The 134690-nt window shown below is 42.6% G+C and overlaps 10 protein-coding genes across 11 annotated transcripts; 6 read left to right on the top strand and 4 right to left on the bottom strand.

Annotated features, from left to right (window-relative positions):
* The first annotated feature begins 6225 nt into the window (after positions 1 to 6225).
* jam3a (junctional adhesion molecule 3a) lies at positions 6226 to 13831 on the top strand. The gene is made up of 9 exons (XM_068745581.1): positions 6226 to 6274; positions 10968 to 11039; positions 11143 to 11256; positions 11457 to 11609; positions 12161 to 12363; positions 12665 to 12764; positions 13442 to 13571; positions 13658 to 13709; positions 13796 to 13831. Exons 1-9 carry the CDS (start codon positions 6226 to 6228, stop codon positions 13829 to 13831), a joined length of 909 nt encoding a protein of 302 aa, XP_068601682.1.
* Positions 13832 to 15378: 1547 nt separating this feature from the next.
* Positions 15379 to 20972, top strand: LOC137901209 (vacuolar protein sorting-associated protein 26B-like). Its single transcript, XM_068745219.1, has 6 exons — positions 15379 to 15950; positions 18419 to 18575; positions 18683 to 18847; positions 19291 to 19466; positions 19549 to 19691; positions 19983 to 20972. Exons 1-6 carry the CDS (start codon positions 15728 to 15730, stop codon positions 20118 to 20120), a joined length of 1002 nt encoding a protein of 333 aa, XP_068601320.1. The 5' UTR covers positions 15379 to 15727; the 3' UTR covers positions 20121 to 20972.
* Positions 20973 to 21250: 278 nt separating this feature from the next.
* On the bottom strand, positions 21251 to 22467 carry thyn1 (thymocyte nuclear protein 1). Its single transcript, XM_068745607.1, has 7 exons — positions 22419 to 22467; positions 22168 to 22334; positions 22032 to 22100; positions 21864 to 21956; positions 21689 to 21784; positions 21461 to 21611; positions 21251 to 21367 (listed from the first exon to the last, which is right to left on the bottom strand). Exons 1-7 carry the CDS (start codon positions 22465 to 22467, stop codon positions 21321 to 21323), a joined length of 672 nt encoding a protein of 223 aa, XP_068601708.1. The 3' UTR covers positions 21251 to 21320.
* Positions 22468 to 23330: 863 nt separating this feature from the next.
* On the top strand, positions 23331 to 27047 carry acad8 (acyl-CoA dehydrogenase family, member 8). The gene is given in 12 exon segments (XM_068745218.1): positions 23331 to 23442; positions 24106 to 24206; positions 24367 to 24536; positions 24903 to 25012; positions 25175 to 25251; positions 25353 to 25446; positions 25449 to 25489; positions 25597 to 25732; positions 26188 to 26285; positions 26387 to 26539; positions 26615 to 26717; positions 26811 to 27047. Coding segments are annotated over 12 exon segments (1251 nt in total). The 3' UTR covers positions 26867 to 27047.
* A 1056-nt stretch (positions 27048 to 28103) lies between these two features.
* Positions 28104 to 35191, bottom strand: esamb (endothelial cell adhesion molecule b; the record flags this gene model as incomplete). Its single annotated transcript, XM_068745762.1, has 7 exons — positions 28104 to 28560; positions 28925 to 29054; positions 29156 to 29278; positions 32945 to 33082; positions 33221 to 33419; positions 34327 to 34472; positions 35101 to 35191. Coding segments are annotated over 7 exons (1284 nt in total), but the record flags the coding sequence as incomplete, so codon positions are not given.
* A 32903-nt stretch (positions 35192 to 68094) lies between these two features.
* Positions 68095 to 111388, top strand: zgc:77784 (uncharacterized protein LOC402947 homolog). Its single transcript, XM_068745760.1, has 27 exons — positions 68095 to 68149; positions 76262 to 76588; positions 86275 to 86432; positions 87331 to 87451; positions 88106 to 88244; positions 89339 to 89466; positions 92116 to 92240; positions 94824 to 94995; positions 95388 to 95593; positions 97175 to 97256; positions 97454 to 97622; positions 99645 to 99811; positions 100216 to 100337; positions 100457 to 100673; positions 101398 to 101516; positions 103278 to 103455; positions 104359 to 104577; positions 105321 to 105363; positions 105447 to 105583; positions 105672 to 105956; positions 106423 to 106546; positions 107281 to 107606; positions 107821 to 107937; positions 108604 to 108783; positions 109076 to 109197; positions 110488 to 110494; positions 111309 to 111388. Exons 1-27 carry the CDS (start codon positions 68095 to 68097, stop codon positions 111386 to 111388), a joined length of 4125 nt encoding a protein of 1374 aa, XP_068601861.1.
* Positions 111389 to 115683: 4295 nt separating this feature from the next.
* lim2.3 (lens intrinsic membrane protein 2.3) lies at positions 115684 to 116530 on the top strand. Its single transcript, XM_068745499.1, has 4 exons — positions 115684 to 115858; positions 116023 to 116172; positions 116260 to 116394; positions 116469 to 116530. Exons 1-4 carry the CDS (start codon positions 115684 to 115686, stop codon positions 116528 to 116530), a joined length of 522 nt encoding a protein of 173 aa, XP_068601600.1.
* A 750-nt stretch (positions 116531 to 117280) lies between these two features.
* On the bottom strand, positions 117281 to 121382 carry hspa8b (heat shock protein family A (Hsp70) member 8b). Of its 2 annotated transcripts, none has more exons than XM_068745629.1 (9): positions 121289 to 121382; positions 120098 to 120307; positions 119817 to 120022; positions 119583 to 119735; positions 118706 to 119261; positions 118445 to 118647; positions 118170 to 118368; positions 117854 to 118086; positions 117281 to 117761 (listed from the first exon to the last, which is right to left on the bottom strand). In XM_068745629.1, the coding sequence occupies exons 2-9, from the start codon at positions 120300 to 120302 to the stop codon at positions 117564 to 117566; spliced, it is 1953 nt and encodes a 650-aa protein (XP_068601730.1). In that variant the 5' UTR covers positions 120303 to 120307; positions 121289 to 121382; the 3' UTR covers positions 117281 to 117563. The 2 variants fall into 2 exon arrangements, with proteins under 2 accessions (XP_068601730.1, XP_068601731.1); XM_068745630.1 differs by having other exon boundaries at positions 120098 to 120304; positions 121289 to 121376.
* Positions 121383 to 123706: 2324 nt separating this feature from the next.
* Positions 123707 to 127236, top strand: si:dkey-4p15.5 (zona pellucida-like domain-containing protein 1). Its single transcript, XM_068745759.1, has 10 exons — positions 123707 to 123720; positions 124301 to 124416; positions 124508 to 124734; positions 124966 to 125150; positions 125267 to 125339; positions 125470 to 125567; positions 125649 to 125729; positions 125847 to 126018; positions 126125 to 126227; positions 127100 to 127236. The coding sequence occupies exons 1-10, from the start codon at positions 123707 to 123709 to the stop codon at positions 127234 to 127236; spliced, it is 1206 nt and encodes a 401-aa protein (XP_068601860.1).
* Positions 127237 to 128895: 1659 nt separating this feature from the next.
* On the bottom strand, positions 128896 to 133756 carry sytl2b (synaptotagmin-like 2b). The gene is made up of 9 exons (XM_068745391.1): positions 133721 to 133756; positions 133529 to 133633; positions 132217 to 132386; positions 131993 to 132095; positions 131709 to 131870; positions 131410 to 131494; positions 131181 to 131280; positions 130250 to 130455; positions 128896 to 129607 (listed from the first exon to the last, which is right to left on the bottom strand). The coding sequence occupies exons 1-9, from the start codon at positions 133754 to 133756 to the stop codon at positions 129462 to 129464; spliced, it is 1113 nt and encodes a 370-aa protein (XP_068601492.1). The 3' UTR covers positions 128896 to 129461.
* Positions 133757 to 134690: the final 934 nt, after the last annotated feature.

The raw sequence follows: 134690 nt of genomic DNA, 5'->3' as shown, positions 1-134690 counted from the left end.
TGGGGGGTTTCACAGAAGGGCTGGGAGGGGATCTGAAGTGATTCGCAATTTTATATATGGCAGGAAGCACGAAAACAACCACAAGACAGTTTCGGACAGAAAAGTCTCGTATCCCCGGCTGCATGCATGATTCATCAGATTCCTCTTTGATTGAGTTTCGTGTGCATGCTTGACCTTTCTGCCTCTCATTCATCAGACATAAGGATTTATCCCATTAACGGCTATCGGCGCCACTCTGTGCTTGAAATTGTTGCACGGAAGGGCCGTGAAATACTCCTTGGATCTCCAACTGCCACAATAGATAAAACAACAGAATTAAAAACGAAACAATATTTACCTTGAAGTGCAGACACTTTACATTTCGGTTCATTGCCCAGCATAATCCTCAGTCTGTATCTGCTTTAATTATATGTGGACGTCTTTATTTTTTGCATCCACTAAAGGAGAAGAGTTCGATGTCAGTACCAAAACGAGTTGGGGTCCACACATCGCTGCGACTGAGCGTGGACCCCAAACCTTTCTAAAGGCTTTAGTGACGGATGTGTAAAGACGGTCCCCTCCGGCATCAGTCAGTCAGCCTGCAGCTGGAAGAAGCCTGCCTCCACCGAACAAGGTGCCGTGCACGCCAGCTGCTTAGCAGATGTTCTGTTGCATGTCTGTCTGCGGTGTTGCTGCAGGCGCTGCATGTCCCCATGGTCTCTCACTGCTTCCATAACTCTGAGTCTAATTCATGCTTTTGGCCAGCAGTGGTCAGCAGAGTTTTACACGAGAGGCTACAAGCACGTTTCACTCATTTTCGTTTCTTTACTTTTGGGTCTTTGAGGCAGAAGCTGTCGACAGGAATGAATACGAAAACAAAAGCATTAACCTGTCGTCTATGGATCGAAGAATGTGTTTGGCTGTTATCAAAATGAAGGGTTGCTTTTATTGTGTCACAATAATTGAATCTGAGACTCAATAGTACGCCACAGTTGCTTTTACAAAGGATTTAAGACCCTGAAACTTGATGTAAAACTAAACATTAATAAATTAGTATTTGATTCTACTTTTTGCCTGCTCCAATAAGAATTGGAGGTTATATGATCACCCTAATTTAATTGCTTCTTTACAAGATATTGTGTGTAAAGCTGGATTTTGGCCCAGAAGAAGAAGGAGGACATGGGAATAGATGTTGATTACTTTTGGATCACTTTTAACTTCCTTAATCAATGAAGATAAAGCCAATATCATTAAAAACAGATGTTTGTAGGGGAGCAATAATCCTTGGGTGGCGTGTCTCAACAGAGAGTAGAGCTGGTGATGCTGGACGAATGTGCTCTCTCAATGCTTTCGATGCTTTTTAGAATTGGAGCTTTTCAACTTTTATTGTGATGAAATGATATCCAGCAAATACTTCAAAGTGCTACGTTTTACTTGGTCCGCTATTCTTATACTGCGAAACTGCAAAAAAATTCTGACACTGTTGCAGTCAAATAATGTGTATCGATTTCTCGCTGACTATTTTCACACCATATCAGCTCTCTCTTTTAAAGTACTGGACCAGACATTAACTCAACGTACAAACATGGGATTGAGCCTAATTCAGATGGTAAATCACATCCGTGGCTGCAGTGGTTTCACATATTTCACTCCAGGTACTTATTACCACCAGAAATAGCTCCCCGTATTGGTTGATATACGGCCGGTGATTAATATTTCAGGCTACAGGAACGTGCAAGTGAAAATTAAGCATCAAACTTTCATTTAAAGCTGCCTGCTATCTCTTATCGCACTGCAGTCACCACATTCCTTCTGTAGAATCACGGCGCTTTTCAGCTCACTTGTGAAAACTATTAATACCACAGAGCTAATTGAGCTGTCAAGTCGGTCTCTGCTCTACTTTTTTTATCCAACTTTCTTTATCGATTTTTAACCAAAGACATCCCAAAGTAGAACATGTTCACAAACTGGGTTTCATTACAACCATTACTCCAACCCCCCCCCCACCCTTGAACTCACCCACAACCAGGTCCAAGCATCAGGCATTGCAGCGAGCCAGTCACACAATCTCTTTTTTTAAAGTCCTAAATGGCTTATGAGTGTCATTTAGACTCTCTGAAACTCTGTAGGCACCATCTTGTGTGCAGAAAACACAAACATCAATATATAGTCTTCCATCAAGGTGGCTGAGCGATGGAGGAGTTGCTGTTTATTAAGATAAAAATAACTTTCAGAGCTGTAAGAAAGCCAGGCAGCGCTCACTGAAGAGTGGGCTGCCACCTCACTTGATGAAGCTTATGCCGAGGACACAATAATGACAGATTGTGTGAAATGTACATTCTATTCATGCCACCTGAAATCTCATAGTGCTGAGGTTTTACTATTACTATTACTGATTAAATAAACAGAATTATGACATCATAATCAGGAGCAACATATGTCTTTTTATTTCATAAGGCAAAAACTTTCAATCAAACTTGAGGAGTGAGAGAGGAGAAACTGTCTTTGGTGATTGGAAGCGCAAACTGATCCAGCCAATCAGAGATAAATACTGAGGTTGGACTGTTTGTTGGAGAGAGTTACTCACTAATTACTCACAAATTCTTGGTTGTCCGCGGTCCCTTTACCATCAGCATGCAATTAAAGTAACACATTTTTCCATGGCATTAAAGTAGATATTAAGCGTGTCTACAGTTAATGCAAATATACATATACATGTATATATGAATGAATTGTTTAAAATCAATTATTAATGCCAGTTAAAAATAAATAAAACAGTAAGAGACTTTAGAATAATAGAAAAGTGCAAAGATAAGCAAATAAATGGATTAAACTAAGAGAGCAGCATTATAAATGTATGTGAAAGCTTCCCTGAACAGGAAAGTGTTATGAATGAGTCGACGGTTTGAACAGATCTCAGGTGCTTGGGTAGTTTGTTAAACAGTTAAACAGTGTAGAAACTAAAAGCACCTTCCTCTGAGCCCGGGAACTGTAAGTAAACCCGTCCCACACATCCTGGTTTCTGGTAATTATATCCTTTGCTACCACTCTTATGGCTTCTCTTGACAACAATTACTTAAAGGTTTTATTTAACATGAACTGAACTTAGCATAAGACACAATGTTGCCGCTCACAACCCCAGCTGGGACGGTAACGCTCTCCCTGAACCGTCCCGCGACGCTGCACTTTATGCTTTCTGAATGTTGGTGGGAACAGTGTTCTGAATGAGCTGCAGCTATCTGAACATTTTAGTATCACTAGTAAACCTTTCAATAATCTAGCCTGCTGACAACAGAATGATGCATCCTGTATTACAAAGTAACCGCAGACTCGCTGGGGAATGTTTCTACTGACAGTGCTTAATTGTGACAGGCAAAAAGTTGCAGCTTCATTCAATAAGGTATGTCTTGATGAAAATATTAAAATGAAAATTGACCTCAATCCCATTGGAGGAAAGTCAATCCTTTCTCCATCATGAGGTAGAACTTTTTCTTTCTCATCTGATCACTGTGAGGGAATTTTAGAGCCACCTCTCTATCTGAACCTAAGCTGCTTCTTAAAATCCTTCTCCTGCTCTGAGAAGCCCAGCTGGCACTCGGCAGCTGCAGTCTTTCAATGAAAGCTATCGCCGACTGTATGTCAGTCACGATGTGAAATAAAACTCCAAAGAGTAGAAACCAAAAATAGCTTGCATGCACATATTTTACATTTGTGTGCAGACTACTGCGAAACGAATAAATTATGGCACTGGTAATTTAAGAGAGATGAACGATATGCTGCAGAGGGAAGGAAACGTCTTTAAAAGAGCATGAATTAAAACAGGAGGAAAGGGGTCAGGGCCTTAGGAACATCTAAGAGCATGTTTTTGATGTTCACAAATGGTTAACGTTATAGCTAATATACAGCTAACTGAGAATTAACACCTTTTTGAATCACAAGTCACAAGAAAGATACAGTCGTAAACAGTTATTGCAGGACCTTCGCAGTAACAAAAACACATTTTGCAAAATACTGAGAAGAAAAGGTCAAAAATAGGAAAATGAATGAAGTGTGAATTAAGAGGAGAAACTGTGTTTGGTAAACAGAGGAAAATTGTTTTAGAATCTTTCTGCATTTATATTTGAGGAAACAGCATTTTTTATTCATTTAATATTCAAACTTGTAAAATAAATAATGGACATTTACAATGTGTTTAATATGCATATATATACTGTATATTATGTTCTGTAAAACTCATCTTCTTCATGACGTCGTTCTCATTCTGTACGAATAAAACTCACAAACAGTTTGATTTCAGGAGTGAAGTGATCTTAATTATGTTTTCAATAGAGTGTAAATGTCAATTCTTATCGGAAAAATATGTGATATTTTATTCATTAAACAAAGCGCACCATTATAAATGAGAGTCATACATTTATTTTAATGGAAATACATTTGCCATTTCATTTCACTGCAGATTTTGCATACAAATACTGATACGTTTTCATATCCTGTGCTTATTTCGACACTGAGCATCTCGTGACTATCAAGCTGCACAGGAGCAGGGCACACGGCTTTAGACTGAGTGGATATTAAATCTGAAAGCAGCAGCGGGAAATTCTTCATATATCTAAAGATACACAGTCAATGAAACATCAGTTGCTCAATCAACGACGGCGTGCAACAGGAAATGAAGGCGTCCTTTTGCGAGAGATATGAATTACTGTGTTGCAATGGGGGTCATCAACCTGATTCAATGAAATACACATTGATTTAAAGAAGCATGAACAAGCCCAAGCTTGTTGTAGCATTTGTTTCTTTTTTTCTTTCATGAAACCATCCAAGTCAACCTTGAGATTGTTCTCAGAAAAGGACATTTAAACTACCGGCGGCATTATGCGCTTACTGGTGTTGCTGCATCGGCAATGGATATGCACTCTTTTCTTTAAGAAGCAAGAAGAAGAAGAAGAAAGATGGCAGCAGGAAGGGAGAGAGGATTGGCCAGCAGGAGGATCCAGGAGGGTTGGCGGTATTTTGTCCCTTTATTCTTTGTTTTTTTTTCTGTATGTTGGTCAGTTGCAGTTTTTAAGTGTAGTTTCCAAAATATAGTTGTTGTTGTTGTTGTTGTTGTTGTTGTTGTTGTTGTTGTTGTTTTATCAGGTGACACTCTCACCCCGCCTCTTGCCAATAGCAAGCTGCGATAGGCTGCGGTATCTCCCGTGACTGGTTGGATGGATACAACATTTTATGTCCACTCCCTATAAAAATAATGCTTTTTACTTAAGAAGCACCTAAATAACAACATATAACAACATATAACATGAATGCCATTATTGATATTGCATCAACGAGGCTGCTGTTATTAGACTGCTGTCTGATGTTTCATTGTAACAATGTCTGGTTTTATGCTGCCACCTGCTGGGTGGTTGCAGCCATTCACCTTTATTGAAGAATTGACAAATAGCCTGTTCATTTTCTCATTTATGTTTTTGTTTTACAATATTAAATAATAAGGTATTTGCTCTGGTGATGGTTTGGTAATGAGGAAAGTTCCAAAGGAGGGCGGGCGACTGTGGAGACAAATGACTGATGATCCACCTTCCTCCCTGATCCCCTCCTAATGATCATACATGATAGCCAAGTCTTTATCAGGCAGCAATATTTTGACATGAATTCTTGAGGGTGTATTGATGGTGTATTACGTGGGTGTTGAACATTTAGCTTTCATACATAAAATATAAATATTCTATAACTTTAATAACAAAAACAAGCATTTTGAAGTTGCTACTCTGAACGCTGGGTGATTTGTGAGGGGGTAAAATACTGTACAGTGACCCTAGCGTCATGTTTTGGATTGAAAATACGTTATTGACCATGCAAATTCTAACAGGGAGAGCGTGTTGCACTTCAGCGCAGTAATTTAGCTTTTCTTGAGTTTATAAGTAATTTTATACCTCGACCAGTAATACGGCAAAAAATGTTTTAAAAAAAGATACATCTGACTTAGATATAGATATACCAAAAACATTTAACCAGAGACGTGATAACATTTCGTTCTTGGTTTTAAACGTATTTGTGTGGGAGGAGAAGGCAGAAGGCACCGCCTTAGCGCCTGTCAGTCCGTATTCAGGGCCCACTCGCTGCTTGTAGCTATGGCAACATCCCGGCAGTGTTCTGCCTCCCTCCTCCTCTCATACCTCTCAGAGGTGCAGCAGCTGCGTGTGCGTCCTGCGTGTTCCCGTAACCGATGCTCGAGACCCTCGCAAGATGGCGACTGTGCGACCCGTGTCCCGTTTCGTTCTTTACATCATCTTCGGTAAGTTACGGTGTTTCTCCGTTTCCACGCCGCTGTTTTCAGAGCGTTCCTCCATTTAACGGGATTAAATCTACTTAATCCCGCAGCTGTGATGGAGCTGTCCGTGCTAACGCTAGACCGCCCGTTAGCACGAACAGGTTGAGGTCAATAAAGGTTTGTTCTCGTGTCATTTGCGCCATGTATTTGTGGGTGCTTCCCGTACTAACGTTACGTTGCTTTTGTTTGGAATAAACCCGTAAAATGACGTAGTCGTAAGAGCGTCCTTCACGTTTAAACGTGTTATTAACGCCGCGCTTTCTTTTTATTTGTATTTTTTTTTTTCACAAAAAGCTTAGGGAGCTTCGGTTTCCCGTTCACTTTGGATCAATTCCGTTACTGTCTGGATATTTAACAAAAAACCTCCACATTAACCGATGTCGAGCAGTGATGTGTAAAATTCCGACATGAAAATAAAAGCATTTTATTTCCTCGGGAGACAGACAATGCATTATATGGTTGGTGGGGGGGCTTTAGGGTACCAGAAAATCAGAAAATCACAGGCCTGCAACATCTTCACAAATTATAGTGCATCCTGTTCATGCAGCATCGGATCTTATCAGAGTGGTGGGCTTGATATGAATGCATGCATCGGACCTTTAGTGATCGGGTAGTGAAGTATGCAGCTGAGGATGAGGAGTCCTCGTGGTGAAGATGACACGCTTCATCGTCCCTGGGTGATTATTCTGCTGCTGGGTGAAAACCGGGCAGTGGAGCAGGTTATTTCCAAATGGCAGATAGCATCAGTAAGTGTTGACCCCCCCACCCCCCCCCCCCCCCATCTCTGCAAGCTCTGGCATTATGGGATGCAGGGAAAAGATTGCTGCATAAATTCATGTTGATTATCGAAAATGCTCACCTGAAAAACAATCATTATTAAACACTGTTTAATTCATGCTTCATATAATTAGTTTAAATCAAGACAAAGTTAAGCGTTTTTTGTTTTTTTTCGTCCTTTCCAGCGTCGGTTTTTGAAGTAAAAATGGTGGTAAACGTCCTTTAAAGTGGCTTTAATGATAAAATGTTCCGCATTAACAGTATCACAAATATAAAATTGTGTACTCTGTATTTTCGTTATTGCAAGTTATTTTAATTCAGTTTTGTTTACAAAATGTCAGATTTTGAATTCCCAGAGCAAGAAAGCAAATCTGTTAATATTTGCTACAAATATGTGAGAAGCATGACATTCAGCTTTTTTAGAACTATTAATTATTAAACTACCAACTGAGGCAACAGCAATTATCCACTAATAGCTGCAGCTTTACACTGAGTGAAATATTAATATCCCAGAGTCAACGATCTTACTGGATTCTCTGCATCAAATAAACATTCCGTTGATGTTGTGTTATGTTAGAATTCTCCTTTTTTCCTTGTTTCTTTTATTATATCTCATGTTGGAGGAGGTTATTCAATAATGAGTCAGGATTATAAAAGTTTACTGAAGGTTTCCAGTAATTACAAAGCTGGAAATACAGCGCCGGACGCTCCAAGAGTCCCGACTGTTCTACGGCAGTGACCTTTATAGGGGGTGTAAAACACCCTCCTCCTGGGATGGGCCCTAACTTATTCCCACCATGTATCAGAAATATGAAATATCGTTTTATGACCTCCAGGTAAAACCTGCTGTATATTCATTGTGGGATTCTGAAACTTTGGGACGTTATCTTTACTGGTTTCGAGTCTGGGAGAGCACAAAGTTCACATTTTACTCTCGTGACCGTGACATGCTAATCTAGTGGAGATGTCCGTCTGTCTGTGCTCACAGCTGACGGCGCCTTCAGCACATTTGCAGGGACTGCGCTGGAATGTCTGGGAAAATGGCTTTTTATAGACGCTCTGGTTTAACGTTGTTGCAGGGACAGGGATGGGTCGTTGTTTTCATGTTTGGTTCATAAGAGGATTGTAAAACGTGGCTGTTGAGGAACACGTTTCTCTCAGCTCAGACTATAGTCTGACTTTGTCTATGCATTACAACAAAGGGATTAAAAATCGTTGCTTTCCAGCAAACGCTGAGATTATTTCCATCATTCAAAAATCATTTATTCTTTTCTGCCTACCTTATGTCACAGGGGGACCAACCGAATGCTTTTAATCTGAACTGGAATTTGTAATTAAATAGTCATTGTCATGCTAATTGTTGTTTTCTTTCCCACGGCCTACTTTTACTGTCCTGGCTGTGTGGTTGCTACAGTACATTTTTATTTTTTGCACGTATCCTACTATAACTTGTAACCACGGTATCAGTTATTACTTATTCCAAAGGACAAAGGGTGTGGTTTTTTCATCCTTTTTATTTTTATTTTTTTATTTTTGGGAATGCTCAACGAATTAGAGGCGAGGAGGGAGAGTGACGCGCAGCAAAGGTCACCCCAAAGGCTTGTTTCATCCGCGCTGTGGAGTGCTTCACAAAAACAAGCTTCAGCTAAACGTAATCAGATTACTTTAGATTTAACAGAAACACACCGTCATGTCAAAAATCACTGGAATGAGTTGATGGTTGTTTTTTTGTAATGCTTTTGGATGAATCGGGTTCCAACTAAGAAATGAGTTCTCTCAGTGTGAAGCAGATCCTTAAGCCCACTTATGTTCTCCACCGTGTGTTGAAGCAGTTCATAGTGAATATCAGCCCCCCCCCCCCCCCCCCCCCCCCCCATTCCCCGTCCATCCTAACGCTGTCGCTCAGGATGCCCAGTCAGAGCCGGGCTAAAAATACCTCCTGATCCACCGGGTGGGAAAGTCAGCGACAGACAGAGACGGAAGCTGAGACCTGGGAGTCAGATCTCATCAGGGAGATCAGTGGAGCCGTGCTTTCATCTCTCCAGCTATATGCTACATCTCAGGGTCACTCTGAGTCTGCGGCAGCGAGGCGGCTCGGAGGAGGCGTCTCGCAGACAGGAACCGTGTTTCTGGGCGAACAGGGGGGGGGGGGGCTGTCTGCCTGCATTCAAGGCCCGCTCAGATAATTATCATTTATCATCCTTTCACTTGAAGCCACTGCTGGAAGCAGGAACGCCTTCATTACACAGCGTGGATGCTGTTAGTCGCGTGTGTAACCAGTAATTGTCACATTTGTGTGTTGCAGACACAATAGATTGAGAACAGCGCACCAGTGGAGGGTGGATGATGCGTTTTAAATCAGGCACGTTGTGCAATGACGTGTACATTCACACTTGTGTGTAATTTTCCATTTTCTTAATTTGTTGCTGATGATTTTCCACTTTAATGGGAAGCCCACGTGTAAGAGGAAAAGCTCTTGTGAATTTATGCCACTTTCCATTCAAATCTGACATTTAGGAAATAACACCAATCGCTTAAAGGCGCGCACTCGAGCGAGGAACTTAAAAGAACTATATATCGTGTTGTTTGCACCCGAGGCGAACCAAGAGGGATGATTAAATATGGAACATAAGCACGTTCCCAGTGTTGAGCTATTTCTGTGGGTCTGGTTTGTTTTGCTTGGGGAGCTTGATGAATTATTTATTCTACAAACCGTAGCACGAAGTGGTCACAGATTTGGCGGAACAACCGACCTAAGCAGAGAGAACAGAAGCGCCGTCCTCTCTTGTTTCGGACGTATGAATGTATTTGTCGGGGAAAGTGCTGCTCATCAGACGCAGCGTGAGAGGGAAGCGCATTCCTGTCTTCTAAAGTCACGTTTGTTTTCTGAAGAAACCCGACATCCTCGCCGTGTCCGGGAGCCTTGTCTCCATTATTTAGCTCTCCTGTCAGTTTAAATAAAGTTTGTTTGACTGGGAACAAGAGTAAAGAGATATTCCAAACGCTCAGCCATTTTCACCGAACAAACGAGATGTTTCTAGAAGGACCATTATGGTCTGGTTAATGAGGTCAAGTAAATTAGAGAACTTGTTTTGATCCAATGTCCGGAGAGTTTTATGAGGCCACAAAAGCCTTATAAGGATTTAACTCGCTGCTTTGGAACTGACAAACGTCTCAAACACCAAATGAACTGGAAACACGTTATTTTATGGCCCCTGCTGTTCTGCTCACAGGCTCTACTGTAGTAGCCGTGTGTGTCGCCATCTTCTAATATCCCTCTGTCTGCAAACATTACGAGTGCAAAACCAATACATTTACTGATGAACTGTGTCCGTAAGGTTTTACTGTTTGGGTGCTACGTCTTCCTCCTTCTATCTTCCTACGTCTTCTTCCTCCTAAAAATGGCCGGTCCCGGCGGGACCCTGTGTCACATTCTTCCTACACTTGCTCTCCGGGGTAAGAAAGAAACCGCAGACACAGAGCTGGAAGCTGAGAGTCAGCACTTTAAACCCAGTCAGGGTTTTATTTAACATGCAGGAGGAGGCAACAAAGTCCAAACGATAAAAGACTGTCTGTCCAACATGATGTTTATGAGCTGCTCTGTCTTTCACTTTGTCATCACCATCTAGATTATTATCATTCACCATGAAGGATCCAAATAAACACTGAAGCAGCACACATGACCAATGAATGCACGGGAAAATCAATGTTCGTATTAAACAGAAATGTGAAGGAGTGTTGAGCCTGAATTAGTTGTTCAGTCTGTCACACTCCCTCTGAGGTTTTAAACCTGTAATCCTGTAATCGATAACGTGCGCTAATGAAAATGTTTGTGTGCCATCAGGCTTACTCAACATTTATATCTTCTGTTTCTTTGTAGGCCACATTCCATTTTCTCTCTCGGTAATCCTCCGAACCACAGACAAGATTGTGTGGGCGAATGAGTTTGAGCGTAAGTCGTTGGGAAATCACCTTCACCCTATTTGGCTTTTCTTTTAAGATGCTTTCTCTTCCTTTTCAGTCGCTTCTTTCAGCTCTTTTCCTTTTCTCCGCAGCCATCGAACTGACCTGTTTGATAGAGTCCATCTCAACGAACAACCCCAGGATCGAATGGAAGAAGATTAAGAACGGCGTCCCCAGTTACGTGTACTTTCAAAGCAAGATAGCAGGTAAAGCAAACGGAAAGTGTCTTTATTTTTAAAGCCGCATCAGAAAGTTAGACGACAGCATTTCAAAGGAATTCCTCAGGACTGAGCTGAATGAATGAAACTTGAGAGAACATGGCAACGACTTTGCTCTCCTTCTCGACTGTGAAGTGACGCTATGTGTGTGAATGAGCAATTGTATTGTGTTCTGTCTCTCTGAAAAGGGGACTTGGAGCGCAGAGCTCAGCTCAGAGAGCCGGCCAACATCCTGATCTTCAACACCACTCGCTCAGACACAGCAGAGTACCGCTGCGAGGTGGCCGCCATCGACGATCAAAGGGACTTCGATGAGATACTGATTAGTCTTGCAGTGAGAGGTGTGGTGAGATACCGGTTTACTGAACAGGACACAAATACCTCGAATATTTCTGACAGCTAAGATTCGGTTGCTTTTTTAATTAAGGAATCTTGAGAAATTTTAAAGGAATGGTCAGACATTTTTAGGAAGAGGCACGCTTTCCACGACTGAGATGAAAAAAATCAATACTAGTAATCTAAGATTGGAAGTGCAGCTAGATACATCTTGATGAATGAATTAAATACTACTAGAGTAATCTCATTACAATTACAAAGAGTCATATTATTGTATTCAGTCACAAATGCTGAGGTTTTATTTGTATATTAAATTCTATTTTGTTGTTTTCACTGTTTATGCTAAGCTAAGCTAACAGGCTTCTGTCTTTACCTTTTCATGTAAAAAGGACAGATGAGAGTGATATCAATCCATCTGTCTCATCTCGTTTTGGCAAGAAAACAAATGGAAATGCATTTCAGAACTATTTCTAGACGTAATCCAGGTTCTGCCAAACGGGTTTCTACGTGGATATAACACATGAATCCAAAATAAATCAAACCTATCTGTGTGCAGTGAAACCTGTGGTGCCGCGGTGCAGCGTACCGGAGGCGGTCACTGTCGGAACATCAACCGAGCTGAGGTGTCTGGAGAACGAGGGTTTCCCGGCTCCTCAGTACCGCTGGTTCCACAACAACGACGAACTTCCTCTGGACCCCAAAAACAGTGTGAAGTTCATTAACTCCTCCTACAGCATCAACCCTGACACTGGAGGACTGGTAGGAAACTCTGTGGTAGAACAGGCTCTACTGGTGAATGAATGAATGAAGGCATTTTATTCTAACGAGATTAGAACCTAATGTGTTCTGTTTATAGTTCACTTCAAAGCCGTAGTAACTGGCTAAAAGTCCGACACATGGTAGCAATTCATTCACGCCACTAAACACATTTCAGGCCTGTATCGTAATCTGTCACAACACGAAAGGGTAAGAATTCATCCGCAGCCAAACATCCTTTTAGCATTTTGTTGACAACGCAATGTGTCACGGCACTGAAACGTTCCTAAAAATATCTCCTCAGAAATTTCGAAGAGTGAGGAAGGAGGACGCAGGGGAGTATTCCTGTCAGGCCAAGAATGACGCCGGGCACGCTCAGTGTCCCGTCCAAACGATGGAAGTCTGTGAGTGTCGAAATGTCTCAGAGTTTGCAGATTTCCAAAATAACTGTTATGCCGGTAACGTGTGTGGATGGTGCTGCCAACACCAGCAGATCTTGCATTAAAATATCAGAATATAGTTTTAAAAAAATGGTCGTTGCATCTGGCTATTAACAGAACAAAGAGTACTGCACATCTGCCTGCAATGATCAATGGATGAGAACAATCTATACTGGGAATCAGGCAGATAATGAGCTCAGACAACCTGCCAGAAGAAGGAAAATAGACACAACAGGTGGACAATCCAGCAGCGATGTCCTACACAGCTTCTCTGCTGCTTTTAACCGCTTTCATGAGAGAAACAAACTATCAGACATTTTAATCTGCAGCTGTTAAGAAGTAGAAGACAACAGAGGAAGATGAGGATAGCTGTGTATTTAATGCTAAGTGTATTTGCTGGAGGTCTTCCAAAATCAAAATGCTTTAATGGATTATGTTTGTTTTGCTGTATTGCTTTATAAACAGAGTGTGTTTTAATCATTATCGAGTTTTCATAAAGTAAACAAGTCGTTCCTGACCTGTTTTATTTAAATCTGCCTTTATTTGAAGTGTAATTAAGTTTTCTGTGTACAGCAAACAGACAAATACCGCGACACTCTGACCGTCATCATCACGAATCTCATTTCTGTTTTCTGCTGCAGATGACGTTGACATCCTTGGGATTTTCCTCAAATCATGCGGCGCAGTGATTATATTCATCTGTCTGGCTGCTTCTGCTTGTCACTCCTTCAAACGTGGCTGCTTCCACAAAAAAGGTCACCATGAAAATAAGTGAGTGTGAACTACAGCTGATGATATGTTTCTCTTTAATTCCTCAGTGTGTGGCAGACGCAGTTACATTTTCATTTTGGTTTCAGCTACAACTGGCCAGCACAGACTGATGGTGCTGACTATGGCGATGCAGATGAGGTAATCTGACATCTCGTCATCGGTGCATGTCTTACTGTGAGCAAAGGAAGGAGGTCTGCGTATTTATGACGTTCTGCTCCTCACAGGGACATTTTCGCCACAAGTCTTCATTCATCATTTGACAGACATGAAGATGGAGTCAAGACAAAAACAAAAGGTGCATCGGTCAACTTGTTAGCGTTTTGCTCCTCGTGGTGAAGTTCCAGCCGTAACATGGCACATTATTCTCTGACGCACATAAAGATCAGATCAACCAACTTGCCAAAGTAATTTCAGTATCATTTTGTCGCACCGTCTCATGTGGGTATATAATATATACTACTATATAATAATATTCACATTACATTATGGGTCAAATGTTTTCTTTACTCATTATTTGTTAATTTTCCAAGATCTTTTTTTATTATGAAACAAAACAATTTCAAAGCTGTGAAATTTTATATTTGGTCCATCCTGTCATTGCAAACATTGCAGGAAACTACATTTCCTTAGTATTTTTTGGACAAATTCTCTTTTGTAACTTGAAACTTTTTTACTGACAAAACTGAAATTGTTTTACAAAAGTAATGTTCAGCATTTTTGTTCTTAAAAATAATATGTTCTTATGTCCTTTCATGTTGGAAAGAGTTGAAAGTTGTTTTTTGTATATATTGTAGTTATAAATGCAATAAGCAGCAGAGTGTAAAGGCTGGTGAGTTCAGATTCTGAAGGCACAATTTATCAGCCTCTTATATTTACAGTATGTAAGTATAGACAAGTAGTCCCTGAATTTGAATAACATCTATCCCGCTGTTCTGCAAAGTAATTATGTACTACAAAGGTGGTAATGTATGATTTTTAGAGTGAAGTTTCCTTGTATAAGTGACCTTTGTGCTTTGGTGAGTATTGGACATATTGTCCATATTGGCTCATGTAATGTACAGAAATATTTTCATTTTTTTTATCTTTTAATTTTCATACCTTGCACACTGTATCTTATTGTAAATATACAATAAAACTGTTTGTTGGAAATAAATTTACAGTATTTACTGTTCAGTGTGTCTCTGCAGTGTTGAGCCTGTCATTTCAAACATTAGTATCAATGATTTGTGTAACAACTCAGGAACTTGTAAAATGTCTACTGTTCGTATTAATGCGTTACGTTCATGTTATTTTGTTACTATTAAATACATTTGAACTGTTAAAGTGTGGAGACTTGAGTATTTCATATTTTCTATTACAGAGTGCATATTACCAGATTTGATTTGTGTGATCTGATTTTAAGAGGGATATTAAAAATAATCACAGATTTGCAACCAACTATAGCAAAAAAAAAAGTATTTTTATATTTTATGGAGATTATTATTTTATTTTTTTTAACTTTATTTTGGGATACAAAAGAGAAACCAGTTGTTTTTCCATTTTTAGTTTCGTATTTTAAAACAAATGGACAATATTTGTTTGTATATGTCCAATACTGAAATGAAACTACGAATTATTACCTAAAGCCGAAGTTTTATTCATTTATCGACTTTTGTTTTTGAAACACCTTATTTTGAAAAACCCTACCCGGAAGTAATGAACCAAGCGCAGGTGTCGCAATGCTATATCCTTCCGTTTAACGCTCGGGCGTCTTTTCTTGCAGAAAGCAAACATGTCATGTTTATTCTCGCGGTGGTGACCGTGGCCTTTGCGACGCAGACTCGTTTGTGGCCGGTGTAGATCGATGATCGGATCAGGGAAGCGCGTAATCCGCTGATGGACGTTATCTCGCGGCGCCGTCGCGCTGTCGTTTAGCTCGTTTGCGTCATTAGTCCTGGAGAGGACATGAAGATAATTTTGAGTTTTCTGTGAAATAATCGTCGATTTTCTCTCGTTTACGCGTGCTGTTCGCCTCGAGGGGGGGGCAGACGTCGCACACCGAGCAGGCCTTACTCTGTGTACTTTCTACTCTGAAATACACCATTTGCAGTTTTATTTTTGTTGTTGTTGTTGTTGTTTTAGATAAGAGTCTAAACAGCCGCACAGGCCGCGTTACAATGAGTTTCTTCAGTTTCGGGCAAAGCGCGGAAATTGACGTGGTGCTGAACGACGCGGAAACGAGGAAGAAGGCTGAACACAAGACGGAAGACGGAAAGAAAGACAAATATTTTCTCTTCTACGATGGCGAAACTGTCAGCGGGAAGCTGAACGTCACCCTGAAGAACCCCGGCAAGAGGCTGGAGCACCAAGGCATCAAAATCGAGTTTGTTGGCCAGATAGGTGCGTAGAAAATGACTTCTGACACATGAACAATGAGACTTCAGGAAATATTTGGGTGTAAAAAACCCCCAAACATTTAGATTTAGTATAATTATTGGACTAGTTTTCGCCAACCAAATATAAATGGGGATTTTTGTAACCCTTACGTTAGTAGATTGGGAGTGAAAATTACTGCTGAAAGACAATTAAACATTTGCTATTAATGAAATCGATTCACAGACTTCCTCCTGCAGCCTTTGACTGAAGCAGCCCAGCCGATCTGGCTGTTTGTTGAGATCAAACAGGAGCACAGCGCTCCACATTCTATTTGATTCCATGTTATATTCTAATGTCGCTATGGCTACAGCTTTTTCTTAAACTCATTCCAGCCACCTGGACAGTACCTCTCATAAGATCACATGTTAAATTTCAGGTCACTCATAGAGTTCCTGCAGCGTTGAGGCCTAAATATAAATAAGCGCTCCGAACCCAAACTCCGAGATGTTTGCCATTTATGACCCAGAAGTACAAGAAAAGTCTGTTCTGGGGAGGGGCCACAACAAAAGTAAACGTCTGTGGCTCGGCGATATGTCTGGATAAAGAATGAATCATATGCTGCAAAGGCAGTGGATGAGTGACGGTTTACTTCCTCTGTCGCTGGAAGCCTGCAGGATGGGCGTTGGTTTACTTCCTCTGTCGCTGGAAGCCTGCAGGATGAGCGTTGGTTTACTTCCTCTGTCGCTGGAAGCCTGCAGGATGAGCGTTGGTTTACTTCCTCTGTCGCTGGAAGCCTGCAGGATGAGTGACGGTTTACTTCCTCTGTCGCTGGAAGCCTGCAGGATGAGCGTTGGTTTACTTCCTCTGTCGCTGGAAGCCTGCAGGATGAACGTTGGTTTACTTCCTCTGTCGCTGGAAGCCTGCAGGATGAGCGTTGGTTTACTCCCTCTGTCACTGGAAACCTGCAGGATGAACGTTGGTTTACTTCCTCTGTCGCTGGAAGCCTGCAGGATGAGCGTTGGTTGACTTCCTCTGTTGCTGGAAGCCTGCAGGATGAACGTTGGTTTACTTCCTCTGTCACTGGGAGCCTGCAGGATGAGCGTTGGTTTACTTCCTCTGTCGCTGGAAGCCTGCAGGATGAACGTTGGTTTACTTCCTCTGTCGCTGGAAGCCTGCAGGATGAACGTTGGTTTACTTCCTCTGTCGCTGGAAGCCTGCAGGATGAGCGTTGGTTTACTTCCTCTGTCGCTGGAAGCCTGCAGGGTGAGCGTTGGTTTACTTCCTCTGTCGCTGGAAGCCTGCAGGATGAGCGTTGGTTTACTTCCTCTGTTGCTGGAAGCCTGCAGGATGAGCGTTGGTTTACTTCCTCTGTCGCTGGAAGCCTGCAGGATGAGCGTTGGTTTACTTCCTCTGTCGCTGGAAGCCTGCAGGATGGGCGTTGGTTTACTTCCTCTGTCGCTGGAAGCCTGCAGGATGAACGTTGGTTTACTTCCTCTGTCGCTGGAAGCCTGCAGGATGAACGTTGGTTTACTTCCTCTGTCGCTGGAAGCCTGCAGGATGAACGTTGGTTTACTTCCTCTGTCGCTGGAAGCCTGCAGGATGAACGTTGGTTTACTTCCTCTGTCGCTGGAAGCCTGCAGGATGAGCGTTGGTTTACTTCCTCTGTCGCTGGAAGCCTGCAGGGTGAGCGTTGGTTTACTTCCTCTGTCGCTGGAAGCCTGCAGGATGAGCGTTGGTTTACTTCCTCTGTCGCTGGAAGCCTGCAGGATGAGCGTTGGTTTACTTCCTCTGTCGCTGGAAGCCTGCAGGATGAGCGTTGGTTTACTTCCTCTGTCGCTGGAAGCCTGCAGGATGGGCGTTGGTTTACTTCCTCTGTCGCTGGAAGCCTGCAGGATGAACGTTGGTTTACTTCCTCTGTCGCTGGAAGCCCTCAGAAAAAGGTTTTCATTCTGACCATAAGGGGAACGTTTTCTTTGTTGAATTTAATCTGGAAGACTATTATGTCCTAAATCTGCTCTGATTGACACTTGGGTAATCTAACAATGTAAATATATATATATTTAAAATTGTCCTTTTGATAAACCAACAACGGCTGATTCTGCAGCGCCCCCTTTTTTCACCGAGCTGATTGCACCCTGTTGCTGTCTGGCCCACGCCGTTTACAAGACATTTTTAGTCACAATTGATTTCTTTTTTTGGTTGAATGAAACTTCTAAAAACCTCCTTCACTCTACCTGCTCAGCACCAAACTGCAGATGCACTCAGAGCTGAGGTGCCGGATTAGGATTGAGGCGCATTCAGCAGCTAAAGGCCTCCGGTCCTGGAACAAAACGCACTTCACAGGGTCGACCATAAAATCAATGCAATGAGCGCTTTCATAGGCAACGTCTGTTCATGTCGGCGTGTCTTTATTACTCGTTTAATTGACAAGCAAAGTCTTAAAGTGGGACATGTATTTAATTTTGTTGATAAACTCTTTCTTTCTTTTCTAGAGTTGTACTACGACAGGGGAAACCATCATGAGTTCGTTTCCCTGGTAAAAGATCTCGCAAGGCCCGGGGAAATAACCCAATCACAGACCTTCGACTTCGAGTTCACGCACGTTGAGAAACCGTACGAGTCGTACACGGGCCAGAACGTTAAGCTGAGGTAAGATGGAGGATTCGCTCTTTTCTAGAATCGAGCCTGACGACGTTGCAGCGGCGCGCGCGCGCCGGGTCGGGTCGGGTGTGATCGTGCGGTCGGTGTCTTTGCAGGTATTTTCTTCGTGCCACCGTGATCAGAAGATTGAATGACATCAGCAAAGAGATGGACATCGTGGTCCACACCTTGAGCACTTACCCCGAGCTCAACTCCTCCATCAAAATGGAAGTCGGGATCGAGGATTGTCTCCACATTGAGTTTGAATACAACAAATCCAAGTAAGATGAACATCTGGAACAAAGACACTTTGTTTATGATGGATTTATAAACGGATGCTTCGCGTTGCTGACACCGAAAACTCTGATATTATTGTAGAGGAGAAACCCTAAAATTAGGCAGCTGTGATCAAAAACATATCCTTGTTCTGAAGTGTGAATGCAAACATTTTTAAAGAAGTAGAAACTGTACATTAAATTCAACTCCATAAATTAAATATCAAATCCAAACAAGACATGACATTTGAATAAATCCTTTCAGCCGTGTTTACATGGATACAATTGAAAATTACTTGCATTAATAATAAATATTTAATAATTTAGTGTGTAAAATGAAATGTTTTATTTTCTGGAGCCCAAGTGTCTAAAAGTGCCCCCCCCAGTCTAATAGTATTGTTTATCAATGAATGTCTTGTTTACAGCCTCCTTCCTTCGCTCTTTGACAGGTATCATCTGAAAGATGTCATCGTGGGCAAGATTTATTTCCTGCTGGTGAGGATTAAGATCAAGCACATGGAGATCGACATCATCAAGCGAGAGACGACGGGCACTGGGCCGAGCGTCTACCATGAAAACGACACCATTGCCAAGTACGAGATCATGGACGGCGCTCCGGTCAGAGGTAAGCGGCGACGACGATTCCCGTTTTCAGCGCCTCGTGGAGGCAGAAAGAATATTATCCAGCCCGTCTCGATGTCCCTCAGGAGAGTCCATTCCCATCCGGTTGTTTCTGGCTGGCTACGATCTGACTCCCACCATGAGAGACATCAACAAGAAGTTCTCTGTGCGCTACTACCTGAACCTGGTCCTGATCGACGAGGAGGAGAGGCGATACTTCAAGCAGCAGGTCAGAAACCCGCCCGGATACTCGGGAGGGGCTCTAACGAACTGTAAACAGGCATTCGCTGCTTCCTGCCTGTTGACTGTGAGACGCCACTTTTCTGTTTGTGCCTCTTTCGGGCTCCTGCTTGTGAAAAAGCCGTTTGAAGACGTTTGTGTCTGCGCTTCGCCGAGTCGTGAATGTGTGAAGTGTCCGTGAATGAACTGGACAAAAGATGGCAGCAACTTGGTTCCCTGACGCTCACATGCCAGCAGGAGGGGACGCCAGTTTATGCCCGTGTTCCTCCGCCTTCTGCAGGAAATCACACTGTGGAGGAAAGGGGACGTGGTGAGGAAGAGCATGTCCCATCAGGCCGCCATTGCCTCCCAGAGGTTCGAGGGTTCGGCCGCTTCGGAGATGGCGCTGGAGCAGGCAGCGAAAGAGGAGAGCGGGTAGCGCCGCCCCCCCCCCCCCAGCCTCCCCCCCAGCCTCCCCCCATTATCCGCCTCTGTGATGGAGGAGCGTAGCTGTCGACTGTACATCTAGCCAAACGGCGGCTCCACTTGCAGCCTCTGCTGGGAGGCGGACGGCGGAGCTTGCGGTAGCCGGTGTGGACAATGAGACATTCTTCATGAGGCCTCGGGCTGCTTCTTCCTCTTCCTCTTCCTCTTTCTTTATGGGAAGCAAACTAATCACCTGTCCCCTTGTCTGAAGTCTGTCATGGGAATTCTTTTAGGCCCTCTGTTACTTAGTGCTAATGCTTTGTGGGATAACTTCATTTGTAATGTTCAACAAAATGCATCTTCTACTTTCCACCTTTTTAAATGAAAGCATTCCTGACACCGTTTTATGGCCACAAAATCTGAGATAGCTTTTGCACTGCTTTTGATTATGAATATTCTTTTGTGTATTGGCACAAAAATACAGATTATTTTTCCTTTGTTGGGTGAGAGGATTTAATTAAGTATTAAACCACATTGTTTTTTGTTTATTTTTAATGTGTAAATAATACCAGCTAAAACCGAATCACGTTCCTGACTCTACATTGATCATACAGTTCACGGTGCCACAAAAGAACACGTCATGTTCACATGCTTTACCTCAGCATTCCAGTGTTAGGAGAAGATGGAGTCCTCTGTGTTTGTGCTATTAGACACTTGAAAGTCGTGCCTCATTGAATCAAGCAGATGAAATCCTCCTTACTCTAATGATTATAGTCTTTTAACCAGAGAAATGTTACTTTAGAACTATATCTTTTGCAAATGCTAATCGATTCTCCCCCCCCCCCTCAAATGTTAAATAAATAGATGCCAAATTTAAAACAACTCTGACGTTGGTTGGTTGTATCTAAATGAGTGAAAGTGTTTGCGATTGATAAACTGGAACAGGATAGAGAACGAACATGTAACGATGACGAAGCATTAACACGACAAACCCAATTATTTAGCTAACGCAAAATTAAATGAGATCTTCTTCCATCCAAGATCCACTGAAACGGCTTTCATCCAAATCTTGGTACCTTTTTTTAAAAAAAACTGGAAGTGAGCCGTAGTGTTTCTTTTTCCAAAAACACATTTAATAATATTTAGGCACAGAGAAAAACACACACAGCGGTATTACGGTGCTCCTTAACGTCACAGTGTCAAACACTGGTCCTCACAAGGGCTCTTCATTCTCCAAACTCAGGACAAAGTCAAACTCCTCTGCAGAGAGAAAAAAAAAACGTCTACGAGCTTTGTACTGAAATAAGACACAAAAACCAGAGCATGGAAGAAGACACAACACAACACACTTACCAGTGGTGAGGGGTTGCACCGAGAGCCTGGCCCTAGTAAAAAGCGCCATGTCCTTTAGGGGCCCTCCACTGGAGCGATGCTGAAGGTGGTACTTCTTCAGCTCGGATAGAGGGAGGAAACGCTTCATCATTCTCTGATACTGGACGTCTACCTGAAGGAGAAGGCAGGAAGTTCCTTTGCCCTGCTGAGCTCACAGTATTTCTACCTTTAATACCTCAGTTTGTTTACCATGCTCCATTTGGGGTCGTCTGCTTTACTGGCGGCATCGAAATGGACGTCTTTCTTATCAAACTGAGTGTGGTCCACATAAGCTTCCCTCACAATCTAGAGAGGGAAATAGAGCCGGACATCAGGCCTTGGTTCAAATGATTCCAATGTCATCAGCGGGAAAACGGCGGCTGACATTCATGAGTCCTGCGATCCCCGGTTCCTTGCAGTTGCTGTGGTAAAAGAAAGCCACCTGCCCTTCTGCCATCTTCCTCATGAAATTGCGGGCCTGCAGAAAACGGGAGGTAAAAGTAAGACCACGCAAAGCCTGCTCAGAGTTTGAGGGAGGCGGCGTTGTGACAACCTGATAGTTCCGGACGCCGTCCCAGCAACCGGTCTGATTCGGTAAAGCCTTGAGATCCTCGATGCCGAACTGCAGAATGAAACAGAAGCATCGGATCGGTGCAGCCGATCATCAACCAGCGGTCACTCAGTTTTACCTTCACGTCTACTCCATTCTCAAAGCGACTCTCAGGCTCGGACTTCATCAGCCAGCGACACGTCTGCGGAGGATCGTCTCGTCGCGAGGGCTCGTCTGTCTTTTCAGTTGCTTTCCTTTTACCGCCTGTTTCTTTGGCCTGTTTCTGTTCACCGTTGTCGTCTGTACCTGCGTTGTTGAGCCGTTAATAATCAATAAACAAGAATCCTGCCCGACTAAAAAAATATTTATTTTGTCACTTCATGTGTTTACCTGAATTTGCTGCCCTTTTACTCATCCTGGGTCTTTTCCTTGGTGGCATCTCTCAGGCTATGAAGACATTTAGATTAGATTAGATTTTTACATTTGAATGTCTTTAGGTGTTCCATTTTGAACAAATACATTAACTTTATCCATCTGTATTTCGTCTACTGTTAAATAAAAAATGTCCAAGAGTATGTCATTTGTCTCAATAACAAAAAGACAATAGAAAAATGAGTCTGCGATAGATAGAGAAAGGCTGTTCATAGAAACGACTAAATAATTAGCAATAACGCTGGTGATTAATGTTCTGTCGTTGCAGCGCTATTTCACACCCAATACATAATATCTAGCTTTGCATAAAGCAACGTGTACCAGAGCACGCACCTCCGTAAACAGCGACAGATCCTGCCTCTGCGTTGCTCGAGCGTTCAACGCAGCGATTTAACAGCGAGACCCGTTTGAGTTGCTTCCAACCATCACGGTTTGCATTGAGGAAGCGACGGCAAATTCTGACACGCCGTTCCATGCCACTGATTGGCTTGATAGTTTACCGCGGTAACCAATAGAACGCCTCAATCTTAAATCCAACCAACCAGAAACAAAGAAGGCAATGATACTAACCAATCAGAAGGAGAGCAGGGTGGGGCCTTGTGGAAAAAACTGTTCAGAGAGGAGCATCAGTAAACTATATAAAACTAAACGCTTATAGAAGAAGAGTTTTTGTTTAATAAAAAAAAAAGAGATTTCCTTGGTTATATCTATAGAGAGTTTTTTTTTTATATTGCTGTGTTATGCTTCATTGTTTTGTTTCGGGTTTTTTTTTTAATGCGATTCAGTTGGAGACGCGCGACATGAACTACATTTCCCAGCAGCGTCAGCACCAGCGGCCGGGTCGCGTAACTCTACGCGTTGGAGGTAGACATGGCTGCTTTAGTGAAACTTTCCCGACTGGCCTCCAGCATCTGCCGGAAGAATCGTTTTCTTTTTTTTAACAGAAGCGCTCCGAGACGAGGATTGGGCTCATGTATCGACCGTAAGTCCCCGAACAGCGATACGTGCTAGCGCGTTGTTTTGCTACGATAAATACATTCATGTTGTGAGTCCATGACTGAATGTGAACTGTTTTAAGGTACACACACATAATTGACAGACTTCCTGTTGTCTTTGTTCGTCTCTATGTGTTACCTCTGCAGAGAGCAGCACATTGACCTTTCACTGAATATTTCTACCTTAGCGAACCATTGGTCAGTTTATTTCCCATGATCCTCCAGTCATGAGCCGGAAGGCGTCACACACCCTCCTGAACACGCCCCCTGAACACGCCCCCCTTTAGCCAGGCGCATGGATTCTGCAGGAGGTTTTAAATAACCTTTCATTTCTTGAATTATTTGAGATGCTTTCCTTGTGTCTCCGACCTGTTTTGTAAAATATAATGCAAAGAACAAACTTAATTCTGGAAATATGAAGAATTCCGTATTCAATTTCACTGGGAGAGTTTGGTTAAAGTAAAAGTCTGTGCATGACTTCTCACTATAAACAAGTCAAGTGTGAACTTTCCCTGCATACCTGGCCAGATTTAAGACATACAATAAGGCCATAAACGAGCTGTGTGTTTTTTTAAATGCCTTTAGTGTGTGTGGATTTCTTTGTTGTCGCATCATATTGTGTGTCCTCTTTTTTTTTTTTTTTTTTACAGCTTCTTATGGACTCACAGATGAACAAAAGGACTTTCAAAAAGTAGCTTTTGACTTTGCAGCCAACGAAATGGCTCCACACATGGCAGAGTGGGACCAGGAGGTGTGTTGGAGATGTGCACATGGCAGCGTTTTTGTGATTTCTCATGTCCCTCAGTGAGCATCCATAGTTTCTGTCATTTAAAAGTTATTGGATGGGTAGAAATCACTTAGAAGTCATTCATCAATAGTCACAAATACTGTGCTGTTGTGTTTCCCTGCAGGAATTATTCCCTGTGGAGACGATGCGAAAGGCAGCCCAGTTGGGGTTCGGTGGGATCTATGTTCAGCCGGACGTTGGCGGGTCTGGTCTTTCTCGGCTGGACACGTCGGTCATCTTTGAGGCCTTATCCACAGGATGCGTCAGCACCACAGCTTACATCAGCATCCACAAGTATGAATCACTCATGTGGGTGATAATTGGACATAACCAGTGCAAGTAAAGTGAAAAGTATTTCTTTCACTTAAAAAAAAAATCAACTCAAAAGTGACAAAATTGCCCCAGTAAACATATTTTGCCTAATTTTGTAACAGTTCGAGATTTAATCATAGCAACAGTTGTGTGTTTTTTGTTGCTCAACATCATTAAAACATGATTTTTGTAGAAGGACCTCGATAATCGTCTTCCCCCTTCGTTGAATTTGGGACTTTGCATTTCTGATCTGAAGAATTCACTAAATGAATTCCTTGAATTGTGCTCCCTGATTGCTGTAAGGATCTGTGATGTACAGTATATTTGATCAGCCCTTTCTCCTTGCAGCATGTGTGCCTGGATGATTGACACCTTTGGAAATGATGAGCAGAGGGAGAAGTTCTGTCCCGATCTGTGTTCTATGGAAACGTTTGCTTCTTATTGTCTCACTGAACCGGGTCAGTCCCCGAATGTAAAGTGGAAGGAAAAACGAAAGACAATTTTCTGTCTGATACAATCACAGCTGATTCTCTCGCTGATTTATGTCACATCTGTGTTACTACTCTTCTTTTTCCATCCGGGGTTTTATGGACAACACAACCTGCGACCTGTGACTTCAGGCAGCGGAAGCGATGCTGCTTCCCTTCTGACCACTGCAAAGCTGAAAGGTGACCATTACATCTTGAATGGCTCAAAGGTGATTTAAAATCCACGTCTCCTCACAATGTAACCCTAAGCAGTTTCCTTAAAGAGATAACCGTGAGCCAGAAAGCTGTCTTCTCTCGTCACGGCTTTCAGGCCTTCATCAGTGGAGCAGGAGCCACCGACATTTATGTTGTGATGTGCAGAACGGGACAAAAGGGACCGAAGGGCATCTCTTGTCTGGTGGTGGAGAAGGAGCCCCGGGTCTAAGTTTTGGCAAAAAAGAAAAGAAGGTTGAGCTAATCTGCGTTGCTCTAATTAGCTGCAGTGATTGCAGGTTGCCACTAGATGGCAGACTTCACTCATAGCTGCTCAGCTACTTTGAAAACTGTTTTCACAGGTGGGCTGGAACTCTCAGCCAACCAGAGCCATGATATTTGAGGATTGTGCCGTTCCAGTGACAAACCGAGTCGGTGAGGAAGGTCAAGGATTCAACATCGCCATGAGAGGCCTGAACGGAGGCAGGATAAACATCGGTGAGAGGGAGCCACGATCCATGCCGTGAAAGATTACACCCAAATCTGTTATGAATTCACACAGCTGGAGGGAAATACTTACGCACAGTAGAAGTAAATAATCCTAATTCTTTTATTGTGTCTCCTAAATATCTGGGAATTATCATAATCTGTGTATGTAATATTTCAAAAGGATGTTGAAAGCTAACACTAAAGTGAGAATATGTGCTCGTCTTCCTTTTTTTAAATACATTAAAGTTAGCTTCATGAGCATTTAAATGCACTCTGGAGTTCAGCAGTTTACTGTCCTGGTGATGCAAAATTTAGAGGAACCGCTGTGCAGCTGACTTTATCTCACTGTGCACATCTAACCTGCTGTTTTAGCATTGGCTGTTTGTTTTTGAAAAAGGTTGCATAGACTTGCTTTAAGAGCAAACACTCTTTGCTTGATGTGAGCATCCGTTGTCTGCCCACAGCATCGTGCTCTCTTGGGGCAGCACATGCTAGCATACAGCTAGCGAGGGATCATCTGTTGGTGCGGAAGCAGTTTGGAACGGCCCTCTCCAACAACCAGGCGAGGAGCTCACCTTTCTGCATTTGTATCTCTTGCCCATAAGGAATCAGTCAAGTAACGAAACACTAGCCAATGTCTGTCTGTCTGCTTTATCTTTGTAGTTTCTTCAGTTTAAATTAGCAGAAATGGCCACCAAGTTGGTCGCGTCTCGCCTTCTAGTTCGGGAAGCAGCCACGGCGCTGCAGGACAATCGACCTGACGCAGTCTTCCTCTGCTCCATGGCAAAGCTCTTTGCAACAGAGGAATGCTTTAATGTGAGTAAAATGTAGTCCCGTCCCGTCCCGTCCCCCACACACACACACACATTATTGCCTCTTCTTTGTCAACAGATCTGCAACCAGGCGCTTCAGATGCATGGCGGCTATGGCTACCTCAAAGACTACGCCGTGCAGCAGTTTGTGCGGGACATTCGAGTGCATCAGATCCTCGAGGGTGAGCTTTTGTGACGGGATGATGGAGCTTGCATGAAGACTTATCGTAACCATTGCTGACTTTCTGTTTGTGTGATTCTTGTTTCCTTTGAAGGCACAAATGAAGTGATGAGGATGATCATTTCCCGAAATCTGCTGACAGAGTCGTGATATTTTCACTTGGTCTTCTTCTCCGGTTTGTTACTGTTTGACTCGTCTGTTATCAAACACAATTTCTATCTCTAGATCTTTGCTAGTGATGATTAGTAAATTGTTGTCGAATCCTTTTGATTTTTCCTGCTGGTTCTGGTTGTTTTACTGTATTTCTGACCCCCCCCCCCCCGTGGCCTTTCAGGGGTAAACATAGGGGTTGTGTCGTGTTTGCTGAAATGTCACACCATAGTTACTGATAACACTCCAAATAAAATGACTTCAGATTTCATGAAAGTTTCTTTAATGTTTCATCTTTTTTTTTTTATTAACTGCCTGAATGAGTTTTGTGTGTATCGATAAAGTGACTATAAATCAGCGAAGCGAGAATTAAACACTCAAAAACACTTTATTGAAAAAACTGTCAACAATCCAAACTGCATTAAAAGTGCTACATGTAACCTTTCAGGATGAACGCATCACGTCTTCTGCAGAACTTAGTATACGTACAAGTAAACAAGAACATCAGCAACCAGCCTACCAAGCTAACGGCACGTTCCGTCTTATAATAGCATCTTATATGAAGCACCTTTTTGAACAAAATAGAAACCAACACTGTCAAACTCACTACTCTGGTTACAGTCCATCTACCAGAACAGGAACTGAACCTTTACGTTTGAGGTCTCGGTACACGACTGTGTATTGCACCACGCTGACACTGTCGAGAATGTGGATCAAAGTAAACCAGCGATTGAAAGGTGACATTGAAAATACCTGAACTGTGACCTTGATGGGGTTTTGTTTTATGCCTGAGATGAGTTACTGATCCATACAGAACAGAAAAAATAAAAATGTTTAAATGTTAATGTTAAAATTAATACATTAAAGAAATGTAGCCGAACGAAAAGTATTTTGAACTTTTAATTATGGTTTATGGCATTGAGACAAATATCTGATTATATTTATGCTGCTGAATTTCTTTATCCTTCAGAGACAATTTTAGAAGAATGTAAATAAAAATATGTGTGCCTTTTAGAGCGATGGAATGCAGCATGGGAAAAATGGCCACAAACTGGATTGAATTTGTTCTGGTGAAGCACAAACCACCTTTCCTTACATCCTGGACGGTTCCTTACATCCTGGTCGGTTCCGTACATCCTGGCAGGTCTTCATGGAGAAATGTTTTTTTCATGTCAAGGCAAATTCTCTCCATCCATACCCCCCCCCCCCCCCCCCCTCCCCCGGATGCTTCTGATGGCTACACCAGCGAGCCGGCTTGGCTTTGAGCAGGTACCATGACGGCAACAGCTCCCATGCGTGTCAGGGTGGAGGAGCTGATTTGTGGGGGCGGCCTCTGAGGCTGGGCCCCCCCCTCGGTTCTGTTGGGGATGGCGACTGCAGGGCTCCTCGGAACCTGCGGAGGGCCCCCGTTTGCACTGGGAGGCCGCTTGTGTTTGCGTGATGGGGTCCCGCCGATGTTGTACCCGGGGAGTCCCTGGAGCGTGTTGGCTTCTCCGGGCCGTAGCTGGTAGGCGTTGATGACCGAGCTGTCTGACGCTGAGGTGGGGGAGTATGGGTAATTGAAGCTCGGCTGGTGGGGGTCTCTGGGCTGGGGGCTCGCTGCTATGGAGGACAGCGTGCCGTTCTTTGATACGATGTCCGAGCCGGTGTTACTCTTTGCCCATGATACTCGCTTTGGCGCCTGAGCATCTTCCCTGTGATGGAGAGAGAAGAGGGTAGCAGAGGAAACAAGAAAAACCTCCTGGATCATCACATCCAGAACTTCGCTGTGAGCCAGATCAGTGTGCTGCATCTTATGGGGATGTCATGGTGTAATTTATATCAAAGTACAGTAGAAGCCTCAACATCATCCTGCAATGGCAAAGAATCCCTTAATGTGGTCTTCCTTGGGCCATACCCAATAAATATTGTCAAAATCTCTTCCTAACTTTATGAACAATACTTCAAACAAACCAACTTTACCTGTGTGGTAGACGTCCTTTGATATCTGTGATGGTCTGGCTGCAGATAATTGTAAAAGAGCTGCCTACAACACACACATAGTAAAATGAAACTCACTTGATCTCATTGGCTATCTCCTCCTCAGTGTCCCGCCTCCTTCTCAGAATGAATATGAGGAAGAGCGTCATGGCGACCAATCCCACAATGGACCCCAGTGTAGCTGCTGCAATCATTCCTGCATTGGAAGCTGGGAAACAGATCAGCCTTAAACTTGATGGGAATGATGCTGTGATGTAGAAACTGGTGTGTGTGTGTGCAGCACAGCCATTTTTATTTTACTGCACTTACAGGTGATGACCTCCAGGTTAATGGAGCAGCCGTCTGAGCCGGCTGTGTTGCTGGCTCTGCACATGTACTTCCCCGACATGCTTTTAGTGAGGTTGCTCAGCCTCAGGGTTCCGTGTCTTTCATCTGCAGGAACGATTCCACACAAATTACTGGACGTCAACCCGAAAGGAAAACCCGCAGGCCTGCAAATGTTTAGCGCTTAAAGGTCCCTATGGAAGCTCAGCAGCTGAAAGAATAAAGGGTTATTTAAATTTGAGTTTAACTTTCATGCAGACCAGGGGTCGACATATTTACAATAACATCATAATTATGTATTTATGGGATGTTTGACTCAGATTACACCAGGCTAACAACAAATGGACCGTTATTAATTATTACTCGTTTCCTCGTTGAAATCTCATGGATTTGGTGAACAAAGGAATAAAACACCGGTTATGAAATTGGGAATCTGAAGACGTTTGCAGCATTTCGACAAACAGTTTCATAAAAATGACATCTGGCTCTCGTTACGGGCAGGATGTAGACGTTGACATCTCAGGAATCACACTCGCTGTCAGTACTCTCTATCATGATAATCAGTAGAGGTTTCCCATCCTTAATCCATCATTTAATCCCAATCCAACATGCTGCTGTATGCGATTCACCAGAGATGTGAGCCCACCGCTTTGAATCCTGCTGCGCTGCGTTTCGTTTTGTGAAGTGACACAGCAGTAACTGTGTTTGCCTCTCAGCGCTTTAGCGAATGGGTATTTAATGTCACCGCAGCCTGTGTCTCTCGACGCATTTGGTTTAAAAATGCAACCATGTCGCACGCACAGGCTGTGGGAAATGGGCTTTCTGAAGGACAACAATTCCTCTGAATCCAGTCTTCACCTCCCAGCTCCTGCACTTCTCAGGTGTTTTTTGCTTTTGTGGGCATCATGAGGAAATGAGCGAGTGTTAAGTCTGCAAATGTAAAATGACAAACATTTAGAAGGTAGCGATTAGCAGCTTTGTAGTGTAATATTTAACAAAAAAATGAATGAAACATTAGGGCAGCACAGTGACGCAGTAGGCAGTGCTGTTGCCTCACAAGAAGAAGAAGGTCACAGGTTCAAATCCAATTTAGAAACTTTCTGCAAGGAGTTTTTTAACGTTCTCTGGCTTCCTTCCACCTCCAAAAACATGCAAGCTTAGCTGAATTGGTGAAGCTAAATTGTCCCTAAGTATGAATAATTGTCTGACTATGTGTGGCCCTGCAATGAACTGGCGACTTGTCCAGGGTGTACCCTGCCTCTCGCCTGTAGAATGCTGGGATAAGCTCCAGTAATACCCGCGACCCGATTTTGGATAAAGCGGTCAGGAAAACAAACGAATGGAACACAAGCAGAGGAGTGTGATGTCCACCTGTCTGTCCCTCGCTCTTTATTTAATCCCTGGCCCTGAAAACCAGCTGCGAGTAACCAAACCCAATCTTGGCAGATTAGCAGATCATCAGGTGATTCTTAGTCTGGAACAAGTTCAAGTCTGCGCAGAGATCTGATCCCAGCAACTGGGCTGGAGGGGATTTGATGAAACTGTATAGGTGCTGCCTCATATGAAGACAGTGAACCGGTCTGTTCTGAGCTCAGGACTCGCACCCAGTTCTACTCTAGCCTTTGATTTTAAGCCAAATCAACGATAGACTCAATGTGCTCAAAGAAATAAAAGATAATTCACGCGTTTTTGTTAAAATAGACGTCATAGTGAGCTCCAATGAGAGCACGTGTTCCCAAGGATCCTCAGATTGATTCTAGGAACGTGGGGAGGAGTCGACACTCGCCTGCTAAGACTTGGGGTCTAAATGTAACACACAACGTAATGGAGCTAACAACGCATTAGAAAGATTTAAAGAGGAAATTCAACCCTTCTTTGACTAAATAGAAATACGTGTAAAATCACATGTTCACTCTTTGGCATGATTACAGTGTAGATGAAGCACAACATGACTTTTGCATTTTGCATTCATTTATATGAATGTGCATGGATGATATAAATCTTAGAGAATTAACACCATGTTATTTTTGGGGGGGGTTGCTTAGCGTCTCTGAAACAGAATCCTACAAGTATTTTTATAATCGGGTTGATTTCTTCCCCCTTTAAAGCTTTTCCACAGCTCACAGCCGTGACTCGAGGAGCGACATGTCCACTGCAGAAACTGCCGACTCCTCTGGAAGCCATTGTTTGGAGGTCAGGGTGGGATGCAGTCAAGGGGAACTAAGTGGGGAACATATGAGTGAAAACCCTTACCCATGAACCCAAGGACAAGCATGGGCTGGGGGCAAGATCGCCATTCTTTTTTTTTTTTTTTGCAGTGGGAAAGATGAAAGAGAGAGAATGAACATGAATGACAGGATACAGCCTGCAGACTGAGGAATGACATGAGCTCAGCTGTCAGTCCCAAATCTAAATGACACCTCTTAGAGGGGTTGATCAATAATGAAATGGGGCTTGTTAGATTAGGGACCAGGGTCGACAGGAAACGAGGAATGGATCAGCAAAGGGAGAGAGCGATTGCTGAAAGAGATGAGCAGTGATAGAGTAAAATTCAAATGTCATGCATCAATGCAGGGAGCAGACATGTGATGTAGATGATGTAGATAAAATCCCAGGCCAATGCACAATCAGAGGGAGTAGCTTTCACCGTCTGATTCAGAGGAGTTCTCCGCTATGAAGAGATGAAGGTCAAAGATCAACAGTTAAGTCGATACTCTATCAATCAGCCTAAGTCTCGTTCAGAAACAGATGGTGTTTTCCCCCCCGAAGCATCGACAGGCAACGAATATCCACAAAGTAATGGCATAATAGCAGCATATGTGCAGAATACACAAATAAATACTTTCTCTCTTGCACTGACAAAGCAGTGTTTTATGTGTAGCTGCTTCCATCTGTGAAGAGGATTCCATGCTGTATGTTAATGTGTGATGCGCCTCAGAAGTGCATGTGGAACGTGCACACATGCATGTGCAGACCACAAGGTGTCATGAGTCAGCAGGGAAGTGCATTAAGACCTGCACAGGAACAGACTTACAGGACATGACCTCTAGAATATTATTGTATACTGACAGAGAGATGAAGTCTACCTCAACAGGCATGTCATCCGGGCAAACTGCCTTCCCATTCTTCATCCTCTTCATCCTCTTTGTAACTTCACTCTTTGTCACTACCGGGCCCACAACAGGTGCCTCTACTACCCTTTGCGCTCTCTCATTTTCCTCATTCGTTAATTCCTCTGAATACTTCTTCCATCTTCCTCTCACGCTACTGGCCTCTGCAGTGGACATCTCTATCCTTAATCACTCTAACACGCAGGACATCCTTCCCATCTCTGTCTCTCTGTCTGTCCAGCCTGCACAGATCCTTCTCTCCCTCTTTACTATCTAACCTGGCATACGGGTCATCATACGCCTACCTCTACCCTCTCCCTGTACTCCTGTTTCCTCTCTTCTGTCCACCCCTTCTTAGCTAACCTCTTTCTAGTATAAATATTAAAAGAAATGTGATGTAAAATTCCACTATTCTTCTCCCTCTGTGCTTGATAAAAACTGCAATACTTTATTACAGATTAATGTTCAATTAATGGCATAGTTTACTCGAATAACAAGTTGATCCTTCGCATGAAGCAAAAACACTTTTTCAATGACGTAGTTCTTGCAGCCTCCTGCATAAAAAAACACTCTTTACTGGCCATTAAGCTTAATTGAGTGAGTGTGTGGTAATGTCATGTGACATCATAATGTTATTCTTTTAAATCCTGGTTTAAAGACTCACTCTGCATCGGGGAGAAGAAGACTTCAGACAGAGGTGCAGCCTTGGTCCACTTGTACTTAGGGACAGGTTTTCCATGGCTGGACTTGCAGCTCAGAGTCACGTTACCCTTCACCACTGCGTTTCCAGTCATGCTGCATACTGGTGGAGAGGGAGGGACTGCAGGGAGAGACGGGTGAGAACATGTCAGATAAGGATGGAGGATCGGTGACCCGTTACTGAACTTGTACCGCAGGCCTTCATCCACTGTAAACAAAGTGGACGCTCCGGTCCATTTACCTTTGACATTAAGGCGTATCTCTCCAGATATGGCAGCTCCGGGGATGATGACGATGCAGACGTAGAGTCCAGAGTCAGACTCCTGGGTGTCGTTTATGTAGAAGGAGAGGTTCGCCGACGGCATGGCCACGCTGAAGCCCACTCTTTTGGCGAACTTGTTCTGGCCATACCCGACCTGGCCTGAGCTAAAGCTGATCACCTGAAAGGAGAGAAAGCAATCATGGAAATGGCGAAGCTGAAAATGATGTTTAAAAATGTGCTCCACAAAGTGCACTATTTTATTTTATTTTATTTGCTGCAGCCACATAAAGATCAGCATCCTTCATAAATATAATCCCAACATGTACAGATTGTGTTGAATTTTAGGCTGATTTTCTGATTGAGATAAGATTGGACATTGAAACTCTCTAGATTATATTAATCATGCAAAAAAAAACGATACACTCTGACACACACACGTCTGTACACTTCCTCCAGCCGTTTGCGCTACGTGACTATAGGAGCTGTAGTAAAAAGTACAGATGAAATACGGCATCCTTTCATGAATCATCCTTTCATCCGCTCTTTCCGATTTGAATTAGACATCAGCAGTCCTGGTGTTGGGAATACTGTAATCCTAATCTCTACAGATCATCTTTTTTCACCTTACATGTCACTCGATGCACTTCTCAGGATATAAAAGCAACACTTAAAATGCTCAATTAACCCAGTGTAGATTCAGGACAGGACAGCCGGTCTCCGGGATTATCTGGTTCTTAAAAAGCAATTCCTGATTTATTTTTTTTATAAATCTATTTTATTAACTTTTAAAGCAAGTTTTTAAAAAAATGTTTTCCAGTTTTTCAAAATACACAATAAAAAACAAAGAAAATCTTTAAAGAGGGAAAAACTATAAGGAAATAAATGTGTAAATTCCTGCAGAAACAAATTATTCCTTATACGGTAGCAATATAATTTGAAATAGTTTGATTTGTGGATATAGAAACTTCACTTACAGCAGAAGGCAGATCAGCACACAATCTACTTGTTTTAAATCCCTTTCACCAGGCTCTCTTATCTTTGCCCCATTTCAGGTCAGATCGCGTGAACATTTTTGGCTTTCTCACCGGCTTGGATCGATTTCCAACAAACTGCCAAGTGAGCGAGTTTTTGGAGATGTCTGAGTTTGGGCTGTACCAGGCCTGCAACACCACCTTCTGGCCCCTGACCACCTCCATCTCTCCTCTGGGGATCTCCACCGTCTGGGCGTCACCTGCAACAGCAACAAACATCAATATCAACGTTTGTTGTTGACTTCAGTCAAGCAGAGGCAAAGAAGCGCTTGTGGCGAGTCAGCACATATTTTAGTGCTTATCCTGGATAAGCACTAAAATATGCTTACTACTTGAAAGTCTTTGGCTCCATCAGGCCTGAGCCCACAAAGACGAAAGAAACAAACTAATTGAGAAAATACATGCTGTTCAAACCTTTATTACACACATTGTGTCCGATTATTATATGATGACTTCATACGAGCATTTACAGACGGGTCCCCGTGATGGAGATCGGGATCCAAATGCAAATTTCAGATCACGATACTGGTTTGAATACAGTAAAAAGCAAAATGATCTACAACAAACAGAGCAAAAATATCTCATTGCCTGAAGGTATATATAAAAAAATAAAAATATAAAAAGGTTGGTAAAATGTGATTTAAGCAAATCCCAAAGCACTCTAAAAAGCTGGACTATGACAATAACAATAGAGTTTGTGAGTCTTACATGGAGCCATGCTTACAGATGAATGAATGTACAAAATGTCAGGGAACAGTATTTGTACATAAAACAAAAACATTAAAACATTAAATATATTAAAGAGACGAAGGAGGAGGTCCGACTCACAGGGCGCCCAGTCACCTGACCCGGACAGCTGAAGCTGGATCAGCTGATCCCAGCAGTCGGTGTCCACTCGCGTCTCCAGCTTGAAGGTTAGTTAAAATAACTCCAGCAGAGAAAGAGATGCTCCCGCTGAGCGTGCACAATCGGATAAAGAGCGCTCTGGAGCGGCGGCTGAAATCTCCCCATTTGTGCAGGCAGGCCCGCCTTCCTTCTTTTTCAGCGTGCAAATGCTGGAGAATTAGGTGACTGGTGGTGCCGGTGGCTGCGCTGGCGCACAGATGAGCTTGTGTGTGAGTTGCAGATGTTAAGTGTGAATGAAAAAGCAGCAGAAAAGGAGAAACAGAACTTTATTGTGATTTAGTTTTCCTGCAGCGGCTCAGTGCCGCTTCGGTTCTCTCAGGGCAACGTGGGCCTCCTGCGGTCCCTCAATTTCTGGATGTTTGAATCTGCTAAATCATGTTGGCTAATCCCAAAACAATCCCAAACTCAAGCTGCTCATCTCATATTAGAGCTCAGCTCGCCATGGATATGATGAGACACGTAGCCACTCCACAGAGCAACGCTGCATTTAAATGCTCGAGATTATGATTAGCAGATTCTTCCTTTTGCATTTCATCATTCGTGCCACGCGATCGCAGGTGAGCCGTGTGGTGGTGGGAGCTTGAAAAGAAACATACGAAACACATAAATAAACAGAGGACGCACTGTGGAACACGTGACGACAGGAAAGCGGATAGATGTTTTACAAAACTTCAACCCCCCCCTCACAGCTCTGATGTCATTTCATCCTAGAATGGTCTTTACTGTTGCACAAACCAACGGACTCACGTGTAGCTGCACCAACAATCATGCAACAGCACTGCTAAAAACGTCCTGATTGAAATGAAGCCATGACTGCGTCTGCATGAAGGCTGCTGGAAAGCGCTCTCCTTTCATAACGCCACGCAGCGCCAAGCCGGCATCAGAATTAACTCATTGAGTGCCAGCCATTTTCAGCTCAGCTATACGCTGTGTGCCCCAGTTTTCGCGCATTTTTCCTGATTTTCCAAGCCCCACTGAATATACTTTACTATGACTATGCAAATCACATGAAAGATTAAAGTCTCTTCTTTCATCAAATAAAAGGAGTGTGCTCCTACCATTTTTCTTTCTGGAGTTATTGGCCGTTGAAGAGAGGTAGATTTCAATGTCAGGGAATATTTGAGGTCTCAAAAAAACGTCTTTAGACGTGAACGGCACTCAAAGAGTTAATACACATGGTTTACAACGGACACAATCCAGCGGGATCAGGGGTTTCAGCAAGTTGACGAGGCCACATTGTGAACATGAATGCAGCGAGAGGGATGCAGGGAGCAATTCTGAATGGGAACAGACATTCGCTGATGAAGTGGGATAATGCCCTGTCGTCTCCTCGCGGGAGAGTATTCTTCTGCTTCTCTGAGGAGGTTTATCCTCAGAACTGTGTCATTCAATTGTTTATTAAATGAAGGAAAATCGTCACTAATCCACAGCTGTCTCCATCTGGGATGTGCGTGTGTGTGTTTGGATGCAGACATAGCCAGATAAAGACAAGTTCAAGATGTGGATATGCGTATAAAGTCAACCTAAATCCTTCACAACAGAGAAATAAAAAAATGAGGAGAAGCTGCCAATAAAGAGGAGATGATACGATGCAGCCTCAGTTAACTCTGTCCTAATTACATTTCCCCAAAGGCTGTCGTTCAGCCACGCTTTATATCTGCTAATTGGATTCTTTATTTTAGGATAAACAAAGATATATTTTTTTGTTTTTCCTGCAGGGCATGCCGGTTGTGAGATACTGGTGACGCTTCAACTGCAACAGCAATTACCAAAGTAAGGGAAGGCAAATCTGCAAACATGCAGAAACGCTCAAAGTCAACCCTGTTAAGATGTCACGAGTGAACTCGCTGTAATACTGAAGAACGTCCACAGGGGGCAGCATACTCACATGATATCATTTTACCTACAACATCTCTAAATGCAAGACTCAAAGGATTTAAATGCAATCTGGAGCAATGCAGGAAAAACCTGTGGTGTGAAACCAGCCTGGGCGGGCGCACCCAAAAGTAAACAGGTTATTCCTGGAAATGTAAATGCATGTCATTTGCATGTCTAACTAGGCGTCCCGATCTCTAATCCTGCTGAAGGATGAAGGATAAAAAGCCAGCCCCCACTCATAGCCCCCAGGAATCCATGCAGGCCTGCATGAAGACAAAGTGATTCTCTTTAAACACAGCGATCTCAACTTCCACTCTTGGGAGTTCCTCTCTGCAGTCAGAGCTCCAACTCAGACACAAATTCACTTTGCCCTCACTCCTCTCTTTTTTTGTTGATTAATCAATACTGATTTAAATTTGATCTGCTAAAATTTCAAGTCTTGTAATAGTTTTATGCTGAATGTGTCTTAAGTACCAACTTCAGTTCAGACAACGTGTGAGGAACAGATTATGATATTCACGTGATAAATACCCTACATCAGTGTTTTGATTTGAGCTCGACACTCCCAACACACACACACACAAGGTTAAATACAAGCAGCGATGGAAGTCGGAGCCTCCAGGTGGATTCTGGGTTAGCGGAGTGTGTCAGTAGCAGCAGGTGACTGAATGAGCCGCGGGGCTTCGCTTCATCTTCCTAAGAGGACAATTGCTTTCCTTGTGGATGGAAACGGAAAAACGTGGAGGAACCTCGTGTGTGTGGATGATCTAGCGTGAACGTATTCTGACTAGATTCTAGTCAGAATACGTTCACGCTGTGATGTGGATTCATTTTATTTACGTATTTCACAATCTCCTGCGTGATGAGACACCCCGATTCAACTCGCCTCTTTATCGACGCGGCCACTAGAAGACGGTTTAATCAATCGCTGCACTCAAACACACCAGCTACTGTTTAGTGGGGCACCTCCTCAATTTAAAATGCTGCAAGACCTCATGCATCCTGATACTCTTGGCTTTTGGGTTAAAAAAAACTATTTCTAGAAAAAACTTAGAGGAAATAAACATGAAGTTAAATCTAAACTTGCTTTAAAGCCGTTCTGCTCATTGACTCTGCAACAATTCTTGAGATTTGCTGGAACAGTTGAAGAGAAGTTCATGAAAACGGTGGTGAAACTTCTTACTCCTATGCTGCATCATTAATTGAAGAGGAGATCGTTTTTGTGCACGGCTAATGTGCATAAAACCGATCTCCTCTGATCTCGACAGCGCGTTTCACCGGCGCTGAGCCGGGATCTGTGTCAGAGCACGGAAACAACGTCTTTAAGCCTGCCACTGGAGGAACAGACAACACAAGCATAAATTATTTAAGCGTCAAGATTTCTTTTCCTCGTTATAATTGTTCATTAGACCAGCTGGAGGAATGTGTGTGACCTGGGTTGTACTTTTATTTCAAGGGATTTAACAATGGAGGAGGATACGAAGATTATGACCGAGCCTTGATCAAAAAAAAAAAAAATGTCCTGACTTTTTCCACAGAGAAGGAATATAGGACAAAAAAACAGAATTTTGGACCGACTCAGAGGCTTCAAACAGATGGCGCTTCAATAATGAATATTCGGGGAAGGCTCCTTTAAATTAGATTACATTAGTGCAATTTGTGCAGCTATTTTATCACAATGGCTCTAATCACTCTTCACTTCCGATTCCGTGTTATCGTCGCACACACGACTCCCAAATCTCACGTGCACAATGAAAAGACACAAAAGTGGACAAAAAGAGACACGGACACAATCAGACGCTTGAGTGTACGACTCAACTAACGTGGGAGGTGCAGCGGTGGAACTAGAGCTCCTGGAATATTTAGTGGGAGGACTTTGAGATAATGAAAATATTTTCATTTAATTAAAAAAAGTCAGAACTTTACAATCGATGTTGGCAAATATTATAATAAAATTACCTCTTAACAGCATTTGTTGCACAAATAGGCATCTCGGCATCTCCTGGAGAATCTATCCGTCAGAGGTGCGTTAACACAGTGTTATTGCAGGCATCAGTGAGGCAATCAACATCAGGGTCACAGGGGGCGGAGCCTATGCCAGCTGCAATTTGGCATGATGGTGACCCTTCATCTTCAGCCATTTAGAGCTGACATGGCAAAGACATTGGCAACCAGCTGCTTTATCAAGGAAGCAGACGGAACAATACCAACACGATAGATATTTACTGTCTCAGCTCTATTTCTGTCTCCACTGTTTCCTGTTTCAATGACATATTGCCTTTCAATGGTTTGCAGATCACTTGAATACAATTTCTATTCACATTTCACAGTGTCTCGTTTTTTTTTTTGTAAACAGGGTTGTAAAATCAAGATGCCATTATGACTATCAGGTCAGCGTGGAGGCAGCTAAAGTTAATCAGGTGGATTAAACGTTAATTAATGGAATTACATTAATGGAAGGAGCACATTCCTCTAAGCCCCGTTCACTTCATTGCGATGACTGTTAATTCCCACACTGCCGATCAGAAACTGCAGCCACACAGCCCAGAAAAGATTGAGGCAAACACTGAATCACTGCCGAAAAAAGCTTTATCTCTGACACTATTTATAATTTTACAACAGTCAAACGACCCTCTGAACCTTTTCACCTTGCAATGTTTGCTTAGAAGCACGAGTGCATACTTGAAGCGGCACGGTGTGCATGCTTGTGTTTATGACGAATGCCTTCCATGCCTTCTTACGGCTGTGGCATCCCAACATGTTCACGTTTAAGTAAACTGCATTCAGAGCTAAATGAAGAGACGGGCAAAAAGGGAAACGGAGAACAGTTTCTATCATCGGCGAGGGAAAGAGGGAACGGCGAAGCTTTGATCACATGCAAACACCACACGCACAGGGGATAAGGACGCCGATGAGGGAAAACAAAGAGTCTCATTGTAGAATTCCAAATTCCATAAGTTGGGAGAAAACATTGTACTTGTGCACGAGTGAGGGTGAACATCTAATCTGGCGGCGCTAAAAAACACGTGCAGCCTCTCAACGGAGCTGCTAACAAGTCACGGTTAGTCGGTTGGACTCGGACCAGTGGACGCCAACGCCCCTTTTGAGTCCAGCTGTCCATCAAATGTCCCACGGCACCCTTCCGGACCGCTCCTGGGTCCTCATGGCATGGAATGAAAAGCAGCCCGAGAGTTAGTGTGGCTCTGCAACCACAACAGAGGCCATAACCCCCCCCCTGCAGCCCCCTCACTCCGTCTTGGGTCTTTGAAGGAGGTATTATTTTTATAAGCCATTAGTATGGCAGCGGGGCGAGGGTTGGCCGCTTTATCTCCCCAATCCGTCATGTGTTACCGTGCACAAAACGAGCCCTCTCCGTGGACTGACAGCGCACGTGGGGGGGGGGGGGGGGATCAGCCTTTCCTGTCCAGTGGAGGCCTCGCCACTTCACTGCCGGTGGGAAACGGGGACGGCTTACTGCAAAGACACTGTAATTAAGAAGTTGTTTAATCTGATTTCAGATTGGAGATGAGTTTCTCATCTGAGAGGAATTACTGGATTATAATCTGTATGCAACATCAGATACTCAAACTCCTCCCAGGTTCTTCTTTCAGTGATGCTCAACATGAAAGCAGAGCACTTTGAGTTTCATCGGTTCTCACAGCGAGAGCTATTCCCCAAGCCCAGTATAGATTTTAGAAGTTAAATCCAATAATACTGACTTGGATGTTACCCAATCAATATAATCCAGCAGTGATTTATTTAGTGGAAAGACAGTAAACCAAGAAGTTGGTTTCTTTTTCCTGAAGGTGTTTTGTCCAACAGCTTTTAACTGCATTCAGATTTTATGATCACTTGGGGGCAGCATAACAGTCCATCGGCACAATAAATCTTCTTCTACTATATAAAAGAGACATTCACAAATAATTTCCTGTGTACACATCCTGTAGAAGTAAAGCAATATCAGTACAAATTTCAAGCCGTTTTCAGGTCAGTTGACAAATTCCCTTTCTTTTCTTAAGATCTCTCCCTCTCTGTTTTTGACTCTCCCCCTTTCCTACAAGTTGGGTTCAGCTGCACCGTAAAGTGCCTTGAGATAACGTTCTGTTATGATCTGGTGCTATAGAAATAAAATTGAATTGATTTATTGGTTGGTCTTTGTGCCAAAACACCCCCTCCCAAAAAGCAATGAGCTCAAAGGCAGTAGACATTAGGGCATCTGAAGCATCCAGCAGAGCTCTAAAAGTGGATTTATTTATAAACCTGTAGAAGCATAAAACTGACGTGAAACACCTGTTTAACATTAGAAATAATGACTTTCTATATTTAACATCACTGCATGTTTTATTTGGGAAAATATCCAAATGAAAATCCATTATTAATTTTCTAGCTAATGATAATGTCTCTCCCAGACTGCAGAAGTTTGTTAAATTCGTTAGATTTGTTAAAATGTAAAATTGTCAAATTATGTGTTAAAATAAATTTAAATTATGTGTTTTCAATTAGAGAACATTGCATGCATATTTTTAAATAATTTTCTTAATAAACCTTTTGAGAACACAAAGACACATCAGGTCAAAACCGAGGCTGCAGCGAGGTATATGTTCATCGCACCTTATCTTTCAACCTCCATCTCTACCTTAAACACAGAAATTATAGTATTAATAATTAACATTGCCTGATGCATGATCCATTACATACGCTGAATCAATATTTATGAATGCTAATTCAAATTCTAAATATAGCCTTCTATTTTAACATGTCATTAAAATATGGTAGCCAGAATTTAATAGGGCGGCATGGTGGCGCTTTTGCCTCACAGCAAGAAGGTCATAGGTTCAAATCCGACCTCTTTGAGGTGCCCCTGGCAGCTTGACCAGGGTGTACCACACCTCTCGCCCGCAGACAACAAACAAAGCGGTTCAGAAGATGAATGGATGTCCTGCTTTTATCCGACAGATACTATAAATGTGAGGAGTGAGAAATGCTGAAATGAGTGAAACGGTTGTAAAGCATGTCTCTGATGTAGCAATGCTGTGATGAAAAGCTGTGACATCACAAAATCCTCCTGTGCAGCAGAGTCGGGGCTCAAGATGGTTACATCCAACCCAAACATCCATCCAAAGTCCAGCTGTTCAAAGCAAAGTGAGCCGAGAGCCCACAGGACGTAATTCAGTCCAGCATGCCCCCCCCCCCCCCCCACCTGAGACCAATCCCCTTCCTGCACTTCTGTTAGAACACATTAATTGATCAGTACAACTAAATCCCAAACTGAGATTAAGGGAGCAGCCCAGGAGTCTGAAAGCTTGTAAAGCCTAACACACATAAACACACAAGTCCCAGTGGCACAAGGCTCCTCACTGGTGGCAACACACTTCTGATATTTCTCCACTAATAAGTTGTTTAAAATTATGACTACTCTTGGAAAATTCTGGCATTATTCCTAGTGCATTTAATGTAATCTCATAAATTACAGACTTTTCCTTCAGAAGAAGTGCCACGCTGGTCCAGACTGGCTATCGCTGTACAGAGCAGAGCAGCGCTGCGTTCATGTGTGTCGTTTAACCGCTGAGTGAGGCGGTTTGTGGTTTCCCATCTGACACGTTCACAAATCACAGGCAGCATTCATGCGGTGCAGTGATTGTACATGTCATTTCACTCTTGCAGTACTTCCTTGCTGTGCATTACTGTGATGATGTGACATTTTATTGATCCCTGCAGATCTAAGGGCAGTGGTAGTAACAAGAGTGCCCCCCCCCCCCCCCCAGTCCGTAAAGATTCAGTGACATTGAAGGATGTCCGTGGCTAAAAAAAAAAATCTTAAACTCTTGGTCTGCAGGTGTCTGTTGTTTAAGTTCCAAACATAATTAAAAAAAAAAAAAAAAAAAGAAAAGAAATAAACATGTCTTAGTAGTTAAAATCAACTTTTTCCATTTGACAAACTGTAAAAAACAAAACAAAAAGCCATATTATATCGTTCACGGCTCATGTTTACGCGTATATAAGGGGACAAAAAAAATCTATTTCAACAACTTTCAATAAGTAAATCTACTCATAAAGGAGGTAAAAGCAGAAATACCTGAGGAGGTGAGACGACTAAAATCAACACGCATTATATCTGATGGCTCCCACACCCTGACATCAGATCAGGTGAGGCGTTTAAGGCCCCTCCTGGGTCTACTTATGAATGCATTATAACCATTAGAGTAGACGGAGAGCAGTCGCTCCCCCGTGACTGACCATGTGCTGACCGTGTAATGGGCAAAGACAAATGAAGGAGATTTGTATTGTGTAATCCTGTTGGGCCACTTTACTTTTCACAGGGATAAAGTGACAGATTAGAAACAGGTGTCTGTGTGGCAACAGTGGAATTTAATCTGAGGTGGGGGGCCGAGGCAGATGTGGGCCATGTGAATAAAATTAGAGCATCCTTCAGTCTGTACTTATCAACTCATGATTCATTTTGTCTATAAAATATCGGAGATGGAAACCAAATTGTTTTTAGCTGTTTGCTCGTGGTGTTCATCAGAGAGCCGAGTGATGATGCTCTGCACCAGGCTCCTGTGGAGGTGGGCTCCATTACAGATTTATTTAGAAAAGGACAGTGAACCAAGCAGCATGGTGGCGCAGTGGGTGGTGCTTTGACCTCACAACAAGAAGGTTCCGGGTTCAATTCCTTTCTGTGCGGATTTTGTATGTTCTTCCCCCGTCTGTGTGGGTTCTCTCCGGGTTCTCCGGGTTCCTCCCACCTCCAAAAAAACCCCATCTTAGGTCAATTGATCACAACAAATTCTCCGTAGGTGAGAGCGCGAGTCCGAGTGTGTGTGTGCGCTGTATTGCGCTTCACAAGACGTACCGGTATTAAAATGCCTTCTCTAAATGACTGATTCTTTTAAAGTCCATGCTGACAGTTGGCAGCAAAGGAGTTAAGCTTTTAATTCTGCCACAGTTCAGCATTGATCAGGTTGGATGGATGAGGCCACAGATGGAGGTGAAAGTTGTGCTTGTTGTGGAGCAGGTGATTATGGATGAGGACATGAATACATTGTTTTATATATAGCGTTTTAGCATTTTATGTTGTTGGATGTTGCAGCGTTCCGGGTCACGTGTGTGCGGCAAGGCGGTTCTGAGGATAAATGTCAGCCCTCACGCTCAGCCATTACGGCCAGGCTCACTGATTTTATAGACATATTGTGCAGTGACTGACTGGTGCCTGGTGGCCTTTAACCAACCAGCCTCCCACCCACTCGCTGCTCTGAGACCCCTTTCCCCAGTCACGTCTATGTGCAGCAGCCTCACAGATAAATGATCAGAGGCCAGGCTGCTAAGCTGCCTCTCTACAGTCTAATCTTATTATCAGCCTAGGATGGCTTTAGCAGGGAGGGGGGGACGAGATAAACAAAAGTGGTCACAAAGAAGTCACCGCAACACGACCACTGTCATTTGACCTGGGCGACAACAGCATTAGAATCAAGACAGAAAGCTGCTTGTGAATCCGGCCAGTCAGCGCCTGCTTGTGTGAATTAAAAAAACTGTTCAATCAGAATATACTGTAAATACTAGATAATCAATGTATAACAACTCAGTATATTATATCAACTAGAGGTGCAACAACTTCCAAAGATTCCGGCATGGAAACAGTTTGAGTGAACGTTTTATTATGATGTCCATATGCATCGATGTCACTATCATGAGTATATTATCAATATTAAAGTCTATTTTAATTACTTATGCGAGTTCTATACACACTCTAATCACTCTTCCATGGTCATCAAACGGTTGCCTCTTTCAGTGTCCCGCCCACAAAGCGATTTGACTGGTAATATTGGGTTTAATGGTCAAAGACAGCCGGCAGCTGCTCTGGTGGAAGTGGAGGTGGGCGTTGAAAGGAAGGCATTGGAAATTCTCAAATTGATTCAGTGGTGGCAAGAAATATATGCACATATTCGGAGAACGGACGGGTGCACTGATTAGAATATCTAAATGCACGGTCATCTCCACGAAGGATCTTTCTGGAAACAGCAGGATCTCTGTCTGTACTTTTGGATAATTAGCCACTTTAGGCGTGAAGAGGAATGAAATACAATCCTAAATGCAACAAACCCAGAACTTTTAGCCAGGATCACTGATTAATCAAAAATGTAACTCACTACATTATGAAAATAGAGCACTGGCAGCTTGAAGGGGGGGGGGGGAGGTATTTTTGTCTGTGGTATTCATTTGTACCCAACGACAATTACCAACTATTCTGACAGCTCAAAGAAGAGCCATTAAAGTCTGCGCTTTGGTCGGTCAACGCTGTGATGCCAAAAGATGGCACGAAACTGTTTGAGCGTAGTAGCGATCAAGTTACCCACACCATTTAAACGACAGTCTAAAAACCCGGATTTGAGGAAAAGAAGGAACAAAAATAAAAATAATCCTTCAAAGCTGTTAAAGCAGCACAATGACGGGCAAGTAGAAATAAACAGAAGCAGTAAATATAAGGTGAAAGTGTGTAAAATAACACCAGACTAAAACTATAAAGGCAGTATATGTACCGCCACAAGGAAAGTGATGGTTAGCGGGTAATGTCAGAATTCAAATACATGAAGAAGAATATGATATATCTGAATATTCCATTGTATGTAATATAAATATTTAGATGATAACCTCAAGAGTATTAACGTCACTGAAAATAGACAAATTATTATTATTACTGAAATGAAAATGACCCATGTGCCTGAGCCTCCTGCAGTAATCCTGCATTAAGGAACTTGGGTGTTTACTAGTATTTAGTACTGATCCTTCATCGAGTATTATGAGCGAAAAAAAACCTACCGTACTCCATATTTATCTAACACAAAACACGCTCATGAAACTCTTATTTCTGGCTAAAGCATGTTTTTACCAGAAACCCAAACACACACTTAAAGACATCGGCACAACTTTCAAAATGAGATAAAGAAGTTAAATTATTACATTAAAAGTTGAAATGTTCCTTGAAATGTGAATGGGGGGGGGGGGGGATTTGTGGAAATGTCAGTTGACTTTAAAAATAAAGACATTGACAGTTACCAAGTGAAAATAACATCACATGATCTGAAGAGGAAAATTTCAATCAGACTGACTGAGCCAACTGTCTGCTGAGGTTATGAGGCGTTACGTAATGAACAGAACAGTCCGGTCTCATGACTCCTCTGTTATTTCTTCTCTAAAAGCCAAAAGCATGCCAGCACCCTGTTTTGTTGGGCCGTCTAACTTGGAATGGAGCCGTTCAGTTATCAGAGTACATCAAATCCTGAATTCATAGTATGTAGTATTTAGAAAAGAAACTTTTTACGTAGGAGGAAAAACTAAGGTTCTCAGAAACTTGGTGAAGAATTATTTTTGTTTTTCCATCAACACTGAAACTCGAGATTAATGAGACTGAAATGTGTTCATCAGCTACCACTGACAGCAGGGCGTTGTTTTTCAGGTATCTCACCAGTGATTTAAGTGTGAGATTTGATTGCACAGAAACTTTATGACTTCACCGAAACTGAAATTAAGCATATTTGATGTCTGAGGTTTGCTGGGCTTATCTGGTGTGAGCAGGTTTCTCAGAGGCAGCACCCGATGAATTTAGAGGACTGAACAACCTCTGGCCTGGAAATAAGAATGAGAACATTCTGTACCTGTAAAAAAAAAAAAAAATACAAAAACTCGCATGGTAAGCCTTGGTCTATAGATCGTAATGTATTCACTTTAATGCATGAATGCTTCCTGGTGCTTTGGATAGACAGGAAGGAAACTCCTTCACAAGCAGCTTCACGTTTTTAGATGCACGTTAGTCCCATTTATTCTCAGGGTTACAAAATTATAATAAAATAAAAAAAAGTCTGTTCAACACTTTCAGATTTGATATTACCACCTCACGGGCAAAGGTTTCACTGTAACCAGAGGTCTCCGTCTGCAAGCTTCTCTAAGCTTCTCTTAGCTTCCGTGTAAGAACCCCGGCCTCGGAGGAAAGCCCAGTGTTTCTTTCTATCTGTACTGACCACAAACAAACTGCTCCGTGTCCAGTGGACTTGTTCTTCTTTGTCTTTTGAACACGGCTGTGATGGTCTGGGCAGCGACTGCCTACTCGCACCTCTTTCATGTTCCACAAGAAAGCAAGCTCAGTGGACTCAGTGGGAAGGTTGCTGTGGTTACCAGTTAGTGTGAATATTCTCCTACTACTGGTTTTTGACAAAAAATATAAGCAGAGGATGTACATTGTACATTATACTCCTCGGCTGTCTGTCAAACAGGCCAACGTGAAATCAGTCCGTTTATATTCTACCAAAAGCAAAGCTACAGAGAATTTCAGCGTATGTGCATTCCTTCCCAATATTATTACTTTTTCATGTCTCAGGAAAAATATTATTTAAGAAAAGAACATGATCTATGAATTTTGGTAAATCACTGATCCCAAAGGAAAGCCTGGAAAATAATGTTGAAATGTTGAGCAAGGGTCAGCGATGGGAGGAGAAGCAGACAGACTGGATCAATATTTATTAAGTCTGGGTGTGTGTGTGTTACATAACTTTATTATTGCCATTATTATTTAACTATATTTCAGACAGTTTTCACATAATCTGTAAATTGTATTTTCATGAAGAAAAACACAGTTTAATGCAAAATACAAATCCCTTTTTCATTTGATCTGAAAGCCGCTCCTTTGAACGCAGCCTCCGAGCATTTTGTGTTTTGATCATATTTTCTGGACACACACAGGAACAGCGTATGAGTGTGTGATATAGCTCTGTTCCTCACTAACTGCCACATTAAGATGCAATACATGTATCCTGAGTTTATTGGTGCAAAAGTACAAAAATGCTCATGCTATAATATAAAATATACATTTCACCTGGGCAGGACTGCAGGTCTTACTGAAAGGAGGAGGATGCTTAGGAAATGACTGTTATCAAACCTCAATGGCCACCATAATGACATCTGGAGAGGCTTCCACACAGGCACTCCGCTTATAGTGACGGTCAGGTCATTACTCTGTCCGGCTTCCGTTCTCAGTCATCTAAGGAGCCAATTATTCCACGGGCTGACATTCCCCTGAGATTATACAGTACTGTTTGCTCTTGCATTCTGCTTGCAAGGTTGTTTCTATTTTGAGTCTCGACATCCCAAGGAATTAATTCTAATGGCAATTGTCTCACCACCAAAGAGGCTGAAAATCTAAGCCACAAACTAAATTGATTACAGACGCAATAAAAAGGTATGGACTGGAAAATGAAGGTGCTTTGGAGACAAAAAATGCTATGGCTGAAAGATTTGATGTGACATAAATGTTGAGAAGAAGAAGAAACCACAATTTTAACAAGTAAACTAGAAAGGTCCTCAGAGAGCGCAGACCTCCGCCAAGCAGCTCATTCCCCTCCTAATTGGATTCACACCATACACATATTGATCTGGATCACCACCAAAAGGTTCTAAATTGTTCTTCATATATTTATACACCAACCATGAAAATTAAACAAAGTTGCTGCGTATTTTTGAACTGATTTTTGAATCCCTAAACGGGGTTTAATGTTAAAATGTCATGTTTTTTTCCAGATCTCATTCTTGTTCAGATCCAGAATACATTTTACATGATAGTTCATATCGGACCCCTTCATGGCTGTGATTTTTAGTGATTAAATTGAATGCATATTTTACGAGATTGATTGACGGATGACGGCCTGGTGGCGCAGTGGTAAGCACTGTTGCCTCACAGCAAGATGGTCGCAGGTTCGTCTCCGACTTGTGGCCGTTCTGTGAGGGTGTTGCATGTTGTCTGCGTGGGTTCTCTCTGGGTTCTCCGGCTTCCTCCCACCACCAAAAACATGCAGCTTAGGCTGATTGGTGATGCTAAATTGCCCGTAGGTGTGAGTGTGTGTGTGGCTGGATGTCTGTCTCTGTGTTGCCCTGCGATGGACTGGCGGCTTGTCCAGGGTGTACCCCGCCTCTCGCCCATTGACTGCTGGGATAGGCTCCAGCTTGGCCCGCGGCCCGCTGATGGAATAAGCAGTTGGATAATGAATGAATGATTGACGGGTTGATAGAAGGCCATTAGTGGAGGAGGTATTTCGATATTTACAGTGATCACCCTAGAGAGAGAAAAAACAATCAGGGCTATCACCATTCAGTTCATCCCCTGGGGACCATGAATGTCTAAATTTCATGTGACTATGTTGAACATGTTAGAAAGTATTTATTTCATGGTGGTGCAAAAGTAAAAATCAGTCGATTAAAGGAACTGCATTGGGGTGTTGTTAATACGAATCAATTGGCGCCAAGTGATTACCGGTTAGTATTTTTACTTGACATGCCCATCCTTACCGCCAGCATGCATGTTATATTATCAGTGGCAGTTTGGCAAAACTTAAAAACCTCAAAACCCAAACCTCATAGATTAGGATTGCATGAAGGGGAGCACCGTGTAACGTGGCTTTAATCTGCAGCCTGTGCACTTCAGTTGTTTCAGCACTGCAGGATTGACCTGAGGGAGCTTCTTTAGCCTCACGCCAGACCCTGAAGCCTGTAAGGACAAGTCACACCTCAAACCAGATAGCATTAATCCGGCCTCCCCTCCATCTGTTGAGACGGTCAAGCAACAGGAGGAAGAAGCAGGGATTCCTCTCAGCCTTCAATGAATACTAATCTCCCATCTCTGGCTCAGACCAAAACCACCTTGCTTCCCAAACACTCCAATTCAGGCCTTCCACACATCAAAAATAATAATAACCTGTTTCAAAGATCTATCGTTTACCAATTTAAAACTAACCTATCACCGACACAGGATGACAGGAATCCCATCCAATTTCAGACACCGCAAAAAAAAAAAAAAAGAAATCCCATCCCCTATTGCTTCACTATAACAAGACAGGACTAAAAATCTTCCAGCTTCTTAAGTCAAAAGCTCAGAGCGGTTCCTACGTATACTTATGTTCTTGCAGACCAGCTATTTTCATACATTTCACCCTTGAAAATAAATGTTCTTCTTTTGAAGAAACCTTTTTTAAAATGGTGAATGTGGAGCATTTCTATTTAAATTGTTGCAACTGTATACAAAGACCTCTTCCAATCAGCATTTAGGTAATTTTCAGAATCATTGTGGTGAATGGCAGAGCCACGAGCACCAGCATTTATTAGATATTCTACGTTCACAAATCACAGCGGAGACAGCAGTTGTCGGTCTTGCGTTGATGTTTGTGTAGCTGGTCTCTGAAGTTCATACACCGGCTTCCACCATGGGCACGGCCTCATTTAAAGAGCTCATTAGTGTGAGCTATTTTCCCAAGGTGCACCTGGTCCAGATCGTCGTGACCCCACCCCCCCCCCTCCTAAGCTTGTGGTGTAAATGACACCGCCCTCCGAGATGCATCATTTTTTAGCTCATGATCAGCAGGGATACCGCAAAACGCCTCATTTAGATGCATTTTCCTTTGCCGAATGTTTGTGATTCACACGCTTTGAAGGCGCAGTAAGATGGAGATTAAAAGACTAAAGAGGAACATGAGTGAGAGGCATCCTAATAGCCCCATCTCCGTGTTCCACCGACCGGACCGCACCACCAGTGGCCGCATCGTTTGTGCGACGATGGAGAACAAGTGAGAGTGAAAGAACCAGCGGATCCACCCCTTACTCACCGGCTTGTTAAGACTCGCTGCGCTGAATATTTTAGGTGAATCATGTGAGAGGCTGCATTTGATCGAAGTCACAACCTGCGGGTAGATTTAAAAGGTGTATTTATTCCACTAAACAAAATAAATAACAACATTGAGAGCTGGTATTCATGAAGAGGGCCTGCTGCTCATCACTGACATACATTAACTGCAGCTCGCCTAGCGTTGGGCTTCTGACAGAGTCATGTTGAAAGGATTTAAAATTGCTCATCTACATTCTAGATCAATCAAAAAACTGAAATTGCAAACCAAAGAACAAAAAAAACTAAACTAAATGCAATATTGATCACAATAATAATAATGAAACGTTACATTATTATTAGCCCCAGCTTCGTTACAACTCTCACTTAAGAATAAAGCGGCTGAAAGCCGGACCAGGGTCCAATTTTGTATTTTTGCATGTGCAAATGTGTAAGATTATGACAAATAAAGAACCTTTGAACCGCCTGTATAGCTACAGTATCAGGAATGGTTGTCATCAGGTTGTGGGCGTATCCACGTGCCTTTGTTCTGCATCCCCTGGTTCAATGTTCAAAACGCCAGCGTGAATGCTAAATGAACCAGGACCGAGGCTGGGACAGAGGCTGGGACGGGGTCCCACTGCGTCCTTGAGATCCGTCTCAGTCTAATGCCCCCCTGCCTGAACGGCTTCCCAGATAATTAATTGGACTAATATCTCACTCGATTGTGCACGCCGTGTTATTGACTGAGCTCAGAATTTTCCTGCCACATTAAAGATTTTGATTTTCTTTTGGCGTAAACAAGAAGCACAGACAGAGCGGTGGGATGCGAGCTGCATGCATTCGCTGCCTCACTGATCACAACACCACAAAATTCAGTTAGTGTGACTAAAAACGGACCAAGCAGTAGTCAGGAGACTGAATGCAGACGCCGCCAGCCTCTTGTATCTGCTTTTATGCATTGATAGTCTTAGTTGCAGATCCTTCTTGCTTGAGTGGCCGTGGTTTGGGTTCAAGAGGATGTTGCTCCAACGATTGGCTTGCCATAAAAACAGCTCTGTGACGACCGCGTTCGCCGGCTCAGAAAAACCCGGTGGTCTGACATTCAAGTTGATTTGAATAGCGAGATTGAGACGATGTTCACAACCAGCCAGACAGGAAACGGAACGCAAATGTCTTTGTAGGTGGAAAAAAATACTTTGTGTTAGCAGAAACATGAAGCTGTTTTTCACAGCGAAGACTAATTAAACAAACATGCCGCTCATCTCGTGTTTTCCCGTGACTCAGAAGGGCATCGTGTCCTTAATAAAATACGCTCCAGCATGATTGGGTTATTTTGGGATGGTTTGGCGTCTGACAGTTGGTTCAGATGGAGGGAGATGAGTGTCTACAGCGCCAGCCTGACCTTGAAGGATCATTAATAGCGCCATGAAAAATAAGCCTAATGATAATGGTGATGTTACTTTCATGTAACTATGATATGGTTGAAACTGGTGCCGTATTCTTAGGCAGCAACTAAACAATGTCACCCTGTGGCCTGAAACTGGTTCATGATCTGCTGTGAAACACACCATCCTACTTAAATTAAAGTTTTACTTTGATGTAAATAAACAATGCATATGTTCCTTAAACTTCCTGTTTCCACTATCATTAATAGGTAGCAATTATTATCTGATTAACAAGAGGGCACATTTTATGAATTCATTTTGCAGGGATGCAAATTATCATACATACATATCATAATTATCAAAATGCAGACGCCATTCCTTTAGTGATCCTGCACACCCCTAGCAAAAAGAAAACACACACCCGACCCCTCCTTCTGAATTATTCCCGACTGAACAAGAATGACGTTGAGCTTTATTGGACTGTTAAAGTGTGCCGTGGGCAGCGAGTCACAAACGCAGAAGCAACATCAAAGTGAGTCATTCAGCAAGGAAAATGCTGATTCGTTTTGGGAACATAAGGGGTAACAATGTGTGACTTCTTCTTCCGTCTGATGTTGGGGAAACACGGACTGCTCATTTAATGTGCATCAGCTAAAACGTGCATGGCTTGAATACAATTATACCAACTTTATAGCAGTAAAAAAAAAAAAGCGAGATGCCAACTGGCAGAATTTGAAGGTATCGGCGTGCATTAACAGAATTAGTTTTCTTCTAGAATGTTAACACATTCATCAAATTCCACTGCTCGCATAGACTGACTTTAGGACAATGAGCCGGCGTGCAAAGCTCCAATCGACACCTGTCCAAGACGACCGCTGGGACTGTAACTAGATCATATGAGCATCGAGATCTTCTCTTCATTGTGTGGCAGAACAATTAATCTGACCGAGATGAACATGAGAGTATAACTGAGGAAGGACCGTCTCTGTCTCTTTCTACCTCTAATCACTGACTATCCTCTGCAGGGGGCTTCTGGCTATGTGGACTGACGTCAATCAGGCCTCCTTGTCGAACACTGAAGTGTGTATCGGCCTAACAAATGGAACTGTTCAGGCTATCGGCCAGTTTGAGTCAGAGAAGATGAAACGGGCTCTGGAACGTGAGTCAGAGGATCTACAGCATCACATCAGCAGCAGATTGCAGAAAGAATGATGGGTGATGTGTTCTATTTTATTGTTTTTCAGCTTATTAGCCTGGAGAAACGGAAGAAACTGGCACATTTGTCTGGTAAATAATTAGCATTCCTTACATTCCTGCACTTCAGTAACTTCATGACTGTTTATTCACCCCAAAACATTTGGTACTGCAAGGAACCGAATAATTGTTACCCAGTATTTTTGGCAAAACATTATATATATATATATATATATATATATACTATTTCATGATGAAACCAATGTGAAACAATTAAACATGGAAAAGCAGAACAGAAATCAGCAGTAACAGACAAATTAACTGTATATTATTACTGTGTTAATTAGTTTGTAGTATTAAAAAAACTGCATGTCTCTACAGAATTAGTTGTTCCAGCTAACAATACTCTCTTAGTCACGAGGTTACTTGCCTGGTACATACAGCACCTTTTCCTACCAATGTCACAAGAGTAACCATGGTAACTGTACGTATCAAAGAAGGTCACAGCTGAGACTTTAAATTACTTGGAAGGTATAAAATTAAACAACGGAAGACTAAAATGAAAATAAGATTTAAAAAATATATAAATTCAATTGGCTGGAATCGGAAAGACTTTTCATCAAATGATTAAATCAAAATCGTTGCATCCACAAAACGTGCTTTTATCTAGGTTTCTATTCAAAGAAACAAATATGCATCTCTTTTTTGTCCATGCTTCTGAGAACGCAGCTGTTAAACTAAAAACTTGTAACTGTGGTTGGCTGTGGTTAGTTAGGCTGCGTGCAAGTTTCAGCAAGGTCATACATAACTTCACTTGCATAATCAACAGTTACATTTCATGCCCATTTTAGGTCTCAAAAATAATTACAACAAAAATGAAGTTAACCCCAATTTAAATTCCAATTACAAACCTGACAATGTTCAGCGACTACAGCTGTCAAGTAGTTCATGCATAATTGAGAGGAAAAAAAACCTACCGGTAACCGCCCCAAAAAATAAAAGCTGTGCAATGTTGAAGTGATAAATATTCAACACATTAGTGCAGTAAGTTTTCATTTCACAATGACAGCACCTTGAAGCGTCTCATGTAGAGTCGCAGCATTAATGCTGCACGACTTGGATTGGGAAGAAAACTCCACATCCAAGCTAAAGTTCTGTCTCTTCCTGGTTTCGTCTTGCAGGCTACTGAAGAGGCAGCTTTACTTTTTGCAAATAAAACTTTTGCAAATTAAAAATTCACAATGAAATGAGGAGACAAACGCCGCCTGCTCATGAAGGCAACCAGGTCACAAGTGGGTTACTTTCCTAATTTACTAGAGGCTCATGCAAAGTTACTTTAACCTTGCTGTTAGACACAGATTCTATATCTAGAAGTACAGCGCTTGCGCTCCTCCGACTATCTCTAGATCAAGATGTGTGCAACTCCAGGGGCTGGTGGGACCAGCCCGAAGGGGAGCTTTGCACCGAGAGCTAATTATCACGCAGCTCCCTGCTGAGAAAACCACTTGTTTCCATCCTGGACCATGACTGACTAATTTCTATTTAGTTAATCATGCATTACATAAATCAGAATGACCCTAAGCTCTGAGAATCATTCTGGGAAGGGAAGTGGCTGGCTCACAAACATCAGCTTAAGCCAGAGCCAAGACGGTTCCCGTCTCATTAGAAACCAACACCCACTAAACACAATCAGCTGAGGACATGACAGATTTGAATAGCTAAGGCCAGAGAGAAAGGCATATCTACAAGAAGGGGGGGGGGGGGGGGGGGGGGGCTGGCATTCTATCACAACTCTATATCCAGACTGCTGGGATCCAAGTCACCTTATCAGTGGCTTCAGGCTAATTTCAGTTATCAGACGTGGATGCACTGCATGCTATAACTAGAATGTGTGTCACTGCTGTCAGTCGCTATGCCAACCATGAAAAACATTCAGCATCTGACAGCAATGATCAACAATGAAATGATAATGCTGATCTGCCCGCATGCACTAACAGATTGATTTTAGCATTTAGCAGCCAATTAGCTACGGGTCTTCTCGTGTAAAGGCGATGAGACGCTCCGTTTCCCTGATGACGGCGAAGTCAGACAGACAGTAAACACAAACAAATAAATCCATCACGCAAAAATCAAGAAATCCATACAATGATCGGAACAGGAAGCAGTTGAAGATGCTCGTCAGTGAACCACCAACCAAATCGGTTCCATTTAACAGTTACAATAAATAAAATGATGCTGATAAAATGACCAGGCTGCAGGAGGACATGTTGATCCAAACAAACACAGATGTAAACAGGAATCTGTGGAGAAAGCCAATAAGATCGGGAAGAGGCGCATCGACATGTCGATACACCTCCAGGGGAGGATGGAGAATATGGCTTGATAAAAGCAGAAAAAAAGATCAACAATTCTTCTCAAGATGTTTTCTTGTTTGTGTTTAGATTTAAAAGACAGAAAGAGCTCTCAGTTTGGGCTCCTCATAAAATGTTAACGAACCAATCTCGTGTTTATCGGACAAATAAGCCTCTGATTAGATCCTAATACTGTTCAGTGAAAGCTGCACAACAAATCTGTACAGTAATGTTACTGCAAATGTATCGTTGAACTTTGTGGCACTAGTGAGGAGTTACGCTGTTAAATTATCTGTGTAACCCCATCAAGGGAGCATTCATGTTCAGAATTTGTAAAACGACAACCTGCTCTTGAAGTCATGCACTTGAATGTCATTCTCAGCCTCACGAGAAAAAAAATAAAACAACATTTGACTTTCTAGAAATCCCGAAGCATTCATCCATGCAACAAACATAAAAGGCTTCTAGTGCGACCGCAGGCACGAATAATGACATTTACATGTTTTATTAATAGTCAGGAAGCTCTTCGATGCATCTTGAATCAAACTTTGACTTGAATTTAAAAAATATATATATATATATATATAGATGGGCGGTCAAATTGGCCTTTTAGGCATCTTAGCGGGCATCTATCTGCTTCATGTGCAAATAGAAGGCAAATATCATCGGAGTGATAATTCAGAATAGATTTAAAACTCAAAACAGTCAAATCTGCAACCAGCGTTAAAGGTGCGCTTTAGTGGATGATCAGTGTCTCGATCTGGGGGGGCGCGCGTAATGTGTTGCGTTCTCACTTTCTCACTTGTTGAAAACTAATTTGAAGACATCACAAGTGTTGAAAAGGGAAGTTCCCGTCACGAGAAGCCGCGTTTCCCTCCGAATGATGCCCGAACGGCTCCTGGACTCGCTCCAAAGCTGCCGCCGCCGCTGATCCGCAGCGTAATGTCCGTTAACGGAATTAATTGGCTTACCTTGAAGGATCCACGTTAACACCAGGAGGACTCCGAGTCTCGTCCTCATCTCCATGGCGCCTCATCCACCGTGTCCTCCGGCGGACAGGATGCGCGTCTAAAGTTGAACCCGGACCTGCTGCGCGTTTGTCCTCAGGTAGTCGCGGACAGAGAGCAGCGCGGAGACGCGAAGCCCTTCCTCGTCCCGCCTGGGAGCTGCGGCGCGCATCGCGGGGGGGGGGGGGGACCCGGCGCTGCGCTGCGCTGCGTTGCGCTGCGTCCGCGCTGTGCTGATAGACCGCGGGGGAGAAACGGACTTCAGGACTCTGCTGCTCCTCCTCGCGCAGTAATGGTGGAGGAGCCGCTTTACCTGGCTGAGCTGCTCGGTGACGCCCCCTGGCACCAAAGCCCGAACTGCACCCTAAAGAAATGCAGCCCTTTACTAAGCAGGTAAAACCACAAGCAATCGTTTGACCTCAAGGTCAAGTTTCAGGAAAGCAATGACGTCACAGTTCTGGGCTTGAGGTTATTGAGTAATGATCATTTTGTGTGAAGGTCGCCTCATTGGTTCTGCATTTACTACCATTATGTGTTTGTTAAAAGTCCCAGTTTGAATGACCTTGGCTCTACTGTGCCTCCTGGGCTTCCGTAGCTCCCCACCTGCCCCCTTGCTGTGCTGCTTGGCTTTGAAGAGGAGTCAGACAAGGAGGCATTTATGTGCAGTAATGTCTTCTCCAGGAATGAATACGCGCTGGAACATCTGGAACTCTGCCCCCCCCCCCCCCAGCCCGTTTCTCCCAGACAAAACCAGGACGAGATTTCTCAGCAGCTGATAAATGAGGCTTTACGCTTTAATTTACTTATACCTGCTTGACTTTTGGTCCATTTGGGGATGGCTGGAACAACGTGCAGGAAACAGCGCTGCCCTTTTGAGTTTGCGGTGAACAACTTATCCATCAGACGCAGATCAATAAGAGCCTGATGAATGCAGCTCTGGCATTTACTTCCTCTGTTTTGTTTTGTTTTTTGTCTCTGAAGGCTCTTGAGGGAAATATCTAACCTTCAGCTGCTGAATGCTCCAGTGTTTTCACCAGGAAGCTCATCTCCAGCTGTGGTTCTGACCTTGTGAGCTAAATTTGCACCAGAATGACACAAACATGGCGTTAAACAAGCTTGATTTGAGCTCTTCATGGTGGAGCCAAATTAGACACAAACATCGAATGGTGATCTTTATAGCTATCAGCAAAAATTGGGAGTGAGCTGCAAAGCTGCAACTATTTATTCAGCCATTTCTATTCAATGCTGGATTTGAAAAAATGGTTAAAAGTTATTGAAATATGACTTATCTGTAACTTAATATATTAAATCTGTTCTTTAAAGTACTTTACTTTAAAGTAAAGTAAAGTGTTTATTGGTATTATACACTATTAATATGGAATGTGAGACAATACAGATGATTTAAATCTTGCTTTGACATTTATATCCAAAGATGTTTACCCTCATCACCAGTTCATTGCAGTGTCAGCAGCAGCTTCCCTTCAATGCGGTGGCAGTAATAGTGGATTTACCTGCCTGGCATGGCATCATATGCAGTTTGCTTCATATAATAATAATAATAATAATAATATACTTTATTTATATAGCACCTTTCAAGAAATAAAAGTCACTGCGCTGCAGGCTCATGAGCCTCATTAGAACTGTCCAGCAGCCCAGAAGCAATGAAATGAAAGACACCCCGCCTTGAAGCTGAGGGCAAGCTGGTCATTTTTGTAGAGGGGGGGGGGGACGTTGTCTCTAAAAGTGACATTTTTCACACACGTTTGTTCTGTTTTTGAACAAACAAACATGAATAACTGCAGCTGTGAGCAAATACATGTAATATTGCCAAAATCAGCAGGTCATGAGGTTAAAATAAAAATTCTATGTATTCTCTGTAGTTAACATCCTGTCATATCTGGAAGCATTAAATGGTTGAAAGGATAGTGGCCTCTGAAGTTCACGTCATTTCACATAAATGTAATGCCAGCTCGATCATCATGCATTTCCTGATATATTGCAAAGTCTAATTCTGAGTGTTACGCAGCAGCGTCTCACAGGAACACACTTTAGAGACACTTAAACAAGAGACCAGGCGCTGCGGTGGGACTTGACACTGTAATGTAAGGCTGAAGTTCTGGCTCAGCTCGCAATAAATTGGTCGCCGGGTGAAATATTAATGCAGGAGAGTGGTTTATTGTATTTTTTAATGCAATGTAATGAATTTATTTCACTGTATTGCTGCCAGCTCCATATGATTTGTGAGAACGATGCACACAAAGTTTGCAATGGAAGCTTAGATTAGAAGATCCTGTGCGCTTCTATCTGATTTAATAGAGTCATGATCTGACAGGCAGTTATATTTACTGCTGATTTATTTATGCAGCGCTCATATTGTGGACGCTGCTGTCTCCTGTCCACTCCTACTGTGTCAGATTTTAAGATCTGGCCGCATTTATAGAGAAAGCAAACATGACTGAACTGAATCCATTGAACTCTTCGTTTGGATGGTGTCAAATATAGTAGGAACGTTTTTCTTTACACACATAAAGATAGCAATTATATACTTATGGGATGGGAATATTTTTGCCAAATTAATAATGAGTATATTCCTTTATTGCCTTGTCACATAAAATCTAAAGTTAGATTTACTAGAGTTATGGGTGATGTGGAATGATGATGATGATGATGATGATGATGATGATGATGATGATGCGTGTTTGTCTTGAGAGGCAACCACCTAAGAATATTTATTGTGGATTAAAGTTAAAACACATAATATGAAATAAAAACCCAAGCAGTCTTTAAGTCTTCATTTCTCCATATTTTCTCGCTGTTCCCGTTTATCAGACGCTTTTATGATTGCCTGAGATTATGTAATTTATTGTGCTGTTGCATAAGCTCTCTAAAAGCTCTCTAAGACACTTTTCATAAAAAAGGTAACGTGAAAAAACATTCCTGAAGGCTGGACGAGTTATTGCACAACTCAAAGCAGGTGCACATGATAAACTGGGAGTGGAGTGTCCAGCATATTGTAATACAATCACTGTATTACAAAGTGTAGCGACGAGTGATGTGTATTTATGGAAACGGTGATGAAAATGAAGACCTTTATTGTTTTCTCTGCAGCAGGAGGACGCCTGTTTCCTGCTGCTCTGCTGGGAGGCGATGCCAGAAACCCAAACATAAATGATTTATGAATATTTATTCCATTTGTTTTAATTGGGCAAGTGCATCTGATTAATGGTTTAAAATGGAGTCGTTTGACAGCTTTTGGTCATTATCAGGGGAGTTTTTTTGTTATTTAAATAAAAAAGGTATGCTATGAATTGCAAATAGTTGCATCTTTGAACTACACGGTGATGTGGTCTGCAGTGAATGACGAAAGACTGATGTTGGATTTTTAACCTAATTTATCATCCTGGTTGTGAGTTTCCTTTCTATATTTCACCAAAGTGTGAAGTTCGCAGCCATATTTGTGTGCGAGTGTGCATGAAAAACGTGCACACATTGCATGTTAATAATTTCAATGTGAAAGAAGCACAAATGTGAAACTGCACAGCTTGCATGTTGACCCCCTTCCAGCCGTGCTGCTATATTTTCAGTAGGTCAGGTTGATTCCACAGATAAATTCAGGTAAAACGACCGCGATGGCTCGATCACTTAGACTTTCACACGGTGCACACGTCTCTTATAAATGCACAAAAGGAGATTTGTCTGTGGTGGGTTTGCTCAGTATCTGTCTGATTTGTGTCGTTCTCAGCAGCGATCACCTTGAGGGAAATCACTCCCCCCCAGAGTCCTCCTGAATACGACCTTTGTCTGAATTTGATGGCGATGCCGCCGTCTTGCTGCCACATGCTGGGAGATCAGATGGGCCTTGATGCCAACATGACTGGATGTCTTTGTGGAAGGCCACTTCCTCCTGGTTGCATTTGTTTCTTTGTGCTCACAGTGCTACATCAACTCAAGGATGGTCGAGTCATTCCCCTCAGAAGTGCAGAGCTAAGACTTCTTCATTCTTTTCTGCCATCTAGTGGTGAATATCTGCATCGCCAGCATAAGCGTCCTCACCTCCACATGGTCACAAGGACATAAGGCATAAAGATACTCCCCCCCCCCCCGCACACTATCGCTGGGTCATGAGTGATGAAGGACGTCACAGGCATGCATGCACTGGGTGTGACTCATTATTTTCGGATTCAGTCCAGTCCAGTGTCACATGACTTACGTGTTGTTGTTGTTGTTTTTTTACATATCACTCTCTCAGATTTCCCTCAACATAATATTTTGTCTGTGAAACAGCTTCATGCTAAGTTTGATCTTCATCTCTGATTCACATCGACCACATCCTGCTACACTTCCATTAAACATTTAGGATCACACTGACATGGCTCATGTTGTGCAGGCGGGACATGTAGAGCCAGTCGGGCCGGTGAGTAATTCCTGAGGTGGCTTGTGAGGCTGGATGTGTGCCGCACGTCTGGTGATACGAGCCCTGCGTCTAATGGGCCCTCTGCCATTCACCACGCTTTGCCATCATTACAGGGGAGATGAGATTTGGACTTGCATAAAGAACATGAAGATTACCTCTTTTTACGCAGCACAGTAGCACAATCTGAACTCCTCTCCGTGTTTGAATCCTTGCCAATTTGCCTCATGCCGGCATTGCATCTGTTTTATGCTCTCGCCATGATTCTGTTCCATGAAGACTGAGCCCGAGACAAAAACGACAGCATTCTCAGTGTTTTTAGGTTCACGTCAGAACTCCCTGTAAGAACAAACTACTTCCCTCTGCAGAATATCTTGACAACAAAATAAGCATGAAAAGATGTCTCACTAAAATGATAAATCACAGCTCTGCCTCTCCAGATGTCAGAAAGAAAGAAAGCTTTATTGTCATTGTTAATGTCATGAAATGTTGACCACTACAAACACAACAACGGAATTGCATTTGCCTTTGAATATCTTAGATGAGAATGTTTTTGAGAACAGAGCCCTGAACACGGTCCTCTGTCTGTTTCTCTCAGCTGAGAGAGATAATCAAAAGCATTTGATGCAGAGGCACAAAAATGCATTTGTCATTTCTGTGATGCAAGAAAAATGTTGCTCAGCAACGGAACAGCAGCCCCACATATATTCTCTATATCACATGTGTCAAACTCAAGGCCCGGGGGCCAAATGTGGCCCTCCAAGTCATTTTCTGTGGCCCGCGAGGGCTGTGTGCATCCATTTGTTTTTGTAAAATGCTGCATCTGTCACACATTTTCTTAACAGCCCACATTTGTTGGTTGGGCTGCAGTTCTGCCCCTCTCAACTGTGACAAAAGAGTTTTGAACAAAGTAAATGCCATAACTTGTGTTGGATGATATTTTTCTTTCTTTATTATTTTATATTATTTACTTGAATAAGTTTGATTATTGATCGATGGAGTAGTGTGGTTTTCTCAACCGGATCAATTGAAATGATTTATATTATAATAACAGCAATAATCTATCCATATATTTTTACAACTATACAATTGAATATGCAATGTTTGTAACTTAAGTAGTAAACTGATCAAACAGAAAAATTCAGCAACATGGCAATAACAATAGCAACACGCTGCAGTCAGGAAATGAATAATCTGCTGGCGGTGACTATTGAAAGTTGTTTAAACTTTTTTGTTTTTTCCAGCATGTGCTGACATGTTGATCCCGGCGATCAGCACCGGACAGCTCCATAGGATATAGGATATGGAGCTGTCCGGTGCTGATCCTGAAAGTGACGTCTTTTCCACTACATTTAGTTACATTTTTTACTGTGTTACGGTTTACATTTGGCATTTGGAGGGCAAATGTAATGCTAATGTGGCCCTTGGAGAAAATGAGTTTGACACCCCTGCTCTATATGAACCTTTTTGATGGCTCAAGGACCTGAAGCAGTTCCCTGAACTCCTCATTCTCAGCAACTCTGAGGGCTTGGCAGTCCTTCACAATGAAATTCCAAATAGCCTGGTCCAACACATCCAGCTTCCTGGAAGCAAGAGGACCAAACGTTTTTGTTATTGCTACAGTTTCCTCGCCAACACTGTGGCTGGTAGAATTGTTTCAAACGGGCACTGGTTTGAAACAGTGCCCGGGAGTGAGATGAAGCAGGAAGAGCAGAGCAGACCTGGGGCAGAGGAGTGGTCCGGCCCAGTCCACTCCGCCTGCTACCCCACCCCTGCTCCACCCCTGCTCTTCAGTTCTAGCTTAGCACCAGGAGAGGGCGCCATTACGCCTTGGTTGGTGACATCGCCTGGTCGCACTGACGCCGATTCTTTCTTTCCTCTGTCAGCCACACTATGGCATTGTCTGTGTATGACAGACAATGCCATGATCATAGCATACTATAAGTATAAATAACAAGGGCAGAGCTTTCAGATAATCTTGGATCAAACTGTTGGTGATGTAAAACATGCCTTAAATTGTTTTTGAGAGGATTGATATAATATTTCAGAGCATGGATCAATGGACTCCCAAGCATAAGTGGCAATTACATGCGAGGTTTATTTGAACCAAGCAATCACTGCCAGAAGATGTGGAACCTGAGTCATATTTTTTTTTCTTTATCTCTGCAAATATCAGAATCGTTGTTAAGTGGAGCTCATCTCACCAATCCCAGTGTTTGTCCCATAAAACAGGTTACATTTTAATTGCTTGCCCATAAAAGGCATTTTCTGCCTAAAACAACACATTATCATTAAATAGATTACTAAATCATCATAGCAGGATGTTGATGGATCACTGTGACTTGAAAGGAACAAAAGGTTGGTGAGCAGTTTAGCCATTCACGTGTAAATATATTTATATGTGTGTGTATGTATATGAGTAAATTAGGATTTATTTATTATTTATACTTCAGTTTACTGCATCATAAAACAGGGAACATTTAAAAAGATTTAGCTGCACCTAATGAAACAAAGAACACCCATTCCAGCAAGAAAAATAGCTCCTCATGACCGTCTCATAAAATAACCAAGCTTTTTTTTTTTTAAATCTTGACACCCATTATATTTGATTCATGTCATTGGGAGAAGTTTTATGCAACTGCAAAGCAACCTTTTGAAGCTAAAGGTCAAAAGGTTGATATACTTCATAAACATTTTGAGCAGATAAATGCAAATAGAAATAATATGAAAATTATTTTTGTTTAATTAACTTTCACATTTGTTTTCTCTGGAAAATATGACTTGGCATGTTCACTGTTGTGAGAAAGCAGATTGGAATATAACCGACTCTTCTTGAAACGCTTCAGTCTCCGTCTTTAGGAGCGCAAACCTAAATTTAATCGAAAGAAAACTGCATTCATCGCACTGTGTACTGTTGTGTAAGCAGCCTAATTATGTGGAGCTAATAGATGTAGCAGGAGTCAGGGCTCCTCCAGGGCTCTTCTGGCTCTGTGCACAGCTCAGAACAATCAACTCAAAGCCATTGTGGCGTTGCCATTTAAGAGCGTGACAAAAGAGGAGCTGTGCTGTCATTTATTGCTCCCTCTGCTGGCAAGGGTCCCAAGACAAAGCTTAGCATTATAAAACAAGCGCAGCCTTGAAGACGAGCGTGGCCGCCGCGCTGCTGCTGCTGCTTACCTTCATGTTTGGGTGCATTGGATGTAAATGACTCGCCGCTGTCGGCCTGCGCTGTTGTGTCACAGCAGCCTATAAATAAACTCTGGAACCCTGCTGGCTATCTGAAGGTCTTTTGAACTCGCTAACGCACATACACACTGGCAGACTCACACACACCAACACCACCGGGAAACAAAACCCTGCACCTGTGACAAAGGAAATCTGCTGACATGATATAGTAATGGGTCAAGAGCCGCGAGGAGCGATAACAGGCGCTCGACCAGGGATGAGTGCATGTCCAGAGAGAAATGCCGACCTGTATCACTGCAAACCATTTTTTAGAAACTTGGAAGGTAATTGTCAGCTGCCCTGGGAGAGGAAAGCAATACGGGGTTTGCCATGATGAGCCGGAGCCAGACGTTGATCGGAGACACATAAGGTCAGCGCCGGGTGACGAAAGGTCAACAGCTGAGTCTCACATTCTTCACCACAGTCAGACAGATGGCCACATCCCACCATCTGTACACATACCCCCCCCCCCACACACACACACACACCTACACACACACATCCCTATAAATCGTGTTCCATGCTAAAATTTGGAAACAAGCAAAAAGATGCACAAAAAATATATATATATATGCAGATGGATTACTTGCAGTAAAGGTTTGCATAATTTGACGCTCCCTGCGTGTGACATTACATCCCCATTGTGGAAGAGATGGACATTTGGAGGAACATGCTTATCTGCTGCTTGCTGATCGTCAGATAAGAAGATCAATCCACTCCCCGACTAACGGAAGGAAACGAAGCACAGCAAAAGTTCATTCAGGGAGCTCTCTCTCTCTCTCTCTCTCTCTCTCTCAACAAGCAGTAATCTTCAGCTTGACTGACTCATTCTTGCAATTACAACCTACACTCAATCGTTTCTTCTTCTTTTTCTTTCTTCTGTCTCTCTCTGCTCTCCCCCCTTTTGGCACCTCCGCCCTGGACACCCTTCCTTATCCATCTCTCAGAGGTTTTCCATTGGCAGAGTCATTCTTCAACACCACCACCAGTATCCAGGCACTGGTGGGGAACCGTTCCCTTTGTATCGGAAGCCCCGAAATTGTCCTTCTGTGGTCCAAGAACCAAAGTCTACCCCACCTGTTTGCAATAAACAACATCTTAGCCTCATATTTAGGTTAGCCAACATTAACTCAAGCATCTCTTCTGAATAACAATAAAAGAAATAAATGAAAGGCAGCACGGTGGCACAGTGGTAAGCGCTGTTGCAAGAAGGTCACAGGTTCAAATCAGACTCTCTGTGAGGAGTTTGCATGTACTCCCCGTGTCTGCGTGGGCTTTCTCCGGGTTCTCCAGCTTCCTCCCACCTCCAAAAACATGCAAAGTAGGTGAATTGGTTACATTAAATTATCCATAGGTGTGAGTGTTTGTGAATGATTGACTGTCTGTGTGTGGCCCTACGATGTACTGGGGGCTTGTCCACGGCGTACCACGCCTCTCACCCGCTCACTGCTGGAGAGTAGGAATTAGCACTGAACAATCGGGCAGATGGTTGAGGTAGGAGCAGAGCCTAAACAGTGGCAGGACTGATGACACAGGTGACAGGAATGAGCTGATTGCAGGGGAAGGATCTGGAAGACAGGAGAAGTTAGTGTGTGGAAAAAAACAAGCTGTGACATAAAGTGCCTCTTTGTGTCCTCGCAAAGAGAGCACAAACTATTTTGAATGCAAACATTCTCTGAAAATGTCAAATTGTTCCTTTAAAATGTCTGTTTGTTGCATATTAAGGACAAAACCAGACTCTGGCAACATCTGTTCCTTCAATTTGAAGGTCACAAAGCTGCTTGGTTTGCAAGTGGGACCTCCGCCAAACATGATTAACATTTCTAGATGGTGAATATTTATTAATCATTTAATGACAACTAGGTCACCTCTAAAAAAAAGCTCAGACATTCTAATATGTCTAAGAGGAAGGAAATAGTCACAATAAGAGATTGAAGATGAGCTTTTTAATCATAAAAAGTGGAAACTGGAGTCCTGAAAATGTATTAAAATGCTGTTATAATTACATAACGAAAGGGGATGCCATCCAACTCCTTGCAGAAGCTCATCTAAAAGTGTCTGCTGATGACCTCTCCGAGGTTTGTAAGGCCACGATTCCCATCTGACACATCCAAGACTCCATCCACTCCACTCCCCAGCTGGGATGGAACTATTACCTGTTTATTCTTTGTGACCCTTAGTAAGCTATAGCCTTCCACTGAAGTTGAGATTGGGAGTGTTGCGGAGCCCTCTTTGTGTCGCGCCTCAAAAAAGACATCTGGACTCCTCTTTTATTGCCCAATTTCCAGTCCTATTCAAGGCCCACAAAGGAGAGCAGGCGTCCCAGCGTCCAAAAGTCACTCTCCATCATGTTGTGCTCTCACAGTCTGACGTGGAGACAATGAGATGGAGGCTGAAGAAGCAAAGGCATCAAGGAACTGATCTGGTCCACGCTGGAGGAGTGGGCGGGACTGGAACAGAGCTCATACCCCCCCCAGGGGAGCAGTGTGTCTCCAAAACTCCCAGCAGGGCACCAGAGGCTCCAGAGGGACCACATTGTGTAAGAGGAGTGGGTGCAAACCAACAGCTGCTTCAAATGTCAAGGAGTAGGTGGTAAAGAGCAGGCCTCCAACAATCTGGAGTGTTCATGTTAGACGTTAGCATGCAGCATCAATCATCATCATCATCATCAGCAGCAGCAGCAGCAGCAGCAGGAGTGATGCTGATGTGAAGAAGAAAGTGAGGATGTTGGATTTTATTTGTTGATCTTTAATAAACATTTGGACGCATTTCAGTGAGTTTTTCCAGATTGTCTCTGAGGAGGAGAAAGTCCAGACGGACTTTTACAGGTAAAGGGTGATCTCGCAGGGAAATGTCTGTAATAATCAGCATAAATTACTGCAATTTAAACCTTATTTTAAACAATGAAGTCCAACAAGTTCCAGTAAGATGTCCTAATCACTAAATCCTGCAACGGTTTCATAGAATTGCCAAAATAAAATGCCACTTTCCTTGGATCTGCACCATTTGTGGGAGTTATCAACAAACATGTTTTCCATGTTGGAAGCTCTGGATCTATTTCTTGTCATGATATAAACTCAACCTTTCAGGGATACATTAAAGCCAGTGAGTCGGAATCTGCATCATCATCATCAACACAGCTACATACTGAGAGTAGTATCCGATCTCTATCCCTCTGCAAGTACAAAGTACTTATTATTATTATGACTGAAATGATCCAAAGAAGAACCAGATCAGAGTCTTGAGAGGATTTTCCTTTGGGCCCCCAGACTCAAACACACACACACGCACACGCCCACACACACACACACACACACTGGAGGCAGATGTCGTGTCTGTCCCTTTAACTCTCCGGTCGGTGAGGATTTGGAGAGGATAGCTGTGTGTGAGCGCGCAGCCCAGCTCGGCGTGCAGAGCTTCATTCTGACCGAAACTGAACCCGAAACCGCCTGAAACAGAGCAGGGAGATGGTTTTAATTATTTACCGAGAGTAAAACATGCTGTTTTTGTTTCCAGAACACCTCAGAGAGAAATCTGTCTGCGTGACCGTGCGGGGATGAAGAAGTGCGGCTGCTGAGTTTTGTTATTACGCTCCTCCGGGGCGGTGCTGCTGCTGCTGCTCATCATCATCATCATCATCATCATCCTCCCCCCCTGCTGCCGGCAGGGCTTTCTGGGAGTAGCGTCCAAGTTTCCTGGGATGACTCTCAGGATCCAGTTTCAAACGGGTCGATTTTGAGACTTGATTCTTTTTTTTTTTTTTTTTTACTTGACTGACAATTTGAGCGGCAACAAACTGCAGAGGATTTGTCACAGAGTGGAGATGAACTTTGGACATTTCATCCTTGCGTCGCTCTCATCCATCGCCATTGGATCGGGTAAATATTGATCTAAATGTCACTTAAAGGCACGTCTCCTTAAAAACCAGAATACATGGCGTGAGACTGAACGTGTTTATTCCCCCTATATAAAATGAGTGAAATGTGAATGAATGAATCGGAGCGTCCCGCTGATGGAGGGCAGGGAGACGAGCCTCTCCTCTCTCCACCCGAGGCGACATCGTTTAACTCTCACCTTTAGTTCAGCTGCGTGCGCGCAGAGACTCTCGGGGGGCGCGCCGTGGCGTGACGAGCCCCCACCTCCCCTCAGAAGTGGTTTGAGGACACACACTTAAAAAAAAAATGCTTTTAAAAACTCATTTTAATTATTTCCCACAGACAGATCACATCTTTTAATCTTTGCGCCTTAATGCGTAATCCTAAATCGTAAATGAGAGCAAGACTGGGGGGGGGCAATTTAAGTGCAAATGGGTTCCTTTTATTTCTCAAAAACAGCAACAACAACTATATATATTTTATTTCACCTTGACCTTGTAACAAAAGAAATCAACAACAACTAACAAACATTTATTGATGTTACTAACTTTTCACATTTTACCTTACAGAAAAAAAGTCTGGCTTCTCCCCCAAAAAATGCAATTATAAAACATTTATGACTCATACCACCCATTTGCTAAATGTCTTAGTCATTAGCCACTTTCACAGAGATCATCGGCAGGTAAAATCTCATACTGAAAAACACAAGGGTGGATCAACACTTGTTTATATTATACCTTTAATAAAGCCTTGCAAGCCTGTGAGGTGTGATGCACTTTGTACAGAATAAACCTTTCATGGGGGTTGATCACTACGTCCTGCACAACTGGATGAGAAGGATGATACCTGGTAAAAATGTCACCGCCCTGTTCTGGTTCCACGGGTAAGCATTTTGGTGCTGGTTCTCCTTCTGCAGCCATGACAGCGGTGGAACAGAGAGAAATCCCTTTGCTCCTTCGTCGCTTTCAGCCAGAACGTCTGGGAAGGATGACGACCTGCAGTGGAAACGCTGTGTGAATGGGGCTCATGAAAGTTTTCTGAACTTTACTTGCAGTATAGAGGGAAGGGTGCTGGTGGGTTTTCTGAGTACGGAGCCTCACGACAACAATGAACTCACACAAAATCATGGCTTATACTAATTTGACAGATTCAGCACAAAGCAGGATGAGAAGACCGCCTTGGAACTTTATTTCCTGTCATCAAACTGGCCTCAGAGACTGTAATGTCTTCATGTGAGGACAAATTAATGGGAACTTTATTTCAGCATCTATTTAATAAATGGGATTTTTCAAGCCAAATTTATTTTTCTCACCAGCAGTTGTGTGAAGCAAAATGTTACACGTAATTCTTCATTTAATCAGCATCACACACACAATCCTGCCGTGATTCACATGAGATCTGATGCCACTTGCAGTTTCGTTAGCGATAAGCAGAAAGTAAGTGTTATATGGATTTAACATAATGTTTTTTTTTATGCATTTTTCATTGGCAGTGACTCAAGAGCACAAACAATTGATTCCGTAAGAAACACTGAACAAACTTTGTGAATTTTTTATGAGAAAGCTGCATATTGCATATTGTTCATCTCTCTTTTTATTGTTTTCAATCCTTTTGGGATTAGTGGCAATCATTTCTAAATCCAGCATTGGCATATTACTGTTTTTTTTAAGTCATCAGCATATTTGCAGACACGATAGCATCATTTATTGTCCATTCAAGTTGTGTTTCTGTCCAGCTGGCAAATGTCAATGCAACATTTTGGCCCATCTTTTGGCTGACACAAACTCCTGTGGTAAATATCTGGCTCTGTAACAGCTAATTGCTCCAGTATGTCCAGCAGCTAGTCATCAATAACTTTGTCTACGCTTTGGTGCTGAGCAGGCAGGAGAGTTTGAAGTTGTTTCTGTAATGAAAACATCTGCCCACTGCTGCAGAAACTGGTTCAGATAAAAGTGAATCAAACCAGCAACAGGGGCAAAAGCAAAGAGTGACCCAATTAGTCACTGTCCTGGAGACGCCTTTCACATGTAAATACGTTTTGTGACTTATTATGAATTATTATGTGACTTATTATGAATATAAAAATATTTAGTCGGTTTAAATAATATTTTAATACTAATATTCAAGTATTTCTGTCTATTTGTTGAAAGATATGGTCCAAGCTATATGATAAAGTTAATATCAGCTGATATATCAACTTGTCAGTTTATTGTTACAGCTCCGTTTTAGATCTTCTGTGTAGATGTAAAGCAGAGCTGTGTTGCCCCTGTGACACCTCAGTCTGATTTAATATTTTAAACTGAAGCCACCTCCAAACATTTAACACATTTTCTGTCATCCACACTATCTGCCTACATCCATTAATCTGAAGTGGGGTTCCCTTCATTCTCACCTCAATTATGCTGCGTATTTGCCGAGGGCTGTGTCTTCAATCGGAAGAGACAACTCAATTTAGATACTTGTTTATTTTAGAAGATGATCTGATAATGAAGTCGGTTCAAAAGTCATTGGTGGCGACGGTGGCAGATGATGCCGCTGAGACTGATGAGGCTGTTGAAACGAGGAATCTGGGTTGAGCGTATCTGCAAAGACTGGGTGGTGACAGGGAGGCGGAGAACCTGTAATACAGCAGCATGAATGATCCAGAGGTGAAGAGAATCATATTTAAAGAGATAGCAATGAGATGATGTGCAAACAATGAAGGTGTGTCGCTGCTTGAATAGATGAGGCTGATGTGAACGGCTTGTATCTAAATTGAGAGACACGGACAATGACGGCAGGAAATTAAGATTGCGTCTGCATGAGAGGTGTGAATCACAAGATGGTATTAGAAGAGCACAACGAGCCGAAGAGTGCAAAGAAATAGTCTTGACTGCACTTTGGCTGGAGATTAATTTTGGAGGAAGAGGATTCTTACTGGCCTCCTCGGTGCCGAGGGGCTGCACCGGGTCCAAAACCTCGATGATAGAGTTCAGTCTCTTGTTTTGGTAAAGGAAATGAGGAAGGTGTCAATTATGCTGATATATTTTTTATCTTCCTGTTGACACGTTCAGCCAGAGATATTGTCCCTTCTCGTCTTTTGTGTGTGTTTCTATTCTGTGCGATTAAAAGCTAACACCAGGGCAGCTTTCACAAATCACATTAAATTACCCACTGCAAATTTCTTGCCCCCCCCTAATACCTCTAATTGAAATTTCAGTTATCATGAGGTGCATTCAGAGTCAGCCGTTGCCGTGGTCACGGTGGAACTAATCGATGCTAAGCAGCCTGTAGCTGGTGATTTACGTCCACTCCGTCCTTCTGCTCATTATTTAGTCACCAATACGATTGAAAGCACGACGAAATGGCTGCGCATGATGAAACCCCTTTGTGGCACGATGCTACAGTCAGTGATGACATCATCAAACGATCAGATTACGAGCGGGCACAAATAAAAGCTCAAGAAGTCCAGACTGTTGCCAGGAGAAAGTCAAACATGACAAATCTGTGTGCATGTCGGTTTTGTTTTGTGGTACTTTATCATACTCCTACAGAGATTACTTGGCAAAGTCACAAGAACTCCTTGAATGTTTTTGGCCTTTTTAAATATGTAAATTAATTGAAAGGATAAAAGACACAAGTAAATCTCGGCAGACAGTCACCAGCCTTACAGACTCGCTGCCAGCCTTCTGCTCCGGCTTCACTTTGCATAAAATGTGGTCTCTTAGCAGTCTGCAAGGTAGATTGTTGTGTATGCACGTGTGTGTTTTTGAACCAGATATAAGACAGGTCCAGGTTCTTGTATGTGTTTTGCTCCAAGCCTGGCTGTCGCCGAAAGGCATCAAGATCTGAAGTAAAACAGAGGTACACGCTTCTGCCCCTGGGGAGGATGTGAGGTTAATATTTAGAAATACTAATTAATAAAAGCGGCCACAACGAGGAGCCGGAAGCCTGAATCAACAGCGTTTTCAGGACGTGACCTTGATCCCCCCCCCCCCACACACACACACACACACCCTCGGCTCTTAGCCTGATAACTGTGTGTGTTCAGCGAGGCAGAAACGAAGGAGATGCCATGACCAAACGTGTGGGCATGTGTCTGAGTTGGCAATTAGGGCCTATGTGATAGCTTGTCTGTCAGTGCTGTCTGCAGCGCCAATTGACTGTTTCTTTCTCAGTATTTTTTATTGTTATTATTTTGCTCTGAATAAATGAAGAGATTCTGACAGATCAGATGACAATTATTTTTCTTTCTCACAGCTCATATTCTAATGAGTTAAGTCTGAAGCTCTAATTTTATGAATACCACAGAACATTCATGCAAACAAACAGCACCACATATGCAGTAAATAAGATATTTGTCTTTTACCTGGAGGCCAGAATGCATTGGTTAGTTATTCGTTTAAGTGACTATACCCGATATTGTTTCGAAAGCAACGCATCAAAGCCGCGAAAAGATTTTTTACAAAATTCCGAATCTGCCTCAATGTTCTGTTTTTCTTTCATTGGCACGAGAACCACAACTCCACGGTTTCTACACAATTCATCCCAAATCTGCTGTCTGCTCTTTAAGATTTGTTGCAGAAGGAATATACAAACCTGGTTGGCATTTAACCTCCAACTCTCACAGGTGGAGGAGAAGATTAACGCTGTGCACCGTTGCCATGTTGGTCTTTGTGCACAAACAGCACAGATGGCAGAGATGCTGAAGGACTTGCTGCAGGTATTTTAATATCTGGCTCAGTCTACAGCAAATTAGCAGGCCCATTGTACAGCCTCTACAGTCTCTGCACTAACCTCTACTAATTACAAACAAGCACATTCATCCTGATACGTTTGAAAAATTACTGCAATATTATGTAGGTGGAAAGTCACACTAAAAGAAATGGTCAAAAAAATAAGCTTATTAATGACAACCTTTGGTATTAAAAAAAAAAAGATGCTGCAGAACATGTTTTAATTAGCGCAGTTGAATGGTGAAATACGACCATGGGACTAACGGACCAACACGGGAAGGGACTGACTTACTGCAGGACGCTAACAGAGCTTCTGCACCAACTCAGATCAAACGAGTCCAGCTGGTCTCCATGGATCCTTTCAGTTGTACACAGCAGGTTGCCTTGAGAGTGTTCTAGTGAACGCTGACCTTGCACGAGGCCGGCACACTCATTCCAGATGACTGCCCAAGGTTGATTTCCATTTGCTCATGGATTCTGTTGGTCTCTCTCTTTTCACACTGAAGCTCTGTGAGGTTCGTAGGAGTTAAGATGTGTTTACAAAGGCTGCATTGATTTGTCCACTCAGACACAAAGCGCTGACACAAAGGTGACGGATGCTTTAGTAAATTACAGCATTCAGTACGAGCCTTTTTGGATCGATTAACCTGTTGAGCTGGACTTTACTGTACCGGTTAAAATCACCTATCAAACACAGCGCAGAGCTGTGATTTTAACTGTGGAGCTAATAACTCTGCTTTCTATTTTAAACTCCTCTAGCCTTGTCTGTTTATTGTTTAATGCGGCTTTTGCGTTTCCTTTGCTGCCAAGAAATTCACTTGAAGCAGCTCGATGCAATTTGACCCTCCCCCCCCCAACAGTGGCGCAGTGGTAAGCGCTGTTGCCTCACAGCAAAGAGGTCGTGGGTTCGTATCCAGCTCGTGGCTTTTCTGAGAAGTTCGATCATGTTCTGCCCATGTCTGCTTGGGTCCTCTCCGTGTTCTCTGCCTTCCTCCCACCACCAAAAGCGCGCAGGTTAGGTGGGTTGTTGTGGGTGGGCTGATTGTTGCAAGTGGGCAAAAGGCAGGGTGCACAAGAAAACAATACACATCATCAGGGTACACCCGCCTCTCAGTGATGATGTGTGTTGTTTTCTTGTCACAGGCAGGGCTCTTTTTTTAAAGGTAAGGGTGCTTTCAGCCACTGCACCACAAACTTCCCGTCATGAAGTCAACATTATTGTGAAAATATTCTCATCAAAAAAATGTGTCAAGGAGGCGTAGACATCACTGATTGCTGCAGGAGCTGGTCGTCACTCGTCAACTTTGGCCACCTGAAGCTGAATGTTCTTCTTGTTTGCTCTCGTTCCTCGTGCTGCACTCATTTTGTTGCATGAGAGTTGGCGCAGTAAGCACACATCAACACTCATTAATAACCCCTCCACCGGACAGTGTTAGCAGAGCTGCAAGCTTTACATTTGGTTTAGATGTGTTTGAAGGCTCATTATAATGAACCCCCACCCCCACCCCAAATGGACTGAATATATGAGAATGTGTCTTGGTGATATTGTGCCATTAAAATGAGTTGAGAGCAAACAGGACTCCAAAGCATGTGCCGGCACACTGAGCACCAAGACAGGTGGATGAGGACATAAAACAAAAAACAACAACAACAACACAAACTGCCCTGAATGCAAATGCTGTACATTTATAGGTTAGAATGACTGACCTTCACAGACTGGTGGCTTTATTGGACAGTATTTATCTATCTATCTATCTATCTATCTATCTATCTATGTATCTATCTATCTATCTATCTATCCTCCTGCGAATGTGTGGCGTGCTTTAAAAACACAGTTCACGGCGAGGACATTGCTGGATCACGGAGACATAAACAATTATGTCAAAAACATCAATATGTAGGATTCACATACAGCATACATGACTATAATCTAAAATCCATCACAACATTTTAAAGGATTACCTGACAGGCCTAGCATGACACGATTTGCACTCCTCACTGAACACAAAGGGTGATTTTTGATCAGGACTGACTGGAGGCGCTATGGTCCATTTTTTTTTTTTTTATCCCTCGATCAGTTTCATCCACATCCTGCATTAGTGTTTCGAGCTGTTCTGGGCACTGACGGGCATTAGCTCCCTCTCTGGATGCTTTTTCTCAGGTTTATGCCATAATGGTGACTCTGAGCTGTGTGGATGAAATCATTTCATGAAAAGACATAAATCTGCTTACAGCTTGAAAAGTGAAGGTTTATCCTGCCTCAGATTTAAGTGTAAGAAGCGTGCGGATCAACATGTGTGTCATTAGGTGACTCCAGACTGCTCGCCTCCAATGATAACGGAGGATTTTCATGCCGTCGAGATTATGTGCTGAAAATAAAGCCGTGCAATAATCAGTGGCACAGTGACCATTTCATTAGGCCCGAGCGCCTATGCTAGGCGTAATTAGGCCCGAGCGCCTATCCTCGGCGTATTGGGCTATTGCTTTTGCAACGCAGAAGACGACAAGTCAACCCTCGGACAAAGGTGACGAGTGCAGCTCGTCAACCCTCGGCATCCAACTTTGCCATGCTGTTGACGACGACCAACACACTCACGCCGATACGCTCAAATCTAAACACTTGTGAAGCACTCAGGACAAAAGCGGCGGGTCAGCTCATCGGCCTATCGGCCGGCGAGGGCCTACAATGCCGCTTGCGGCTTTAATTTTCTTTGTTGTTGTTGTTTTATATTATTTCTGAGAGAGAGCCATCTGTTCCTCCAGAAACAAACTAAAAGCAGCAGCCATTGAATTATTCATTTTTGTAACTGTAACACACTGCCAGAGACATTTGGTCTTGCTCTAAAAGCTTATCTTATGACTTGAAGCAGTGTGTCTTTCACAGAGAAGATGGCAATGGGTCCCCGGAGAGAACGATGGGAGTTATCCATTTCCATATGCATCTCTTACCCGACACTGTGGTCTATCTCCCCCTAAATATGCAGGCCTACCCATGGTCTTATTGTCAACTCACTTCTATCATCTCCACCTCTACAGCAATCCTGACAGACACAGAGCCTGACCATTACCATATCACATGGGTGAATGCATCCTCTGTCTACATATAAGTTCTGTCTTCACCAGTAAGCATGGGGCTGTTTGCTTTCTGCAAAATGATACCAGGAAAAGAACAGTTAAGGGATGTGATCTGAAAGGGACATGATGTTATTGAAAAACATGATGTCTTACCTTGGAATCAAACTTCAAAGGAAGATTGCCGGCGATTTGCTGCTTCGCCGCACTCTAAAATATCAGGCACACAAAAAGCATCTCCCAAAGGGCATTCTTCCCTCCCTTCGTGTTTTCATGAATAGTCGATGGTCAGGTGGGTGGATAACACATTCTCGTCTCCACTCCACAGGGTCCCGTGGACGGTTTGAAGATGGTGCACCCCGGATTGTGGAGAACCCCTCCGATTTGATTGTGTCCAAGGGGGAACCTGCCACCCTCAACTGCAAGGCAGAAGGCCGACCCGCCCCGAGTGTAGACTGGTACAAAGATGGCGAGCGTGTGGAGACGGACCAAGATGACCCCCGCTCTCATCGCATGCTCCTTCCCAGCGGCTCCCTCTTCTTCCTCCGCATCGTGCACGGACGCCGGAGCAAACCAGATGAAGGCGTCTACACCTGTGTGGCCCGCAACTACCTGGGAGAGGCCATTAGTCGAAATGCTTCGCTTGATGTTGCCAGTAAGGCTCCATATTATTGGTTATAATTCATAGAGGTGTGCCTGCCCATTTATGCATGTGTGTTGTTCTTCACATATAATCCTAGTACATAGTATTGTACTAGGATTATATTAATACTGATAATTCTCATTGCTCTTATTGATAAACATTACAGCCAGCAGCAACACAAGGCTAATGTCCTGGCTGTGGGTGGTCCATACAAAGTGCAGACTCCAAACATCCCAGAACCATGAATAAATGGGGTTTTGGCCAACTTGGCTCCATTTTTTAAAACTTTTTTTTTGTTCAGAAGCTACAGAGCTGATGCAAGGAATTCTGTGAGTGATTTATTCAAAAGGCAGAACAGTTGAGAGAAAAGCAAGTAATTGGAGGGGAGTATTTTTCATGTGCTTCCTGCCGGTCAGATCCAGTGACTGCGCTTAAAATGATTTCTGTGAAGCTCAAGTGTTTCAGAAAGCTGTGGGAGGATTGTGACTAATTACTGGATAAAATGCCCACACCAGTGCAGGAATTAGAGCTGCCAAAATTATTTTCATGATCTTTTTTTGGCTTTCATCTCTGTAAAATAACAGAAAACGGAGAAAAATCTGCTCTATTATATCCCGTGTTTTAAGACGATGCCAAATTACTGCGTATTTCCCCCCCAAAAATATTCATTTAGCGCATCATAAAATAATGCTGGCAGCAAATCATCAGAATGGAAAAAGGGAGCTTTTGTCATTGTTGCTCGCCTGGTTTGTAAACCTTCACTGTTATATTGATGAATTTAATGTGTCGCTGACCTTTGAAGGCCTCCTCTGTGGCGGTCAGATCATCATCGCATCTACGGAGAGTTCTCTGTGTGCGTATCGACATCATCGTGTGTATGGCTGTGTTTTCTTTGCACAGATGTCGTCTGCTGCTGAAGTAGCGAGTACAGCTGTTACAGCTGAGTTCTTCTTCTATCTTTATGGAAGTGCACTGAAGTAAAAAAGCTCTCACTCGGAGCCCGTTATCTGTTATTTTCTTTCCTCAGTCAGGAGCACGTGCAATTGGCTTCCTTCCTTCCTCATTGTGCCAGTGTGGCTCGGCCCTGGGCTGAACTGGATCGCTCCTTTGGCTTGAGGACAAGGATTAGTTGGTGGGTTGATCAGGGGAACGCGCATGAGATTAGAAAGGTTGAATGCACTCCATAAGAAAACACTAAAACAGCCGTTTGAGCACAGCAGCACAGCGTGTGTGGATGTTATGTTCAAAAATAGCTACAACTGCCTTGAATATGCTGCAAAATGGAAACCATAAGCGGCGGCAGCTCAGACTGGATGAAGTACGAGACACGCACTCTTATGCTGGCCCTTTTCAATTATTGACGCTGAAATTTAGCATTTTGTGTTACTGGAAATTGCAGCGTAGTAAAAGGATGACTCACCTGCAGACACCGCGTGACTAACATCATTATTTAGTGCCTGTTTTGTTCTAATCTCACCGCCTCTGGCCAGCAAGGGCATATGTTAAAGGCAGCATGGTGCTGATCTAAGACGGCCGTCCCCAGTGAGGGAGGTTGTGCTGACTGTGGGGTAAATAGTGACCCAATTAGCTCTGGCATGGAGGAGGAGAGAGGGGGGAAGTGTGCAGTGTTAATGAGAGGCCAGTTTTAAGCTGGTGGTCTTCCAGAAATGTGTGTCGGTAGTGGCTGCGTGTGAGGGACAACAGGTGGGAGGAGGAAGAGCCTTAAAAAGCCCACTGAGCAGCAAATAATAGCGATGCATCTGTTCAACTGTTGCTACGTCTCTATGTTGCTGACTCGAACCTGGTTTTAACTACACCCATTGCACATTAATAGCCAGCAAGTGATGTATTATATATTTTACTGCATGATCTAAGGCTCATTTATGCCTAATGTAAAATATAGATGCCGTTCATCTCGTCCGTGTTTGTGTGTCTGTGCATGTTTTCCAAAAGACTTCCATCCATCCATTACCCGATAATGCAGACTCTGGTCAATGGAGGGAAAGTGAAGTTTCTGAATTAATTCATATTTGTGGGGGACATCTCTATTCAGGCCAAACTCCAAGGGTCTTACCGGAACCGGGCGTGGTTATTAAATATAAGGAGGCTAACACTGCGTGTGACGTCGTTGCGTCCTCGTCTGTGCATGCGGGACACTCGTATGAACTTCACACAGGAGATCACATATAAGTCGCATTTAATTGGAAATGTGAACGAACTCACAAAAAGAAGCCCAAACCCCTCAGATTTCCCCAGAATTGAGCATTAATCTCTTCTGTCTGAACGTAGCCTGAGAGAAATCCGCTCTGGATGAAGCTGGAATCAGCAGATCAACTTTTCTTGATGAACTTTTTAGGACATAGATCCAGGTCACCTAAATTAAATGTGTATAAATGTAACGCAGCTACATTATTGCTAATGAGCTGTGAAAGATCACAAACTTAGTTAAACATGATGCATCTGAGATTAATAGAAATAAGAACAATTCAGTCCATTCAAGGTCTGAATTTTGTTCCATCGTGGATTTCCTTTTAGAAGAAGATACTAAGAGGAATCACGCACAAGAAATAAAATCTTCATCAGTAGAGGAGGATGATGCTATAGCTTGGGCTCCTTATTTGCTGCACAGTTGTAAATGAGGCGATGCTTTTACGCTCCAATGAATTTTGCACACCCTGAGGTCCACAAATTGTGTTTTCCTTTTTGTAATGCTGCTCTACTTCCCTCGTATCAGGAGCCTGCTCTGCTCATAAATGCCAGCAGCAGTCATTTTTCTTTTTTCTTTCCTTTTTTGATTCCAGTGACCGGTTGAGTTGGCTGGCTATTGAAAACCCAGAATAATGACACTGTGGGAGTAGACTGAAATCCTTCAAGGCAAGGCAAGCGTATTTATAGAGCACAAATCATACACGGGGCAAAAATTCAAAGTGATTTACAAGGGCAAGGGAAACACACTCAGCAGAGAACTTTAAAAATAATTATAAAGATAATTTAAAAGTAGACATTAAAATCCTAGAAATAAAACATAGTTTAGGCAATAAAAGTGCATTAAAAATTAAGAAAATAGATTGAGCATCTAAGCAGAACTTACAGTAAACACCTCAGGTGTTCATGAAGTTTGTTCCACAGGTGAGGAGCACAATAGCTGAATGCTGCTTCCCTATTTTTGGTTTGGATTCTGGGAACACACAATAAGCCTTTCCCTGATGACCTGAGGACTCTGGATGCTTCATGGAGCTAATAAGTCCAGGATGAGTTTTTGGGCCGAGACCATTCAATGCTTTCTAGACCAAGAGTAAGATTGAACTCTATACTTTGATTAACTGGAAGCCAGTGCAGTGATTTAAGGACCGGTGTAACATAGTCCAGTTTCCTGGTGTAAGACTCTGGCAGAAGCATTCTGTGTCAGCTGCAGCTGCTTGGTTGATTTCCTATTTAAAACCATAAAGACACCATTATAATATCTAATCTACTGAAAATAAATGCTGGAACAAGTTTCTCTCTGTTTTCTTGAGGCAGAAAACCCTTGATTTTCTCAACGTTCTTCAGGTGGCAATAGACAGAATTAGTAACAGCTTTCAAGTTGTTGTTAAAATTCAGATCTGAGTCAATAATGACGGCAAGGTTTCTGGCTTGATTTGTAACTTTTACTGACATGGAGTCTGACCTTTGAGCTTTCATTTTTGATTAATGACTTCAGTCTTGTCTGCATTGAGATGCAAAATCTTTGAAACATCAACGCCTTGTTTTGATGGATACACTCACTGAAAGCTCATGATTACATTGAAATATAAAGTTCTTCAAAATATATATATATATATATTGTTGTCTCTAAAATAAGGCCAACGGTCGTGGGGAATAGTAGAAGTGTCTATATTTCAGAGTCATGGATGCTCCTGTCTAAGTGAGGACTGAGGACACAGCGCATGGTGTTGCAGGATTAGAATAAAGTAGGACAAATAAAAAATGGAAGTTGTTTGAAAGGCTTTACAGCCAGATGTTCCTCTTACTCCTGATGAGAGATTATGAAGGAATCAAACTTCTGGTTGCAGCCTGTTTCTCAGCTTCATGCGCTCTGCATTGTCTTGTAACTGGGTAGAATGCTTTATCATCTCGGGCGATTTGGCATATCTGGTTTATATTCAGAGCTCAGAAATGATTTGCGCGAGGGCGGAAGAATTGCCAGAGTTTGACTTTGAAATTGTGCAGCTCACCATCGGTATTGAGCATGAGCTCTGAAGTGTCACCGATAACGTCAGATGTGTTATTGTAATTGAAACATCATCTCATTTTCACAATGTGAAGCCATTTGTAATCATGGGGTTTTCAAAAAGGCTATTTACCCCAGAGCCATTTCACCGCAATCAGACAATGGATGGATTAAAGCAATCTCTCTTCTCCTGCGGGCATTAGCTGTGACAGGGCAGTATCATGGCAATGAGATTAGACCACCTCCATAACGGCTTGACTGCTCTATGAAATGAATGAACAGTAAGAGCAGGTCATCTCAGGCTCTCAGAGACACACATCGGCTGTCCTTTTACCTCCCTGTCCACCTCCCTCACCTAAAAACCATGAAAACAACGAGCCTGCTAACCGTCCCCGTCTCTGCAGTCGATGCCACCTTCTTCCTGCACTCAGTGTCACCTCATTTTTTTAGTGTCACCTGTCTGTCATGTCGTCGTATGCAAATCCAGTGTGAATGGCTACATAATTAGCCTTGTTGCCGCATGATTTTATATTAATTCACAATTTACAAAGACCCCTGTCAACAACATGCTTTCAGTGCAAAAGCTAGACATGCTATTTTCTTGTGATTAATCTCGCTCCCTCCTTCTGTTCATTTTCCCCAAACACTAACAGATGGCCTTTTTGCACTCCTGGAGCTTCTCTCTGCACTAAAATCATAGAGATAAATGTCACTTAAAAATCAAGTGATGAATATTCTCTGGGAGATTAAATCTCCTAATCCCTATATCCCTGAAATATTAAAATTATGAAAATGGATGGCCTCTCGGAATAGAACCCACAGACTATAATGATGAAAGTCGTTTTGGCCATGCTTTGCCGTTATTTAAGGTCATGGCAAGCATGCCCTGAAGTCGCTGTGTGGGTGCACAGAGGCGATGGGAGATTATTTGGAAGTCTTAGTTGTATTTTCACTGTGAAGTTAAGTCGTGGACAGTAGACCCTCAGGAGGGGGTTTGTCTCAGCGTTCTTGAGGAGATTCCTCCAACCCAATGATGGGATGATCAACACTAAAAGACATCCGTGAGAAAGTCTGTGGGGCAAAGAAGGATTTTAAGTTGGTGCAAATGAAACTAGTGTCGAATAAACCTTTGGAGCTCTTGCGCAGTGCTTCTGTGCAGGGATGTCAGGGATATATTCTGCTATTTGCTTTGTGTTCAAACCTTCAAATGTCCCACTTTCTGGGAGTCTGTGCCCTGGGACCCTGGGTTTTAATGTTAAAAGAGTGTGTGTGTGTGTGTGTGTGTGGGCGTGTGTGTGCACATTTGTGTCTCCATGTATTTGTAACTATGGACATTTGCCAGCAGTTCTGGGATTAGCTCTTTACCCATAACTTTGTCGTTTCAGTCGCCACAGCAGTGAAACAAAGGTCTCTGTGTGACCATCTCACCGGTCCTCACAGACAGAGGTGTAAAATACACCACTCAGCTCTGCAAAATGGCGCTGTGGGTGTTGAGTGAATGCCTCTTCTGTCCATGCCCTCCCATGTCTTTGCTGTAGTTCCTGCAAAGGCTCCCGAATTGACCTTTTATTTTTTAGAACCATTCTTGCATTTCATTTTTCTGTGTATTCACTCAAGGGATCATGAAAATGCACCACATACTTTTTTGTCTGATGTATAACCAGTTTTGAAATTGATTGTGCATCAAAATGTAAGGTTTTGTAATAATTCTCAAAAAGGTTTAATCACATGCGACTGATTTCTGGGATTAGTCTTGAATCTATCGCTTTGGAGAAATAACCGAGACCATATATCACACAAGATATGTGAACAAATAAACCATGACAGGCCACACCCCCACGAGCTGCAGAGACCACTCACACCCATAGTAGGCCTGCACATGCCAACATAATGCCAAATCATTTGAGGAATGAGGAAGATCAAGCCTGATGACCTTGAACTGGTGCTTTGCTGAAGAGGCAACATTGCCAGGCCGGTGTGTGTATCCAGAGGAGAATAGCGTCTCTGTTCTCGACTGGCCAGGGGTGAGCTGAAAACTCATGGCCATGTACACGACAAAGCTTTTAGCATTAAAAACTGCTGTAGGTTGACCTCGACCGAGCAGTGTTTTTAAGGGCCTGAAACAGCATAGCTCAAAAACAATGGCAGACTATCGTCCGTGCAGTGCAGGGTCTCTAACCCCACGTCATCACCAAACCAGCAGAGGATGCTCTCTTTTGTAGCAACATTCTGTTTGCTCGTTCACTCTGCTGGATAGAAACGCGGTCCAGTCTTCTGACTGAAGATTTTACTGCAGGGAGGCCATTCAGAGGTCGCTTAAGTCCATGTGGAGGAGGATTACTGCTGAAATCAATGCTGATGGGACATTATTCTGTAAGTGATTTGCTCCTCGTATGCTACCTGAGATTTGCACGGTACTCGCCTGTGTCGCCGTTTTTGTTGTTTGTGTTGTCGTTTTTGTTACTGATTAAATTAAGGATTAAAAAACTGTTAGCTATTGTCATGTGACACAAACTAGCCAAGCAAATTAGCAGATAAGAGTCGTGTGCCTGCCTGCATACTAGATATACCGACAAGGTCCCCAAACCTGCTCTGAGACGTATGACGGCAGTTGACATTTAATATTGCGTAAAACAACACTGCAGCGCAAAGAGAAATCTAAATTTGTCAAAGGGGTCAGGAGTTCTGAATAAGTCTTCATTTTGTAAGGACTCATCACTTTTCCTCAGCCCAAATGCCATGGCATTAAAATAAAAAAACTAAAACCCCCATTGTCCATTTGGCAAAGAAAGTAAACCTCCACTTCATCTCACTGCAGCTGCTGTCGTGAAGGCATGTGTGATTGATTAATTCATATCGCCAAGTAAATTAAAGAGATTGCTGTTTAAAGTGCAGATCTGCTGATGTCTGTGAGACATAAAGTTTAACTTGGTACGGCTTTGGAACATTCATCTATTTTTTTTACTTGAGGCGAAAAAGCCCATCAATGATTGCATCTTGAAGTGGCTGTGATAAAGTCATTTCACACGAGATGTTATTTAACTCAGCGGGTCTGAATATTGAAGGCCGGCCTGCTATGTTTGTACAGAGCTGTTTGACGTGTCGCTTGATAATTCATGCAGAATAGATTTAGTAATTGGATTAGAGAGATCTAAGAGCGGAGTTAAATTTATTTAAGGGGGATTACTCTAAGTAAATTTATATTGTTAAAGTTATTGCTGCACAGGAGACTTTAATATTTAGAAACTTTTCCAAGATTGTTTGGTATTAAAATGTCCCAGTAATCTGTACATGTCGCAGGTCAAATGAGGTTCCTGTGCAACAGGAAGGGATTATAGAATGATCAGGAATTTCTCCACCAGGGTCCAGCAGCAGCCGTCTAGGCAGGCCAAGCGCTTACACTATCTCATGTCAGGACGTGCCTATTTCTTCATCCTTGTTCGAACAGCGTCAGCCCCAGCCTTAATTGAGACCGAGAAGGAGATGCTTCGGTCTCAGTTTGAAGGAGAGAACTCCATGTCATCTCTCCACCTTGTACTTGTTCACAAATTGAGTTGCTGGAGTCCAATTTGGTTCTACTTTACTCACAGAAATGAAGCTCGTGACCGGGAACTGTGGGCGTAACAAGTAACAAAAGATAAAAATAGGAAGCTGATCCTAATGAATAACCAATACGACTAGTCCGCCTGGATGAATAACCAAAAGTAGGACTACAGTAGGAATCATCACTAAACAATCTGGCAAGGGGTGTGGTGTCTGAGCTGATGAGTGATTAGCTGCAGGTGAGACTAGCAGCACAGGTGACCGGAATGAGCTGATTGCAGGAGGAGGATCTGGAAGACAGGAAAAGCACAGGCTCGCCTCAAGCTGTGACAGGAAGCCTTACTGCTTACTGAAAACATGGTACATGAGGCTGCAAGTAATTCTTGGTTCAATGTTGTAAACTGTTTTTTTTTTTGGACATGCGCACTTTTTCAGCTGTTTGTATTTTCATTGTATGATGAATCTGCTTTGATTTGATAGGTTGGCTGCTTCATTTTAGCAGCTAAGCTATAATTGGATATAGCTTTTATCTATAGCCAATGGCAACACATTCAACAACGAATGTGTTGCCATTGGTTAGAGATTGGCAGAGATGCAGATCGTCTTTCATCTTTCATATGCGTGACCGTCCACAAATGGCTGCAGCTACTGGAGTACATGGAGTGCAAGTGCTGCCATTCATGTGTGTATGACAGAAAAAGCAAACATGTCAGCACCTGAGTATTAGTTTCCGTGATGCAGCAGGGACTCGAGAGAAGGCTCCAGTTCACAATTAGTCTTTCATCTGTCAATCACAGCAGAGGATTAGAAGATATGGGATCAAAGGGTGCCGTGTCACAAGTCATCTTGTGATGGCATCATCCACTGAATGGTGGCGTACAAACGCCAGGGGTGGCATGAGGAGTGACTTTTTCTCATTCAATGGTGATTTTGATGGGTCTGAATTATGAGTGTCGCAGAGCTGCAAGACAGCATCTAGATCAGAAACACGATTCCTTCATTAATGCAGGGACCTTTTTTTTTTTCTCCCTCACACATGGGCTAAATTATGAATGTGATGCTATTTGTTTATTCCATGTTGGACTGAAACGTGCATTATTCATCTGCCCTCACTGGAGAATAGGGCACAGTCCTAGGAAAGCACTAAAAGACAATGCAGCGTGAGCCAGGACATTGCAGGGGTTGGGGTAGTCATGCAAACACAACTAGAAAAGCACTCAGAGAGCGCAGACCTCCGCCAAGCAGCTCATTCCCCTCCTAATTAGATTTACACCGTCCACGTGGTGATCTGGATCAGCACCAAAAGGTTCTAAATTGGTCTTGGTATCTTTATACACCAACCATGAAAAGTAAAAGTGAATCAGAGTTGCTGTGAATCAGTTGTAACTGATTTATGACCGTAAATGGGGTTTTCAATGTTAAAATTAAATATTTCTTACTAACTCCATTCTGGATCCGATCCAGGAGGAAATCCATGGTGAGATAGAGCCCCCCCCCCCACCCTACAAAATTCTGTCAAATTCCATAAACATGGGTCAATAATCAACCGAGATATTAAAGAAAACATTTTGAAGCTCCATTGACTGCAATGTTACCGAAAACGTCAAGCTGATCCAGAATCCAGGATCTTTTCTGGATCATCACCAAAATTTGGTAACATTCTCAACATTTCCTGAAATGTTCATCAAGATCCATCCATAACTTTTTGAGTTATCTTGCTAACAGATAAATTGGGCAGTATCATTTCCAGAGTCGATGTGAACGGACATAACCTCCGTCCTGGCGGCGGTGCGCTTCAGAACACGAGTGCAAATGACAAATTGGCATTTCTTTTTGATTATAGCGGTCACCAATCTGCGGGTCGGCTTTGCATCCATTGTTTAAAATGCAGCATACAGGCAGGGCGTCTGAAACTGATTAGATTCCTTTGTGTTCTCCGCTCCAGTACTGAGAGATGATTTCCGGCAGGCCCCGAGCGACGTGGTGGCGGCGGCCGGTGAGCCGGCGGTATTGGAGTGTGTGCCCCCACGTGGTCACCCGGAGCCCAGCGTGTCCTGGAAACGCAACAACATCCGAGTCAGCAGCAAAGATGAACGCATCTCTGTGAGTTCATCTTAAATAGTGGGCACAAAACGAATAGGATACAGACACAGATATTTAACCTCTTAAACGCTGTTCGACAGAAAATAAGAACGAATGCCATGAAACCTCACGAGACCGCTGCCTTTCTATGAATCCATAGCTGCAGATAACAAATGTACTCTTCATCTAATCTATCTTTTTCTTAAACTGTTGCCCAACATTTTGTTTATTTCTCGTGACTGTATGCCAAAAATGACTTTTAACGATACATGTTTTCAAACAATACTAAGGCTCAGATTTAGTATTTCCTTTGTTCAGAGCATTGTTTTAAACCAACCTTTTATTGCCGACATTCAGCCGTCCACGACAATGGCAGAGATGCCCATTTAAGATGACAATAGTTTCAATAGACCATAATTCACTGCTGACACCTTTGCTTTTCTACGGTCTGGAAAGTGCCTCAGAATGTGTTTTCACTTTTATCCTCTCCTCTCATGTGTAAAATCAACAGCTGGACATTATCTCTGATGGGTTTTGGAGGACTTTTTTCTTCTTCTTCTAAATCTTGAAGGACATTGTTTAAATACCACACTATAAAAAAAATAAAAAGGACAAAAGAATGATTGCAGAATTTGCTTGAAGTATTAAATATTTAGAAGATTAGCTTGATGATATTATTACTGAAGCGTTAAGTAACATTTAGAAAATGGTGACGTCACTACAAAGGTCAAGAAAACTCTTCCATAGTAACAAAGTGACTTAAAATAGATGTGAAATGAAAGTATTAAAACCGAGTTATAAACATCCCAGTTTGTTGCATTCCACCACCATATAGTGGCCCAACATGATTCAGTCGCTGTGACTGTGGCCATGGCATCGACTTGGAACCACCTGCAGACTAACCTCTTCTCCGTTTCAGATGCGTGGGGGCAAGCTGATGATCTCCCACGCTAGGAAGAGCGATGCGGGCATGTATGTTTGTGTTGGGACGAATATGGTCGGCGAGAGGGACAGCGATCCTGCAGAGCTGGTGGTTTATGGTGAGCCCCCGATATTATCAAGTGCTTTGGTGCGCAATCTTTTCAAATTGGATGCGCAGGGAGGATTCAGCAAGTTGGGGGGGGGGGGGGGGGGGTTGAGGATAAATGCCAAAAATAATGAAAGTTCAAACCAAATCATTGTGTGTATTGGGATTACTCTAATTATTATAAATGTGATTTATGTGTTGTCTGTGCAAGAGCCTCGTCTCCCAGGTCTCCCACTTCCAGACGCAAACAGAGAAGCAAACAATCAGACATGAAAACGCAAGCCCCCTTCCCAACAGCCCGTTCAAGGCTGTCATGCCTTTTTCTTGTGCCTTGGGGTTCATCGCTGTTCACGTCTGAGCTGGCAGCCGGGGTAGTAACACGGGCGAGTCAACGTCTGTGTGAACGGGCCCAACGTAGAATGGGCACTGCCATGTTGCACATCCCACGTCACGCTGGGATTACGCTCACTGCAATGGGACAAAGGAAGCATGTAGGTGTGGCGCTAATGCATGGTCGCCATGGGAATGGAACAATGTTGTTGAATGTCGGCGATCTGTAACGCCACTGTAGTTCATTTTGGGTTTTGCTGTAACCGCGCTGTAAGACGAGGCTTTTAGGGCATGGATGGCGAGCAGGCGGCGCTTGAAACCTTCCGTTTTCCGACAGAACGCCCTGTGTTGGTACGGAGACCGGTGAACCAGGTGGTGATGGAGGAGGAGGCAGTGGACTTCCTTTGCGAGGTTCACGGAGATCCTGCCCCAACTATCCGATGGCGCCGAGAGGAAGGGGAACTGCCCCGTGGGAGGTGAGATGGTGGCCAAGAATACACAGCGGAGATCTTTGGATGTCGAAGGGGACAGTCTTGCACCAGATTATTCACTCGTGACCCAGATAATATATGTGGAGCTTTTTTCTTTAATTCATGTCTGTCTGTTTACATCAATTCATAAATGGAACGAGAGCAAAGAGGATTAATTACATGGAAGAATTATTCTGTGATGAGATTCAACTGGTTTTCAGTATAAAGTATATATTTATTTTAGGTTGTGAAAAAAAAGACGTTTTTTATTTTTAATATTTTATTATTCTAAAGCCAAGAATTACATCTGAATTAAATTTAAGATGTATGCTGAACTGAAGTTACACACTTTATACATCTTTTATTTATTGGATTAATGAATGCGACAGGATTTTACCATGTTTTCTCCCGGCAGTCATTCTGTAAAAGCTGTTTAGTATTTTACTCCACATGGATTTACCTTAGATTTAATATAAATAAATAATAATGTTATTATAGTATATATGTAAAAAGAAAAGAAAAAAAGAGTGTCATAACAAAAGTGATATTACTTTGTTTCATCGGATATATATTTATACACAATACACATATACTACACAATACACAGTTAATCTGAACAGAAAATCAAAATGTTAAATATGAAATGTTAAATATTCATAAATACATTTCTCTTATCTTTTGGTTCTTTGCTGTTTTGCTCCAGGAAATAAAGTGACTGATGCTTTTGATTGGATTTAATGCATTCCTTTCATAGAAGAAAATGTTTGTGACTTCGCTTTCTGTAAGGCTGCCCGGCACAGTTCGTTAACCTTTAATCAACTTTTGTATTAAAAGATAAGAAATTTGTTTTTCTGAGACGAAGTGAAAAATTGAATTTCCACCATTACAAGAATTCTTCTGGATCCACTAACAATATCTGAGGCCAATGAGACACTTCGACCCATTCATCTGGAGATTATCGGAACACATCCCTGCTATAGGTTGATTGACAAGCAGAGACGTCTTTATCTGTTCCACGAGCAGCTTTTCTTTGTCATTTCTTTTGCCCCGCTCTCTCTACATCTTAGATATTCCACTATCTTACTTTTTCTCATTTGCAGGTTTGAAATCCGCAACGGCAACAGCCTCAGATTGTTCGGCGTTAAAGAGCAGGATGAAGGGATGTACACGTGCACATCTGAGAACAGCGTGGGGAAGACGGAGGCTTCGGCCATGTTGCAGGTGCACGGTGAGAGAAACGTTATGCATATTGTATTTGCGAGCGCACAGACACACACATTTATGCGTGTATAAAACGGCTCTCGTACTGGGAGGGCCACATATACATGAAGGTAACGCCCAGTCACATGGCAACAGTATCATGCAAATTCACACTTCCTGTCCAGTGATTGGTGTTTTTAAATCAGTGTATCTCTGTGATACACTTTCTAGCGGTCCTGCCAGGAGCTTATGCTAAGCTAAACCGTATGGATTACGCTATTTGACAGATGTTTGGTGGATGTGTGCCTTAACTCACTGGCAGTGAGCGGTCCTGGTATTAAATAGGCATGACCCCCCCCTCTCTCTCTCGCTCTCACTCTTCCTGTCTCTTTATCTCCCTCCTCTTGCCTCCTCTGTCCCCCATGCCCCTTTTCTTCCTCGCTTTTTTCTTCCTCCAACTGCTACTGCTTTTATCAGAGCAAAATGGAATCCAGATGAGCAGTTTTCTATTCACTCCATTTTCTCCTCTTTTCCATGCTATCACCGGGTTGACTTTGTCACACAGTGTTTCATCCATCTCATTAATTTTCCATCCCTCTCTATCATGTTTCAAACCCGATCATCATTCCAGGCAGCCCATTGTGTGAGTTCACTTTCCATCTAATTCTCCTCTAAGAAAGGAATTTGTGCTGCGCTAATTCATTGTGTGCTCTTTTCTTTGTGGCATTGTTAATGGTTTTTAAATCAAGACCAGTGCCTAATGGTGTAAATAAGTCCCTCCATTAGGCACTGAGCTGTTGACGACATGCCTGTTGCCGCAGTCACGCATTAAGGAAGCTACAGTGACTTAATGCACAGCAGATTAAGGACTCCTATCAAACCCACATCTGCTGTTTAGCAGGGACTGCATCAGGATACCGTGACAAATGTTTCTCTCTTGCAGCTACAGCAGTTCAAAATACAGCTGCAAGGTTTTTAATTACAGCCCAGTGTCGGTCTTAGTCTTCACTTTTAATTAAGGACATGTTACATGTTTAAACAGTGCTCCAGATTAGATTAAGAAATAAAATCAGAAACATTAAATCCTTATGCATTATGCAAATGTGTTATTTTTTTGTGAAACCTCGTATTGACAGGTTAAGAACCATGCATTTTAAATATTGATGGGCTGCCAGCAATAAGAGAGAAAGCTAAAACGTACTTTTAAATGTATTGTTTTAAAACTTGTTCTAAATGAATTGGATGACATTTTCTACACCACAACTATAAATATGAAATTGACAAATGATATCACGATAGAAATACTGGCCAGGAATAAGAATCCATCAGGTTCTCTTCTGTGTTAATAGAAGTAACTGTTAATTGCTCTTGATGTGGATAGCTCTTTTAAATTGATAGGTCCTCAACATAACCCTGATGACATCACCATGACATCATCAATAAAGCTGAAGAATTTATTTAGATAGATTGTTGTTATGCCTCTTTACGTACTAGACTAGTTGTTTCTAGAACTCATAGCATCATCTCATGTGCTAATTAGATTGTTACATTTTTCTTCTTCTTTCGAAATGAAAATATGGACCACAAATAGATCTATTTGTAATTTTTTTTAGCTGTTTTGACAATAAAAAATGTCCAATATGTGGGAACTCATCTACGGATATCATGAATACTACACATTTTTATTACCCAGAGGAGATCAGCCCCTGTTTAGTGTAGCTTGTTGATATGAACCTCTACCGACTGCTAGACAAAATAAAGCGGTCAAAAAACAGCAAGAGATTCAAAACACTCTGATGTCAATTCAAATGCGCAACGTCCATGGGAACAGGCGCCGTGTGAGAACATTTTGGCACAACACGGATGACTCAGATCTCTTGTGCATTGGGCCAGATACGTGCTTTTTGTGCTGTCGTACGTATGAGCTGCAAATCTGAGATTTACAGAGATGATGAATCCCAGCTTGGGAAGCTTCTCATCCAGCCGGAACACGAGCCAATTATTCAGATGGGAGGCTGAACACAACGGTCCGTGCAAATCGACAGTGGATGTGATGATGTGGCCAATGCAATCATCTGACCCAAGCTGGAAATTGGCAATTCTGCAAGACCTTTCCTAAAATAACAGCGTAAATGTCAGCCGGCCGATGATGCTGCTGCGCACCGCGATAGGGTCGTCTTAGTGGACAGGGAGGCGATGTCTCTCATGGGACATGGCTCACTCAAAAAGCTCAGAAGGTTAAAGAGACGAGTCTAAAACGGGATTGTTGAAAGCTGATGAATGTGCTAATGATGCAGAGCTGTGTTAAAAGTAGCAGTGGAAAGTAACTAAGTAGATTTACTCGAGAAGTTTATCTTACAAGCAGATCAGCAAGGAACACATGTTTCACTTAATTACACATTTATCAGATTCAACTCATTAATGATTCATGAAAAGGACTTATTTCTGTCGAATAAGTACTTTTGCGTTTGACGCTAAAATTAATAAAACACTGCTTTAAGTAGAATTATTAAATACAGTACTTTTAAATGTAATCAACTATTTTTTGTTGTTGTACTTCCTAAACAACTTCTTGATTACACAGTGGAAATAGAAAATTAAAGACGCCGGGAATTTGCGTATTTCCCAGCAGAAACGAGGCTTTAAAAGGGTGACCTTGCTACTTTCCCTCCTACAGTTCCCCCTCAGATTGCCATGAAGCCCCGAGACCAGATTGCTACCCAGGGGATGAGCATCACCTTCCAATGCAGCACCACTGGAAACCCTCCACCTGCCATATTCTGGCAGAAAGAGGGCAGCCAGGTAAGAGCCTGCAGGAGGCGAATGGCTGCCTGTGTCATAGGTAGAAATGTTCTTTTTCATTCGTTTGATTACATTTTGTAGCTGCCTGTTCAACAAACACGTTGTTTCTTTTAGCTCGTGTTAAACTGTGTGACACACGTCTGGACTCTGGACTCCAGGTGTCTCACTGATTGTACCCAGAAACAGGCCTGCAGATTAATAATGGAACGCCAGGATACAGGAATGAGTTCCATCCGTCACTTCTTAATTCTCTAGCAGAACTCATAGAAAAATATCTCAATAGCTTTTTGCACCAATCAGTCACAACACTATAAATGGTGCATTTTAGGATTCAGAGCTATTTGTCATTATTGTGTTCTCTGTTTCCATGGCTACAATTGGACTTCAATGCCATTCTGCATTTTTCAACAAAGCAAAAGCGGTTCTATTAGCTATTTAATAACTTTTATTGTTTTTAGTTGTTGTCGTTTACAGATTGAACTGAGGCTCGTTATCGCAGAGGTTTTCTGGTGCATGACTCACAACCTGGTCACTACTTTTTCCGGAAACTTTATGTAAATATATCCTGGAAAGGTCCCTTTTTGATATTTGAGGAATATTTTACCTTTTTTATTTGTATTTATATTTTTTTATTTTACGTTTACTCTTGCGTAAATCCATAAGTAATGGAAGTACTAAGACCACAATATGATGGGTGCTGTTCTTCAGGACTAGTTACTTCTAATGCACGACAGCTACTGAGTATCACTGTATGTACAGTGAAACAACCAAGGCAGTACTGACACCAGTCGACTACTGACATCATCAGAATAGAGATGCACTCACTTCTCCAGTGGATCTGATGTGACTCTCATCAAAATGAGCTGACGGGGTTTCATCTCCAGTTATGTACGAAGTTATATCTAAGTAGTAACATTTTACCCCAAAACTAAATTTGTGACTTGACGAATTGAACAATATTCCCAATAACACTGAACACTTGTGATTTTTCTTGGATATATAAATGAAATCTCTGAGAAGTAAGCCACCAAGGATATTATGACTGCTGTAGGTGATCACGGCTTTTAAAAGTTCACTGAAATATTTTGTGTCACCAAGTCTTAAAATGTCATTTATTTTTTAGATTCAGCTGTTGGGGTTTTATTTGTCTTGTATGCAACTTTTGCTCAGCAAACTATATTTGAATCTCAGCTAGTTTGGCTGCAGTTTAACTTCTTTCACTGTGAACTAATTAGAGAGAGCTGTGCTTTTCAAATAGCCTCCCCAACAGAAAGTGTCAAAAACTTGCTCATTCTGTATTAATCATATATCAGTTTCACACTTTTCTGTTGGAAAGGATGAGAAAGACTCACTGCATCATGCACTGTTTTTTTTCTTACAATATTCCCATGTCTCCTCGAGACATTTTTGAACGTGAAACAAGAGAGAGGAGCTCATCGCACTTGCATTTGGCTCAGATATGCGAGTAGACACAAAATGTTGGAATGGATTGCAGTTTTGCGTTGGTGGGGAATGTTTCTCCTGCAAGCAACTGCGCTGTAAGCGAGTGGGTTGAAGAATTAAAAATGAAAGAGCGGCGCCAGGAAGAACACCAGGTGTGGGAAATATATCTTCAGGGCAAAGCTGTAGATAAACACTGTCCTCCTTCCACATTGTACCCAGCTATAAATATAAATACCCCGTTGCTCAACAGCTTCCAGGATTGCTGGCTCGGAGGAGCAGCTTCAGATGTTTTTAGAAGCTTTGCAGAAAAACAAACAGAAAGTTCAATTACGGATTTTGTGAATAAGCCTCAGCCTGCAGGATAGTAGAGGCATGGCTTGGCTGTTTGTGGAGCGCTCCTGCTGTATTTGTGGGATTACGTGTGCCGTTGTAACCTTTGTCCCTCCACTGAAGTCTAAGCCTCTTAGAGGAATGAAATAGATGACTGAAGGGATTGATGTGCACCCTTTCCCACTTTTTCCACATCCACCTCACATACTGAAAAGAGGGTGGGAGGCACCCTATGAAGCACCCCTAAAGATCAAAACAACCCATGCCTTTGCTTTATAGCCTTATTGGTCACCACATTCCTCTGCCCTGCAAAATCACACCTGGGCTCTCTCCGTTCGCCAGCATCCCTCCCACAGTCCGAAAACGTGTCACATGGGCGACGAAGTGGTTCCGGAAAATGGATGGATGAATCTCAGGGAGAATGACTACAATGAGCCTGAGTTCGCTGTTTTGCTTAATACTAAAAGAAGACAATATTCTCGACTGAAAGTTGAGTACTTAATCTCTCAGTGCAAGAAACCATTTGTGTTTGCAGTTGCAGAGACAAAGACATGAGCGCGGATGATTGCTTCAACGTCATTAGACATTCTCAGCCTGTCATGCTAACGGTGCTACACATGCATCATCGTTGGAAAGGAGCAAAAAGCTTGAAACTGTGTTCCCACTTACAGTAATAGCTTATATCACAACCGACGAGCTGCGACATATCAGCCTTGATAAATTTTACACATTACTCCTATAATGGAAATGGACGAGATCCAACATGGTGTCGCTTGCATCCTCTGCTCTGCTATTTATGTCTGTGTTTAGATGTTGCTGTTCCCCGGCCAGCCGCCGTCGCAGTCTGGCCGCTATTCTGTCTCCATGAGCGGCGAGCTGACCATAACTGACGTCCACCCCGAGGACACGGGCTTCTACATCTGCCAGGCCATCAGCGTAGCGGGAAGCGTGTTGACCAAGGCGCTGCTGGAGGTGGAGGGAGGTGAGAATGGAGCCAACGCAGTCACTTATTCCTTCGTCTGTACCATCAGCTAATGAGGGGAAAAAAACACATTAATGACTGAGTGGCCGTATTATATTAAGGCTCATAAAGACCAAGACAGAACACAATTATCGACCCCCTGCTGCGTGAGAAATCTGCTTTAGGTATAATGTTCTTTCGCATGCAGCTTGTAAGCAGCAGAGTTTGTATCCTTCATGCAGCGTCTTAATTTCTGCTACACGTGTGAAGTATTTTCACCCTTTGCACTCTCACGACTGGTAACTCTCTAATCTTACCTTCCGGTTGTTCGGTGTCTTCTCCATTGTTTACATAATCAGAATAGAGAAGACCCCCCCCAACATGATATTCTCCTTGTCCTCCCAAACGTGTAGGTCCTACAGGTCGTGTCCCACCAATAATTCGCCAAGGCCCGGCCAATCAGACTGTATCTCTGGGTGCAACGGTGCAGTTACACTGCCGTGTGATTGGAGGGCCTGCAGTCAAGATTTCATGGGAGAAGGATGCCGAGAGACTTCAGGGAAATAAAGCAAGAGTGACCTTGATGGAGAACGGCACTCTGCAAGTCAAAGACATAAAGGTGTTGTGTGTGTGTGTGCGCGCGCGTGTGTGTGTGTGGCAACTGAACTATAATTCATTTGAAAGAACCAGAAATTTGATTTCTTTTTTTTTTAAAGTTGATAGTTCTTTAACTAAAGGATAACCTGATCTCTGATCTCAGGCCTGCTTTCACTTTCTTGACGACCCACACGGCAACATATCTTTTCTGGCTTTTTACCATTATGAATTCCTTTTTTAATCTTGTAAAATTAAGGTGAGGCTGGGTTTCAGGGACCATTCTCTCTTTGGCAGTGCATATCTTTCCAGCACAATTATGTGCTTGTGCAGTGTGTAATTGTAATGCTAATGAAGGTGCTTGTTTGTAAACACTGTGTTCTGCTTCTGTGGAAGAGCGGTCAGCTGCCCCTTGGTGCTATAACCTCACCTGCAGGTCAGTGAGTTCATGCAGGACTGAGCAAAAGCAGCATCGTTTCCATTAATTGACTGGCAATAGATGCTTAATCATCTAACTGGCTTTTAATTAAGCCCCCTCCCCCCGCCCATCCACTTCCGCTCTCTTTCCTCTGGCTGTAGTACTCAGCAAACTTGCAGAATTAAATGTTGGTCCATTGCACCACTGAGGCAAGGGAAATCTGCCATGGCAATGTGCTCAGTGGAACAGAAGAGATGCATTAGCGTGGCATTGAGGGGGATGACAAGGGAGAAAAGAAAGAGAGGAAATGGAGATGACGAGTGAGATACTAAAAATATTTACCCTGCTGATGCCCTCACCCATCATTAGTATTTTATGAGTAGTTAGTCATCTAAATAAGTTCACCTGCACCACACGCCGGGCTATCTGTCAGCCAGAGGTCAACACTGCGGTGGATGATCTCATATGGTCCAATGATAGTTCCAGCAGGCTGGCTGTCAGCCAGCACTGGGCTGGAGTCGACACCACGAGTGCCAGTGAGGCGTGCACGCGTATACAGTTCATAATGTAAACAGCAGAGCAGGTACATTAGAGCGTTGTGCGGGGCCTCATATAGCATTAAAACTCTTAGTGGTTGCGATGGTGTCCTCCTGGGGAAAGGTCACAGCTCAGGTGTGCATGGAGCGCTTTTGAATTTATGGAAACTGATGTTGAAGGTCAAGTGTGCATTCAGATTTTATTTTCACATAAAGCTGCTATAATCAATACTTTAATTTTAGAAATTGTAAAATATCTCCCTGTCATGTGAAGCAAAGCAATAATATTCTTACCATAATAAACTTTTATACTAAGGCTGCTGAATTTGACTCGCGAGAATATGATGGATGAAAACATGTTTGATGATCTAATGTAGGGCAAATAAAAAGTAATGTGAATATTAATAAAACATTATTTAAAGTCCCAGGCCAGTCTAAAATATTTAAAATACTTGCATACCTCCGCAGATGCCTCTTCTTCCTCTTCTTTGTTTTTTGTTTTTTCTTGTCTTAAATCATATTCAAATATATTAATATATTATACACTCATAAATCTCATTCTTGACCACCCCATAATCCCAACATGGTTGCAATAAATGGTTGCATTTGTTCTCTTTGCTGTTTTGTGTCTGTCTGGACTGCTGTGTAACAGGACGCGGACTCCGGGACGTACACGTGCATTGTCTCCAGCCCCACGGGGGAGTCGAGCTGGAGCGGGATGCTGACTGTCAGAGGTACTTACACCATTCACACTCACACTCTGTCCCTGTTACACTTCACACTCGCTCTCACAGCACACCTTTATGCTGGAGAGGTGACACGCTCTTCCAGGCTGCAATTCGCTCTGGTTTGAGTCAAAATATTGATCAGAGACAATCTGCTGTTGCGGTTTAACAGAACGTAATTATACTGTTTTCTTACTGTGGAACAGAGAATGGAATTTCTTCAGTATCCAGAGTCTCTGAGCTCATTCAGCTTCCTGGGCCTCCGCAGAAACCCGTGGTGACAGAGGTCACCAAAAACGCCGTCACGCTCACTTGGCAGTCCAACCCTCATGAAGGCGGGGCTGCTGTTACCTCCTACATTATTGAGTCCTTCAGGTATGCAATGAAACATTCATCATTTAACACATCATGGCTGTCTCTTCAGGAGACAGAGGCCAACATCCTTCCATTTTCAGCCTAAGTGGTGGAATGCCCCTTTAACTTTGGCTAAGGAGGCCCAGAGCAACATTTGTTTCACAGCTTATCCTGCTAGAATCCTTGGAAAACCCAACAGGGAAAAACAGATTTTTTATCGATTGTTCATTTTGCTTTTTCCTGAGTTCAGCAAAAAGAGTATCTTAACACACTTCATATCCAGTAATTAGAGTTCAGAGATGACTCATCGCCCCCTGAGAGAGTGAGGCGCTCCTGTGATGCAACATCCCGAAGTTAAACCCGCATCAGTATTTAGCCGACGCATCTGAGGAGAGCTAGAGAAGCTCTAACGACCAGCCAAAGGCTTTACTGAGACAGACAGTGAGGGAAAGTGGAGACAATTACTGCAGTGGTCAGTTGGACAGCTCTGTCCGACCCTGGGGCAATGGAAGGAGGGGATGTTAACCCAGCTGAGGAGGGCACTCGTTGCATAAGAAGGACACGGGTGCAGTGGGAGCGTTCAGATATGAATGTCGTCTCTGTGGGTGAAGAAAGGCGGCAGGCGTGCATCTACTCGTTAATTGATGCACGCTTCCACCACCCGAAAAAGAACGTTTTCAGGAATCGTCGGGAACAAAGGAAAAAACGGACACTAATATCTGTAGCACCAGATCTTCATGTACAAAAGCAGAGAGCTCCTAATATACGCGGAAATCTTCATGTGTTCACTCAAACACTATTTACGAATGCAGCTTTTTTTTTTTTTTTTAGAAAAGTGCATGACTTTTTTTGTTTCTGTGCAGGATATTTGGTTATGCGGGTAGCAGAGGAGAAATCCCTGATGATAGCAGGAAGACGTGGCCTGTTTGTGATAATTACTTTGTCCTTTTTTCCTCCACGGACTGGAAGGAAATGTTAAATTGTAGTCATACTGCTGCTTGACGCTCCCTGCATTAAGCTGCCCCGTCCTCACCAGACTCATTCAGAGGCCGCCGTTACAACCGGCTGCAAGAAAGACACATTCAATTCGTGTTGATCTTCTCAGCTAACTTTCAACAAGATAACCAAATAGGTCAAAAATACCTGATGTTCATATTTGATTAACTGTCCGAGTCATTTATTGCATCACAATGATTTTTCCAGCTCCTCATTTGTGTTGATATAATTTTTTTTGGCGTGTTTTAGTTGAACAAATGTGACAATTTAATGTCTTTTGGTTTGTATGAGAAATACTGATGAACACTTTCTCCTTTTTTCCACAAGCAATTGATCAGTTACTCATGAATTATAAAGGACAATTTAAACACGGTGGCACAGTGGTAAGCACCGATGCCTCACAGCAAGAAGGTCGCGGGTTCAAATCCACCTAGCGGCTTTTCTGTGTGGAGTTTGCATGTTCTCCCCGTGTCTGCGTGGGTTCTCTCCGGGTTCTCCGGCTTCCTCCCACCGCCAAAAACATGTGACTTAGGTCCAGGTCCTTATTGAAAAAGAGAATTAATTCTCAATTGACTTACCTGGTTAAATAAAAAATGGTTTTTTGTTTTGTTTCAGCCCAAATTCCTCTTACTACCTTGAGTTATGACACTTAGTTTACACTTAATCATAAGATAAAAAGAAACCTTCACCTTCACAATGTAGCCAAAGATGCCATCTGTAGGTCAAATATAGGCTAACGTGTGATTTAAACATTTCGACTGCTCCCCTTCCAACCATCGGTGTCATCAGGTAATCAGCAACACGGCGCTGCAATCGAAGCAATGACCTCATTATCTACTGATAATTTGATAATGAAGCTGCGCTCTCCAGATAACGGGCGCTAGAGTCAGATGTTCATTCAGAGGGCAGCGCATTTATTTCTTCAGAAGGTACTTTAGGGACATCACAATAACTGCCTATAGCGGTCATCAGATTTTGCCTCCCCATATTGGTGCAGTTAAACCATGTTTACATATGTTGTGAGGTAATAAGGCTTTATTCCTTCAGCCAATCAGTGGGCAGCACCTGGCAGACGGTGGCGGATCATGTGAGACGTGAGAGACACACCGTTGTCGGACTCTTCCCCAACACGGTTTATCTCTTTATCGTCCGAGCGGTCAACTCCTTCGGCCTCAGTGACCCCAGCCCAATCTCTGAGCCCGTCAGGACCCAGGGTGAGTGACATCATCAGCGTCCGCTGCATGATGCACTATAACACAACACCATAATGTTCATGATTCACTATAACACAACGCCATAATGTTCATGATTCAATGTAACAGAACTGCATAATGTTCATGATTCAATATCATATAACGCCATAATGTTCATTTCAGGTCATAACTTAAAGGAAAACAGAGACACTGAATCACGGCTTGTTCCACATGGTTTGGAGCAAGACGCTTCTCATGTGCACAGTGCATGCTAAACTCATTTCTTTCTCAGCGTGTTGCTTTTCAGCCCCAAGCAGAGCTGGATCTCATCGAGAGCTTTTCGTTTTGCGACTGATTAAGTTCTAATCAGCTGCGATTCCGGCCTGGATTGAATTTACATCTGAACAATGTCTCGATGCTTGCAGACGGGAGTCCCACAGAACACGGCGTGGACCACAGGCAGGTGCAGCTGGAGTTGGGGGAGGTGTCCGTTTACCTGCAGAAGCCTGCGACTTTGTCTCCCACCAGCGCAAGGATTTCCTGGACTGTGCGTAGCATGTCTAACCTTCACAATCTCCTCCCAGTGTTACGTGGCACAAACAAATGAACTTGATGTCATCACTGGTGTTTTTTTTTTTTTTTATTGTCTTATCTTCTCTTTTCCAGGTCGCCCATCAGTCTCGATATGTTCAGGGTTACCGCATATTTTACCGGACTATCGGCAACTCCTGGCTGGTCCAAGATGTGGAGGCCACGTCCGAACACAGTGCCATTCTAACAGATCTGCACAGCACAACTGAGTATGAAGTCAAGATACGGCCGTTCTTTAATGAGTTGCAGGGGCATGACAGCCTCATGGTGCTGCTGCGTACGCCGGAGGAGGGTGAGCATGCCAGGCAGTAACTTAAGCCCAGTGTAAAGATGGGCTTATTGAGTCGAACTCATTGTTAATTAAATGATGCTTGTGAGGATCGATTCCATTTCCTGAAAAACAAATGTAGCTGCAGCCAGCGGTTGTTGAACACCGGATGAGGTGTATTGAATTGAATGGAGTGAAGAAAGGAAACCCCTCTGCCTTTAAGCCACTGTAAAATTACTAAATGACATACTATATATTGTTTTAATGTGCACAATAATCAGTGCAAAAATAATCAGTTATTCTGTGTGCTGAGCGTGGGAGAAAGTGTTTCCATCAGAGCTGCTTTTAGCTGTACCATTACAAAACACGTTTAAGACGGAAGTTGATCCAAGCAGAGACGTCGATCTTCTTATCTAAACTATCTGCCAGAAGGGAAGATGCAAAAACTGCCCTTAAAAAGAAATCAAGAGGAATATTAGACCGCTTCAGTTTGGATACTTTATTATTTAGTAATATTACGACCAATTTTATATGAGAAGACACTTTAAATTTGAACTAAATTAAATAATACGTTATTTTTTTATTGTGCATGTATAGTAAATAATTAAGTACTATTTCATTGGATCTAAACTAAACTTTTATTTCAAGAATATTACCATTCTCTTGAAAGTTAACATAATAAAAGAAGTTCATTGAATGAATTGTATGAGTTAATAAAAATGATGCTCCTTCTTATCCCGGTCTCCAGTTTTAAGTGCTCCTCCACAAGCCGTGTCAGTGGTGCAGCTCGCCAACAGCTCCAGCATCCGCGTGTCCTGGGAGCCGCCGCCTCACAACACTCGGAGCGGAATGATTCGGGAGTATAAGGTGAGGCTCGAGCTGTCAGCATCCGACCACTATGGCGTCTGCCTCATTCTCCCATTCTGCTTTGAAGACCTCCGTGTAAATGACGCCGCTGCAGTAAAGTGGAATAAAGGGATCTGGTAATCTGTGCTGTTTGCATTTTTCATGCAGTCATTAGTCAGTGCTGCCCAAAGTTGTTATTTTGCTCCTAAAACACTGATTCTAATACAATTGATTCATGTCTTCATATCTGCCACCGCCACCTCTGTCAAGACTCTGTCGCTGTCTGTGCCTGTTATCTGTTTGCTCTGTGACAAAAACACTGACTTCTCAGCAACACTGATTACTAGTCATCACTGAGAAAAACACACAGAAGCAAAACAGTGCTAATGTTTTTAATTATTCGATCCTTTCGCGTTTGCATGTTGAAAGTCGTGAGAAAATGACTTGTGTTTGATCATAAAATTTGATCAGCCAGAAGCAATTATCAGACTCACCCTCCTCAAACATTCCATTTGATATAAATTGCACACACTGTCGAACAAAATTAAATGTTTAATCAGCAGCACAGAATTAAAGAATGAATTTTTATCACAATAAACTTCAACGAAGTATTGAGTCATTGTGCGTTATGGCAGAAAAGCCTTTATTCAAAGGCTGTAAAGTGTACTAGAGCAAAGTTAAATATCATGCTCTTTATTCCACTGCATTTATTTACAGTGACTACGACTGCAGGAAAAGACACATAATAAACTATATGCTAATTTCATCAGATATGTTGAACTAACATTTTCAATTCCCAAAAGTCTGTTTTGAATTTACCCTGGATTAGTTTAAACTCAAGACTCAACATTTAAATAAATCACATATTTTTTTAACTTCTACTGCACTTCCGGCTTGATTATCAAAATAAGACTCACACCAGCCTGATTAATGCTCAGCTAACAGCATTTGCATATTGCACTTTGTTGTTTACCAACATGATTTCTGTTGAAAATATGATTTGCCCAATTATAAAGTTAAAGTTGCATTCTCAATGTTATGTAAAAAAAATATTTTGCTGTTAATTTTGTGTTGAGATGATCCAACTTTCGAGAACAAATGAAAACTTTCTCATCTTCCAAATACAGTTTAAAATCACATGTGGTTCGTCACCTTGTTGTTAAATTTATTTCCTCTTGCTGCCACATCTTTAATTGAAAAAAATAACAACGTTATTTGTATAAATATTAAATTATTCATTCATTTTCCAACCGCTTTGCCCGTTATGGAGTCGTGGGCCAAGCTGGAGCCTATCCCAGCAGTCAATGGGCGAGAGGCGGGGTACACCCTGGACAAGCCGCCAGTCCATCGCAGGGCAACACAGAGACAGACAATCAGCCACACACACACTCACACCTACGGGCAATTTAGAATCACCAATCCGCCTAATCAAGTTGCGCGTTTTTGTAGGTGGAAGGAAGCCGGAGTCGGATTCGAACCCGCAACCTCCTTGACTTACACTTTATGGTGGAAAAAACTTTGGAAATACAAAATATAGAAAGCACTTTATTTACACTACACAGAGTATTACTGTAGTATAAATGTTGCTCCTTTCATATACGAAAGCTGAATAATATATCTGCAGAACTGTGGGCTTTAACTCGAGTTCCTACATCTCTAATCTCTGCTGCATGTCCGCTATCTTTCTCGACAATGTGTCACCAGATAGAAGTTGCATCTTGTCAGCATGAATCAATGCCCTTTAACAGGAACACATTCGGCCCTGTGTCTCCCGTCGATCAGGTTTGGTGTTTGGACAGCAGCACGGAGCCGGAGAAGCGGATAAACCGAACAGTGGATGGAGCGGTGCTGACCCTCCGACTGACGGGCCTGCTGCCTGAAGTCCGCTACGCCGTTGTGGTTGCTGCTGTCACCAGCCTTGGTGTGGGCGCTCACAGTTCGCCTGTCAGCCTGCTGCTGAGTGAGTCACTTATTGTTGCAGACATGGAAAGCACAGCAGATGAAATCTGCATGTGGAATGTTTGATTAGGTGTGAATGACTTCACATTAGAGGCACCGTCAACACTCGTTGCATGTTTTTGAGTGTGAGAGCAAAGAGTTAGTCAGGATTTCAAGTGCTGTGAAAAAGTTTGTTACATTTTTATTTTACATCCATCGATTAACATGAAAATAAAAGTATGGTTTGATGCATCTGTCATGCAGCTTTAGCTGTGAGGGGGTGTGCTTGATTGTGTATTTTCTAAGACTTTTTAACATTACCATATGCTGCATATTTTGCAAATCTGTACCAAAACACATCGCCCACCATTCCTGGTGAATTTGCACGCTTTGATTAATTTTTTTGCCTTCATGCTGATAATGTTGTTGGAGCTGTGGCAGCAGAATTTCTATTTAGGTGGGATTGTATTCAGGGTGCTCTGCATGTTATCATGCAAAAGACAGAGACAAATAGCTGCGGCACAGAAACCATGCAGTAAAGACATAACCCCCCCCCCCCCTGCATAAAAATGACTTGTTATGTCTGTCTTTTCACATGGTGAAAGATTTCTGGCATTTTTAAGAGCATTTAAAGTTTTGTTTGTTTGGACGCATTCAGATTGCATGATCTAGTTTTTCTAGCAGAGGGGGCATCTATAGTACTTTGAATGGTTTTGTCAATGAATGGTTATAATTACTTCACATCAAGAGAACAAAGAATGTGTGGCCAAGTGCTTTTGTTGACTTTAGATTCAGAAATTCTGGGGAGATGAATTGATGGAACATATAACTGTTTAAATGGGTTTTTTATTACACGGAGCCAGCTGTAAAAACCTTTTTGCAAAATAATTTTGCTAACAGCTGTCCTCTGTGACTTGTCTTTCAGCTTCTCCACTGGATGAGACTTCAACGCCTATGAAGAAAGGCAGTAACCTCAGCATATCGGCACAGATCACAAGCGTCATCCAGCAGCCGGCCTTCATCGCAGGGCTGTGCGTAGCTGCATGGCTGGTGCTGATGGGCTTCAGCGGCTGGCTGTACTGTCGACACCGCAGGAGGAAGCAGCTGGGACACTACACCACATCTTTCGCATACACACCAGCAGGCATGTGGGAAAAGAGCCGACCTGTTTCCACATTGTTTGCATCATGCCAGGTCTTCAGAGCACATTGCTGAAATAAAACATGCATTTTGTCAATATTGGTTTCATAAAAAGTAAAGTTTTGAAGGACAACTGGCCGTTAGATGTTGTTTTCATAAAGTGACTCTGACAAAGTTCTTAATGGACTGCTGAGCATGCGTCCAGCAGGGATAGACGTTCTCAATTTGAGTTTTTATTTTGCAAAGCGATGCATTCTCGTTCTCTGCACATTCACTTAATTACAATTTATTTATTCCCACTGGGCAGTTTTCAAAGCAGTAGAAAATGAACAGAGTGAAGATGCATAGAAATCTTTACCAATAATAACCCCCACATGCATGCAGTTTATTTTAGATTATGCCCTTTGGCATATCAACACAGTCAACACATTGGTTGACTATGAGAGATTTATCCATCTTCATAGATACTCAATGGAGCCCAAAGCTCAAAGAAAAACATAAATATTATATATTGCTGCCATACTAATCAACTATTTTGCAATTATGTTCAGATGCCCTGCTCTAGAATGGAGCAGTGGAAGGCACAGATCCATCAATTCATCAAAGGATGTGTATTTTATCAAGGATGTCGGTCAACATGTCTCCTTATTGACTCAAATATGAAGCCAGTATGGGATTTTAGCTGTAACTGTATCCCATTTAAATTAGAATGTGTTGAGTTATAATAAAAATATTTTCCTCTTCCAGTTGGCTTCGCTCACAATGAAGGATCTGGAATCATCAACGGAGGGTAAACTACAGATACATGCGATTCTGATTTAAACAAACAAAAAATCAACACGAATGCTGGTGTAATCTCAACTCTATTTCCAGGCCTGGCTTGTTAGGATCCACTATGGGCAACTACCCCTGGCTGGCTGACTCTTGGCCCACTCCAAACCTCACGCACGGCAGAAAAGACTCCGTCAACTGCTGCTCAGGCAAACTGGACTCGGACAGATATTACAACAGTAAAAGCTCGCTCACTTGAAATGCTCAGTGAAATGCCTTTGATTGGAATCATGAATGGATATTTGCTTTTAATCTTTTGCTGTTCAGCCGCGGGAATCATGAACTACCCGAACCAGTTTGAGAAACCCAGCACGGCGTCCAACGACAGTCCCATCTACAGCACCATCAACACAGCTGCTGAGGAAGACCTGCTGGCCTACTACGACACCTACTCCAGTACAACCTACACCCAGGGTCCAGACCCGTACAGCAGCAACCCAATACTCTCAAACAGTGGGCTTGTGGGTCTGGAGGACCTGGACCAGTGGACCATCCAGTCTGGTCAGTCTGGGTCTGAATATGCAAAGCTCCAGTATACCAGGAAGAGCAGCGGTGAGTGTTTTCACATAGTACAATGCAGTTTAACACAGTGATTATAATGACATCAGAACTTCATGCATGCTGATGCACGTATCATCATTGTGTAAACTTGAAGAGCCAATAAAGAAAATTGTCGTGAAATGTAAGCTCAACAATCATGCATGTAATTTTCCAGAAATCAGTGTATTTTTTTGTTCTAAATTAATTCTATTGAATTAATTCATTTCCATTTATTTGTTTAGCACCAGATAACAGAAGGTTTACAGGCACTTTACAGTAGCAGCAGGGAAGGACAGAACACAACTTGTCCCACAAGAGCAAACAGAACCTAAGACCCATAGTGGGGGGGGGGGGGGGGTGAGGGTTGAGAGAGAGAGAGAGATTATACACAACATCAAGGAGAGAGCTGGAGCTTCACTAGGATACAGTAGAGTGAAACCTGGTACACTATATGTCATGATCAGCTTTGTCTCAACAGATAAATTAGAAAAGCAGAGGCCACCCAAGTCGGCTCCTCTCACCTGGGTGGATGTCCTGTCCCTGCCTCTTCCTGCCAACGACAGAGGTCACAGAAAGACAAGCGATGAAGAGGAGCAGAAAAGGTGAGGAAAGTTCATTTTCATGCAGGATACTGCTCACCCAGTCCTGTTCACTTCCACGACAGAAAGAGTGAAGCCGGTAGGATATCAAACCCCCCTGCAACTTTGTCGAGGTTGTCAAACAAGACTTAAGTGATGCTGGAAGTCTGGGGAGTTCGTGCATCAGCCGCAGCGGAGTCTGCAGGCGGTGAGACGTGCTCCGGGGTCCAGCATCTCCTCTAACTAGCTCTGACAGATTAGATGGCAGACACAACGGCATGGGATCGGAGGGCTTCTTTCACTGTGCCATCTCTTCTCTAATGACATTAGCGACCGTCTGACATTCTGGATTAGTACTTTCCATTTTCAATGGCATGTCCGTCATTAAATTAGCCCCTGTGGGTTCTGAACTGACAAGAGAAATCATGGAGGTGGTTCTCATTCTTTCTAACTCTATCTTGATTTTCCTGTGGTCTAAATTTCTTTTTTACTTCTGATTGTTTTCTTATATCTGTATACATTAAATAATTTGTTTTATTACTATGACCCGTTTTTCTCTCTCTCTACCCTCTTGAGATTTGTGGTGGAGGTTGAAATAACAGACATTTAGTGTTTCATGCTGAATACGTGCTAGAATAAGTTGCTGTCCAACGTTAGCATCGGTATTTACAGCCTCTAATGACTTTTATAGAAGTAGTTTTCACGTGTTCAGTTTCGATGCACACTCATGCTGCCGTTGCTCATCATCTGTCCTCAAGCACGGAGGAGGAGGACGAAGAGGACTGGTGTCCTCCGCTGCCTGCCAGATCCTACCTGATAGACACTTCCAGGGAGGAGCTCTCCAGTCTGCCCTGCAAACCAGAAGAGCCGGCAGCGCTGGCGTCTCCTCCCCTGCAAGACACTCGCAACCCCAGCGACAGCCCACGACTGCATCGCGTTGACCTCTTGGCTCGTCACCAGTCAGGCTCCCAGACATCCCAGTCTAACCCGGACTTGTTTCCCAACACCGAGGGCCGTGACGCCAGCGAGATTTACAGCACCCACCATTGGGCGGAAGATTTCAAGGGGGAGAGCCTCGGCAAAGGTCAGTATAAATTAATTTTAATGGATATCTGAAGCGACTCCTCAAGAGGCAGCGCACAAACACGCCGCGTCATGTGAAATTTGAGTTTACGGAATTACCTAACGGAGAACATTTGTGCCTCGAAATCACATCACATTTATTCAACGCGTAGCTCGGTGTTCTTTTAGCTTCCTCCAAGGCTCCTCGGGATAATGTCAGTGTACTTTATTATCAGGACAACCCCCAGCTGCCGCTGCAGAGTCCACCCCCACAGGCCAGCAACACAGATCCAGGAGTAAAAAGAGGACACCAAAGGATGGGCAACTCAGGAGAGAGCTGCACAGCCAAGCAGGTACCGAGCACGGTGCGGAAGGCACGGAACAACAGGAAGATTGCAATTCAGGGGACTCTTTTTAGACTTTTAATCACAGCGTTGGCCTAGGAGTCGATCATTTTGATCGCCCTGTTTAATCCTGTCATTGTTCCAGTTTAATATTAAAATGTGCTAATTAAGAAACCTCTGCGTGCTAAACGCTGCACCTGCTGAACGCCAACGTGCTGTCAGTGTGATTATGAGACACACACTTTTACACAGCTGCACGGAGAGCTCTTAAATAGTTCAGAAGAAGGTGTGTTGTGCTAAAGATAAATACCCATATTGGGACTCTTTCGGTCTGGACCAGTGACATCCCCCATTCACTGGTTGCCTGGTAGCTGGTCATGGATTAGAGGGAGTTTTTCCATATTAATCCCCCCCCCCCCCGAAACAGCCAGATGTATTTAAAGTGTCTTTTGGATTAAACAAATAAGATGTGAGTTTGAAATGGGTTTGTTCATTTCGGATGAGTTAGACCAGCTGTTTCCCTTTTCTTACAGTCGTCAGATTAAATTAAGGCTTGAAAATCATTCTGATTTATAAAAATCAGCAAAAAATGCCATTAGTCTCCAAATAAAATCTAAAAACTATTCCAATATATCCTGAATTTTTTTAGTCACCATTCATAATTGTCATGCGCAGAGCTGCCGCCGCCGCCAGCTGCTCCTCCCACAGAAGACTCCCTGCAGCTCTTCGCTGATGTTCTGAGCCACAGCCGGGCCGACAGTGACGGGAAGCAGGGGAGCGATTCACCGGTCCTACAGAAGAGGGGAGAACACTTCCCACCGCAGAGGAGAGGACCAACAAAGTGGTCATCGCAGGGTAAATATGTGACCCCCCCCACCCCACCTCTGTGACATCATTCCGTCAACAATAGATGATAGCAGATGAGCGGTGCGTGCCATTTTCCTCAACAGCTGGAACCTCAATATATGTGTATTAATATTACTATAATCCTTCATGCAAATCCGTCTCATCTTATTTAATAGTAGTAGCTCCAGTAGCAGGGGGGGTGGGGGGGGGGGGGATTTCCATTGTGCTCTATAACTTGTAGGGTTTAATCTATACTGTATATAAATACAGCTGTAACTCTGAGTGATGTGTTTATCTACAGATGAGAATGTAATCCCGTACGGACAGTCCGGCTTTCTGCCCAAGGCCCAGATGTCAGGCTACGCTTCTCTGGGTGGGGGAGTGTTCTCACGAGGGTCCGCTGCCAGCCGGAGGAGGGATGAGGTGCGTCTGTGCTCCCAGTTAAACCTTTGTAGTTTGCTCGGTTACAAAAAGAGGGCACTGTTTCAGGGAGAGAGACGACATGCAAAGGGTCAGAATACCCAGCAAGGCTTTTTGTTCCTCGGTCAAAATGTGCCATTAAATGCTGTGACATGGTTATGGCTCATTTTGAAACGCTTGTGAAGCAGCCCTTTACAGTTACCGTACTATTTGTCTGTATCTGTATCGACGTACTGCATGCAGCAGCCGGTGTGTTACGAGAGCACGGCAGGACGCACGGCAGGATGTCCAGAAATTCAAAAGGCGTAACTGAAATCAATGCGTTTCTGTCCGATACTGTTAATCAAACAGGAGTTTGCTGCGTCAAGGTAAACAGTCGGTGGCACAATTCTCCAATCCGGAAAATGAAACCACTGCAAAAAGGAAAGGGTCACACACAAAAGATCAATCTTGATAATTTATTGTTTTGTTTGCTTCTGACAGTTTGCTTTCATCGCTTTTACAACATGGACAAGAGTAAAGCCATTTATGATAGTTTGTCATCATGTTTTTTAAGGACTTAGTTTTACTGGGCAAATTGAGAACGTGTCTCAAAACGGGTTGGAACATGAGTGGAAGCTGATTATCAGAGAGCATTAGCTTTTTTTAGAATAAACGTCCCAGTCAGAACCTCTTAGTCATTAGTGAAGAGAAAGTAATCAGCTTGTGCTTCCAGATGAAAAAGAAAACTATCAAACATTTAGATCGGTATCAGATAATCGGCACGGCGACGCTCTTCACTGTGTGACGGCCTCTGTGATCACGTATGTAACACGTTCTCAGACATTTCCAGCGTCCTAACTCTCTGTTCGTTTCCTCACAGAGCCTCATGTGAACCGAGGCAGACGACGCGACATGAATCCCTCTCGTTCCCCGTCTCATATCACGTCTTCATGACTTCTTCATCTGCTGCCACAGGAACGACAAAAGACTAACGGGAAATGGCGAAGGTCATTGTCATTTGCTGCACCCTTTCCTCCATGTGTATAGACACCTTTTAGATTTCTAAAGATGTAATCAGATTCTACAAATTCATCTGAGGTTTAAAAATGACTGTATTTTTAGGCAAAGGGGGGGGGGGACTAGTGCATTAATGAATGTATCTTCTGTTTCCTCCTGACCGTGAAACCATGATGTGTGTGTTTGACTGGCGGTGAAATGCAGCAGAAGATGTGTTAATGAGCCATCATCAGTGTGTCAGTGCACGTGTCGTCGTTCTAGCTCTCATCTCTGTGTCCTGTGGTGTCCTTGTAGATCACCGGTGTGTTCGAGCTTTTTGAAATGTCCAATAAAACATTTGGTACAAGAATTATCCTGTCTGTGTGGGAATTTATCTGACTGTAACACACACACACACACGCACACTCATACCTACACACGCACACTCGATCTATGGAGAACTGCACTAATCAGTGCAAACATTTGTATTCATTAGTTATTCATGTGGTCCGTCAGTTATGATCATAGCAGAACTCTGACAGCACTCAGAGCGAACACCAATCACAGATGAGAGTTTCACCAATCGGACCGATCAATAACGAGTATCCAGATGTACTGGAGCAAACAAGAGGTCACGGACATGGCAGGGTTTCCCAACCGGGGGTGCGAGATAGCCTTTTAGAAGGTGCCAAACCTTGAATTATGAAATTTAGCAAAAATAATAAATACAATTAAATGTTTATATATATATATATTCTTTTTGCTAATACCTTTAAACACTTTAAGCTTATTTGTTGCTCAAATTTTGTCTAAATTGCATTCTTCATCTGCATGTGAGATATTGCTTTCGTAGGGGGTGCGAGAACAAATACTTTTCTTTTTGGGGTGCGAGCCTTGGAAGAGGGAACCCCTGACTTATAGTGTAAAAATATTTTAGTACACGCTGTAAATCAAAGCATACTGCTTCCCTCCAAATATGGATTTCAGGTTCCTAGATCCACGAGGTGTCCATGTCTGTGCATCTTTCTTTTGACTGATTCTGAATCTGTTGCTGTGACTGTTTTCAAATTTTAATGACCGTTTCTTGGCTCAAGATCCAGCCCGACACAATGTTTGACTTTGTGAATGTCTTGCAGATAAAGACAAGATGGCAATTAAGAACTTCTCCAGCCCTTGTGCAGGTAACGATGAGAGGCACATAGGAAGTGCTCCCTGAACGACATCTGCAGTGTCTGTTAGCAGGTTAGAGGGATCTCATGCAAACCAGTACTGATCCCCAGCTGCATAGCTGAGATCAATATCAGATCTGTATTAAAGCTATGTGATCCATACAGGGTAGTCTGAGGAGGACACTCTAATCAGGATTGCTGATTAGAATTAAGATAATCACATTAATGAATAATTCAAGATTGTACCCACTCAATTAAATCGTAGGCACAAATTCATAATTATTTTGCAAGAAATAATTTTTCTCTCCAAGACATTTCCTGTCCGCAGATGGAAAACCCGTAAATCATCCCCACGAGCCTCGTCTTAGAAGTAATAAACATCCTAGTGTGTAGAACTAATAATGTGTGTTCTAACTGGTAAACAGTGTTGGCCTGCTAGACATTAGAGCGATAGCATGCTTAGCATTGAGCACCGAGGGCAATGAGCCTGCGTAGGGTGCAACATTTGGCCTTCATGTTAGCGTGACCTCTGGGAACACAGAAGCAGCGATGATTGGTGATGGATGTTTTATTTTATTTTTATTGATAACCTCTACAGGACTTTAAATTGTTCCTGGGCTCTGAATGAATCCTGCTTTTATCTCATATTGTCTGAATCAAGAGGGGATTAAAAAAGAAATCCGCCTCTTGAGTTCAGATCTTTTTTAGTGTCCTTCAGTATTTTGGCAGCGGCTGTCGGATGATGTGGAAAATGAGTTGGCCGCTGGCAAATAATCACGTAGTCCCACCAGGCTGGGAGGATAATGGTAATCCCATGCAATTTGAAGGGTTTATGCAATTTAGAGGGGTCCTACAAATGTATGCTTTCAGGCCTAGTGAATGGATTAGGGTCTCTGTTTACTCCCCCCCTCCATCACAGATGGCTCTGCTCCACTGGCCACACTGTGGTGCTCAGGCCATTTCAAGTGCACCCATTAAAAGCTGGCCAAAAAGGACACTTTGTCTTTTTTCTGCTTTTCCAGTCGTTTACCTTCAGCCAAAGATCTCCTCCAGGCACATTTTAATGCTGTTCATAAATACAGTTTTGAGTAATTGATGTGTGATCTTCCACAAAACAGCTAATTACAAGCAAGAATGACATTTCCTGCTAAATCCAGAGGGAATGCATGCAAGTGTTTCCTTTGCTGTTTACCATTTGAGGTTTGCAATATGAGGCAATTTCACTGAGCGGTCGGGTCCACGCAGCGGATGCTCCGCCTCCTCACATCCAACAATAATACCTTCTTTGCTTTGTAGAATTAATTTGAAGTTGCATAGAATCTGATCGAGCCCAAACTTTAACACTCTTAATTCTCTAACATAAAAAACATGCTACATGCATTTGATAAAGTTTACAGTCTTTTTTCATAATACATTATATATATTTTTTTCCCAAGATCACAAAGACCTAATATGACAGAGAGCTTTTCTCCTGCAACAGCCGAATGTGAAAACAACCTTAGTGTCAAACTTTAGAGTCAACAGTTCAAACAATGAAGGTCAAACATCCAAGTGAAGCAGGAAAAACATGCTGCACCTTTGAGTGGAGAGATTTCCAAATTCATGTAATTTAAGGAACAGCGTGAGAAAATCATTTCAATTTTAGTGACACTCAACCTGGGAACGTATACGGTAGGTATTCCTTGGGAAGCTTTGGGATTGACGCAAGGAAAATGGTGGATTAACACAACTAAATTAAAGACAATTCTGAGTTGGTAACATATTTGTTGTGTAAGCAGCACAACCAACTATTCCAATCATATTCAAACCACAAGCCACAGCTCCTACAATTATAATTGGAAAACATGAAAGGAAAACCAAAAATACACCATCACAAAATTACAGAAACCTAGATGAAGAATTTACAAATACAGAGCTGATCAATACTGAATAAACATCAAGAACCCGAGGGGCACAGTGATTTTTATCTGAAGCTCCAGTGTCAGCAGCTTTTTCTGCTAAAATATCCTTAGGTAAGATGTTTACCTATTTGTATCTCATCTGGTAGATCAATAAACTCATCAGCATTGTCCTGGTGAAATCACCTGGATAAGGTTGTATGCAAATCATTTTTAAGACACAAAGACAACAACTGAAAAAAATAAAAAAATAAAAATAAAATCCAGTAGCCAAAATATAGTGTAATCAATTTGGAGCATCAGTCATCATTCTTTTATAATTAATAAGTGATTATCTTGGGTATGATAAGAAGACAATACAAACACTAGCTGAATTCTTGAGCTGGTAGAAACATAAATAATAGTTATGTTTATGTTCATCAAATGTGATCACATTAAAGTAAACCCAGCTTTCATTCCACGCGCTCGTCCGAGGAGAAATGGCCCCATCTATTGGCCATTGCTGAGAACTGCAGGTAAATGTCAGTGACTAAAACTTTACGGCGCTCCTCATTTAAAAGTAAATTACAAGGAGATCCAGAGATATTTCTAAATACAGAGTTTAGCCATGAATGGGGTGGTGACTAATGTTGCGTGTCATGCTTTCATGATTTAAGCAATTCGGCTGATGGTGTCACTGAATTCATTTTGACTTATCATAATAGAAAAAACAAATCAAAGTGTCCGATCCATGTTGGGAATGTTACCAGGAACAGATGCTTGAATTTTGTTGATGATCCACAGGAAAGCCTGGATTCTGGATCAGTTTGAATTCTCTGTAATATTGCAGTGTATGGAGCATCAACATTTGTTCCTCAATATCTCGGTTGATTATTGACTGATGTTTATGGAATTTGACACAGTCGTGTAGAGTGGAGGCCTCTATCTCACCACGGAATTTCATCTGGATCAGATCCAGAATAGTTTTTACATTTTAACATTGAAAACCCCGTTTACGGATTAAAAAATGTGTTAAAAAAACACATAAACTCTGATTCACTTCTTTTCATGGTTGGTGTATAAATATATCAAGAACAATCTAGAACCTTTTGGTGATGATCCAGATCACCATGTGGATGATGTAAATCTAATTATGAGGGGAATGAGCTGCTCGGCGGAGGTCTGCGCTCTCTGAGTACTAGTTATTGTAGTTCCACTCTTACTCTGAGTGATTGTGAAATTGAAACAGTTAATGGTGGTGAGTGACACTGCTATTGTGACATTGAAATGTTCATTCCTCCTTCCTGACAAATCTGATTAGATGTAAAGGAACATGCTACACATGTTTAACTACAGTAATTTGTAAAAAATAAAAAATAAAAAAAAAGTAAAAGTATTGCATCAAAAGGCAGACATGACCTCGTATTCACTGAGACGTTTCTTTTTGCATCAGCGTCCCTAGAAGAGAGAGCCACTTAAAACAGGTCAAAGTCAGGACTCAAAAGTGTCTGAGCTTTTTCCATTTGCACTGCTTAAAATGATGTGTTGAACTATCGTTTCCAGCAACAGCTCTGTGTCCTCCTATTGTCAGCCGTGAGTCGACTGCATGCGGTTGTGCAGCCTTTTGAATGAAAAGCCCCGTGTCATCAGGATCGCTGAGATGTGTGCAGCTCTTTAACAGATTTGTGTTTTCAGCAGATTCCCTAAAACACAAAACTCATCCCCTGTGATTGGTTGTGGCTCGGCGTGCTGCATTGTCCCATCCACCCGTTTGTCCGCTTGGTTTCCTACGCACAAACAAAACTTTCCCGTCAGCCTGAGCAATATTGGGCTCCTCTGTGCTTTGGCAACCCGAAAAGAAATTGGAATCTCAGACTTATTCTGCATAAAAAAAAAAGGAAAAGGTAGGACGAAATATCAAAGTGCGATGCGTGAATGAATGTTTATCACTGTGTGATATTTTTTATTTAAATAATGTTTCTTTATAGGTTTAATGTCATTTCCCAACCGCTCACCTTTTACAATCTTTGAGAATGATTGCTGTCGTGTGTTTATGAGGGCAAAGTGGAGTACATTTGAAAAATATTCTCGATGTGTTTTGCAAAAGAAAGCTCAGTTTTATATATTTGATAAAGGTGGAGATCTGGTGCTCTTGATAAGAAATTAATGTTAAAGGTATTAAGAAATGCGTATTGTTTAAAGATGGAACCACTTGTCATTCGGGCGATGTTAGAGGTCGAGACGTGCCAGACTGAGCTGGGTGATCGTCCAGCTTGTAGGTTTTCCCTGCATGCTGTTGTATAATAAGTCATGCTTTTCTGTCCTGAAAGCCCTGCAGAACGCCGTTAGATATTGTTTTATTCATATCCAGAGAACTCTCCTGTTGTACCTGATGTGGCGAGGCCAGATGTGGCGAGGCCCTGAACCGCTCTGTTCTCAATCTGTCCCTCAGTGTGTTTGGCAGGATGTACAGCTTCATGGGCGGAGGGTTATTCTGTGCCGGAGTTGGGAACATACTTCTCATCGTCTCCACGGCAACTGACTACTGGATGCAGTACCGCCATTCCAGCAATTACATGCACCAGGGTCTGTGGCGATACTGTGTGCCTGGGAAATGCATGACACACACAGACAGCATTGGTAAGGCATCGCCCTAACACCACCGGGGTCGCGTCCCTTTGGGGCGTTGCTGGGGTTGGGCGGTTAGGATTGAAGTGAAGAAGATGATAATTGATAATTGTGTTTCTGTCACATGGCTTGCGTTGATTGGTTCTTGGACTCTCCTCGTCTTCCATCACCCACAGCGTACTGGGACGCCACCAGAGCCTTCATGATTCTCTCCCTGCTCGCTTGCTTCATCGGCATTGTGATTGGCATCATGGCCTTCATCCACTACTCCTCCTTCGATGGGTTTGACAAGACTTTTGCAGCCGGCATCCTCTTCTTCATCTCCTGTAAGCCCCATCGGCCGTGACGACCCACCGGCCTCTCGGGCCGCGGCAAAGGCCTCGTCGACTGAATCCTTCTGTCCCATGGTGCAGGCTTCTTTGTGCTGCTGGCCATGGCGGTCTACACGGGAGTGACAGTCAACTACTACGGTAAACGCTATGGCAGCTGGCGATTCTCCTGGTCCTACATCATGGGCTGGGTGGCAGTGGTGCTCACCTTCTTCTCAGGTACCCTTCCTGCCTCATTAAGGAATGAAGACTCGGGGCTTTCCTCGTTCACGTTTCTAATGATTCTCTTCTAGGTATCTTCTACATGTGTGCCTACCGGATGCATGAATGCCCACGAAACTCTAACTCACGCTGACCCAATAAAGACATCTGCACATCAGCACCGGCCCATAATATACGGTCAAGAGGAAGCAATCATCACTCCGGTGAACCATCCAACTAATGCCGATTAACCTAAATATTAATGAACGAGCAAAATAAATGAGTAAAAAAAACATTGTCTGTATTGTTTCTCATTAAAATAATTACTGGTGCATTTACATGGACACATTTAATCGGATTAAAATAGTTATGGAATAAAAATGATTCATATATGGTACACACCCAAATCGGATTAGTTTGACCCAATAAAGATCAATCCGATCAAGATTATATTCCGATGGCAAGGGGGGGGGGTTATACCGATTGATGATCCGATCAGGGCACATGAAAACACTTATTCCGACATCAGCTTCACGCGCTTCTGTTATTCCCGGAAGCTCGTTGAAGCAGAGCGAGCGAAAGACAGAACTGGTCAATATCTGAGACAAACACGTTGCCGGAGATATTGAAGGAGGAGAGTACTTTCTGAAGTACTTCCTACTTAACTGTCGATCTCCCAACAGGACAAATAACCAATGCATCCGCTTATGGCACGTCCTCCATTTTAAGGCGAGGCTGGAAGAATCTTGTGTCGGATGTTATGAAGACAAACCTGACTCAAGTCTACATGGAAAAATAAAAAATACACTAAAATGCACCAGATTATTAACAGTATAAATGCATGAGCAGAATAAGGTGCGATACATTTAATAAAGTAAAACGATGAAATGAAAAACAATAGGTCTGAAACTCCAAAATATATTTTATTTTGCAAAGCCTTGACAAATAAACTCTTTGGCACCTTAACCTCCTCAGAAACAAGCAAACTGTAATAAACAGACATGAACCGAGTCTCCTGAACACAACAAAGGGCAACAAGAAGTGATGCCTAAACCCTGACAGGAAGTCGTCATTGCAAACCAAAGCATGAGCGCTTAATGAGCAGAACCAGCGAGATAAAGCTGCTGATCGTGTGAATGTTCGACCCACACTGATAAGAGAACGCGCTCATGCAGAACTGGTCCGACTCAGTCGACCTCCTCGATGGTGGGGCCGGATGAAGCTCCGCCTCCAGTGGCATCACCAGCTCCCGGGAATCCCCCCGGCATCCCGCCTGGCATCCCGCCTGGCATCCCGCCCGCGCCTTGGTACAGCTTGGTCATGATGGGGTTACACACCTTCTCCAACTCCTTCTGCTGATGCTCAAACTCATCTTTTTCTGCAGACTGAGAAATGAAATGAGAAATGAAGGTCATTTTATTTTTTCAGCGGTCAGCCTGTAGATGAGAACCCCCCCCCCCCCCCCCCCTCCTCTTACCTGGTTTAAATCCAGCCAGTGGATGACCTCGTTACACTTGTCCACGATCTTCTGCTTGTCCTCGTCGCTGATCTTTCCCTTCAGCGTCTCGTCGTCCACGGTGGACTTCATGTTGAAGGCGTAGGACTCCAGGCCGTTCTTGGCGGCGACCTTCTCTCGCTGCACGTCATCCTCGGCCTTGTACCTATCCGCTTCCTGAACCATGCGCTCGATGTCCTCCTTGCTCAAACGGCCTGATGTTCATGTGAAATGAAAACGAAGCTGAGCATCGGACATCAAAGCTTCAGTCGAGCTGCATTGAAGTTCTTCCCGTTACCTTTGTCATTTGTTATTGTGATCTTGTTCTCCTTCCCGGTGCTTTTGTCCACGGCAGACACGTTCATGATGCCGTTGGCATCGATGTCAAAGGTGACCTCAATCTGAGGAACGCCACGGGGTGCAGGGGGGATCCCGGCCAACTCGAATTTGCCCAGAAGGTTGTTGTCTTTGGTCATGGCCCTTTCGCCCTCGTACACCTGCAGATGGAAACACAATCCAGTACTTTCTTTCTTTACACAAAAGGCTCGAACACAACGAACTGCTCTTTCCTACCTGGATGAGCACGCCGGGCTGGTTGTCTGAGTAGGTGGTGAAGGTCTGGGTCTGCTTCGTGGGAATAGTCGTGTTCCGCTTGATGAGAGCCGTCATGACTCCTCCGGCGGTCTCGATTCCCAGAGACAACGGGGTCACGTCCAGCAGCAGCAGGTCCTGAACGTTCTCAGACTTGTCCCCGGACAGGACGGCTGCCTGCACAGCTGCAGAAGACATCGGTCGGTTTGAGTCGACGTCTCTGTCAAACGACGCCGCTCTTACCTGCACCGTAGGCCACCGCTTCATCCGGATTGATGCTCTTGTTGAGCTCTTTCCCGTTGAAGAAGTCCTGGAGAAGCTTCTGTATCTTTGGAATCCGAGTGGAACCCCCGACCAAGACGATGTCATGGACTTGAGCCTTGTCCATCTTGGCGTCGCGCAGGGACTTCTCAACAGGCTCCAGGGTTCCTCGGAACAAATCCACGTTCAGCTCCTCGAAGCGGGCCCTGGTGATCGAGGTGTAGAAATCGATGCCCTCGTAGAGAGAATCGATTTCGATGCTGGCCTGAGTGCTGGACGACAGCGTGCGCTTGGCCCGCTCGCAGGCGGTGCGCAGGCGGCGCACCGCCCTCTTGTTGTCACTGATGTCCTTCTTGTACTTGCGTTTGAACTCGGTGATGAAGTGGTTGACCATGCGGTTATCAAAGTCTTCGCCGCCCAAATGCGTGTCGCCTGCTGTGGACTTCACTTCAAAGATGCCGTCTTCAATTGTCAAGATGGAGACATCAAATGTGCCGCCGCCCAGGTCGAAGATGAGGACGTTTCTTTCTGCTCCAACCTGTAGATATTAGTTCATTCGTTTACAGAAAGTCTTTTTTGAGACCGTCACAGACAGAATAGTTCCTTTAAGTGGTAAGCAAGACTCGGGATTTACCGTCGCTCCTCTCACCTGTAGAGGGTTTTTATTTATTAAAGTGTTGAAGTCAACGGCTGGACAGAATGGAATATAATGGGATGCAACAAAGGCTGGGAATCATGAGGAGTAACCGGGTAGTAGCGTTTTAAAAAAGGAGACGGAGCTCTTCAGCTTTTCAAATGCATATTAACGAGAAGGTCGACGCAAAGCCGGATAAATATTCCTCCTGAACAATCACTTCACCTTCTTGTCGAGGCCGTACGCGATGGCAGCAGCCGTGGGCTCATTAATGATGCGGAGGACATTCAGCCCAGAAATGGTTCCTGCGTCTTTGGTGGCCTGGCGTTGGGAGTCGTTGAAGTAGGCCGGCACGGTCACCACGGCGTTTGTGACCGTCTGCAAGAAGGAAACGGGCTCACGTTTCAGCGGCCGGCGAGTCACCGACAGCGTGAATATTAAAACACTTTTAGCGATTACCTTCCCAAGGTATGCCTCTGCAATCTCCTTCATTTTAATCAGCACCATGGAGGAGATCTCTTCGGGATAGAAGGCCTTGGTCTCGCCCTTGTACTCCACTTGTAATTTGGGGCGCGTGTTATCGTTAATGACTTGGAATGGCCAGTGTTTCATGTCTGACTGGACGACGGCGTCGTCAAACCGACGCCCGATGAGACGCTTTGCATCTAACAGACAAATGCAAAACGCGGTCAGCAAGCGGAACGATCACCGATCGCACTCGGGCAGGAGGCGCTCCGTACCAAACACGGTGTTGTTGGGGTTCAGGGCGACCTGGTTCTTAGCCGAGTCCCCGATCAGCCTCTCTGTGTCGGTGAAGGCGACGTAGCTGGGCGTGGTCCTGTTTCCCTGGTCGTTGGCGATGATCTCAACCTTTCCATGCTGAAACACCGCCACACAGGAGTAAGTGGTGCCCAGGTCGATGCCGATCGCAGGTCCCTTAGACATGGCTGCTGAGAATGTGAAAAGGATCAGCTGTTAATAAATCCTGGAAGTCCGCGCATGCGGCAGACGAGTAGCTAAGGGAATATATTCGTCGTGTGGGGCTATTATCAGACGCCACCTCAGCGTCCACAGCAGCTGTTTTCAAGCTTGGAAACGGCTGCTTTTGTTATGGCAACGGCTGCTTTTGTTATGGCAACGACAGACAACAGGAAGGAGAAGGCCTTTTCCAAAGAAATCATTTAGAGCGAAATGGAAGTCGCATTTCAATTGCTGCCATTTTTACGAGGTTGAAAAACATGAACAACTTTAAAATATTCATAAACGTTTTGACTACAAATCCACCACCTGAGTAATGAACTACATCAGATTCCCGTTTCTGCTACGTGCCCCCCGCCCAATCTCTGGAGTAAAGGAAACTAAAGAACACAATTTTAAATTATGTTCTGGATAAATCAATGCCAATCAAACCCAGAACATGAGCACATTGATCTTAAGCTACCTGTTTAGTTAAATCTATAAACCAAGGATCAGGAGAATAACACGTTGTGCTGCATCGTTAGCTTATCTGTTAGCTGCAGCCACGGCGTCATTCCACTGGGGGGCGGTGTCGCTCGCTTTTTAGGAGGCCGAGAACTAGTCTCAGCTTTTACCTTCGACTTTCTTATAACGTGCACGTCGTTTACAATGTCCTGCACATGCGCAGTGGGCAACGTCACTGGCAGCTTCTATCAGTCATATTCTCAAGTGCGAGCTGCGGCGTGATTTAGCAGAGAAACAAGAATTTAACGGCATCATTCTGTCATTTCACTCCCAATCCACATCCCGTAAGGCGTAAGCAACTATAACGTTAAAAAAAAAGTGACAGCATAAATTAGTAAAAAATAGATTAGAGCGCATTACGACGTTTAGCTAAAAAAAAAAATGTTAATGTTCCTATCATCCTCGCGGACTCATAAAGGTTACTGCGTGGATCACCGAGCTATACTCACCCCCGGTAAACTCAAAAGACGAAGCTTTAGCTGTTTATCGCCGGATTTACAATTTGTCTTTCTCGCCTTCAACCTGCGAAACTGTTCTCTGACCGTTAACAGTGATGGCCACGCCTCCTCAGCGTTCCAGCCGAGAACCGTCTAGAACGATGGAGCTGACCAATCAGTGGAGAAGCGGAGCTGACCAATCAGTGGTCGTCCTGCCACTTCCTCCTTCAATGCTCCAATTAAAATTATTGTCTGGCAGTTGCTACCAAGATTCAGGGCTCACAGTCAGTGGCATCCGGTAACAAAACGCTGAGATTTTGAAAAGGAAGCTTCTAATGACGCGTAGTAAATACCTAGAATTAAATGAGAAGTTTTTACGTTAAACTATTCAAAGTGTTTACCGTACAATGAAATTCTTACTTTGCTGCCCATGAGGATTGCCAATAATGGATGATACTAATAATAGTGAAGGAAAATACAAGGTACAACATAAAATACAACAGAATATAAGTTAGATAAACCACCTCATCTCATAATTACACTGTTCCTCAATCACCTGTGATTTTCTTTAAAAATGTCATTTTTCGTTATTGACCTAGATACACTGATACAGATATACCTGTGATAAACCGCTAATAATAAACTCCTTGGTTCACTTGACCACGTTCTCATTCCCAGACAGCACAATGCCAGGTGTACGGTTTCATGCTGTTCTTTTTTAATTTATGTACTCAACCTCAGTGGCTGCGTGTTGGCATGTGATACTGACCATGACAGTATCACATAAGAGTCACATTCATCATAAATTTGATTCTTTAAAGAACTATACATGTGCATGTTCTGCATTTCTAAAATACCTGCAGCAAACACGATCTGTGTCAGCTGAATTTTTTAATAAAATCCACTGCTTTTTCCAGGTTGTGTGGAAATATCAGTGTTACTGCTGGCGTAGCCTGCAAACAAACATGTATTTACACAACAAAGAAGAGATTAAAAACTGGCATTTGACATCGGATACGTCTAAAGTAATCTAGCAGGCAGCTTTTAAAGGCTGCATCCTGACGGGGTTTCGTGGTTGCGGTCTTTGGGGACGCGGGGCACGCATGAGTCCTTTTCAAGTTGTGATGCTTCACAAAAGATCTCCCCTGATAGGTGTGTCTTTTATTCACCCACCATACAAAGCAGCACAGACATTTCCAGCCCGAGGCCATCGTAAAAACTGATCCATTACAAAACACGCACTCTGAGGAACAATGACAAGAGTCATATCATATTAAATGATCTCAGAAGAGAATACATGTGATCAGATCACCAATCCCGCTCCTTGTTTGTATGTAAACATTCCGGTTCCCTTAGTGACCTTAACCCTGCCCATATCTTAGACAGAAAAGTTGTGTCGAAGTGTTTTTCCAATGCAACATTCCCAGACATTAAAGTTGCATGGTGTCTTATGCTAGACTAAATAAAGAAAATGATTGCTAATCCATTACTGAGAGGTTTAAAGATGCTGCAAATGTGGCAGCAGGAGCAGTCTCATACCTTGCTGGTATAAATATATCAATTCCAAAAGATACACAAACAGCAGACACAATTTTGTTTTTGAAATGTAAAACAAAGTACTGGAATGTAACGCACACACCTAGGTTACTAAAAAAACATGAAATATTTTTTACAATTTATGATTTTAATTGTAAATTATTTGTTTGAAGTGTGTAAATAAGATTTCATCTGCCGAGGAAACTCTAAATAACACACTGAGCTGCCGGGGCCTGAAGAAAACTCTTCTGTCTCTCCTCAGTGAGGACTGGAACAAGATGGCATCACTTTAATAATGCACGCTAACTGTAGCTATATGGGACAGAATGGTGCAGCTCCTCAGCAAAAAGATACCGACTTTGCTTCCTCCCACCAACAAAAACATGACATTTATGAGAATTGTTGACACAAAACTTTCGATAGGCATGAATGTGAGTGTGATTGGCGGTTTTTCTTTCATGTGGCCCTGAAATAAACTGGTGATTTGTCCAGGAGTGTGAACAGTATTTTCAGTTAATTGAGATTCAGAATCCCCAAGGAAAATTCAATTAAAATAGTTTTAAAAATACAATTAATTGTGTCCTCCAGGATAATTGGAGTGTCAAATTAATTCGGAGGGTGCAGGCTAAATACTTCCTGAAGATAAATTCCACAGTAAGCAAGCACAGTGGGCTGTGGATCCAACGGCGCTTCAAAAACAAATCAATGTGTGAAAACAACAACAAATGTTTATTAATAAAATGCTCAAATTCAAAATGTACAAAAAATAAGAATTCAGGTGTCAAAGGCTGAGCTCATGTTACAGTATTGTCTGGGGCGTTCCCTCACACACCCTTGTGGGGGGAATTCATTGGTATAAATGTAGTGATCTGGTCGCCAATGGGAAGACACACGATGAAGGCTCACAGGTGAGTTGTTACAATAACTTTGGCATCTTTTTTGTCAGGTTGTATGTTGTAGCTATTTAAAATACTCTATATGAGACACATTATTTATTATTGTCTCATCGACAAGAAAATGGACGATGAAAAAAATATATTGTTTTTTTTTTACATATTCTTTTCTCTACTTTTACTATCACAATAATGGAGAAAGATTTTGCTCCAATCTTGTCTTTAGATATGTGAGATTTACTTTTGGCGTGCAGGATATGAGTATAAAGAGTGCAACAAGGATCTTCATCAGACGGGTCTTAAAATAGGTCTAACTAATTAAAAACCAAATTACAGGATGCACATAACAATAAATAAAACACAGCCCAGGTTGAATTATGTCTCATTCTTTGCATTCAAATGACTGCTTACTATATTTTGCTGAATGAGCTTAATTAGCTGTATTACCTTTGTTGACTTCTCTCTTGTGTCCTTGGAGGCTAACCAATGTTGTAAACCAAAAACAAACAAATACAATAAATTGGGCATTTTAATTTTGTCCTTTGTGAAAGGAACTGATTGTTTTGGCATCTATTGTTCTGCTGTTCCCTCTCAGGACCACATGTACAACAATGAGGCTAGTCTTTCTCGCATGCCAGCTTGGCCTCATTCTGCGGACCGAGGCTCAGACGCCAGACGCCTGCATTACAAGCGAAACGAACAGACCTCCACGTTTGTAAAATCTTCTTTGATATGTTCCTCAGTCACTGCTGTTTTCACTCTTCCAAGGTCATTTCCCCTCTTCTCTTTATGTTTTCAACAGAAAACCAGGACATTAATGTAATCTGCGGTACAGAGTACATGGACCTGGACATTTTCCTTTGTCCGGTGTATCAAGCACTTTACACCGAGTCTCAGATGGTCGTCAATAATGAACTAAACAAACCTGAGTGCCGCGGGTCCGCATACTGGAACGAAACTCCACCTGTCCTGAGATTCAGATTCCCCATAAATGACAGTGCCATCTCATCCTGCAATAATATTTTCAAGGTATTCCTATAGGACCGCTGACGGCCTTTCGCATTTCAATTTGCCATGAAAGTCTTACCCTTTGAGGGGCACAATTATTGTTCGGTATATCTGAATAGTACTAAATCCACAGTGCCATCTGGTAAAATATTGCTTGGGTTGTTTTCATGAGCTGTAAATATGCTATATTATAAATGCATGAAACTGAATTCAGTGAAATGCATGTCTCGCTTTATTTTTATTTTTAAATAGACAGTTACAGCGCCTGGGAGTGGACCATTTTCTAATTTCTCACAAATCCAGTTCGTTAACATCTCTGGAATGGTAAACTCAGTGGAGCTCGATGCAGGTGTAATAACCTACCGCACACAGATCCAATACAAGTTCTCCTGCCTCTACCCGATGCAGTACTTCCTGAACAACACTGAGGTCGGCGTGTGAGTATGCCAAGCGACTCCTGGAATTACTGCATATGAAACAAATAAGCTCTACTTTTCAACTCCTTCAAGTTTTCATTCATAGATTAATTTGACTTTATTTTGATTTGTAACAGAGCAGGTGTGAATCTGGCTATAAAAGGCAACAATGGTACATTCTTCAGCACACTGTCGATGCAACTCTATGACGTAAGACCTGCTCTTACTTTCCTGCTTTGAGCTTTTATTTGATTTTTATTATTAGCATTTCCTAACATGATTTTTATTTTTTTATCTTAATTAGTTTAATTAATTCATTTCATAATTTCCTTTGGAACAGGATGAACAACACCAAAATCCTCTTATTATACCACCAACAGGACTCAACTTGAAAACCAAGATTTATGTTGCAGTGAGGGCACGAAATCTAACGGACAAGTATGATAGTTTTTGGCAGTTTACAATGAACCGTATTAATTATAAGAAGAAGAATAAAAAAACAATAAACTGTCCATGAAGGTTCAACGTGCTCCTGGACAGATGCTACGCAACAACAAGTCCATATCCTGCCTCGTCTACCTATTATGACCTATTTGTAGGGTAATTAACATATAAACATAATCCCACAATATATTATCCACATATTTACTCAAATCCATGCCAGCCCTTTGGGCGTCACCGTGCGCCGTAACGATACCTGTCTCCTCTTCGCCCAAGGTGTACGCGCGATGAACAAACGAAGGTGGAGCTCAACGGCTTGTCTCAGGTGGCGTTCTTCTCCTTTGAAGCGTTCAGATTTGTCGAGCACCAAAATAAGACAGTTTCCACTTTCTACCTGCATTGCATCACCACACTGTGTGAGGTGACCAAGTGCAGAAGTTTGATATCTGTGAGTGAACACCGGCTTACCAGCAATAATAGGCATAATGGTCATTTTTTTAAAGATAGAACAAATAGCTTAATCTGCAGTGATTGTTCTCATTATTTTTGAGCAGGTCTGTGACACTTCCCAGAAGAGGAGAAAGAGAGAAGTGGAGGAAGAGCTAATCAACGCTACAGTCAGCTCTCCTGTCATTACAGTGGGACAGGGCACCACTGGTACGATTTTAGGGCATACTTTCATAAAAAAAAGAAATTCTTTCTATCCAAATATTTTTTAGGCTGAATAAATACATGAAAAAGAAAGTTTGATTTGCTCAGTCGATTTAATTTGTTTAGATACGAATAATAATTAACCACTAATATTCAATTAAATGCGGAAAACCAAACTATTTATTGAGTGCGACAAAAATTCTGGTTGAACATCTGTATTTCCTGAACTTAATGGAAAGTCACTGAGTCTGAAGATTCTGATAATCGAGTTTTAGTCACTGGTTACAAATTAAGAATGGCAAAATATTTCACTGGGGATTTCACTCAACAACCATCGGGCATCACAAAAAACAATTCATGTCGGCACTCGTTTTATTGTTTAGACGTTTCTGGTGAGGGTTAGATGAGTGAACGACATCAGGGCCACACCTGCTCTCGATGTTTCACTGAACATATTGTGAAATATCACAAATATCTCTGGTTAAAAAAAAAAACAAACACAGAAATTGAAAACAGAAATGTTAAGTACAATTAAAGTACGGGGATTAAATACACAATATGTGGCCAGCGTATTATTGTGCTTCAGAAGTATTACATTTTCGCATGTTTCTGTGATGATGCCAATTAAAGTTTCAATTTACTCTGACACTCATCTGAAATGTAAGCTGCCCATTACTGAGCCTAACTGTGGTTTCATTTTTCAGACGAAGCTCAGTTGTTCTCAGCTTCACATGGTAAGAATCGTCATTATACGAGGCTCTGAAATCTTTAGAGAACCCTTTGCATTTGGCTACTTTCTTGGTCACTACATTGCCGGTATGCAGCAGCATGAACACACCCCTGGTGCATCTCTAAGTGTCTCTCCCCTGATCACACAGATATGTCATCTGGAAGCAACTACAGCAGCCCCTTGGTGGCTGTGATCGTCTGCATTGTCATTCTAGCTCTCCTCCTCCTCGCCATGGCTGTTTACTTTATATGGTTTGCCAGACTGAGAAAAACGATGGACCAGTAACATCAGCTGCCTGAGCGCTCAGCGCCTTCCTGTCTTTCCCAAACTGCCAGTTTAGTGCTGTAGAAATAGCGAGCAAGAGCGAGCGTTAGAGAAAGAAACTATTCTGTTAGAGTTAACTTAACATAACCTAGCGCTGCAACTTTTCTAATCATGAAGAAACCTGTAACACATTAAAATGGAGATGAGAGTGTTGTCTTGTTGAATTATTTAATGAATAGTGTCATCATTACCTCCGCTGACGCGAGGTGGAGGTCGTGTTTGTCTGTCTGTTAGCAAGATAACACAAAACGTTCTGGACAGATCTGCATGGAATTTTCAGGAAATGTTGGGAATGTTACCAGGAACTGATGATTCGATTTTGGTGACGATCCACAAGAGATCCTGGATTCTGGATCACTTTTACATTTTCGGTAACATTGCAGTCAATGCTGCTTCAAATTTTATTTCTCAATTATTAACCAATGTTTATGTAATTTGACTCAGTCATGTAGGGCGGGGGCCTCCATGTCACCACCGAATTTCATCCGGATCGGATCCAGAATGACGTCAGGAAGAAATATTTAATTTTAACATTGAAAACCTAATTTGCGGATTTGAAAATCAGTTAAAAATACACATCAAGTCTGATTTTACTTTTCATGGTTGGTGTATAAAGATACCAAAAACCTTTTGATTATGATCCGGATCACCATGTGGACGGTGTAACTGTAATTAGGAGTGGAATGAGCTGCACTCAGGTACTCATGATTTCTGATGAGAAAATGACAGTGAAATTTAAATGTCGTCATATAAGTTTTATAAATGAATATTTACATTTACATGTTAAACTTCACCTGTACAAATCTGAATAGTTCTTTTTTTTTATGTTCAAAGTTAAAATAAATGTTTAAAATGGCACTGCTGTTCTTTTATATGTCCTTTGTTGTTGTTATACAGTCCTTTTGAGTCTGGATCACCTGATGTTCATGTCAGGTGATCTATGCTAACACATTAATTTATATAATTTATATTTATATATGGGGTGATGGGGTGGGGCTCAGCTAACTGTCTCTGTTTGTCAGAAAAGCTCATGATCATCCCTTTAGTCTTTCTGATGTTGATCTGCAACACCACTCCGAGAAGTCTGCACACACACTATTTGATTCATGCATTCATTTTCACTACTGATTGAAATGTGTTTCCTTTTTTGTGTGCATCTCCCTCTTTGGTCACGGCCACGCAGCCTGGTTTGTGAAAATAAGTGAAGTGACTCATGAAAGTTGATCTGCATTTCATATATTCCTGTATTCCAGCTTGTAGATAGCTATATTAAGTGTAATCTGTCAAGATTTATAACAATAGTCGAAAGTGTTAATCTGAAAAGAGAGGATATCAGAATAAACGAGTGGTAGTTTGTGGTCATAAAATAGATACAGTCTGCTTCTTGGTTTGATAAAGGTCCCGTGCAATGAATAATTACCCAGCCTAAGTAATTCTAAAGAAAATACAAAATGATGCAAAGTCCATAATTTATGCAGAAATGTTTTTCTATTCAGAGTTAGCCCAGTAGACTTGAATTTTGTGGGCAATCGGATTAGATCGAGCGATAAAACCAATGCCAGTTCAATAAACATCAAAAAAATGCCATTGTAAAGAATATTTGTTTTATTGTTACCACTGTTTGCCATTGAATTTCTTACAGTAAATATAACTGACATTATATTTTCATGATGTGACTCGGGAGTCACTAAGGAAAAATTAAGAAAAAAGTTAGTAGTTCCCAGTATGCCATGACGAGATAACGTATATACAGTATTTAGTATTTATCTTTATGGTTTAGGAAGATAAATGGTCAACCTTGGACATACTGTGGACAGAGTTGGAGGACATCCATTCAGATCCTGGAACAACTTTGGCTATTACCGTAACCCTTTTACTGATAAGTCAGAGCCAGCGGGCCAACAGCCATTAAAAAAAAATATATAAATAATATGAAAATAGTTTGTGTTTATTTATACAAGCTATACTTTCCATGACTGCCATGAACATCTTTTTTTGTTCTTCTCAGTAGTTTGGGTTTATTGTACTATGGTTGTGGTATAGGTTAACCTGTCAGATACGTTTAGACCAGAATGTCAGATTAAAACATTTCAACATTCCTTTCTGGATAAAATAAACTTTCTCCAGGTGTGTTTCCAACAATAATATCTGTTCATGTACATTGGTAGTTCATAGACTTGTACTTATTAGAAAGCCGTTTTGGCAGAGTTCAGGGTTCTTAATGGGAGCACGTCCTCCACCCATTCATTTGGGTAGGCCTTCATGCGCTCCCAGAGAGCCACCTCGTAGGGAGTTGAGTCCATCCAGGCCACCCCGGCTCCATAACTCGTTCCTGCAGGAAGAGACACAATTCGTACATACCGGTACATAAATACTACTTATTGACAACATGCAGTGGAATAAGCTAACTACATTGAACTAATTCCCTTTTCTTTGCACTTCTCATGATTGTTGACCGTATTTATCAGTTTAAGTTCAAACTTTACAAAGACAAACGTGACAATCTTACGTCTTATAAGTAAAAATCAAACAGTTTTCACTTGTACACAGTAGTGTGAAGTTGGTCACATTTCAGATGCATATGAAATGTTTGTTTTCTTAGCATCTCACTTCCTATTGTTTAACCCAGAGAGTTTAAAAAATGGCATAATATTGAAATACAAATTGGGAAAAATCTCAAGAATTCACATCAATTTAGAAAGCAAAGCTTAACTTGTTCATCCTTAATATTAATATCCTTAATCCTTAATATCCTTAATATTATTATTTATTTTATTTGCTTAATTTCTTTGTTTATTTTTGAGTAAAGTAAATTCATAGTATTTATCAGTCTAAACAATTAGATACCAGTTTATAATCTTGATCAAAAAAGGAAAGTAATTTTGACAAGTTTATATTTAGTAACCAAATGCTAAGGACATGAAATGAAAGTCTTGGTGGCCTCGTTGTTACTGCTGGCTCCTCCCACCAGTACCTGAACCAACTCCAAGCCTCAGGCCTCCCAGCAGGTTGCTGACTAGCTTGTCTCGGTCCCAGACGGTGAGTTCTACACAGGCTTCTGTTAGATCCACCTCTCGGATGCCGTCATACACCATCGTGTGGTTGAACGCCGGGTCGACTGTCCGCCGCAGCACACGTGTTTTCTGGCGACTCTTCCTGCTTGTGTCTGGCAGCACAAAGCTTGAGATGGAGGGGGACGCACAAGCATACTGTTTAGTAGAAAATTGTTAGCGTTCGATTAATTATTTTACAAACATTCATATTCGCGTTCATGTTGAGAACCAGATGGGAAATGAGTGCTACTCTTAAGTCTGCTCAATATTAACCTAATGCTGCAGCCAGTAAATTTGAGGTAGTCTGATGTCATGATGGACGGCTTAGAGACAGTGGCTCCGAGGAAAAGACAGGAGGTGGAGCAAGAAGTGGAGGAGATGAAGATGCTGAGGTTCTCCTTGGGAGTGACCAGGTTGGATAGGATTAGAAAGGAGGCAATAAGAGGGACAGTAAAGGTTAGACGTTTTGGAGACAAGGTCAGAGAGACCAGACTTCGATGGTTTGGACATGTCCAGAGGAGAGACAGGGACTATATCGGTAGAAGGATGCTGAGGATGGAACCGCCAGGGAACAGGGCTAGAGGTCGACCCAGGAGAAGATGCATGGACGTAGTGAGGGAGGACATGAGAGTGGCAGGTGTTGGGGAGGACGATTCAAAGGACAGGGTGAAGTGGAGAAAGTTGATTTGCTGTGGCGACCCCTGATGGGGCAAGCCGGAAGTACAGTAGTAGTAGTAGTAATAGTAGTTAATTAATATGCTACAGCTAAACTGCGTAACAGATCAAACTCTCTCAAGAAAACAATCGCTAATGCTGAGTTTTCTTTAAGGAATATAGAAACTGTGTGCGCACCATTTAACATATGGGTCAATGGCGGTCCTGATTAGAGGCAGGTTCCTGCACTCCTTTACCCAAATGTGAACCTCTCCACTGTTTGAAGCCTCCATAGCGGATCCTTTGAAGAAGAAATAACAAAAAATATTACATACATATTACATATATATATATATAATACAGTGATTTCGTTTGAGACACTTTATGCTTTAATTATACAATAAAACTATGTGCAGACCTTCACTGTGGATGGCCTGTGGCAGGAAACGAATGGCTAACCTCATCTCTCCCTGGCTGCTGGATGGTGCTAGAGAGGGTGTGGTCTGGAAGGTCTAACAGAAAATCATTTAAATAAACAACATTCAAATCCATCACGAGCACCCAAAAAAAAAACCTTTGTACACAGAAGAATACAAAAAAAAAACAGAGCATGAAACACAAACAGACTCTAGGGAAACGAGCAGGCCAACCATTCTCAGACAATGTTTGATAGGAAAACAACCGCTGTGAATACTGTGTGAGGGTGTGTGTGTATTTTTGTCCTACCTTTCCTTTCAGGGCTAAGTAGTTCATCTGGGTGCGGTCAAAGTCCCACTTGGAAAGGTCCAAATCGACTTCACCCAGGAAGCTGTTCCTGCCAAAGGTGTCATGATGCCAAACTGATAGAATGAGCATCTTGGTTTTTAGATACTCCATGCGAACACGATACTGCAGGGACAGGGAGAGAGACTTGCTTTTGTTGACTGGTCGTCATGCACGTCATGCACATCATGCACACCTTGCATTGTCAGGTGACATTTTGCATGGCTGGTATTAATGCGGATTCTTACTCTGAGGATCTCATTGAAAATTGGATTCAGTGTCTTCTTTTTCACTGATGTTTTCCTCTTCCCCAAATTAGCTTTATCAGGAATCAGGTAGCTTTTTACATACCTTAAAACACACACACACGGTTCAACTGTGACTTAGAAAACAGCCACAACAAAAGTCTAGTGTATTAGATATTGTCGAGTATAGTGAATATTATAGTATATCTTGGTGGTACAGTACTCACGGATCTGAGCGGCCCCTCTTTAAGTCAGCTGCTGCCAAGTCTTGACACCCGGCCGCGAAGATGTGAAACTCTTTGAGCTTCTGAATGTAGCTGATGGAGAACTGGATGTTTCCCTGAACATCTACATTTGAAAAGTCCCCGCTGTACATGGTCATCACACTTCCACTCAGCTATGTTAGACAAGCAAACACATATTTTTGGAATGTGAATCATATTTTGTAATACTTACATTTTGTTTTTATTGATCAATATTTGGTTTGTGTGCTTTAAAATAAAATAAAAAATCTATCCTGCTGATAAAAGTCAAGAGAAAAAGTTGCAGCAAGCATTGTGGGAGCTGTGCAATTACGTCACAGGATTTGTTGGGACTGAAGACAAGTTTTGATTCAATAAATTAAATAGATCTGTGACTATAAAGAATGGGTCTCTGCTTGAGCCTACATGACCTGCCGGCATCGGGCACATGAATAACCCAACGACCTGCCAGCAGGTGAGCGGCAACGCCTAGAATATCGGCAGAATGGTCAAGAACAGCACATCGATGTGTGCATGATCCAGAGGACTAAGTGTGTTTTAGGGTTCTCTGTAATCTCAGCAAACTGGAAATGTCATATTACAGCAGCACAGGCACAAACCAGAAAGTAAACTGATTAATTTCTAACATGTGGAATGTGTCAGTATTTGTTGTTTTCTAAAAAATCTACTTATTTACTACGGTAATCAGCGGGGTTTTTTTTTTTTAATGCTGCTTCTAAAAGGCCTCTTCCATGGTTTGTGGGATTATTTTTAACAGAGACACAACAATGTGGTTTATAGTCAGCTCTCCAACTTGGAAATGTCTCATCACAGCTTAGTCTCATGTCATATTATGTTTTCAGCTGTTGTTTTAGTCTGATGATGGTTTAGCTCTCATATTCGTCCCACACTTGTCTGTCATTAACTGCATACTGCACTTTAGACACAAATCTCGCATACCTTTAAAATCAAATTCTAAAAGTAAAAATACAAAATCTCCAATTCAGGGTTCTACGATCCGCAGTACCACCGTCCGAGCTAATGGACCGGTCCAAACAGACATGTTTAGAATTGGCATTGTTCTAGCTATTTAAACTCTTACAAACTGGGATGAGCACAACATGTGCTGGGATTACTGAAAAAGTGATATCACTCTTTTAAAAAAAATGAGTTAATGTTAATCCCCTGACAAAACTGCATTTTAAGATTTAAAACTAACACGTAAGCACAGTATAGAAAACCACTGATGGAATGTGAGGAGCGTGCACGCGTTGCCTTTAGCTATTAATCAACACACAGATGCCATGCCGGAGGAGTTGGTGAGGTTGGAAGAAGAATTCATCAGTCGACTTTTTGTGCGGTAACTGTTGTCCCAGTTAGAGTCAGTGTCTCCGCCAATGTCCTGAAACAAGCGCAGCAGATGGGGAGAGCTCTGTGAATAAGGAGGCACCACAGACTACCGGTCTGAAAGATGCAGAAACGACTCTACCTCGTTCTCTAAGAACAAAGGCACGGATTGGCTCATCTTCTTCAGGTGGTCCGGATTCAATATTAAGGACGAGGAAGGTGACGGGTTGGATGACTCTGAAGAGCAGTTGATTCAGAAGCAGATGACAGGAAATATAAATTCATTTAAGAACATGAATTTGCTTGAAAACATTCACGAAAAAGAATTAGACAATTCCTACTGTTATTGACGCGTCTCTTTTCGGAATTCGAGTCTTGCCTCCTTTCTTGTCCTGTGAAAAGCACAATGAGCTCACAGTGATGCTTTGTGCCTTTGGACCTGGCTTGAGGAGGGGAAGCTAGGGACATACTCACGTGGCGGTAGGGACGCTGTGATGTCCTCTAGACTTTTAGCCAGCTGTGTAGGCATTGCTTCTGCTCTCTCCAATGCTTTCCTGACAGGATGGTCCTTCTCATCAGTCTCCCCTGCAGCATCAAAAAGAGAGAAGCTCTGATTGACCGGCTTTCTTGAACTTTCATGCTCAAATTTAACACAACGCGACATCATTAAATGTCTCGTTCAATCAACAGGACAAAACCCAAGATATTCCAAAAGCAGGACATTCCCTCAATTGAGAATCTGGTACCTGCAAATGTTGGTAATTTGGTTAAAAGGAAAAAAAATGTTGCCAATTAATCTTATTTTTATTAACCAATGCCGTAATTGAACTAGACAGCACTCAGAGAGCACAAACCAAGACTGCGCCGCCTCCCCGTTACGTTGCTGCACCCTAAAGCAATCGTCCCATGATAGTTTCTTTCTTGTCACATGCCCAACCCTGCCACCCAGAAATCCTGCAAAGTAGTTTTATCATGATCCTGCTAGCAGACAGACAGGCAGACAGATGCAAGTGAGTAAATAAGTAAATGCAGACATACAGAATTTCCTTGGTGAGATTAATAATCCCTGTAACCCTATTTGTCATCAAAACATTCATGACTGTATGTGCAAG

The sequence above is a fragment of the Brachionichthys hirsutus genome, chromosome 11 (genome assembly GCF_040956055.1).
Source record: "Brachionichthys hirsutus isolate HB-005 chromosome 11, CSIRO-AGI_Bhir_v1, whole genome shotgun sequence".
Taxonomy (NCBI): Eukaryota; Metazoa; Chordata; class Actinopteri; order Lophiiformes; family Brachionichthyidae; genus Brachionichthys; species Brachionichthys hirsutus.
Note: the sequence above shows the minus strand (reverse complement) of the source record. Positions and strands in the feature narration are given on the sequence as shown.

Excerpts from the sequence above, each read along its gene's own strand:
- jam3a (XM_068745581.1), top strand. The coding sequence starts at position 6,226 with ATGGCGACTGTGCGACCCGTGTCCCGTTTCGTTCTTTACATCATCTTC. Across the intron at positions 11,040-11,142 it reads GTGGGCGAATGAGTTTGAGC|CCATCGAACTGACCTGTTTG; the intron begins GTAAGTCGTTGG and ends TTTTCTCCGCAG. Across the intron at positions 12,765-13,441 it reads CGTCCAAACGATGGAAGTCT|ATGACGTTGACATCCTTGGG; the intron begins GTGAGTGTCGAA and ends TTTCTGCTGCAG.
- LOC137901209 (XM_068745219.1), top strand. The coding sequence starts at position 15,728 with ATGAGTTTCTTCAGTTTCGGGCAAAGCGCGGAAATTGACGTGGTGCTG. Across the intron at positions 18,576-18,682 it reads GGCCAGAACGTTAAGCTGAG|GTATTTTCTTCGTGCCACCG; the intron begins GTAAGATGGAGG and ends GTGTCTTTGCAG. Across the intron at positions 19,692-19,982 it reads GGCGATACTTCAAGCAGCAG|GAAATCACACTGTGGAGGAA; the intron begins GTCAGAAACCCG and ends CGCCTTCTGCAG.
- thyn1 (XM_068745607.1), bottom strand. The coding sequence starts at position 22,467 with ATGCCACCAAGGAAAAGACCCAGGATGAGTAAAAGGGCAGCAAATTCA. Across the intron at positions 22,101-22,167 it reads AGAATGGAGTAGACGTGAAG|TTCGGCATCGAGGATCTCAA; the intron begins GTAAAACTGAGT and ends TTCATTCTGCAG. Across the intron at positions 21,612-21,688 it reads ACGACCCCAAATGGAGCATG|GTAGACGTCCAGTATCAGAG; the intron begins GTAAACAAACTG and ends CTTCTCCTTCAG.
- zgc:77784 (XM_068745760.1), top strand. The coding sequence starts at position 68,095 with ATGAACTTTGGACATTTCATCCTTGCGTCGCTCTCATCCATCGCCATT. Across the intron at positions 101,517-103,277 it reads GAATGATTCGGGAGTATAAG|GTTTGGTGTTTGGACAGCAG; the intron begins GTGAGGCTCGAG and ends CCCGTCGATCAG. Across the intron at positions 108,784-109,075 it reads AACAAAGTGGTCATCGCAGG|ATGAGAATGTAATCCCGTAC; the intron begins GTAAATATGTGA and ends GTTTATCTACAG.
- lim2.3 (XM_068745499.1), top strand. The coding sequence starts at position 115,684 with ATGTACAGCTTCATGGGCGGAGGGTTATTCTGTGCCGGAGTTGGGAAC. Across the intron at positions 115,859-116,022 it reads GACACACACAGACAGCATTG|CGTACTGGGACGCCACCAGA; the intron begins GTAAGGCATCGC and ends CATCACCCACAG. Across the intron at positions 116,395-116,468 it reads GGTGCTCACCTTCTTCTCAG|GTATCTTCTACATGTGTGCC; the intron begins GTACCCTTCCTG and ends ATTCTCTTCTAG.
- hspa8b (XM_068745629.1), bottom strand. The coding sequence starts at position 120,302 with ATGTCTAAGGGACCTGCGATCGGCATCGACCTGGGCACCACTTACTCC. Across the intron at positions 119,736-119,816 it reads CAGAGGCATACCTTGGGAAG|ACGGTCACAAACGCCGTGGT; the intron begins GTAATCGCTAAA and ends TCCTTCTTGCAG. Across the intron at positions 118,369-118,444 it reads AGCCCGGCGTGCTCATCCAG|GTGTACGAGGGCGAAAGGGC; the intron begins GTAGGAAAGAGC and ends TTCCATCTGCAG.
- si:dkey-4p15.5 (XM_068745759.1), top strand. Across the intron at positions 124,417-124,507 it reads CGAAACGAACAGACCTCCAC|AAAACCAGGACATTAATGTA; the intron begins GTTTGTAAAATC and ends TGTTTTCAACAG. Across the intron at positions 124,735-124,965 it reads CCTGCAATAATATTTTCAAG|ACAGTTACAGCGCCTGGGAG; the intron begins GTATTCCTATAG and ends ATTTTTAAATAG.
- sytl2b (XM_068745391.1), bottom strand. The coding sequence starts at position 133,756 with ATGAGCCAATCCGTGCCTTTGTTCTTAGAGAACGAG. Across the intron at positions 131,281-131,409 it reads TTTCCTGCCACAGGCCATCC|CCGCTATGGAGGCTTCAAAC; the intron begins ACAGTGAAGGTC and ends TCTTCAAAGGAT. Across the intron at positions 130,456-131,180 it reads ATTGACCCATATGTTAAATG|CTTTGTGCTGCCAGACACAA; the intron begins GTGCGCACACAG and ends CTCCATCTCAAG.